Below are 144,179 nucleotides of genomic sequence, written 5' to 3'. Positions count from 1 at the left end.
ACCCTCTACACTGATTGGTTTAAAATACCCTAATCCAGTGGTGCTGTACCTCGCAACAGCTTTGCCTCTAAAACTGAGGTAGGTCCTGTCCACTACAATGAATTATGCATAACTGCCAGGCTATTTCTTGGCGTGGAAAAATGTGACATGTTAGATTAAAATTAAATATTGAGTAGGCTTTCTCCTAGCAACATGAATTAAAGAAAGATGCTTCTTTTTGCACCAGTGAAGTATGGAAGCCTCCAGTCCTGAGAGTTTGCACAAAGGAATTTGACTGTCACAACATGCTGTAAGACACTGAATACAGAATGTAGAATACTGAACACAGACTCAGACTCAGTCTCCGCCGTGGGAAGTCCTGGCAGTGTTCAGAAGTGACTCAGGGATAGGGAGCGGGGGGAAGCTTCCTATCTTTTCCAGGACCTTTATGGCCTGTGCCCGGTGATGCCCAGACAAACCCAGATCATAGCTTGCTCAATGAAGCTGCTCTCCCTTCCTCATCTGGGAGAGCTCAGCCAATCACCATGGGACAGAGGGACAGAGGGACAGAGGGACAGAGGGACAGCCTCCACGTGAGAGAGAGAACGTGGAAACAACTAGGAGCCAACTGGATAGGCCAGGAAGGGGAAGGAAGTGAAAATTCCAGGGTGAGCAAACAAACTTTTCCAGAAAATCCCAGCTCTAAATTTAACTTACTTTGTTAGTTTATTTCCTTAGCTTCGTCTTGCTTCTTTTTAGTAACATGTTGGAAACAAATTAAAATGTCTGTATTTTTCAAAGCAAAATAAACCAAGCATCAAAAAGGAGACATTTCTGGAAGTGCTTGTTGCCAACTTGATTCCTTTAAATGGATCAAGGCTTTTCAAGATACTGGATCAGAATCTCTAACACAATTCTTCTCAAGGTTCTCTAGCTGAGGCCAAGTCCTGAGGCTTGGCTAGTGACAGGTCATCTCTGCTGTCAGGATGGGCCTGTAAGAGTGTTTCTCAGCCACCTAGAAGTTGTATTGCATATACAGGACCACTGTCTCTGATGGCGCTCCAGTGCCCCCTGAGGGCTTCTGAGTGCAACACTCTCAGCAAACAACAGTGTGGTTTCCGGTGAAATAATTCACTGTAAGGTGCAAAGCTGGATGTGTGACTCCGAAGGTCTCTGAAGTCAAGATTAACTGCCAGTCCTCTGGAAGGCGAGTCATCTAAAGTAAGAGGTGCCACAACCAGAAGACAGAAGCCATAAACACATACAATATTAATAAAGCAATTACAGTAAGTGCTAGAACATTCTGCTTTGCAAATCTCTTGCCATTTCAAATAAACATCTGTCTCTGCCACTAGAAATTACTGTTAAACAAAACAAGCTGTGCTTTGTGTTTTAGTTCTACATTCAGTCTCCTGATCAGTCGGTTTGCTGCCAAAGCTTCAATACTAATTTCATAGCCTATTCCCTGAGTTAGTTTCCTAATCAATGCAGCCAATTGTGCTTATAGTAGGCAGAGGAGCAATTAGTGGATCTGCTGCATGCATTGTGCAAACTGCCGGAATCCAATCACACAGGATGCCTCAGGAGGGTAAGAAGAAGGTTCCAGTGGCCACATGAATCATTACTTAACAGAAACTGGCCCGAGGCCTCATCTCTCCGTGTCCTGATAATTGTTGCTTCCTTATCTTCTAAAAAGTCAGTTCAATCCCCTGTACCATAAAAATGCTCATGCTTACTTTGGTGCCTATGTGCATTACTTTGTTACTGATTGATGAAATTCAGACCATTAAATAAAGTATGTTTGCAGAAAATCCACATCCTGGGTCCTACCCTCACTTGAATGGGAATGAACAAACTCCTTTCCTTTTCTTCATTTTAAAGTGTCCCCTAACGTCTCAAAGAGGTCAAACTGAAAATGTTTGTGGAAGTGTTTTATATGCTGAAGACAGCTGTAACAACCTAGATTTTCCACTTTTAAAGACTGTGAAACTTCCTCGGCTGGAGTAGCTCATGGCTTCTTTGTGGAATGGTACTAGGGAGGAAACCTATCCATAATTAGTTATGGAGCTCAAAGAGGTCTTCTCCTTAAAAAGAAGCTAGGAAACAATGGGATACAAGGAAAAAGAATAAAGGTTTGCTTCTGTCATGAAGAAAAGTAGAAATAATACAATGATGTTTTCTTGGCCAAAGGCTATAACTGAAGATACATTTCAAAGGCCCATTGCTTTGAGTTGCAACAAAGTGTGGCTTTTTAGATGAGAGTGTACAACTGAATTTAAGAACCATTCACCCAACTATTTGTTTGGAACACTTATAAGTCTACATCCATTGCTTCTTCACACCGGAGTGTCTTATGTGTCACCAAATCTCACTTCTTAGCCCTTCAGCTGGCTTTGTGTTTCTTTGCCCCCTGGTTTTGCTCAGCTTATTGTCCCTTGCACTTACAGCACAGCAGCCTGTTGATCTGATCTCTGGTCTTTTCCTCCTCTGGTCTGTTTTCTAAAAGAGAGGCAGAAAACTCTTACAAAATGTCAGACTCAGTGCGTTATTCCCTGTTTAATCTCCTGAACTGCTTCTAGTCACTCACTGAGCGAAGTTTCCGCTCCTTGGGTACCGAGAGCATGCTTGACAGCTCCTCTGTCTGGCTTTTCGGTTCCACAGGTTCCATTTCCCTACATATAATCCTAACAGAAAACTTGCAGTTCCTAAAATAGGAGGTTCTTTGGGATTTAACACTGGGCTCTTTCCTTGGTAGATCCTTTCTTCGCTCTGCATTCATGTCCATCCAATGGCTTCTCAGTCTCTTTAATCTACCAAGTAAGCTGGGGTACAATTTGCTGACCCTGTGTCTTTGCTTTAGAGCACATTCAAAAATATACATAAGATAAATAACATAACGGACAGGAAAGAGCTTGGAACCAGAAGGACGCCTGTTTAAATCCCAGTTTATAACCTTCTTCCTGTGATGTTACCTGTGCTCTAGAAGCCTCTGTGGCCCTTCTTCCCCATCAAATAGGAATATAAATGCCCTTGTCTTGGGAGGATTAGTGGATAGGACTTACCCAAAGCGTTACTTGATTCATAGCAGGAATTCAATCAGAGAAAGCCACAGGACATGATAGTGGAATTTTGTTAACATATTTACCTCCTGCTTGAAAATAAGAGTTATCTCTTTTTATTGATTTATTTTTTGCTCATCTTTCTGGCCTATGAAACAGAGCAACACATGTGTTTGATAGTGATCTAGTCAGAGGATCCACAAATAAAGGATATGAGAATGATAAATCTCTAAGTCTTAAGCATTTGACAGTTGGTACTATGGCAAAATTAGAAATAATGACACTGAGGTGGGCCTGGAGGTGAGGGTCTGCTATCTGGGAAGCGGAGACAGGAGGATTATAAATTTGAACCAACTCTGGGCAATCTAATGACGAAGCAAGGAACTGTCTCAAAAAACAGACTGGGCGTGTAGGTCAGTGCCAAGGTCCCAGGTTCATTCCCCAGTACTAAAGAAAAAAGAAGTAAGGTCATTGGTTATGGACACGTTTCAAGCACGTTTCAAATATTGTGGGCTGGAGATTTAGCTCATTGGAACAAGTACCTACCTGGTAAGCACAGGGTCATGAGTTTGAACCCCGTTACGAAGATAAGCACCCTTCTTTCCCTGGTGGATTGATTCTGTGGTATCTAAGTGACATTGCCTTGTGCCACATACACAGGCAGAGCACAGCGTGAGAAACAGGAATAGACAGACATGGTGATGTCTCACAAGCAGAGGCTGATCAGTAAGTGCCTTGAAGTTCATGTCTAGAATCTGGGCTTGGTCCTGCAGGGAGTTAATCAAAAGGTTAAACAGGAGAGAGAGACAGAAAAGAGAGCACCTCAGGTTTAGATACACTGGATGCTGGAGGATGGGGAGGAGCTTCTGAAGGGAAGCATCTCTCAAAGGAGCATGTGTTAGCTGGCTGTGGAATAATAATTGAGGTGACAGGGACCTGCAGCCAGGCCATCTCCAGAGGCGCATCAGCTGGACTGCTGCCCAAGGACCCATGCTTGGTTTAAAGCCATGGTGTCTCTTTCTTGAAGCTCTGCATTACTTTTGTAGAAGCAGCTCTGCATTTTCACTTTGCACTTTGCTCTGCAAAATACTTATTTGGCCCTAGCGAGGATAATAGGAGAGAATTATGGCTGGTGAAGCAAGACGAAGGGAGATAAATTTTCCACTCTGCTTTGCTTTTCCCTGTATGTGACTGCCGGGGTGTCCTCAAGTGACCTGCTATCTGATCTGGGTGTTGTGTTAGGGTGAGCCGAGTAGAGAAGATTTATTTTATTATACTAATGTGAAAGTGAAATGTTAATGCTAAAGCTCTGTCCTTCAATAAGATTTCAAGATCTTATTCAGGTGATGCAGAGTCATAGGTGGCTTGGCAGGGCAGCATCATCCTTTGCACAGCTGGCTGTGGGTCCTGAAGCTTGCGCTAAAATTTTATAGTTGTTACTGTCTCATTTCTAATCCCACATCTGGATTACAAGCAGTGGTAGCTTTCAAAAATTTTTTCCTCCATAAATTATTATTAATAATAATGTCATATATTAATAATTACATTACTGAATAACATGTCTAAGAGAGAAATTATGAAATGTATAAATCTCTAATGAAGAATACAGATTTCACTCATAATTTCTTATTTTTGGTCTGACTTGTGTTACGTGTTTTTTTTTCTGCAGACACATAAATATCACCAGTGAGAGTAGGGTCTATGTCAGAGATTGTTCTAAGAACTTCATATTGATGTAATTTTCATGTATATACAAATTCTGTAATCTTGCCAAAGGATTTAAGATTTCTAAATACTACATTCTAAACTGATATGAGAATGCCTTTGTCTGAACTTAAAAGTATGTTTTATTGTGTATTTTGTACATTAATATTGCAATATAAATAATTCTACTGTCATTAAACATTTTAATAAACATAAACTTTACTCATTTTGAATCATTTATTCTATGAATGTTCCACAAATAATTTATTATTTTCCTTAAAATCTTTACCCCATTACCAAAATAGGTTTAGTCTTGCAGCCTAGTCTTCTATTTATGTCAGCACAATAATCTCAATGACATATTTCTCTGGAATCCCAGGGGAGAAACACTAGTTTCTATGTTAAATTTTAATATATATTTTCCAACACATTCTAATGGCTGAAGTGTTATAGTGAAGAAAGAAATATATCTTATGATGGAAGGAATCACAGCAAAGCGTTTCCAGCTGTGTATTTTGTTCCCAGGGAATTCCGGCAGATGGCACCTTCAACTTGGAGACTGATTTTCAAACTGTTTCGTGAGGTCTGTGGGATTTGCGGTGCTTTAGAAAATAGTTTCTTCATTTTGAAGGTCTTATTCTTTTGGATTTGGGAAGATAAAAAAAGCAGATATTTCAAGCACTGCTGACGGGGACATCAAGTTACGAAGGCAGAGAAATCGGGCGGCAGGACATTCGGTTTGGTCTCTTCACCATCCTTCACTGACATGGATCAACCTTTGAAAGAAATCTAGGACAATAATTAAATTTCTGTTTGCACAGTTTAACTTTTTGAATACTGAAATATCTCATGTAGAAAGAAAGAAAAAACAAGACAGCAGAGCCCCAAGACTGAAAACACTGGAGTAGTGAAATATGCCAGGTGTTTTCTTCTTCGTATGGTTTATTTTTCAAACATTATCTATTGTGAATGTGAAAAAAATGTACTATAGTCACAGAACTGCCACACACTTATTACTGCAGAACCAAACTCAGTAAGCTTGTTCTGCAAGAGTTTGCCAAATAAGCACATCTCACTTTAATATGAACCCTAAACTATTATTAGCTGAATGGTTATGTAAGTATTATGTTGGCTGTGTGGCACTCATTGTAATAGACGAGCAGCTTAAACTTTTTAATAATTTGAATATAATGAATTCAAATAACTAGAGTATTTTTCTATTAAACCTGGTCTTTGAAGAAGTTTTTAAGTGAAATGGAAATTTGGGTTTTGTGAAAGCTCCCAAAATATTTTTGAAGTTATGGATTTACTTATCATAAGTGTGTATTTTTTAAAAATGTTAGAGAAGTCCTTTTCAAGGCTTGAATTATTGCAAAGAAGATTTGTAAGACAGAGTAGCTTAAAATGGACTGGATGATTTCCAAGATTTTCAAAATAATGTTTGATCTTGTTTAAGACAGTGACACATAGTTTTCAAAGACAAGACAGGTTTGAGAACATACAAATTAACTGTTAAAAAGCCTAGGTGTTGTAGATTCGGTTCTACTGGGATTGATCCATACAGGCTTTTTTCTCCCTCCTTCCTTCTTTCTTATTCTTTCTTCTTTTCATTTCCTGTTTCTTTTTTGATGGAAACTGAAAATCTAAGTCTGAAATTTTTATGTGGAATAGGAAAATTACCAGAAATAGTCAAACATAATCCAAAAGAGTAGGAGGACTTGTATTATCTGATTTTAAGACTAAACAACTACAGTAGTGAAAACAATGGGGCAAGAATAGGCGAAGAGATAGAAGAAACCAAACACATTCCAGAGACTAATTTTCAACACGATGTAAACAGTCAACAAATCCTTAACGAAGTCCTTAACTAAGTCCGATCAACAAAAAGGAACAATCACTCACAAATGGAGTTGAGACAGGCAGATAAACGTGGAGAAAAGAGACTTTAAAATTAACCTCATACCAAATAGAGAAACTAATCTAGGTGGGATCATAGACTTAAATATAAAAGCTGAAGCAAAAAACATCCAAAACAAAATATCTTTGCAGCTTTAGGTTTAAACAGATTTCTCAAAAACAAAACAAAGCAAAACACTAAACGTAAAAAAAGTTGAAAACTAGATTTCATCTGAATTTAAATTCCATTCATCAAAGGATATTGTAGTTAAAAAAAGCAAAGTCAGAGATTGGGAGACAGAATATGATTTTATATATATGGCAAATGACTTATATCCATATTACAGAAATAGCTCCTACAAGTTATTTTAAAACAGCTTAATTTTAAACTGGCAAAGGACATTTAATATACTTCACAGAGGAAGACACCTAAATGACCAACCTGTAAACAAAGCTGTTCAACATCAGCGACCATTAAGGAATTAAAAATTAAAACCCAAGTGAAACCACCACCACCAACAACCACACACACAAATGACTGAAATTTCAAAGCACATTTCAATAACACTATGAAGTATCGGTGAAGAGGTGAAGCAACTGGAACCCTCAAAAACACTACAGAAAGTTGTACAGTTGCTCAACCAGCATAGTGCTGGATCAAAGCATGTTCCCTCCGTTTTCGCCCATCGGGAACTTTGCAATATGACCTTGTTTGGAAATCGGGTCTTTGTGGGTAGAAATAAGTTCAAATGAGGTCACACTGAATTAAGATGGACCCGAGTCCAGCTGTAGGTTCTCTTACACAAAGAAGGGAAAATTCAGGCCGAGACACAGAATGACACAGCGTGGGGGGCAAGGTGATGAAAGCAAGCTTGGGGCAGATGTCGGAGTTTTGCTGCCCAAAACCAAAAGCCTAACCTGGCCAGCAGCCACCAGAAGCTAAAGGAGCAGCGCTGCCTCTGAGACATTCTTTCTGCAGGCTTTGAGTGGCTTGGCTGTGAGGTCACCGGATGTTGGACTTCAGGACTCTCACTCTGATAGATACATTTCTATTGTTTTAAGCCACCCAGTACTTGACATTTTGCTATGAATGCCCTCAGAAAGTAAAACAGTCAGTTGGGCAAACTTTAGCAATTTCTTAGGATATTAAACACCCCGATCTAACACGACTCTGCAATTTGTCTTCTGAGTATTTGCACCCCCGGCGTTTGTCCACCCAAGAAGAAGCTTTAGCCATTATGGCTCAAACTGGAAACAATTCAAGTGTTCACAAATTGACCGAATAAAAAGTCATATAATATTTATAAAACTGAACACTGCTCAACAATAAAAGGAATGAACTAGTAATGTACTCTTTAGCATAAATGAACATTAAAACATTAAAAGAAACCAGATGTACTGTAAGATCAAAGTCAGGTACAAATAGCTCTCATATTAGTGGTGGTATGGGTTGATCTGAGATGGCACCAGGGTTCTTTGGAGGTGATTGAAAAGCTCTATACAAGTCCAGTATCCCTAATTTGAAAAATGTGGGATAAAAAAATGCTCCAAAATCAGCACTTTTTGAATGGGGTATAATTGCCACTACTGGAAAATTCTACAGCATGAAATTTAGTTTCGTTCATACAATTATTTAAAATAGCCTATAAAATTACCTTCAGTCTATGTGCAAAAGGGGTGTTTGAAACAGATAAATTTTTCTTTAAAACTGGGTCCTAGTCCTAAGAAATCTCATTATGTATGTGCAAATATTTCAGAGTTTGAAAATAACTGATTCAAATTCTGATCCTAAACATTTTGGATGCTGCATATTCACTTTCTATTGTGACTGTGATAGTGTGTTCATTACTAAAATACATTTGTTAAAAGTCACTTGCCTTGTTTCGATGGATATGTTTTATTAAATGAAAATTTTTATCTCAATAAAACTGAAAACATAAATCTTGAAACATTCCATCATGAATAATATTTACTTCAGATAAAAAAGAACATGCTACAGCCATTTAATAAAAATCTTTATTCTTTTCCTATTAATAAAAAAGAAACTATTAAGCCAGCTGTGGTAGCACATGCCTGTAATCCCAGCACCCAGGAGGCTAAACCAGGAGAATTTCAATTTTGAAACCAGCCTGGTCACACAGCAAAATCCTGCCTCAAGAAATCCATAACAGAATTCTTCTTTCAGAAGTCATTTTATTCTAAGTACTAGCTTTTAAAGTACTTTTTCCCGAGTTTTCAATCCACTCTGAACGTATGTTCCCTATCACTCTGCAGCACTGTTCTTTCTATGTTGGCAAAGCCTTAGGTCTCAATTTCCTTGGCTATAAAGAGTCTAATAACATATCGGGACATAATTTGTTTCCTAGGCTATTTTATTTAGGGGGGAACAGTCACTTGCAGGGGCCAAATGTAAAATAAAACAACCTGTAGCTCAAGCTAAGAAGACACAGTTTTAAGTCACATTCAATATGTTAAGATTTGTTTCCTCCCATTTGAGAGCAGTATAGCCTGTGGCCTGTCGGAGAACAAAGAAAATACAACCATCTTCAGGTGGGCAGCGTCCCGGGTCCCAGGTCCGGCCTGACAGCTCTTGGCGGGGTCAGGTACGTGCATCAGGCCTGACCAAGCGGCAGGAGGACTGCAGGGAACCGCGCAGAGCCAAGGCAGCGCCCCGAGCCCCGGACCCGCGCCGCGCCCCGCCTTGCGTCTGTGGTGCAGCGCTAGCGCCATCATGTGGTCATCCGTGGATCCTTCGCGGAAGAGACCAGTCTTTTCCCCACCGCGTTTGAAGAAGGAAAGAGTAAAACCCAAATCATCCACGGGGCCTGAAAAACCTCGGGAAGGATATCACCCAAGTTCCTTCCCATCTAAAACTTGCAGAGATTACTGACATCTCAATTAGTAAGCCATCTGGAATGTTTGCTGTCTAGGTACCAATTATTTGTTTCTGCATTCATCAAATATTTATTGGACACCATGTGCCAGACACTAGACTAAGCAGGAGAAAAGCAGACATGGTGGCCTAGTGGGGCAGACAAACATGTGAACGGATAATTAGAGCAATATGATGAACACCGTAATGCAGGAATGAAAGGGACATTTGGGAGTATTTGGGAGCATTTAATATTTGCCAAAGATGCCATCATGCGCTCTCCCTGCACACATAATATCCATATCCTTTAAAAAACCTGGTTACGGTGATGGATTGACTGAATAATTACTTACCAAGAGTCTGTTAGGTGTCAGGTACTAGGAGTGGGGCTTAGGGATACACTGCAGACCAGACACAGAAAACCTCTCTTCTTTTGTTAAACTTAATGGGAGTGAACCATCTTGGGGAGAAGCTTTGTAAAGTCTCTTATTATCTATAATCTGCGTTCTTCTTTATTGCCTGTTTGTTTTTGTTATTCTTTGCCTTTTCTGCACTCATTTTGTCTCTTCCTGCACGCATTAGCCTATAAACAATTGTTCCAGATTCCCTTTAGCTAGCTTGGGATTTTAAACAAACAGGACATCCTTGAAGGTTGGGAGACAAGGACTTAGTATCTCAGTTTGCACAGGGCCGTGACTTCCCCACAGTGACACCGCGAAGGGGAACTTGGACACTGCCTCTATTATTCTGTTTCTCTGGGCAGTTGGGGGTCCTGCCCATAACGGATGGCTGAGAATCCTAAGATCAGATCAGCGGGTGGCAGGAAGCACAGGCTCACCCAGCCCACAAGCATCAGCAGTGGCATCCGAGGGAGCCGAAGGAGAGACAGGAGCCTTGCCAAAGACAGAAAATGAGCGAAATTTTGTGTACTCAGATGAGCCTGCTAAACAACCTGGATAGACAGTGATCTTGAGGAACACAGTTTGTTAGCAATTACTGGAAAAAATATTGTTAAAATAACCATAATTTATCATCGGGCAATCAAGGAGTTGAGACTCCTTGGGGGAAGGATCCTCCCCCAGGCATCTCTCCATAAATTCCCTTATTCACACGCCTTGGTCGCATGTGCTTCGACTGCCTAGTCGGTGAGAGCACAGTGACATCCTACCACTTAAACTGTTCAGAAAGTCCCCTGCTGTCATGCTGGGGCCCTGCGCTGCAGACTGGCGTGTAGCAGGAGGGTGTGCCAGGGACAGCGCAAGACTCAGCTACCTGCCCCACTAGACAGCCTGCAGCCCAGCACGCCTTGAGAGCTATCAACTCCTTTCAGTACTATGCAAGAATCTTTTCAGCCAACCCTTGCAGGGAGATTGTAGTCATTCGCAGCTGCATAGAGATTATGCCTTATTTCACATAAAATATAATTTTGAATTCTTAAGGTAGCAATTATTTCTTTTAGCTCCAGGTGTTTCAAACATTAAACACTTCATAAATACTCTTCATGAATTTAAAGGCAAATGTCTTTCTATTCACTGTACCATTTGCAACGTAATTGTTGCTTAAAGCAAAACAAAATAATTTAAATTATCCCCCATTTTCCTATCTCTATCTGACCTGGTGGCTTAAAAACTGGATATTTTAGAACCTACACATATTTAGTAGCAAAATGAAGCATTACAAATTTCCATTGTATCTCTGGCTAAAGCTTTTAAAGGCATTAATCTATGTTGCTTTTATGTAAAATATAATAATCTTTTGCTTAAAATTTAAATAGATGTTATAGATCACTATTAAGCTCGGTATAAAGAACTGAACCCTTGTATAAAGCATACTAGACATACTTTTCCAATACTAGAAATCACAAAGAATGCCTTGTTGTTTTGTTTTTGAGGTTTTTTTTTTTTTTTTTTTTTCAATTCAAACACAGGAAACAACTGTTTCTCTTTGCAAAGAGAAACTGCTCATTCTCTTCTGCCTGATTCTTTAGGGTACTGACAGCTTCTAGGAACTCATCATCAACCACCAGGTCCTGCAAGGGTGGTGTGGTGCATGGTTACTGTACAGACCAGAATGAGACAGTCTTTTACTTTTGAAGGGCCCCTTTGACAGCCATGCTGGATGAATAGGAGTGGGTTTGGGAGGGGTTCACAGTTATTTCTACTGCAGGGTTAGTGCTAATTGAGGTGAGCGTTGTATCTCATACAATGTAAACAGGCATATTCAGTTAAAATGGCTAATATCACCATGCTCCTATTTCTCTAACATTTCCCTGACTGTATGCTAACACAAAGCCAAAGGTGTGTGAACTCAGCCTGATAAGGATCATTAATAATGTGTACGGGTGAAGTAAAATCTTTAGGAATAAAGTAGCATTTTCTCCAGTCATCCCTCTGCCCCTCTAAATTCATCCGAATTTAACAGATTTGAGTTTGGAATGGTCTTAAAAGTTATTTCAAAACCTAGGTCTAGTCCATATGTTTATTTAATGGTCCCATTAGCCAATTTTTATAAAAAAGAGTGGTGTCTTGGATTCAAGGCACAGATGTATTGCGTCATTACTGTGCTCTTCTCTTGAGCCTGGATTTAAAAATCAAATGCATGATGTGACACAGATCATGAAGAGGAAAGAGTCTTACATAATTAAATCATGGGCATAGGGTGAATTATTTGAAGATTATTGCTTTAGTTCTTTGCTTAAAAACCCCTCTACTGAGCCAGGCGTGGTGATGCATGACTATAATCCCAGCACTCAGGAAGCTGAGGCCAGAGGGTTGGGAGAGTTCAGCTTGACGGTATGGTGGGCGAGATTCAGTCTACAGAAACATGGAGCCAAGAAACAAAAACCCCAAGCCTTCACGGACGGCACAGTAATAATAACAGCAGCAGTAAATACCAACAGTTCCTGACTAGAAACACTGTGTGTCAAACACCACCGTGCCATTTATCTTTAGTGGAAAGTTTATTTTATCTTCACAATAATATGACGTGAGCATTATGTCCCCATTTTACATTACATTTACATAAAATGAAAATAGGTTGCAAGAAAATGACTAAAATTCAAAGTCACGTGGCGAGTAAACAGCAAGTAAGCTGCAGAGACAGGGCAGAGCTTTTTTGGGATCTCAACTCTGCTAAAGGAATTCTCTCAGCTACCTTTACCTCTAGTCCTGAAATCTCTGGACCAAGTCAGATCTCTTCCTACCTTGCCCGACAGACATTCAAGCGCAACGTGCTCTACATGGAGCAGAGGCTCTGCCTCTGCCCTTCTTAACGTCCTGGCCGGCTTCCCAGCTCCCACGACAGCCCTGTCACGGGTTCCCTGCTTCTCTTGCTGGTGCTTCCTGTGCAGCCTGGCCGGCCAGCTTCCGCCTGCTACCTGTTAGACCATCCCGGCCGCTCTCTGGGATGGAGTCTGATACAGTCTGTTTGTTTTGTTTTGAAGAAATAAATGTCCCCACCATAGGCTTTCAGCTTCTCCCACTGAACTCGGACTTTAGATTACAAGGCTGAAGTCAAAATTGTGCCATCTCTGAAACCTAGATCTTCTGACTCAACCCAAGTAATAGCACATGTTCCACTGAATGAATGTCCATAAACTATGTCTCAAAATGATTTATTTCAAATAGTCAATACTACTTTTAAAAATAGAAATACTACCTTATTTATCCATTCAGAACTTTTTTTTTTTTTTGGTACCGAGGATCAAACTCACCACCTTGCTTTTGCCAGGCAGGATCTTATAACTCCCCAGTCTCCAGAACACATTTCTTTTGAGGTGAGGATTGATGCCATAGCTGGGGCATTTCTGAGGATCCAGCGAGCGCTTGATCAGCTGATAATCCCACCTTATGTCTTCTAAGGCTGCAGTGCAGGGCTCTTAGCTAGAGTCTCTGAGGGCTCCATTCTGGCAGAAGGTCTGACCTAGACCAGAGCTGGCAGGAAGTAGACAGCAGGACAATCTCAGGGAAGGGACCTGCTCCTGGCCTTACACACACTGCCTCTTGGCTTTCATGGATGTTTGCAAACTATGTGGAACAGAAGCAGGGCAAAAGGTCACTGACTGGCCTAAAGTTTTTAAAAGAGATTAAAGTTTGATTAGCCGTGGAGGTAGGAATGCGGACCTCTTGGGAGAGCAAAGAAAAATTTGCCTTTTGTTTTCAGAAAGGTATCAGTGTTTCTATAGTAACTTAATAAAGGTACATGCCAGGAATTTTAGGAAACCTGTTCTCTTGTTAAATACTTAATTTATATTACTTAAGCCATTTCTACACGTGCTGTGTACAAGATGACAGTGGGAAAATCTGGGCGTCATAACTGATCAAGAAATATGTATGGTGATCATGGCCCTGAATAAGTTTTCTGAAGCTGTCAGTTTCAAGCAGGAGTCTAAAGTGGTATCTTTCTATGGTCTGCTGGCCATTTCAGAACTTTAGAAATGTAATGGTTAATTCATTAGAAAGAAAGAATGGAGAGGAAGCTGTACCCCCAGGGTTCTGCTCTACTGGGAGCATGCATGAGTGGCCACCCGGCACCTCTGCACCACCCAGGGGACCTGGGGGGGGGGAAGGACCCAGGTGGCTCCTCGGGATGGCAGCCGATGCAGGACACACCAGGGACTCCATCCACAATGGACTGATTCAGAGGAACACAGGAACATGTCCGGAGGAAGGAGCAGGGTACAATTCTCAGCCCAGAACAATTCTAGGAGACACAGACATAGAGGAAATTAGAAACCACACGCCTGAACTTTCTGAGATGATGGTAATGGAAGTAAAAATCCGACTGAGTACTTGTGCTGTCTGATTGACTGACGGCATGCCTGCGTCTGGTGGTCTGTGTATCTACTTAGAGACTAACAATGTGGGTTACAGTAACTAACGCTGATTTCCTACTGTCTTGTTTTTGAAATCCACTATCGTTTTCCTTGTTTTTTGTTTTACTCTCTTTAAAATTAAAAAAGAGCAAAATACCTATGTTGGCCAAGAAATTTAAAAACTTAAAAGAAATGATACATTGTGGATTCTGCTTGGTGCAGAAGATGCTATGCATTCTCACCTTAAATTCCTTTCTTACCCAAGATTAGTAGTTATACTTGGAAAGTGGAAGAATGAAAGTCTAAGGAAGCAGGCAGGAGAAGAGGGAAGCCTGCCACACAAGACCTGTGTGTGACGTAATGTTCTGTCCTACGTGCGTATCACACTGAATGAAACAAGCTCTGGAGCATCAGGGGCTTCAACTGTTACAACTGTTTCAACTGTTGTATGTGTTCTCACGTTTGTCACTTAAACACTAATACCTTAGCATTGCAGTGGAAATTTTTTTCCTTTGATTGATTCCAAAATGGGATGTTCTTTGCTAAGACAGGTTAAAGAACTGATTCTCCATCTACAAGAAGTAGATTCAGACCATCTGGAGTTTTCTACCCTGGATTTTTTTTTTTTTTTAATAGGAAGCCTGTTTCAGTGATTTATAGCTTCCGTGGATTCGAACACATTGCATGATTTTTCCCTCTGGTGGAATTTTATTTCCTTTGGAACATTTAAGGGATGACGTAGTAGGCCACATATGAAACTTTCCTAAGGATAAAAGCCAATGCTTCTTCTGCATGTCAAGTCACATCGCCGGGAAGGGAGTGATCTGGAGCAGACTTTACTCCACCTAAGCTCCCAGATTGTCTGGAATGTGGAGAGGATGCTAGTTCCAGCCTGTCTCTGACTGTCCTACCTTGGCATAGCCTGGGACCTTGAAATGTAAAGTGCCCACATCTCTGCATGCCAGCCTCCCACAAGCAGCTTCTGCAAAGTGCTAGTGCTTTGAGACACTCCAGGAAAATGGCGCTGGATTCTCCAGTACGTTTAAGGAATTACAGGGTCCTCAATCCTTATGAACACACCAAGAGGTTGGCAGTTTCTAGACAGCTTCAACATTTGGATCTGTCCTTTTCGACTTGATTGTCTGTGCCTCCCAGGTCTCTGCTGTTTTGCTCCAAGCACTCTAGTCTCTCTGGTATTTTTTAGACGCAGCAACCCTCGTAGGACTCCTCCTTCACTATGAACATCATCCGTTCCTTTCTCTTTTCCTCGTCTTTGCTGAAGCACCATCTTCTCCCAGAGACTGTCCTTGACACCTTCCTGAAACTTGCACACTGTCAGCGTCTCTCTCTCCTCCATCGGCCTCTGCAGCTGCATTTTCCTCTGTCCCACCGCTGTGATCGCCACAGCCATGCTCCGTTCACACGGTGCTGCATGTCCCTGTGAGGAGGAGCAGCAAGCATTTCCCTAGCACGGCAGGTGCAGCCTGAGCCGAAGAATCCTCTCTCCGTGGCTAACTGAAGGTCACCAAGGCACTCTGCCAACAAGGGCTGGCTGGCTCCTCTGTTTATGGCCCCAGCTATTGGCTAATCTGGGGGGACCTCAGAGAGAGGGCTGATGGCCTTGGCTGTGCGGCAGGAGTCCCTCATCCTTCAGCAAGCCGGCACCATGCTCACTGGCGGACACAGGTACATGGCCCAGCACAGGGTGAGGGCGGGCACCGCAGTGGTAACAGCAAATGGGTGGGAGCAGGAGGAAGAGAACAATTTGGAGCATTTTTATAAGCTGCTGTCCGAGTTATTTTTTTTGTTTGTTTGTTTCTTTGTTTTTCTGTATTGAAAAATAAGCTATTTTTACAAGTTATTTTGCCTCTTTGGGCCCATCTGAAATTTAGTACAGGATTTTTTTGCATTAGAGTACATACCAGGCACTAGTGAAAACAGAGCAAACATAGGCCTCTGGGACGTCTCAGTTCAGTGGAAAAACAAGCAGAGCTTTGAGCAACAGGTTACGATCTGTTAAAATGTTATTAAAACACTTCTTCAGGGACACAGATGGAGGAATGTTCAAATATGACGTGAGACACCTGACCGGACTCGCTCACGTTGCAATCCACATTCGCATAGACTGAGAAAGTCTCCCTTCTACGAAAACCCTCTATTTTAACAGAGTGTTCACAGCGTTGGTCTCCTCACCCACCCAAGTATCCACCCTCATCTTCTGAACTTTCCAAATTCTGTTCATCCTTGAAGTGTGATTGGCAAAGCATCATTCTCTGACCAAGTTTCTGAAAGTGTTTTTCTCTGAGTTTACTTGAATCCCTCATTAATTGTTGATGTCATATTAATTTATACCGTGTCTATAGTCTAGAAACATCCATGCTGTTTCACTGTCCTAATGTTCACCTTTTCCTATACATGTGTTTTTTCATATCTCTTTTCAAAGAACAGTCATCTTGAGGGCAAAAGTTTTGTTTCTTTGTTAGACTTGCTTAGGATAATGCTTGCCCTAATAAGCATGCAGCTAATTAATTAGAGGCATACAGTGCAAACAGAAATGTTTAACCTCTATTCATCACAACGTTACAGTCAGATCTGATAATGCACATACTAGCTGCTGGCTAAGAGTATAGGAATATTTCTACTTGGGATTGGTGTTTATATTGAAACCTTAGCTATGTTGGAAACCAGTGACTACTTTATATAAAGCTAGAGCCACAAGTGAGTATCTTAGAGGTTAGTGGGAGTGTCAGCCGGAGGAATATATGAAATGGATGTACAGAGGTAGGGGACTTCTGGGACCAGATGCTCACAACCTCCTGGAATGCATGGCTAGAGATGAAAAGATAGTCTACAGGGGCACAAGTTCAAGGAGGACAAAGCATTGCCTTAAGGAATCAGTGTTCCGGCCTTCTCCCCATACCCTCATTTATCATTCAGAGTGGTTCCAAGGTGGGTCATTCAACAAATCACCCTGACCTTCCCCGACCTTCCTGGTCCTTCCCTGTCCCCGGCATGAGTCCTTGCTCAGATGCTCTTCATTTTTCCTTTGATCCTTGTTTCCTGGTTCTACCAATAAAAGGCCACAGAGGCTTGGATTTAGGGCAGTTCCTATCGGACTGTTTCATACTGGGGCAATGTGGATTGATGGCAACCCCTCTGGTACTTCTTGGGGCCTCGGTTGGACACCCAGTCTTCGTAATCCTTTGTTTCATCCTCAGTCCACACCACAGGTGGCCATGAACTGTGACAGAGGTTAAAACTAAAACTAACACATTTTAAGAAGGTTTGGAAATTACGTGAGAACATAGAAAAGATGCTTAAAGATGTTTAGCTATAAATGTATGAAGACTAAAGAGATTTTTTTCAATTGGCAAAGAAGAGGTTGAGAAAAAGAATTTTAAAAAGCAAAGCTATGTTACCTGCTGCTCTGTGGCTCTGGGGTAAAGCAGTAGAGGTCTTATTATCCTCAATTAGTTTTGCAGTTGCTACACACCTGCAACTCCAATCCATCAGCCCCACACAACTGCCCTTCAGTAGTGAATTCTGATTAAGTAGCACTCAAGGTGTGAAACCCCGTCCCATGTAAACCACAAATTAATAAGCCAATTCATTCAGCTCGAGAGGAATCTCCTGCATCTTATCGTTGACTTGGATGCCTTTGAGAAAGGCAAACAGGCTCATCAGATATTCCAAGTATTTACTGATAGGAATGATGGGGGAATGATAAGAGAAGGGTAAATGTCAGTCTATTCTTAGTCTTAGTAATTAAATCATAATAATCATGCCTTATTAAATACTGTCTACAGCAACACGTTAAGGCAGGTGTTAAGCAGAGGTGTTAAGCTAGAGGCCATTCCAAATGCCTTTTCCTCTAAGTTGTACATGTTCTAAGGAACTTCTTGTAGTCCTTATAGTCCTCTCACTTTAGGGAGGGGACGGTCCAGCAGATGGCTGGACTGCTTTATGTGCGTCCTGTTTCAAATGGACACTTTGGCTGCAGGTCTCACCGGCTTTTGGTGACATGAGTCATGTATCTCTAAGCCTTTTACCCTCCTGAAATAGACTTTGAAGTTTCATACCTGCATAATTGTGGAAATTTTTACAGAACTTGGTGAAGGAAGGAATCAGACCACGGCCATCCTGATCAGAGACGCTCCTAAACCTTCCCCTCCCAGCACAGCTACACCTGGGTACTCAACATGATCAGTCCTGCGACCCACAGCAGCCACTGCTCCCTGTGCGTTCCCAAGCCTCGTCCTTGGACAGCCATGACAGCTTATGCTCTCTCAGGCCTTGTTCTTGGTGTATCCACAACCCCCATCGCCGAACTCCCTCTGCTCCTGACCCTACAAAAATCTCTTAGCCTGTCTGAAAGCGGCAGGTGTGGTCTCCAGTGCCAGAGGGGTTCTTTGCAGGTTTTCTCTGAATTAAATCTGTCCTGTTCGACTTGTATCTCTGTTAATTCTTCTCCTTTTTCCTGACAGTGATTCCACACAGTTACCTGATGGCATACCTGCCCTGAAATACTTCCTTTGTTTTAAGAACTAGTAGTAAGTACAAACACCCAGAGACACGCACACACACAGGAAGTCCCTGATTTATAAACATTGGAGGGACAGACTTCTACAGGTGTACTGTGTGCCACTGACTATTTAGGATTACAAAAGAACTTATTTAACAAGGTTCTCTCAGAAGGGAACTCATTTGTAAGTCGGGGAATCACAGTATTAGAACATATATCCTATTAAAGCTATACTTTTTCATTCTCTGTTTTACCTTTCTTGGGCTTGTATGTAGAGACAATATAAGAAAAAAAATCGAATTACGTTATTGTATTTAAATTAGTTCATCTCAATCAGTTATAAGTAAAACAAAAAAAAGTGGCAGAAATACATTTTTTCATCAAAAGAAGCTCACACAATGTAGAAGGAAAGGAGATATACCTCTATCTAAATTAGAAATATAAATTCTATTTTACTAAAAAATTTCTAGTTTCACTGAGGTATAGTTGACAAATAAATTATATATATATCTATTTTAAGATACCTATAATGTGATTTTGATATGTTTATGTATTGTGAAGTGATTATCATGATCAAGCTAAATAATATATCTGTGATGTCACTGCTACGTGATGAGAAGATATAAAATTTCTCTTAGTAAATTTCATTTGTATAATACAATATTAGTAAGCATGGTCATCATGCTGTACACTAGAGCTCAATAACTTCTTCATATTATAATTGAGAGTGTATCCCTCTGATTAACATCTCCTGATTTTTACCACTTCTAAGCTCTGGCAACCACTGTTTCTACTCTATTCTGTGAGTTTGGATTTTTTTGGATTCCATATCTAAATGAAATCAATGCAGCATTTTTTCTTTATGTATCTGGCTTATTTTACTTGGTATGATATTCTCCGAGGTCCTCTGTCCTATCAAAAATGACAAAATTTCTTTATTTTTATAGTTGAATAATAGTCCATTACGTATAAATAGTTTTATATTTTATCTTCACTATTTATTCATCTGTTAATGAACATTTATGTTGTTTCCATAACTTGACCACTACAAATATTTCTGTATTATAGATATGAGCAAAGATATCTCTTTGATATAAAAATTTCATTTCCTTTGGGTAGAGAATCAGAGTGGGGATGGTGGATCCTAATAGGTAGTGTTATTTTAAAGATTTTTTTTCTTTTAGCTGGGTATCGAACTTAGCACCTACTTTAAAGTTTTTGAGGAATCTTGTTCTGCTCATTGTTACATCCTTAGGGCAAAGTGCTTAAAGCTTACAATTTAAGGAAGAGTGATTGTTTTCATTTCAGAATGTTAGAGGCTTTAGTGCATTGTTGACTGGCCCCAAATCTCAAAAGGTGTGGCCGCCTGGCCTCCTGCAGAGGAAAGCTGGTAGCCTGGAGGCAGAGAGAGTAGGAACAGCCAGAGAGGAGAGAGAGGAGAGGAGAGAGGACCGAAGAGAGAGAAAGAAATAATTGTTAAGATGGCAATATGTAATCCATTAACTAGTGATTTCCTACTGCGCATTTTTTTATTCTGTAAATCTGTATAACTTGTACCCCTTCACTGTTTTTTTTTCTTTCTTTTCTTTTCTCCTTAAATAAAAATTAAAAAAAAAAAAAAAAAAGAGAGAGGAAGAATTAGAGGGACCCCAAAGGCATGCCCTAGTCACCCACTTTCTCTGAGTTACATCTCCTCACAGCACATTGGACTATGAACTTATCAATAGTTTAATCTGCTGCTAAGTATAGCACCCACATGATCAAATCACCTTGAAATTGTATCCTCTGAATATGTAAGATTTTGGGGGGACATTTTAGGTCTAAACTTTATTGATCTCTACACTGCTTTCCAGTCCAATTTTATGACGACTGTACCAGTTTGCATTCCCACCATAACACAAAAATGTTTCCCTACAAAGAATGCTTTTGTACTACGTATTCCTTCCATTCCCGCAAAAACTTTTCCTCAAACTTTTAGTTTTGAGGTTGTGAAGTAGGGATGGAGAAATACTATAGAGAGTTAGATTAGGCAGAAATTGACCTGCAGTCAGAGAAGGACTGGCCCTCATGGAAATCAGCATGAAATATAAAGACATAGGAATCAAGGCTGGAGGCAAATCTGAAGAAGGAAATGCAGGAGCTGGGCCTGAAATCTTCCCTGCAGGTAAACGGCAGCTTGAGACTGTACTGTAATTCGCACTGCCTGGTCCAGAGATTCCAGGCAGCATCAGAAGCCCAGGTGGGTGACTACAACACCTGGACCCATCCCTTCCCCCAAACGCCTTTGGTTTTCCAGGTACACTCACTACGTGACTTACCTCTCTATTGGGTCAGTATTAGCATGTGATCCTTGGGGCTGACTTTAGAGCCACCCACATTGTGCTCATGGTGATTTTCCTGCCTCAATTACCCCTGACAAAGGGCTTGGTGGCCACGCCTTGAGGACCCTTTCAGGAACCCGGGAACTATTCTCCCCTGTATTTCCAAAAAAATCTCTCCTCACTTCGACCTTTGATTTGCAGATTTATTCCTCCATGTTGCGAGATCAGTACCCTGGTATGTTTGGGGTCTACCAGGTCAGGGTTCTGTTATTTCCTGTGTCAGAGAGAGGAGCAACTCAGTACCTCAGAGCTGGGAGGTATCTCTTCCTCCCTTCCTCCTCCTTTTTCACCTCTCTCCTTTCTTTCTACCTCCTCTCAGTCCCCTACTATCTCTCCCCTTCTTCCCATCTGCCCCCATCCTCCATCCTGTCCTTTTCTCTATCTCCTAAATGCTAAAAATAGGAGATTTTAGTCCTTGAAGATCAATGCAAGGCCCAGGATATAGCTCAGTGGATCATGTACCTGTCTGACAAGCTCAAATCCTGAGTTTGATTTCAGGTACCAAAAACAAAGCAAAATCAAACAAACAAAATGAAACAAAAACCCACACAGAATTTTTTATCTATTTTTCTCTAACACAAGATTAAGACACATGTCAAAAATTTTTTTCTGGATAATTTTGTCTCACCGAATGGTAAGGAATTGAAGTTTATTCTGAACTTTTCCCACCTGTATGCTCTTAATTCATGGCATCTCTAAGTTACTGACATAAATTTTTGAAAGGAATTAAAAGAAAATTTCCCTATTTAATTTGATAGGAATATTTGCACTTTCTAAGGGGAAGAATCATGTGTGACTTAATTGACTTTGGCCTTTTGCAGATTTATTCTAAGCTGTCTCATGGTACTACAGGATGGAAAGCGGAAACTCAAAAGCTGTTAGGTTGCTTTGGGTAGCCAGGTGAGCGCGGAACTGCTGGGGAGAAGTGACATCTTGGTGGCACAAAATGCATGCAGGAGTGTGAACCAGACCTTTGGGCCTAGTGTGATCCATCAGAGACAGACAGGGCGTGCCGTGAAGCAGCCCTAAACCTCCTTCTGCAAAGCCACATTTCCAATGCCATCTTCTTCAACATGGGATTTTTCTAACAGCAACATAATGCCCACTTCACGAAGAAAAACAAATTCAGAAGCTTTAGATTTTAGGGACAGAAAACGTTACTTGATCCAGAATTTCTTCCCTTTTTCAGTATCCTTAGACTACAAACTTTCTTCATCTTGTTCCTACGTCAGCCTTTGTGTGTGAAGTCTCTAAATTGGACAGAAAAGTGAAATGCTGCTGGGAAAAATTGCTTTCCTCAAAGGATTTATGATGGCTTCTTTATGGAGTATATTTACAGTTAATTACAAATGGCATAATTCAATCTTAAACACTATCTTCTGTATGACTACTTGAGTGTGTTTTGTTGGCATTAATTAAAATTCATGGTCTTTATATTTTCTGTTTCATTTAGACATAAACCAACAAAAGCATTCAAACAGTGTAAACCTTCAGAGGTTCCATGGAGGCTGGATGGCAGCTATTCTGTGGCAAGTGACCACGATAGCTCTCATCACAGGAAGCAACCAACCAACTTCCCTAAAATTAACTTCTCTGCTTGCAGGGAGCAAAAGAATGTCCTGGGAAAGCTTTAGAGGAATTAAACAAAAGTGATGAAAGCCTTTTAAAAAGAGCTTATGGGTCTCTTGGGAAAACAATATTTTTAAAAGTCTGAACTGTAAAATACCAAACAAAACAAATACAGAATGTTAAGAAAAAGTATTGTAAACATTTTTAACCTAATTATTGGTTCAATGTATGTGGGGTTAGCATGCTCCCACCTGGTTGCCCTAATTCCTTTTGCACATGGGTGTGAGGATTGTCAGGGTGAACCAGGCACATTTTCTTGGATGTTCATAATTTCTGCTTTGATCACAAATAAAAAAGCAGTTTTTCAAAAAAAAATCATTTTGCTGATAAATATACTCTTTGTTTCTTTAAAACATATAAAATTAAAGGTCTTCGTTAAATGGCAGTCTACAACCAATGTCAGAATGTCTTGGAATATCTAAATGCTTCCAACTTCTTTGTTTATTTTAAAAAGTGCATTTCCTGCCAGTTGGCAGCAACCAGATAGACTTTATTTTTTTCCATTTTCTTGTTTCTTTTTTTAAATTTTGGACTTCGTAGTGCATTGTGTGATTTTGCTTTGGAGAGACAATAAAATGCATTTGTTTATAAACTTACATTTTTCTTAACTACTCACTTAAATCATGTTTTAACATTTGTTTCAAGTTGCCTAGGTCAGTATTAAATGATATACTGTTATAAAATTCCCAAGAACATTCTTGACATTGATTTTAGCAATGATTTCTTGGATGTGACACTAACCATGAATTGGCCTTGATGTTGAGTGAAGAAGTCTGTCCAGAGCAGAACAATACCTCAGCAAAAGTAAAGCTAAGAAACTTTACAACTGGAGAGGCAGGCAGAGCAGTGCTCTCTTTGAGTTGCCATTTCTCAGCTGGGGATGTGGCTCAGGGGGAGAGTACTTGCCTGGCATGCATAAGGCCCCAGGTTCAATCTCCAGCCCTGAAAAAAAACAAAGATGGTGGTTTTTTAACTTAACAAGAATATGTTGGGGATTTAAGGAATGTGTTTCAAGGTGACTGTGGTAGAATATATATATGACAATAGATGCCAAAGATATCTTCAAACTCTAGAATCTCCAAATAATACTTTATTTGAACAAAAGATCTTTTCAGAGTTGAAGAGAATTTTAAGACGAGATGACGGTCCAGATGGACCCTAACTGTCACCACAGTGCCCTCAGAGAGAGAGACAGAAGGAGATTAGACACAAACACATATGAAAATGAGGCGGCATTGTTACCATGAAGGCAAAAACTGGACTGATGTGGTCACAACTCAGGGAAGCCACCAGCCAACGGAGCTAGAAGAGTGAAGTTCTAGAGTCCCTGGAAAGGGTGTGGTTCTGATGACCCATTAGTTTCAGTGCAGTGAATGGATTTCAGACTTGTGACTTCCAGAACACAGAGAAAATATATTTCTGTGATTTAACCCTCATGTTCCTGGTAATTCATTATAGCAGCAGTAGAAACTAGTATAGGATATTGGCTGCCATGAAATAAAAGTAATTTCTCCTCTAGCTCAATATCAATTAGGTGGCCAAGCTTGGTGAGGCATGCTTGTAATACCAGCACTCAGGAGGCTGAGGCAGGAAGATTGCCATGAGTTCAAAGCTAACCTATGCTATGTAGTGAACTCGAGGCCAGCCTGAACTATATGGTAGGACCCTGTCTCAAAAAGAAAAACAAACAAAACATCAAGTAGGTTAGTAATAAAATGTGACTGATTAAATTAAATTTAATAAATTATTAGATCAGATAGTTGACAGAGTTATGAGTTGAAGATGGGACATGTAATTAGTGATAATGAGTTGTATGGTTTAATTATAGATATGGTACTAGAATTGGGCTGTGAACTAAATTGCAGTTAGTTTCGAGACAAAGACTCATAAAAATGTGACTGATAAATTGTCTACTACTTTCAAGTAAAATAGCATAAAAACTCAGAAAAATATCTTTTGCAAAATATTAGGCAATGATCACTGTGTCCTATGGTAATGGTCTGAATTTCTGTCAAAAGGACCCATTTACAAAAGGAAAAGCAAAAACTATTAAGATTTACAGAATAGATTAAAATTTAGAGCTTTTCTTTATAATTCATTTTAGCTTTATTGTTCCAAAGGTTTGAGAACGCACATTTAACATTATTAAATCGAGAAATGACTTTTCCTACTTCATCTATTTTCTGTAATAATCATTTTTTTCCTTGTGGCTGTTTAACTGCTTCTTTGCAAGAAAGGCAAAAGGATTGTGTATTTTTTGGAAACTAAAACAAATAAAAACAACCCATTAAAGGGAGAGGAATAGTGCTCAGATTTGTAATTATTTAAAATGTATTTTTTCCTAACATTAAATCTGAGATATTCCTGGTTTTTTTTTTTTTTTTTTTTTTTTGGTGTGTTTGGACTGAAAACTCTTTAAGAGGTTGTCATGGTTGATATACAGTGTCAATGTGAGAAGTTTAGAAGTATAAGTGACTCAGCAGGGAGCCAGGTTCCTAACTTTGTAAGCATCCTCAGCCTATGCAAGAGGAGGGCGCACAGAGGTGCTGTGAGTGCTACACCCACTCTAGGGCGTGGTAGCCTGGTTATAATATAAGGGAGGAGAAGAGACTGGTTCTCCCCACTTTTGCTCTTGTTGCTCTTTCTGTCTTCCACTGCCTTGAACTGTTGCCCCTGTGCCAAGCCACCCTGCTTTGGAGCCAGCTGATTATGGACTGAAACCTCCACAAACTATGAGCAACATAAACCTTCCCTTCCTTCATTTTGGGGGTTGGGTATTTTGTCCCAGCAATGAGACAAAAGTAACCAACACGGAGGTGAACCCTGAGTGAAAGGCGTGGAGTGTTCCCAGCCCGCTGCTTTCCAGCCCCGCTCTCAGTTCCTATCTGGCAGCTTAATCTGTGGTATATTAGGTTGGTCCTTTCCAGAAGGATTTGGTAAGTAACATACTTAGATTAAAAAGTCCCAACACATTACCCATGGAAATTCCTACTGACTCTGAGACAAATGTGGGTTGTGTAGAAATAAAAGATATAATATCAAACTTCTCAGAAACAGTGACCAAGAAAACCATTCCCACTCTGAAATAGAAAGAAGATAAATCCTCTTAACTCTGAGAGCCATTTCACTGCTCACCAATACCTATGCTTTGTCTCCTGTAGGGTAATGCAGCCCACTCTCCTGGCACCCCTGCAATCATGGATGGCGTTCTTGCTTGTGAAATGTCTGAGAATTTCTCAGACAGAAAAGTCTGAGAATGATTTTCTAGTATTCCTACTCTTCTGAAACTAAATTTTCCACAGGGAACTTCCATCTGCTGCAATTATATGGACCAGAGCAAAGCACTATGACACTGAACATTTAATGTTAAGAAATATGTCTTTACTATATTAAGAGATGTAGATATTAAGTTTTATCTAAAACTGCAATGTAAAGTATGTCGCCCTTTGTAGTATACTGGCCAACCAAAGAAACAAATATAATTTGTTTAAAATACTGGTAAGAAATTCATTTGACTTTAGGTCCTGTGACTATGTATATATTTTCTCAGTTTTATAGCTGAATGCATAAACTACACATATTACTTTAATGAATGGACAAATTATACACTAACAAGCCATCATCTACAAAATCTTTATGAAAATGAGGAATCCTTATAACAGAATCTTTGTTTATAGCCACAGAATTTATAATAACTAAATCTTGAAAACAACCCAAATATTCATGAAACCAATTTGGAAGATGTGATATTTTTATAAGATCAGAGTATTACTCAGCCATAAAGAAGGATAAACTTTTATAGGTAAATGAATCTCACTTGAGACTCTATTCATAAGTGAAATCAGATTCAAATCCATAAATGTCACATTGTCCCCCTGGTTAGAGAAACTGAAAGATTAAATAATGTCTAAAATATATAATACATATAAATTACAAATGGGAAGCAATTGTTCAAAAGGTAAAAGTAACTAGGATGGATGGAAGGGGAAAGGACAGAAGGGAAAAGAAAAAAAAGCAAGTCAATTATATTATTAATTCCCCAGTTCATTGAAAAGGCAGGTTTGTGCTATCAATTGGAGATGTTTTAATGCCCATGTCTTGTACTCTCCTATTATTTTATTATAAATTTTGCTTTACTTTTTCTCATAAGATAAAATTTCAAAAAAAGTAAAAAGAAAATTAATTTTAGGGGATCACATTCTAGTTAGTTTCAACAAATATTTATGTAAAAAATACTTATGGGTCAAAGTGATTGCAAATCACTTTAGATGTGTGTGTTCCCTCTCTTAGATCCATTCCTAGATGTTTGCATAGACTCGCCTCTAGGTAAATTGGCTGTTATGCATTGATGACTTTCAAATTTCCTATTGATGACTTTTTCCAGATGGTTACTTAAATGGTTTCTTTTTTTCCTTTAAACATTCCTGCCCCTCAGATTGTTTGGTTAGTTCTACAGTAATGTCGTCTATGAAGAAGAAAGAACATTGGTTAGAAAGAGTGGGGTTTCCCTGAGCCCTCCCCTCGAGCTTATCCTAAGTAATGGGTTGTCCATTAAGGGATCTGGTTTCAAGTAAAGCTTTGCTCCTTGTTAGAAGCAGAGCTTTACCTGGTCAGAACAGCTCAGGAGTGTACAAGGGTTTGCACATGTGTGCACACATACGCGTGTTCTGGGAACACTTTGGATTTGCCCAGAATCCCAATGCCCACACCCGCTGGTAGAATAATGTGCTATATATTACTCCTCATTCCTCTGTTTTAAATTAATAGCTTTATTCATTTTATTAAAAATTAAGTTTTAATAATTGAATATGTAAAAATACAGCAGACATTTAGGTAGCTATTATTTTATACTGTGTTTATAACTACCCTGCCCTGAAAATTTGTCCTTAACCACAGAAGTTTTATTACATTTTCCTGTTTGCTGAGGGTTCAGCAGGATAGAAGGCTGCACATTTTGGTGTTAGGCAGACATTTTTCAAAAGTTCAACTCTATGCTTGCTTAGCTGTATAACATGGGACAAATCACACTGACAGACTAAGTCTCAGCTTTTTTCACTTTTAAAGTGTAAGAAGTTTTATGAAACTTGAAGGAAATATGACATTCAGAGTGCTTAGGGTGGTGCATAATTTAAAACAACATTCAAGTGAATGCAAGAGCCATTGCCACATCCCGCTGCGTTCACTGAAGTTTAGTTTCTCATCCAGCTCTCCTCCTCCATCCTAACATTCTACAGTCTGCCAGGCATGCCTGCATTGTTTTTTTCCAATAGATTCAGACAAATGCATCCCTAGCAGGTAATAAGTGAATGATGGAAAGAATAATACAGCTCGCCTCAAAGTCCCCGTTAGAAAGTGCTCTTTCTTTCCTTGGATCCACTCCTCGTGAGTCACGTGGTACACAGGAATGGCCTTTGTTCAGTGGCTGTTGCCCTGACAATGGTTTTGTTGCCACCCTGCATGGGAGGATGTGTCTATGCCTTGGAGTTTCTTACTTTTGCTCAAGTGATAGTGTTTGCATTTCTTTATGGGGTGAGGCTACAAAATATGAGTTTTGAAAATTCTTATTAAATTTATCTTTTTGCTGGGGGAGGAGCTTAAAGTAAAAAAAAATAAAGCCTTTAGAAGAGGAATAAAAGAGAAGCAAGAAGTTGCAAAGGCAGGTGCATTTGTGCAGTTTGGCAAATAAATGATAACAAATAGTGAAATTTAGGTATTCCTTCTAAATATTAATTCATTTTACATAATTTTAATTCATGTTTGATGGAGTCTGAGGACATTTGTGTTACTCAGGCATTGTCACAACATAAATAGAGATTTTTATTTTTAGATATGGAATCTGTATCAGTGCTGTATTTAGTTGATGAAAACTCATGCTGTGGTCATGTCTATTTCATTACTTTGGGCCAAATTCATAAAGCAAGTGCAAAGTTGTTGTGCACAGAACTCAGGTGAACAGAAGTTTTAATAAGCTTTGTCCATACCCCATAATCAAGTACATGATTCTTCTTTTGAATATGGTGTGATTGTCTATGGACGGAAGGCAGCATAGTTAGCTCATGATAAAGAAACAACATGTACAGGCTCTCTCACTTATATGTGGACTATAAATTTGTTCAAAGAAGACCATTAATAAATAGTGCATAGAGTTCTTCAAGTCAGCGTTAGCAAAATTAAGAAAGTTATAAATGGACTAGGAAAATCTGCTAAGAAACTCAGACCTCTCTAGTGCTTGAGGTAGGCACTATGGTTAGAATAGGACAAGGATTTTTAATCCTTCAGTTTTATTGTATTTTGAGAATCCCCAGGTATAGAGCACGAATCTTTGAAGACGAAGGTTTGTCCCTTGTCCCAAGGCCTGAGGGCTTTCATTTCAGCAGTCAGCCAGCCTCTGCATTTCAAAGCTGCCTGGAACTCAGTTGGAAACCAACTTTCAAGGTCGAAATAAAATGATATGACTTCTTAAAAGATTACTTCTGATGTTATTCAGGATAAGTTCACATATGTTCTTCCCCAATGCTCCTAAAATTATGTATCTATTGAGAAACATAGGTTATGTCATGTGCAGAAGGAAATAGCATAGATTAGTTGCTATTTTAGTTCCTTTAAGGGAGATGTTGCATATAGAATTTAGAAAAGGAAATAAAATTATTATTTAAGAATTCTGAACCTCTCTTTTTCTATGAGTCTCTTCTTTTTCCCCTGCTTCCCCATCATGGAGTTCTGCTTCTCTATCTCCTGACCCTCTTGAAGATAAAAGTCTGGTATTACAAATAATGAAATGCCAGGAGAAAACGTGAATCCACTGCAAAGAACAGAGTTACAGTACAAGTAGAGTTTTATTCAGACATATTCCTTTTTAAAGAGAAGAAAATGCCAACTATACCTCCAGGATGCCTGTGGTAGGCTTCCACCATGAGAACCCATGATCACTATCTCAATTTAGATCAGAGTTCAAACGCAGACTCAATAATGGATAACAGGATATGGAGTGGACTTTTTCTGCTTTCTTAGAATCTCAGCTAAGTGTTAGGTTCAGGGTAATAGATATCTTAGTCCCTTTTCTGTTGGTATACCCTGGATGCATAATTTGTGAAGGAAGAAAGTTTACTTTGTCTTCCCAGCCTCCAGAACTGTGGTGCTGGCACCTGTTCAGCTGCCGGTGAGGACCACTTCTAACATGGCAGAGCTCAACCCATAGTGAGTAAGAACATGTGTGCTAGCTCTGGTCCCAGTTTCCTGCCCTCTATTTTAGTAAGGTTACAGATGCCACTGAGGGGCCCCACACAGCAGGCTCATCTAATCCTAGTTACCCAATGAAGTCCTCCACTGTATAATAATTTAACGTGAAACTTTGGGGGTTAAGTTTCCAACAGACGAATTTGAAAGACAAACATTCAAGTCATAGCAAGATGGTAATTTGTGAGTATTTTAGGAAAAAACTCACTGCTAGATATGTGCATCTATGACTTCCCAACAAGATTAGAGTGAGTCCAGTCGCTGTTGTCTATGTCTAGAAATCAGAGGAGTCTCCCATTGGGAATGAAGAGAGCTTTGATTCTCTTCCTCCTCTGTATACTTGGAGAGGGCAAAAGTTGTTCCTTGGTTCCTACTTTGCATGTTAAAATCAGCAAAGCTCTAAGAAAACCAAATTCAGAGACAAGGAAGAGCCTATAAAAAGGGCTCAACCCGAGGAGCAGGAGTGAGCCTCAGAAAACACACGCAGCTCGGTTCCTGTGTAACCCAGGGAGACAGCCTGGAGGGAATATTCCTGAAGGAGAATCTGACCTATACTTTTACAAACTGGGAAGCAAGGTGCTTAGAAATGACTGAAGAAATGGTGACTGGCTGAGATGAAGTATGTGGAGAGAATGGCGTGTAATAGTGAGCTGTAGATCCACATGAAGTGCGACAAGGACACTGCTGGTGTCTGGGCCATCTGGAAAGTCCTGTCTGCAGGTCTGCAGCTGTAGGCAGCAGGAGGCACACCATACCACAGCTGAGGAGAGACTCAAAGAGCTCATGGAGCCATGTCCATGCCAGGGACCCTGAAGCATTCACCCAGTGGTTCCATTGCCGCAGCATGATGGTGTACCTCATGCCCTCTTCCGCTTGGCTCCACCCTCAGTCCTGATAAAGGCAAATGAAACACGAAAGTACAAAGAAACCCTACTGGACAGGACCAGACAGTTTAATATCTGAATGTGGCGAGTAACCCAGGGGTGTCATGAAGCCATAGAAAAGAAGCCCCAGGTAGCCGTGTGGCTGTGACACTAGGGAAACCAACCTGTCACCCTGAATATCCCCATCAGGACGAATGACTACTGCTGCCACCTGCCACCACTGAACAGAATGGCAAACACATGGGCCTCAATACTGAGTATGTTTACCCCAGAAAACTAATAATTACTACCTCACAACCTATTCACCTGTGAACTCATCTGAAGAGAAAGAAAGCAAAACAAAATGATCAGTTTGTATAAAAATGCACACAAACACATGAGGAAAGAGACCAGAGGGCACCGGATCTGCCCACCCTCGTGCTTCGGGATGAATATCTGTCTCATTGCTGGCAGGTCGATCAGTGTGGCTCCTCTGTTTCCATTTTGCTGTGTCCCATGAGTAATCCTTCAGTGGGATCCAGGCCTGAGCCCTCAGGGTGTGCCTCGGAGGAGAAGTCTCCTTGTTTCTGACCCTGCCTGAGGGCCTGATTGATTCTCACAGCTTCACTACTCAGGGAAAGGATGCAGCTCAGGGGCTGAACGGAGGATGGCTGGAGTTCTTGTGGCTGTGGCTGGAAAGGCGGCCACAGCAGAAAGGAAACCATGTTGTTTTATGGCTGTTTCAGACCTGAATTTTAAGATAAACAAGCAAGAAAAAAAAAACAAAACAAAAACAAATGCTTTCTTGGATTATTTATTCGTCTTGTTTCCTGACCTCTGGACTGTAAGCTCCACAGTATATAATTCCATCACTTAAAAAGTATTTGTAAAATTTTTTTGCAATAAACAAATGAAACCAGGCTTGGTGGCATGCTTCTGTAATCTCAGCAACTCCACAGACTGGTGCAGGAGGATCATTGTGATTTCAAGAGTGAGACCTGGTCTGCATAGCAAGACCCCATCTCAAAAAGTAAATAAAAAAATGAATTAAATCCTTTTATTGTAAGCAAATCATAATTACAGACATAATTTATAGGATACCAACTATTTATATGAACCCTGCTAGGCACATCATTAGGTAGATTATTAAATCACATTTATTCTTCGTAGGGGTTACGTGATATGCCTGTTTTAACCTAAAACAATGGAGCTCAGCAAGAATAATTTGCCTTAGATTACCCAGCAGTTAGGCAAACCCAGCAGATTTTCCCACAGCTTGTACTACTTTTTTTTTTAATCACAAAGAATGACTTGTTTGTTTTCACAATAAAAACAAAATTGCAAAAAAGTTTTAGCAGACATAAAGAACTATAAATGCAAGAGTTGTGCAATTGCTCAGAATCCTCATGTTAGATTGTTATTTTGTAGTTCACGCTGGCCTTGAGCTCACTCTGTAGCCCACGTTGGCCTCAGTGTCACTGGGATCCCCTTGGCCCAGCTTCCCAAGTTCTAGGAACTTGGGAGGCTTCCATGTATTAGATTCTTAACTATACTAAAGAAGAAACACTAATGCTTTTGTTTGATGCTTTCTTTAGTTCTTGTTTTGTGATGTGATGAAATTAAATGCCTCATTGACAATGTACCCAAAATGATTCAAATTTTGTGGCTTTTGCTAATATAAGGAAGGTCACATACTTATCTGCAAATGAGCTTTCTAGAGATTGTGCACACGTTACCCTAATGTACATTTGCACAGTTTCTGTCTAAATCACTGAAAGTTATATTCAGGTGGTAGATGCATCCCCAAATACTGATAATCAGATTTCAGAAAATTTGGGCATGTCTTTCTGCACAGAAATCAACAGTTCAACAAGTGTTGATTTAACACCACCCAGAAGAAGAGACACTGCCTCAGACTTCAGGATACTGGAACATTTGGAAGACAGACAAATAAGACCAAATATTATCCTGTGCTTCATCTGAGAGTGTCCTGCGCCTTGGCATGGGCCATAAATCCTGTGTGTATCGGTCCTATGGAAATGGAAGCATACAGCACATAGTGAGAAGAAGGCCAGAACCCACAGGAAAACAGAGGAGTTATTTTTTAAGATATGAAATATTGCTTCCACGTGGCTCATTTATCCAGCACCTTTTCACAAAACAATGTTTCCTTTTTATGCAAGTACTAATAGAAAAGTCAAAGGCATATTTAACCTTTATTCCAGAATCATTACATATGATATACTAAGAGGAAGTCTTGAAAAAATGGCTAACGTTGTCTCCATAATCTCTTATCAAGCAAAACATTGAAATTGGAGAAGGTGATCAGGGAGTCTTAAAGAGTCTAGAAGCATGAGGGAGACCAGAGTAGACAAAGCAGCTTCTAGTAAATTGAAGGCTCTGTGTACAACGTTTTAAATGGATGAAATAAATGCAGTAGAAAAATTTTGCGGTTCAAAATAAATTGTCATAGTATCTTTAGTTCACGACTTCTAAAAGTTGCTAGTTGCAATATTTAAGATAAGTTAGTGATAGATAAAATATGTATTTGTGTAACATGAAAATGTGTAACTAGTTGGCAAAAAGAAAAAAAAAAGATAGTCCTCTTTTTAAGAACTTGAGGATTTGGGTCTTTTTGATGACTAAGAATCTGCTCTGCAGCCTTTCTGTGAAGGGCTTCTGAGCTTTCCTTTTAAACCTGAACCATACCCAGACTGCGTGGGTGTGTGAGGATTCCCGTGTTGTTCAACACTTCCCACTTAAGCCCAAACTTGCTATATGGAGAGACCCTCTGTAGTAAAGCTCAAAGGAGAGTGAGGGAATCCTACTTTCTTTGTGTGCACACAGTGCTATGACAAACAATGGGAATCACTTTTCCAATAGAAGGAAATGACATAAGTTTTAAATCCGTTCCACAAATCATGGTACACTTTGATTTATTTGGCATATTGTGTAATATAGACACAAATTAGCTTTTAGTTCTGTTCTGAAGCAAATATCACTGGGGATACATTTTACAAAGATAATAATGTCAATCTGACAGAAAAAAGGATATAAAATAAAGATGCGAAGCAATTTGGCATGGTACGATTTCACATTTCTAACATGTCACATTTAACGTGTATTGTCAGGCTGCTAAATTTGTGGTCATTTGCCACAAGAGCAGTGGGAAACCAACGCAGTACATGAATCTTACATTCCTGAACATGGGTCGGATGAGCTGGAATCTGTTCACATCTTCTCCTTTAATTTCTCACCACTTGTCTGATTGGGCTATTTGCTGCTGTGAGAGACTATTTGCTCTTTGCCCAGTGCTTACAGGAAAGACTACACGCCATTACAGCCTCCTCTCTACTCCTTCACCCACCCGCTTCTACAAGCCCAGAATGACCGCCATGCCTCACTAAAGACTGTTGTGGTATTTGGTTGTTCATAACTTCTAAAATTTACACAGTTTATACAATAAAATTGGATATGAAAGATTGGAGAGAGCGAGAGAAAAGAGGGAGAGAGAAACAGGAAAAAAGGACAAGTCAAATCAGCTTAAATCTGACAACCATTCAGGAAATAAATCTGTTTTACAAATTTACTATGTGTAATTATAAATGTATTAGGTAGCAATAAACCCAATGTCACTAATTTCCATCCTCGTTTTGATTTTATATTTTTTGTTTCCTTTTTCTTTAATTGTTTTCTCTCTCCTACCTTCCCTTCCTCTAAAAACCCCTTGGAACTATGATATTAAACTTATGAGCTGATATAACAACTCACTAATGGAAAATTTTGACTAGCAAAACCGTCAGGTTACCAGATTTCTGTCTTCCTAGGTATTTCCTTAGTATACATTTGAATAAATGTATGATAAATTGACAAGATTAAAATAGTTTATTTGACTGCAACGAAAACTGGGATCTGAAGATACTGAGCTGAGTTTTTTAAATGACCGTCTCCTGGCACCTTTTCCAGGCATCTCTTGCAAGTCTCTGAGGTAAATCACCTGCTTGCAAAGTATAACAAAGAGAACAGCACTAACACCCAGGGGCCTCTGCTAATCTAAGTTGTTAGTCCCATTGTTATTCCAGACTGGACAGGTTTACACTCAGAAATTCCTGGAGCTTTCTGAAGAAAGGTGTAATATATAATTCTAGGACACAGTTAACACTTAAAGTCTTCTTCTAAATAGTGCTCTTACATTTCTAAATATAGTCAAATATCGAACTTGTTTAAATTTCCACAGTTTAAAACAAGTTATTTTTATATAAGTTCCCGTCATTGTTAATGTTCAGGTTTTGTTCTTTAGCAAATTTTGATGACGATTCCCCTCAAAAGGTCCAAGGGGAAGTGTGTAAATGTCTAAAGCACAACTTGATAGGTGACATCAGAGGTGTTCACATTATTAATAGATTCTTTTGACACTGAAATTGGAAGAAGCGAAGCAAATAGGATGAAAGTATTTTTTTTTTTTTAAATTCAAACCCAGCAGATCAGATTGGCAACAGGGGTAAAAATGACTCTTGTGCAGTCTGATAAGAAATATTTCTTAAACTTGTCACATAAAATATTCTTCCATGCTTCCAGCTGTTGGAAATAATTTCATGCACATGGGTATATTCACCTAAGGCAATTTGGTTGTTCAGCAATAGCCTTAGGACAAACAGACAGCTTGGAGGTGGGAATTTGGGTTATGCCGCAATTGTAATCATTACCCAGACTGCAGAGGGGCTGCTCAGTAGAATGAGAATTACAGCAGTGTGGATTAACCTACTTTCACTGTTTAATGACTCTTCCACCACAAACATCAAGGAGTACTTGTCATTGAGAAAATTTCAAACATTCTTTAAAGAGCACATTTCTTTTCAAAATGTGATCCTTTCTGCATTTATTCCACAGGATTTTCAAATGTAATTATTGTGTTTTATCAACAAATTAGCTCAATCATCTAGGGGAGAGTCTGTCAAAGAATTCAAGGACTTCAAATGGTTTTATGCAGAAAAGAGATTCCTTAAATCACTAGGCACTGGCAGAGAAATTTCTTGTGATACTTCTGAACGTAAGTGTTTCCTTGAATACTGACCTTGAGCAAGAAGGTGAAATTGAAGTCTAAAAGCAGGCCAGAGTGCTGAGCAAAAACTACCTTATGGTATCACTTACCTTTGAGATTTTACATTTTTTAAGATAGAAAGCTAGGAATTATAACCCCCAGGCTTCCTTCCAGGTGTAGCCTAGTTAAAATTAGTTAGGAAAGCATAATCAGAATCTGATAACACACACACACACACACACACACACACATGGTAAGCTCAGAGTTGGAAGCAGGGACATGTTGATTGAGGTGCTACATTTCCCCAAATCTTTCATTTATGCTTGTAGTAGTTACAAAATCTGCCCATATTTTCCCAAGAAAATTTCACTCCTATACAAGGAATGAAAACTCAGAGGAATGGAGATTTAGATATATGTCATCATTCCTACTGGTTCTAATTTTCTCCGAATAATTATCAGAAACTATTAGGTGAATACTACTCTATGATTTAGTGCTAAGATAATAGAAGATATGAATTAAATGGTCAAAAGCCAATGCAAAAAGTTACCTTGAATTTCAGCATATTATTAAATGTGTGTTTTTTGTGCAAAGACTAAATAATGACTATAATAATTACTAAAAATGGATGTGTATGCTTATAAATTTGGTTATGGAGTTTAGGCCTTTAAGTAGATCGGTGATTTATATCAGGTTGGTCGCCTGGGTTTAACAAGTACCAGCCTTAACCATGATAACAATTTCAATCCCTAGCCAGACTTGATTTCGAGCTGTAATGTGTGATATCCAGGAGAAATAAGATAGATAGACTGTCAACAGAGGAAACACAAGCTAAGTTTGGGACTTTATATTTACGCAATAGTGGGACCTAATTCTTTATCACTCATATTCAATAAAAGACCAGAAATTATGGGGAAAGGGCCAATGAGTTGAGAGAAATGTGATGAATTTTTCAGGTGAGATGTGAGTCAAACTTCTGTTTTTTCCTCTAGCTACTCTGTTATCAGACATATTTCATTAAATCAAAGTGTGTTGAGTGTGTTTTAGAGGGCATTAGAAGTGGAAAATATGCAGGGGGAGCCTGGGAGGAGATTACCTAGTTCCAGAATAAGCAAGTCCCCTGCGGACCTTGAGTGAGGGCTGTGAGCTGAGAGAGAAAAACTGGGAACTGACACATGAAATTGCCAGGTAGGAGTCTATGGTTACCTACAGTTCTTCAGAAAAGCTTCTAATGTAAAAGTAAACTGTATACATGTGTTTATTATTTTCTGTTTATATCCCATTCGTTTTTTATTGAGAGGGTTTGTGATGTGTGATTAATAACACAGACTAGCTGCGTACATGCAGACTCTTCACCACCAGTAAGCACTAAGCATCTGAATAAATTACTTGGTGTGCTTCCATTTTTTCACCAGGAAAATGGAAAAATGGCAGTACTATACCCAGTGCTGCAAAGCAGCAAATGATTGTTCAGGTAAAATGTTTAGAACAGTGCCTGGCTCAGAGGGAAGCTCTGAGCAAGGTCTTTCATTATGCGCTTCGTCATAAGGCTGTGTTTCAAGGCGGGAGCCATGCTTTGCTTTCAAACAACAGATGGCTACAGGGTCATTAGGAGAGAAAAGTCAACTTCCAGGCAACCGTCTGTGCATATTCTCGGAAACTGCGCAGGAACTTGGTGGGCCACTTCTGTGCTCCCAAGCATTAAGCATTTTTTCTTTTCAGCCCTACATGTTTGCCCTTCTGCATTCTTAGCTTTATACCAAGTTATGTAGAATAATAGTATCTTTATAAATCTTTAACCTGTACATAACACAAATTAAAACATTTGGCAACCTTTCATTTTAAATGGATTTACTTTCTAATTTCTTTGCCTAAGAATCTGACTTGAAGTTTTTAAAGATTTTATCTATTTTTTTTGTTTATACAAATATCCTGTGTTTATAAAAGGTAGAAAATGTAAGTAAAAATGAAACTGTCATCTCAAACACAAATGATGGCCACAGTCAACAACATGTTTATTTTCTGTTCTTCTTCTAAAACACCCTCATGTGCAAACAACACAGTTTTTTTTTCTTTTTTTTTTTATTTAAGGAGAAAAGAAAAGAAAGAAAAAAAAAACAGTGAAGGGGTACAAGCTATACAGATTTACAGAAGAAAAAAATGCGCAGTAGGAAATCACTAGTTAATGGATTACATATTGCCATCTTAGAAATAATTGTTCAAGTCACAAAATTAAAGCTTGTAGAGTGGACATTCCAACAATGATACTGCAAACAGTTCTGTTCAATGATCCAATAAAACTCTGTGATATCATTTTCTATCTTATACATTTAAATATACATGCAGTTATATAGTTTAGAGCACTTTCTTTTCCTCTCTTTTGTACAGTGACTATTACACATTTTGGGTTTCATTGCTCCCATGGTTCGTATTGCTTTTTTGGAAGAGAGTAAAACCAAATGTGACATAACAGAACAGAATCTGTCAAGTCAAAAGGGTGGATATAATAGATAATATAAAAACATAATACAAGGTGATCAACAATGGTTACCATAATGCCTCCCGCTATTTCTAATAGAATTGCCTATATCATTAGTTGTAATACAATTGAACAAAACCGTAAAGAATAAAACCGACAAAACCAAAACATTGGAGATATTGTAGGTCTTCAAAAGTAGATAAAAGTCAACGAGAATGGGCGTTATAATGAATCTCATTATCTTCTCAGCTGATGCCTAAACTTTCGAACCTGATACTATCCAGCAAAACAGAATAGAGGAACCTCAGTCAAAAACAAGATGGTGAGAGTAATACAGGGCTTCAAATCGAGATAATAGAGAGTCAAAGTGGGTTACTATATTATATCCTGCTATATTTTTCCCTTTAATTAAATGGATAAAAATAAAAAAGTAAATAATGGAGTGGAGATTGAGAAAAAAGAGGACATAACAGCGAAACAGGGCAGATCAAAACATAACCATTTAAGCAGAATAGTGTTTCACCACCAGATAATCCTGACCCAAAAATAGTTACCATATTGACTCCCTCCCTGAAGTCCTTGAGTACAACTTCATATACTGTAGCATTAAGTATATCAAAACAATGTAAAACCATTTAAGAGAATGACAGCATTATAGAGTATTTAGAATCGACTAACAGAAAATGAACAATGGTCTCTGTATAATCTCCTTGTTTTTAAAAGGTTTTTGCTTATACTATCGTACATAACAAAATCCAATAAGATACAACCTGTTTAGACCATTGGAGACAGAAGAACAAAAGCTAGATGAGACTTCAAAACAAGATGGTACTAAATCAGCATTACCTATTAAGATGTCATTTTCTCCAAAAAAAGCTGTTCCTATCATCCAATCTTCTCTGTCTCATTTCTGTTGAGCTCTTTTTCTGTCAGTAGCTGTCAGTTTGTCTTCTTCATTTTGTTCTCTGCTCCATTCGTTGTGGCCTCCCTGCCACTATTTCTGGGTTCTTTGTATTTTTCTTTTTTTAGAATATCCTGCAGTACTTTCTGTAGGGTTGAATTGGTGGTTGCAAATTCCCCCAGTTCCTCTTTATCCTGGAAGCACCTCGTTTTTCCATCAATTTCCAGGGACAGTTGTGCAGGATATATCAATCTTGGCTGGAGATTATTATCTTTCAAAGCTTGAATTATTTCTCCCCATGCTCTTCGTGATTTGATGGTTTGTGAAGAGAAATCTGCTGTAATTCTGATGAGTATTCCCTTGTAAGTGATCTGTTTCTTGTCTCTTACAGCTTTTAATATTCTGTTCTTGTATTGAATTTCTGGAAGTTTTATTATTATATGCCTGGGTGTTTCTCTGTTAGGGTTGTAGGTAGCTGGGGTCCTGTATGCCTCATACATCTGAGTATCTTTACCTTTTGCTAAATTAGGAAAATTCTCCTGGATTATTTCTGTGAGTAGCTTTTGTAGTTCACTTGTTTGTGTCCCTACTTCTTCTTTTATGTTCTTAATCCTTAAGTTATGGCTCCTCTTATCATCTTCTTGTCTTTGTATTATTGCTGTTTGTTTCTTTGTTATTTTTAAGAAGTTTTTCATTTCATTCTCCCATGTTTCAAGTCTGCCCTCCAGTTCAGATAGTCTGTCCTTAGTTTCTTTCAAGCTGTTATGCCAGTCTTGGATAGACTTCTTAATTTCTTGATAGTCCCTTTGAACCTGCTTCACATACTCAATGCTTTCTCTGTTTTCTCCATCAAGCAATTCTCCCCTCTTTTTCTGTTCTTCCATTCCACCATCTGTTTTTTCCCGGGTGGTGCTTAGCATTTCTCTAACTATTCTGCATACTTCTAGCTTCAGGTCGTTGATAACTTCATTCCTGAATTGGTCTATGAGGCTCTCTAGATGGCGCTTAATGTATATTGGTGCGGTGTCCACTATTGCCTGATTCTCAGGATTGGGGGCCGAGGAGCCTTTTTTGTTGCTTCCCTTCCCCATATTTTCTGTTCCTTATAAAATGCAAGCTTACATGGGAGGCCCGGCTTCCCTGCCTGTCAGCCACAGCCTGATCAAATTGCGCTGGCTAGTTGTTCCCGCCCACCGCTGCGCACCAGGGAGTTGCGGAGGAGGCAGCCTATGCGGGAGTCAGTCGCTCCTCCGGGCCACCGTCAGGCTCTGGGATCTGGTTTAGGCCAGCCTAGGGAGTCCGCCAGCAGCATCACTCAGGCCAGGCACTTTTCACCAATCCCGTCCAAGAGGGGAATGTGTGGCTGGAGTTGCCACCGTGCCCTGCTCTTACAGGACTGCCTGAGCCCAGAAAAACCACCGCTGGAGTCAAACTGTGATAGGGGGTCAGTTTCTCGCTCACCTTGCCACCAGTCAGTTTTCGTGTACGCCTCCTTGTCCGTCCTGTTTCCGACTCCGTTCGCAGACTCCCGTTCCCAGAGCTCGGTGCGTCTCTCCTTGCCGAGCCGCTGTGGAGGCAGCCTGCCGCCGGGCGGCGGGAAACCCAAATCTCGGTTTCCAATGGCGCGGGGTCGAGCTTCTGCACCGAGTGTTTTCTGTTCCTATTTTAGCGCCAGGACTGTATCCTAAGTTGGATTCTCTCAGCCCACTTCGTTCCTGAGTCAGCAGAGCATATCTCTACTGGTTCATGTCTCCTTAGTCCGCATCATTCCTGGCCTCTGAGCCGAGCCTTTCAGAGAGCCTTCAGTAGTTGCTGTTGTCTGTCCGCCATGTTCTCCCGGAGTCCACAGTTTTTTCAAATAGGATTTTATTCCACATTTTATTTATAATCTGATTGCTTCAATTTGCGTGTATCCAGATCATATATATCTTTAACTATACATATAGAGAGTTTCAAAATATTTTGTGATGTTATAATTTACAGATGCATCAAATAGTTGTTAAACTATTCTCCTATATCAGATACTTACAGTACTGTACATTACAAAAAAGAAAAGTACAATTTATCAATAATTCCTGATGTCTAATTGCAGAGAACAGAATGTGATGAAATTGAAATACATTTTCCAAATTTGTATGAGTTAAATTTCTGAATACATTATTAGAGATTTTTGAATAGTTTGTGGAATAATTGATGGCATTGGTAAAGAAGGGTCATGTTTAGTAGTAATGATTGCTAGACTCTCTAATATGGTAAGTTCTTGTCCTTTCTATAATTAATTCTGTGATAAAATTAGGGCTAAGAGAAAAAAAGACCACAAATACACATCTTGTGATTCAACAGACATAACATTTTGACAATCACCAAATGTAGTTTGAGTGCCATGAATAAAATATCAAAACCTTTATAAATCCCCTACTGATCATTTTTTTCAGTATGGTACATAAAAAAGTATATCATAAATGTACTCAGAAGTTTCTTAACTTTATGAAATTATATCTTATTCAGTTTGGGAAAATTGGCTCTGCATATTTTTACTTAAATACAGGCTTTACTTCCTATATTTTATTATATATTAGATCTAGAAGGGGCCTCTATAATGATTCCAGATGTTTACCTTTAAACCAGATGATATTTCCAATGAAAGACCCTGCAAAGGAGTAAGACTTGGGAGGCGTGTGAAAGAAGGAGTAGACATTAACTCTGAGACATGGCAGAGCATCTATAAACACACATCTGCATTTCATAGCAAGTGCTATTTATAGTCCTTTGAGTACACTGAAAATAAATTCACAACAAAGGACATGCATAATACATTCTGCCACCTCCGCAGTTGTTGGCAGTCCCACCCAGCCATGTGACGTCCCTGTGTGAACCAGCTCTCACAGGAACTCAGATGTTTGTGGGGAGGCTGAAGCGTCTCCTTCCCTAGAGAACAGGCAGGGTACTCAGACCTCCTTCCTCTGTGTTTGCTCTCTGAAGCCACACTATGCACAGCCGCTAATAGAGAAGTGAGCACTTTTCTAATGTACCTACTGATCTACTTTTCATAACTGGAACCCAACCAAAAAGCTATCTTTAGGGTCAACAAATCATTCCATGTGGGGGGATTTTATAGGAATTGAAAACATAGGCTTTAAGAAAAATTCTGTTAAAGGCTTCAGGGAAACATACACACAAGTGTTCACACGCGCACACATTCACACAATCTAAATAAAGCTGGGCAGAATTTATTTTGACTCAGAATAATATAAAAGAACAAAGCTGAGGATGTTTACTTAGAAACTTTGTTTATTACTTCTTTCTGAGAATTAACCAGCTTCCAGTGCTATTGTGGTAACTTTTGTCCTATTTCTACAGTTCTCAGCAACTGCTCATTTTTTAGCAACAGTTTTCTTTATTATTCCTTTGGTGAAAAGGCATCCCTGTTTTGGAATCAGCATGCACCTGGTCCATGTCCTTTGACAGTATGTGACCAAGGATTTTCAGATGTATCTGAATGACCAACAAACTGAACGTGTGCACAAATGCGATACAGATCGCTTGACCATTGTCCTGCTTATTAGCACTGACTGAAGAATGCTGAATCTTGACATTTTTATAATTTTCTCCCTTTTACTAGACCTATTTTACATAAATCAAATCTTACTTGTCTTGATGAATGTACGCAGTTGTATAATGGCTGCTACAATCAAGATATGGATTTTCATTTCTCCAAGGTATTTTAAAAATTTAAATTTTTTTCCCCGAGATATTTTTATGTGCCTTTTTAATCAAACTCCTCCCTCATTCCCAAGCAGTGGAAACCACTTAACCTACTTTCTCTTTCCATGTTTTGGCTGTTTCTAAAATATCATGCCATAGAATCATACAATATACCTTTTATGTAAGCATTTTACTCAGGTTAATGCTTTCAAGGAACACCTATTTTGTTGCATGCATCAATATTTTGTTTCTTTTTTTTGCTGAATAATATTCCACTTGAAGATTAGTCATTGTCTACTTATCGTTGAAGAAAACTTTGTTGCTTAAAATTTGGGCCATTTCCAGCCAAAGCTGCTAAAATCACTGACAGGTGATTGTACAACCTCATGCTTTTGTTTCTCTTGCGTTTGTACTTAGGAGTGGAATTGCTGATTCATACAGTAAGTGCATTTTTATAAATGCTTTTCACAGTGTGTCATTCTGCATTCCCCTCAACTAAGAATGAACTTTCATTTTTTCACTTCCTTTCCAAGATTAGCTGTGATCAGATCTTTATATTATTAATACTAACAGTTATATAGTAGTATTTCATAGCAATCTTAAAACTGCATTTTCTTGAACATTAAATATGATGACCGTCTTTCATCATTCTTATATCTTTTTTTGGTTGTTTTTATATTGAGGTTTAAACTTACGTTTTCTTCTAGAACTTTTATAGTTTCAACTTTTCCATTTAGGAGTATTATCCATTTAAAGTTAATTTTTGCACACAGTGAGTATTAGAATTTGGGTCTCTGTTATCGCTAGAGGCTCAGGTATAAAAGGCTTGGTCTCTAGATGGTGACTGGTGGCAAGATGTGGGGTGACTGGGCACTGGGGGAGACTTTTTCTCCCTTTCCTTCTCCTCTTGCCTGGGTGCCCGGAAAGTGAGGAGCTTTGAGGAGCTTCTTCTGCCGCATAGCTCAGTCATGATAAACTGCTTCACTACAGGCTGAAAACTCGGAAACTTTGGACCAAAATAAACCTTTCCTCTTTTAGCATGATTTTTCTCAGATACTTGTCACAGAGATGAAATATAGCTAACGGAGAGGACAGAGCTGAGGTTCACTCTCTTTGAAAATGGGTATACTTACCTGTTATGGATTAAGAACTGGTGGTCAACTTAACGCCAGCTGGATCACATCAGCATGGCATTGAGCGAAGATGCTGCACCTGAGGAAAGTTGCCAGGATAAATAGGTGGAGAAGAATGGAGGTGTTGAGGGTTGAGGCGTTGTAGCATTGTGTGTTCTCCTATGAGTCGCTGTTTGAGCCATTGGTTCTCCTAGAGAAGGTTTGGGCCTCACATTGAGCATTGCTTCTTGGCTCTGGAGGGGAAGGGCTGGTTGGTCTCCAGGATGAACTTGTCACGCTGCTTCCTGGTTGTGCTTGTCGTCAGAGGAGCTCGGGGCCTCCGTGTCGCTGAGGACAGCTGTGGTACCTTTCAGGACAGCCCTGGTCTTTGTTGTGAGTGTGACTTCTCGGCTCCAGTGTAGAACCCTCATCCCACTAGCACAGTGCTTCACCCTGCTGGCATAGACTTCCTGGCTTCCACCACTGACCCTTGGGTCTTCCTGGCCCGGATCCATAAAAGAAACTGGCGTGAGTCCTTCTTGTGGGCTCTGGACCTCCAGTTGGACTCGTGGGAGGCATTGTTCTGAGCTCTGGGTTTTTATCTGGACTCATGTGGGACATTGCTATGGGATTTAGGCCCTTGACTAAATAATCTATGTCTTTGGTGTTGCAGCTAGATTTCCTGCATTTTCCTGTGTTAACTCCCAGTGACTATTATAAAAAATTATAAACTCCATGTCCTAATCCTAATTGTTCTCTGTGTACAACTCCTGACTACAACATTACCTATAGAGCCATCATGATCCTTGGCTGCAGAGGAGCTCAGAGTACAAAGTTTGTTTCTTGGTGTTTTCTTTTCATGCAGTCTGCAGCAGGCCCTGCATACTTGCATCATGGAAAAGCTCTTTCTCCCTGTTCTTGCCTCATTCCTGGTGCACAACTTTGTTCCTGATTACTGGATGCAAAGCTCATGCTGGTAATAGGAAGTGCTTCTCATATTTAGCTTCCTTCTCATGCAGGTCTTGTACATCTGAGCTTCAGGCATAGGATTTGCTCCTCATTTCCACCTGCTCTTCATTGCACATGGTGAGAAAAATTTCCTGACTCTGTCCCTTGTGAAAATGAAATTGTGCTGTACGTGTGAAGGATTTTTTGGATAACAAATTACCACCTTTCCCTGTGGCAGCTGAACCCTTCCATGGAGAGCTGGATTTTTTTCCACTTCTCCAGACATAGCTGATCTTTGCTATGAAGAGCCTCAGCTTTTGCCTGGTGGCAGACCAAAACCAGTCATGGTTCATGGACATGATGCTTACCTTCTCTCTGGGGGCAGGTCAGTTTTTCTTTGTGGCTGATTGTCAGTGGGAGAGGAGTTGTGCAGGCAGAATTTACGGCTGGATTGTTGTGTCTTCTGTCTGGAGGAAGGCACAAAAGGCAGAGGACCTTACATCCCAAGTCTGTCCATATGGCTTGATTTAGCCACACTATTTTAGTCTGTCTTTTTCAAGTTTTCTTCTCTTCTTCTTTTAAGATTCCAAGTATGACTGGCAGTCATCCTGATCTGGCGACCCACCCACAGCTGGCTGGGCTGGCTGGCATTTTATTAAGTCCTTTTTCTATGTTTTGCTTGATCTGTTAGTGTCTGATTTCAGGTTGATTTTAGATGTGAGGTGTATGCCCTCCATTTCTTCCAGTTACCTGTGTTTTACTTCAATTCCTCTGAGTAGCTCTGAACAAGGCTCCCCCTGTATTCAGTCATGCCGCCCTCCTTTTTTGCTTTGTATGTGAGAGGTTCAGGACATGGAAGGAGAAGTAGCTCTTCCTCCTGGCCACCGGTCACTTCCTGGTACTGGCAGTTTTGGAGAAAGCAAGAAGCTCTGCAGTTACTCCTGCTTTGCTCTCACCCTTCTGCAAGCGCGGCATGCGTGGGCCTTTGAAGGACATGCAGACATTGTGTACCAGGTTTGATGATTGCTCAAAGGTAAGAAAATGAGGAAAATCTCATGGAAAGATGAAATGTACCAAAAAGAATGCATAGATTTGAATATAGAGAGATAAAGAAGAAAGGGATCCTACACAAAGCAGAGAGCAGAGTTCTAGTAGAAGTGTTGTAAGAAAGGGCCTTGGAACCGCAAATGATTTTCCATTTCTAGGTGCACTGTCAGGGTCTCTGCAGTAAGCAATACTGTTTAAATCAATTGGCTTTCATTTATGGAGCACTTACTGAATCCGTGACACTCTGCAATCTCTTTTCATGCTTATATATAAGGCCAATACTCCCACCAGTGTACTGAACCCTTTTCCTATCTACTCAGCACACTGCTCTTAAAATTCGTTCTTATCTGATCAGTATTCTTTTCATTACATTGTTCATAACAGCAAACACACTATAATCTGCCCACTACTAAACAAAAAACCAAAACAATGACAAAATCCTACAACTCAGTCAGGCATGGTGGTGCATATCTGTAATCCCAACAGTCTTGGAGGCTGAGGCATGAAGATCATGAGCTTAAGCCCAGCCCTGGCAATTTAATAAGAGCCTATCTCAAAACACAAAATAAAAAATGGGTGGAGGGATGTAGCTCAAGGTGAGGGTCATGACTTTAATCTTCAGTATCACAAAAAACAAGCAAACATACTCTAATTCATGTCTCTACTAGTTGTTTTTTTCTCAGAAATCAGTGTCTTAAAAGAATAGCCGTGGTTTTAGCTCATGTATATGGACTGTCAATCTTGGTTGTGTTCGGTTGGGCATTTCTGCTCCTGCTCAAGTTTGGTCATGTGATACAATTATTTTTTATCTGGCTAAGTAGCTCTGCTTCTAGGGACTGGCTGTCTCGCTCCTGAGTGACAAAATGAGAGAGGCAAACAGGGAGTTGGGTGATCAGAACACATGTCTCTCATCATCCAGCAGGCTAGCAAGGGCTCTTAGTACTGAGCCTGGGCAAGATTTTGAGCATGCAAGGCGTCTTGAAGCTCATAACAATATCACTTTCTGTGTATTTTCAAGGTCAAGTGAGTCCTCTGCCAAGCCCGGATTCTATCTCTTGATGAAAAGACAGGCACAGGCACATTGCAAAGGGATTGTGGAAGCAGGCAAAGAAATAACGAGGGCCACCTTTGCAAATAAAATTATTTTTTCAAGTGTCACATTGCGGTTCTAGGAAATATTCTATTTTCCTGCTTTCCTTTCAGAAAAATCTCTAACAGTTCTGTGTGCGCACTTTCTCTACTTCTACTTTTGTTCTTAAAAAAATCAGGCTTTTCCTTTATTGCATGCTTCTCACACAGTTCTTGCAAACATAATGTGATCTGTGCGCTGCCGGATTCAAAGCCAATGCTCTCCATGCATCTTCTCGCCTATTGGAAGCATTTGATTCGCATTGTTGTCCCCGTTCTGTTTGGAAAGGTCTGCTCATTGGCATCCGAATTGCACGTCTCTTGGTTCCCCTTTGCCATTTCTTCTCAGTCAGCTTCGCTGGTTCTGCTTCTTTTCCTTAATTTTTATTTATTTTATTTTTATTTTTATTTTTATTTTTTTAAATTTTATTTAAGAGGAAAAAGAGAAAAACACAAAACAAAACAAAGTGGTGTAAGGTTACACATAATACAGAACTACAAAAAAAAAAAAAAACATAACAGTAAGAAATCACCTGTTAATAGATTACATATTATCATCTTGGAAATAGTTGCTCAAATCACAGTATCAGAGAATACAAAGTGGACATTCAAACAGAGAGACTGCAAACAGCTGTGTTCAATGATCCAAAAACATTAATATAGTCAGCTATTTAACACCCCTAAACACACTTGCTGTTATATCCGTTAGAGCTCTTTTTTTTCCCCTCCCTCTCTTTTTTATAACAAAATTTACACATCTTGGATTTTATTACTCCTTAGTTCTTATTACTTTTTTTGGCGGGGGGGAGAGAATAAAGTCAAATATGGCAAAACAAAGCTGTCAGTCAAAACCAAGGATAGACATAGCACATTATGTAGAACAGAGTACAAGGTTATCAACAATGGTTATCAACATCTCTTGTTTCCTTAAAAATAATTGTCTATCTCATTAGATATTATAAAGTTGGACAAAACAGTAGAGAACAAGACCAATAAAACTGAGGCATTGTAAACATTACAGGACTTCCAAAGGAGACAATAGTCAAACCAGAATGGGCATCTTAGTGAATCTTATTGCCTTCAAAGTAGTTGCCTATACCCCCAAACCTGATACTATCATACAGAATGGAACAGAGTCTAACCAATCAAAACAAGATCGTGGGAGTATTACAGGACTCCAAAACAAGTTAATAGGAAATAAAAAAGAGTTACTATTATATATCCTAATTTTTAAAATTTTCCCCTTAATTAAAATAAACATAAGAAATAACTAAATAATTTTTTTAAAGAATAAGGGAGAGATTGAGATAAAACGGGACATAACAATATAACAATACAGGTCAAAGCATGACTGTTTCAGCAACCTCGTGCTTCACCACCGAATAACCCGATTTAATAGTAGTTACCATAGTGTCTGTCTTTTTCCTTGAAATATTTGAATAAAACTTCATATACTATAGCTTCAAATATTTCCATATCAAGAAGCCCAGAATAAAGCCTTTCTAGTTAATAAGTGAAAATTTTATAAGGCTTCAAGGCCACATAATGGGGAATCATGATTACCACATATTTTTATATATTTGAATCATTACTTACATTAGGGAAACTATTCGGTATTCATACATGTGAGATTGATTTATTTCACTTATGAGTATGGTCTCAAGCTGCGCCCATTTATTGATAAATATCTCAATGTGATCCTTCTTTACAGCTGAATAATACTCCGTTGTATAGAAATACCACAACTTTTTTATCCATTCCTCAGTTGATGGACACTTGGGTTGTTTCCAAGATCTGGCGATTACAAATTGTGCTGCTATAAACATAGGTGCACATATATCACTGTGGTATGATGCTTTCAGTTCTTCAGGGAATATGCCTAGAAGTGGAATAGCTGGAATAAATGGGATTTCCAATCCCAACTTTTTGAGAAATCTCCAGACAGACCTCCACAAAGGCTGTACCAGTCTACACTCCCACCAACAGTGCAGGAGAGTTCCTTTTTCCCCACAGCCTCTCCAGCATTTGTTGTTGGTTTTCTTGATCCTGGCCATTATTTCAGGAGTGAGATGGTATCTCAGTGTGGTTTTAATTTGCATTTCTCTAATGACCAATGATGATGAGCATTTTTTCATGTATTTATGTGCCATTTGCATTTCTTCATCTGAGAATTGCGTATTCATCTCAGATGCCCATTTTTGGATTGGATCTTTGAATTTTGGAGGTCTGAGTTTTTTTAATTCTTTATATGTTTTAGACAAGAGTCCCTTGTCTGAGAGAGAGTTCACTAAAACCTTTTCCCAGTTTGTGGGTTTTCTTTTCACTATGCTGGAGATTTCTTTTGACATGCAGAAACTTTTTAATAAGAAGTGGTCCCAGTTATTGATTCTGGGAAGTATTTCTCGTGCGGTTTGAGTCCTGTTCATGAATTCTCTACCTACTCCTATGTCTCCAAGGTTTCTACCCAATTTGTCTTCCAATAGATTTAGTGTTTCTGTTTTAATATTCAGATCTTTGACCCATTTAGATTTTAATTTAGTACATGGTGATAGACATGGGTCTAGCTTTAGTTTTCGGCAAATGGAGAGCCAGTTTTTCCAGCACCATTTATTAAAGAGACTGTCGTTCTTCCAGTGAACCTGCTTGGCTCCTTTATCAAAGATAAGGTGGTTGAGTGTGTTTGTAGTTGTGGTTGTATCTTCTAATCTATTCCATTGATCTTCAGCTCTGTTTTGATTCCAATACCATGTTGATTTTACTACTGTTGCTTTGTAGTATAATTTCAAGTCAGGGATTGTGATGCCTCCTGCTTTGTCTTTGCTGCTTAGACTTGCCTTTGTGATTCTAGGTCTCTTCTGGTTCCAGATGAAATTTAGGAGTGATTTCTCTAGATCTATAAGGTATGTTGATGGTATTTCTATTGGGATTGCATTGAATCTGTATAACAGTTTTGGGAGAATGGCCATCTTCACAATGTTTGTTCTTCCTATTCATGAGCAAGAGATGTCTTTCCATTTTCTGAGATCATCTTCAATTTCCTTTTTTAGTGTATTATAGTTTTCACTGTATAAGTCTTTCACTTCTTTTGTAAGAGTAATTCCTAAATATTTCATTTTTTTGCTTGCTAATGTGAAGAGTGCAGTTTCTCTTATTTCCCTCTCTGTGATTTTGTTGTTTGTGTATAGGAATGCTATTGATTTCTGAGTATTGATTTTGTATCCAGCCACATTACTGAATTTATTTATTGTATCTAAGAGTCTTTCAATGGACCTTAATTTTTAAATACTGAAATATGCTAGTGTTTAATCCTTGGAGCTCTCCTGTGTTTTTGCTTAGTCCTCAATAATCTCTTCCAGCCTCATGGATTTACCTTCTATCTCCCAATTTGTATTTTAAACCCATACAGTTCACTCAAATTCCAGAGTACATATAACTACTTAGTTGGAGTCATACTAAAGTGTCCCAAGAGGACTCTTGATTTTTTTTTCTCTAGAACTTCTTATTCTTATATTTTCCCCATGTGGGTAAATGCTATTATTTTCCAGTTGCATTGTGCAAAATTTTTGATATAAAATATGTATTTTTCTTTCATCCTAACTACCAGTAATCCAGAAAATCTGATGGCATTGTCACCTAAACATATGGAAAATGCAGTCACTTATCATCTGCTAACTTCATCCCTGTTATTACATGGAGCACCACCCAGGGTCTGCTTTGTTAATCTATGCCTATTTTGCATGAAGCAGTTAGTGAAGTCTTACGCAAAAACATAGACCAGAATGTATTCTTCCTTCTCTCAGAGCATTTCACAGAGTAAAAGGCACTTAGTCTACAAGGCTCCACATGCTTGAGTCTCTTTGACCCCTCTGGCTTCATGTCCTATCATTTTCTCCTCATTAGCTCAGTTCCAGACTTACTGGCCTACCTGCCATTCTTTGTACTCACAGAGTACTTATTAAAATTTTTTTATTTAAAGAGAAAAAACAAAACAGAAAAGGGTTAGAAATAATATATAATTTCAAAAAACATAAACAGTAAGAAATCACTAGTTGATAAATTACATATTGTCCTCTTAGAAATAGTTGTTCAAGTTACAAAGGTAGAGCATACGAAGTGGACATTCAAACAAGACTGCAAACAGATTCAATGATCCAACAAAAACCTAGTAATATGGTTATCAATCCTACACACTTAAACACACATGCAGTTATGTCTTTTAGAGCACTTTCTTTTCCTCTTTTTTTACAATAGCAATTGCACATTTTGGGTTTTATTACTCCTACAGTTATTACTTTTTACACTAGAGACACAATGTGATATTTATAAATATGATTCTTGTTTATTTCACTAATGAGGATAGTCTCAAGTTATCTCCATTTGCCAGTGAAGGCCTCAATATCATCCTTTTTTTTATAGCTGGGCAATATTCCATTGTGTAAAAATACCACATCTCTTTCATCCACTCTGCAGTTGATGGGCATCTTAGTTGTTTCCAAGATTTAGCTGTTACAAATTGTGCTGCTATGAATATGGGTGCTCATATATCACTGTGATATGACCCTTTCAGTTTTTCTGGGAAAATAGGAAGGAGGGGAATAGCTGGGTTGAAAGGAACTTCCAATCTTAGTCTTCTGAGAATTCTCAATACTGATTTCCATAGTGGTTGCAACAGTCTACACTCCCACCAACAGTGAAGCAGTGTTCCTTTTCTCCCCACAGTCTTGCCAACATTTGTTATCAATTGATTTCTTGATGGCAGCTATTCTTTCTAGAGTGAGATGAAATCTCAATGCTGTTTTAATTTGCATTTCTCAAATGACCAGTGATGTTGAACATTTCTTCATGTATGTATTTGCCATTTGTATATCTTCATCTGAGAACTGTGTGTTCATCTCCCATGCCCATTTTTGGAGAGGGCTTTTGAATTTGGGGGGCTTGGTGTTTTTTCAATTCTTTATATGTTCTTAATATAAGTCCTTTGAAGGGTTGCTGGCTAAAATTCTTTTCCATTCTGTGGGTTTTATTTTCACTCTGTTGCTGATTTCTTTTGAAGTGCAGAAACTTTTCAATAATATGAGATCCTAGTTGTTGATTCTTTGAAGTGTTTCCCATGTAGTTTGTGTTTTGTTCATGAATTCTCTGCCTACCCCTATATCTCCAAGACTTCTGCCTACATTGTCTTCTAGTAGATTTAGTGTATCTGTTTTAATATTTAGGTCTTTGATCCCTTTAGACTTTAGTTTTGTGCATGGTGATAGGCATGGATCTAGTTTCAGTCTTCAGCATGTGGCAAGCCAATTTTCCCAACACCATTTATCAAAGAGGCTATCCTTCTTCCAGTGAACATGGTTAGCCCCTTTGTCAAATGTCAGGTGGCTGAGTGTCTTTGTAGTTATGTTTGTATCTTATAATCTGTTCCATTGATCCTCAGGTCTATTTCTTTGCCAGTATTATGCTGATTTTATCACTGTAGCTTTGTAGTATAATTTCAAGTCAGGAATTGAGATGCCTCCTGCCTTGCCTTTGTTGTCCAGAATTGCCTTTGCTATTTTAGGTTTCTTCTGTTTTCAAAAGAATTTTAGGAATTTTAGGAGTGTTTTCTCTGGATCTGTAAGGTATGTTAATGGTATTTTGATTGAGATTGCATTAAATCTGTATGGCCATTTTCATAATGTTGGTTCTTCCTAGCCAAGGTCAAGGAATGTCCTTCCATTTGCTAATATTCTCTTCAATCTCCTTTTTTTAGCATAGCATAATTTACAACATATAGGTCTTTTACACTGTTGATTAGGTTGATTCCTAAGTATTTCCTTTTTTTTAGATTCCATTTGGAAGGGTGATATTTCCATAATTTCTCTCTTGGTCAGTTTTTGTGTACAGGAATACTACTGATTTTTGAGTGTTGACTTTGTATCCAGCTACACAGCTGAATTTTTTATTACCTCTAGTAGTCTTTTAATGGAGTTTTTTGGGTCTTCTCTGTAGAATATCATATCATCTGCAAATAGTGATAATTAATTTCTTCCTTCCCTATCTTTATTGCTTTTATTTCTCTCTCTTGTCTGATTGCCCTGGCTAATATTTCCAAAACTATATTGAATAGGGGTGGTCATTGTGCACATCCTTGCCTTGTTCCTGATTTTAGATTGAAAGCTTTCGAGTTTTGTCTATTTAGTATAATGTTGGCTGTTGATATGTCATAAATGGCCTTTATGAGATTGATAAAGACACCAAGTATTCCAAGTTTCTGAAGGGTTTTTATCATGAACAAGTATTGGACTTTATCGAAAGCTTTTTCTGTGTCTACTGAGATGACCATGTGGTTTTCGTTTTTGGTTCTGTTGATGTGGTTATTACATTTATTGATTTGCATATGTTAAACCATCCCTCCATTCTAGGAATGAATCCCACTTGGTTGTGATGTATAATATTTGTTGCATTCTATTTGCCAGTATTGTATTGAGAATCTTTGAATCAATGTTCATTAGTGAGACTGGCCTACAGTTCCCTTTATGGTTGTGTCTTTCCCTGGTTTTGTTATCAGAGTAATACTTACCTCCAGGAATGACTTAGGGAGGATTGTTTCCTTTTCAATTTAATTGAAGAGTTTAAGGAGTATTGATATCAAATCTTCTCTAAATTTCTTGTAGGGTTGGTTTGGTAGAAATGAATTTCTTCAGCTGTTCTTTGTCATGGAAGTATGTTGTTTCTCTATTAAATCCATCATGGACCATGAATTCTCCATAAACCCATCAGTACCTACACTTTGCTTTGTTGGTAAGTTTTTAATTATGTTTTCAATTTCAATAGCTGATATTGGGTTATTCAAAATTTCTACATCTTCTTGGTTGAGCTTTGGTAGTTCATGTTTCTAGAAATCTATCCATTTCCTCTGTGTTTTCCACTCTATGTGAGGTACAGATTTTCAAAATAAGTATTCATGATCTTTTGAATTTCCATGGAATCTGTAGTATTTTCCCTTTTTTTCAGTCCTTATTGCATAAATTTGGGTTTTTTTCTTTCCCTTTCTTGATAAAGATAGCTAGAGGTTTGTCAATTTTGTTTATTCTTTCAAAAACCAGCTTTTTGCTTCATTAATTCTTTGTATTTTGTTAGTTTCAATTGCATTAAGTTCTGCTCTGATCCTTACAATTTCCTGTCTTCTATGAGCTTTGGGTTTTACTTCTTCTCCTTGTTCTAGAAGCTTGAGATGAAGCATTAGGTTGTTCATTTGTGCTTGTTCTGTTTTCTTGATGTGACAATTTATTGCCATATAGTTCCCTCTTAAGACTGTTTTCATTGCATCCCACAGATTATGGTATGTTGTTTCTGCATTTTCATTAAATTGTAGATATTACTTTATTTTTCTTTGATTTCATCTGTAGTACACTGGTTGTTCAGAAGGTTGTTATTTAATTTTTGTGTATTTATGCAGGTCTTCCAATTTCTTTTGCCATTAATTTCCAGTTTCAGTGTGCTATGGTCATATATTATGCATGGGATTATTTCAATACCTTTGCATTTACTTAAGATGTTTATTTTGTAGAATGTCCCATGTGCAGCTGAGAAGAATGTATATTCTGATGTGGTTGGATGCAACACTCTGTAAACATCCACTAAGTCCATTTGGTCACTGGTCAGATTCAGTTCTGTTATTTCTTTGCTGACTTTTTGTGTAGTTGATCTATCTCTCTGTGAGAGTGGGGTGTTAATTAAGGGTCTCTGTTTTAATTGTGTTCTTGTGTATTTGGTTTTTCATGTTCATTAGTATTTGTCTTATATAGTTGGGTGCTTCTGTGTTTGGTGCATATATATTTATAATTGTTAGTTCTTCCTCTTGAATTTTTCTACTAACAAGTATTTAGTGACCTTCTTTATCTCTTTTACTCATTTTAGGTTTAAAGTTCACATTGTCTGCAAATAGAATAGTTACCCTTCCAAAAAGGGTAATTCCCAAAAAGGGCACTCCTGTTGCATGGAATACTGTTTTTGATCTTTTGACTTTTAATACATGGATTTCCTTTTCGGTCAGATATGTTTCTTGTATACAGCATATTGTGGGATCATGTTTCTTGATCCATTCTGTCAAACTATTTCTTTTGATAGGTGAATTGAGCCCATTTACATTTATGATGTCATTGATATGTACCAGCTCGACTTTGCCTTGTTATGTTCCAGTTGTTTGTTTTCTGCTTTTCCCCCTTGTTTAATTGCTTGTTCTACCTGGTGGTTTCTTTCTATTGTTGTTCTGGAGATTGTAGTCATTTTTATCTCTATCTAGTATGTCTTGCAATACTCTTTCTAGAGTTGATCCTTCAGTTGTTCTTTGTCATGGAAGTATGTTATTTCTCCATTAAATTTGAATGAAAGTTTTTCTGGGTACATCAGTCTGGGTTGAAAGTTGTTTTCTTTCAGGGCTTGAAATACTTCACTCCAAGCTCATCTAACTTGAGGGTTTGTGCTAAAAAGTCTTCCATGATTCTAATGTGCTTTCCTAGATAGGTGCATTGTATCTTTTCTCTTACAGCTTTTAGTATTTTGTTTTTATGTTGCATGTCTGGGATCCTAATTATTATATATCTGGGTGTAGATTTATGCTGGTTGTGACTGTTTGGCATTCTATATGCCTCACTTATCTGCAGATTTTTTCCCCATGTTTGGGAAATTTTCTGTTATTACTTTTGTGAATAGTTTACCTATGTCATTAGCATTGACTCCCACTTCTTAACTGATGCCTAGTAATCTTACATTGCTCCTCTTAGCATTATCTTGAAGCTGATGGATTGTCATTTCATGCTGCTTTATTATTTTTAAAAGTTCTATCCTTTCATGATCACTAATTGCAATCCTGTCCTCAAGGTCTGTAAGTCTATCCTCAGCTTCATTTAAATAGTTTTTTCCAACTTTAAAAAGAATTTTTTGTTCCTTGGATGTCTCTTTGAGTTTGCTTCATGGATTCTGCTTGTTTTCTATATTTTTTATTCAAGGTTTCAATCAGTTTCCCATTCTCCTGTATTTTTTCTCTATTTCTTCTTTAGCTATGTTCAGCAATTCCTTTACTAAGGTTGTTATTTCTATTTTTACATGGGAGAGCAGTTTCAATTTTATTTCTTCGATAGCCTCATGGAGTTGTTTTTGTATTTCACTTGCTATCTTTTCAGAGATTTCTGGTGTGCTGCTTTTGAAGTCCTCTATTTCAATGTCTCCTGTACTTGCTCCTGGTGGACTAGATGTTTGAGATTGCATTTTGCTTTTTCATTTTGTCATTTTCCCCTTTCAAGTTAATATTTAGTCCTTCAATCCCACTAGTATCAAATATTGATAGTGTGTATCTTGGGGTCCTACTGTGAGGTTGGTGTTTGTGCAATTGCTGGGTTTCTCAATAAAGAGGTGGGCCAGTCACCTGACTTCCTCTTGCAGGGCCTGTTGGGTGAATTTTATATTCTTCCTAGGCTGACAAGCCTAGTAGTATTGATGTAGGTCAACTTTTAGTTCCTGCTGTTACTTTATCTTCAGGTTATTCCAGGTCACCAAATCTCCCTGTCTATAGTGTTTGTGTCAGCCGAGGCCCTACTGTGTCCCTATTGTGTGTTTGTGTGTCTCATAAGCCCTTTTGATTTTCTCCAAGTTGAGGGAGTCCTTATTGGCACACTCTTCACGCTGCCTGATATTTTCTGTGTGCAGGAAGGAGTCACCCACACTCTTGTCAGACCCACCAAGGTGTTACAGTTAATTGGAGGGAGCCTTACTAATGGCCGTACTTACTCACTATACACCTTTATTTTAGGGGCATACTCACCACACTGACTGAAGCCTGGTGAGACCCTCTGTGTAGTTTGAATCTCCCTTTAAACTAGCACAGTTAATCCACTGTAGTCCAAGGTTCTGGGAGAAAGGTTGGAGCTGAAGATCACAGCAGTAATAGCCCCAGGAGACAGGGAGTGTTCTTCAGGGGCCAGTAGATGTGCTAGGTCCCGGCGTCTGCTGGGTGCAGGCCAAGGTCCCAGGGCAGCGTGGTGTTCCTCACTGAGTACTTTTTGACCAAAAGCCTTTATATTTGCTCTCTCTTCCTGAGAAGGATTGCATCAAGGCTCATTCGATGGCTTCCATCAGGTCTTCTGTTCAGTGTCGTCTTTCCTGTGGCGCCTTCTTGGCTCACCTGCCAGTCATTCTCCATTCTCCTTATCTGGCTTAATTATTCCTAGCACTTGCCACCACTTGTATCATGTTTATTCATTTGATTTATTGTTCCTCTCTACTAGATTAGTGGCTCTGTGAGAGCAGGACTTTGATTATTCTGGTCATGACTAAATGCCCAAGGCTCAGAACATTTTGAAACATACCTGTTCAGCAATATTTTGCTGAAACATTGAATTGTCTTGTACATCTTAGGTTAGCCTTCAGATTAAGGTTCATTTGCATGTGACCTCTGTACAATTTTTAGGTGAAAATTTAGAGCCTAGAAAACCTAAGCAAGTGTTGAGGTTTTTCAAATATATATGATTCTGGCTTTTAAAAAATTTTTGCCTTTTACTCCTAGCTACCACACAGTAATATGTCCTGCTGACTGAGCAGGATTACTGAGGGGAAAATGAGATATATTTTAGTTACCAACCAGCACAGTATGTGGTATATTGTATGCTTTAAGGTTCTATTGCTCTTCTATTTTTCATATTTTTTAGTTTTATTTTAACGTTTACTTTAAATATTTTTTACACGATTTTTATTGTGTATCAATCTAAATTATCTTTGCAAATAAGAATGTTTAAAATACTATGTGTTAAATTAGCACTGACTTGTTTGTAAGAGAAGGTAAGAATTTTTTGACAGCAAATATTTACTACGTGTAGATTATAAACACAGTAAGAATTAAAAAGAACTGATATAAGGGACGTAAAGATTATGTTATGTTAAAAAGGAGATTGGATGTTGAAATATAATATAATCAGAGAATCTATTGAGTGTTATTCTTAGGCTATCAAAATTTCTTCTGGAGTATGTATAATGCTCATAATCTATTTTTCTGTCATTTATCCAATCACTAGCTATGTTAGCTTATTAAATAGGGTACATTGGAGAGACATATTTGCAGTTACCATAAAGCATAAAGAAATATTTACATAGGAATTCGCATTAAGAGAATAGATATTACAAATCTCTCAAATTCCTTTAAATTTTTCATCATAACAAAAATAAGCAATTATGATGTAATGCAACAAAAATGACATAGTAAGAGAAAGGAAGGTTATTACTAAAACAAGATGATAAGAAAAATATTTTTTATTAGGATAAAAACTTAAAGAGAATTCTTACAGAAGATATTCTAAAAGAATCATTTCTAAGACTCTTCAGAAAGTGGCATTGAAATTTATACAAAATAATGCAACTGAGTCACAGGATAAGCTACAGGGATAATCTGTAACCACAGACACTACTACCTTATCAGTTATGGTATAAAAGACACGAAATGCACAGAAATCAAAAAGTTTGAATGTTCTTCCGTACTTCTAAAGTCAAAGGTAAAGCACATATCATTTGGAGAAGAGAATCAGGTAAAATACAAATCCAGAGGAGGGCAGCAAAGATAAAAAGACAGTCGAATTAGCTTAGGTGGAAAGAGTGGAGAATCCTACTTTACAAATTCAATACTGTTTACAGAGGAAAGCATTTCTATACTGATGCGTGTCTTAGCAATATACTATTAGTTGGCTCAAAGCATATTAGAAAGTTCAAAGCATAACAATCCTTGATATTTTTCTTTTATCCAGTTAAATATATTAATGATAGGGACATGACATTTAATTTCAATGAAAAAAATACTTGATTTCATATAGTTACACCAGGTCAGTTAATTATTTTATAAATTAAAGAGAGTTAATATCACATCTATGCTAACATTGTTGTTATTTTTTTATACTCTGGTATGGAATAACGTGGCATTATACCCAGTAAGCCAGAGCTTGGGTTTAATGTTTTAATATACCCATGGGTAAGCCTGATGTTTGTAACTGTAAAAACAGAAAAAAATTAAGAAAGAGGCTTTCAAAGTCATTTAAATTTATTTTTAATTTGTGTGGGTATCATTAGACAATAGCATTGTTCTGGAAAAAAACAGACTAAAAGGTTGATAAAAGTAGCTGCATTTAAATTGGTTCCCAATTTGTAGGAGCAAACTGAATACTTGGAATTACGATGTATTTTCTTCTCACAGCTACCTTTGTGAGCTTGTGTTGAATTAAGAAGCTGTCTACCTAAAGTTTCCAAGTAGAGAGTTTTTCCTACTGTGAAGAAATGTGTTGTTTAGGCTGACGTCTCTATGTTGCTCTGAAGACATGAAAGCTATTTGTGAAACACAGTGGTAAAACGCTAATGACCAGGAAGTCTGGAAAACATTTTAGTGCCATGTAACTCAAAAGATTATGTGCTGCAATGTAATATCAATAAGCTCATGTCTGGGCTCGTATGTGTGTACAATAATAGGTACCCCTTCATGCTTCCATTTTTAGTCATTTGATAATGATTTAAGTTTAAATGTATAAAACAACTGTATTCTCTTAAGTATGTTTTTTTCTAACTAGACTGAATCAGAGTCCACATTTTTAAGTGAAGTTAGTAAAATAAGAAAAAATATTTTTAAAAATAAAAAAATCAGAGAATACAGTGTGTTGAATCTCTTTAGAAATGTAGCTGATTCTTGAATTTCTAAACCCTTTCTCCTCTTTATTTTGTTCACTTGCCATCTTGGGCTGCCTGCTCAGAGGTCCAAATACTTCCTTTCTTTTCAAACTTTGTCTCAAGTTCCTTTTATAAGTCTAAAACAAAACATAGAAAAACAAAACAAAACTTGCCTATCATTTTACTCATTGAAAATTTTGTATATTTGGAGGCTGAGGCCAAATACCACTCTTTGAACTCTGAATCATGATCAAACATTTTTGCAAAATTTTAAGTAATTTAGAAGTCTGGCCTCAGGGTGCCCAGGATACTTGTCTGGTCTTCTCATCATGGAGCTTAGTTTGCAGATTTGAAGAGTTTTGGTGGGAGGATCTTTGTGTTCCTTACTTAGATTATATTAATTTAGCAGATTTTCAATAGTTACATGACTAAATAAGTAAATAAATAAATCAAGAAAACATGAGACATTATCCTAATTCTTTAACCTGTGATTTAGCGATGTGTTTTGTAAACACGGATACAAATGGAAACAACATTGCATATGTGGGGGTCCTTAGGGTAGCCAAAGGAAAGAGCACATGCAGTGTTGGGTTCTGAGGTCCCTGAGGTCACAACTTGGTGCTGTTAGCTCTCGGAGAGAGATGGAGAGACTTTGCCCATTGGCCAGTTTGAATCTCATTTTCCTCAATTGAAAAATGGAAATCACACAATCTATATTTCAGTTATATTGTGACTATTAGAACTACGTCTATAAATCAGCTTGAAATGACAAGCATGACTACCTAAATGATAATGTGCTTTATCTTGAGACCATAATGTTAAGCAAAGTAACACCCGTAGCTTTCTCTATATGAAAAACTCAATATACAAATAAATGACAGATAATAGGTGAGAAGGAGAGAAAGAGACACAGAGACACAGACAGAGACAGAGAGAATTGTAATCCAGGATGGACAATGTTTCTGTGAAACAGATTTATTTATTTAGGTACCAGGAATTGAACTCAGGACCTCACTCTTGCTAGGCAAGCATTATACCAACTGAGCTAAATTCTCAGTCCTGGACAATGTATCTAAAAATGTACTTTGATTTAGTCTAATTGTCTTATGTATTTTATGTTTTTGTGCTGTTAGTCTGATTATTATATAAACTGTATGATATACAAACTGTATATATATGATATATAAACTATATATGATAATTAACTTTATAAAGACATAAACCAATGAATCTGTTGTTGGAAGAAATAAAAGTGCAGTGGAGGGAAGAAACGAGATATGTTATGTACATGTACCAATTTCCTATAATGAATGTAACCACTATGTAATGCAAACATATACTAATAGAAATTAAAAACAAAACAAAACAAAACAAAACAATGTGCTTTAGATAGTAGAATGTTCCTGTTGAGAACTATAAATTTTCAAGAAAATAGAATAAATCCTCATTTTCAAAAAATCTCTAGAAACAAGTCTGAATCAGACCATTAATTTTCCATGGAAGAAAAATGGTCAGTCTTTTGAGATTACATGAGCGCCATCTGAATTATCAAGTATAGTCTGTTATTGGTTGATGAAACCAAATTGGTGGATTAAATGGGAATAGACACAATGTGATGGATTAACACTCAAAATAAAATATTACAGTGTATTTCACTTTATGATAATATTTTGGCAAGTGTGGCTTAATCATATATACATTTGCATAAGTGTGTTTTAGATAGGCAGATTAAATATTTTTTTATTGCATGCCATGCCCAAAATTTTTGCAAGACACTCATGTGCAAGTTATCAAAAAACTTGTCTGATTAGGTAACTTATTCAAAAGAAATTGTTAGAGGAAAAAGGATTGAGGAGCACTGTCTGATTAGCTGTGACATGGTACAGCACACCAGGAGTACTGAAGTCACATGGGTCTCTAAGCAAATATACATTGTTCAGAATTCAACGTTTTAATAATTTACTGACCTTTTATACATTGCATAACTGCAAAGTCATTATCATGATTATCATTCATTGTACGTGCCCTGGGAAGATTCAGTCAATAGTATGTGTAGTTAATAAGAATTTCCTGTAAAAGGATTAGCTCAGTTTGAGATAAAAGAATTATTCTTTTTCCCACAGTGTATTGAGGGTGTGGTCCATGCTCTTGAATATAGAGGGGGAATTTAGTTAAAATGAGAATTTAAGCCTTTTTCTTTTTTTATTTGACATGCTTGAAAACAGCAGATACTGGAAGAATAAAAGGCTGTGAAATTTTATAACTTTTATGTTTTTTTAAAAATAAATTGCTTTTATGTCAAATCATATCATGGGAGCGTTTTTTACCCTAAACAGTTGTAGTGTATCTGGAGAAGCTACACTACAATTTGGATAAATGTAATCATTATGTTAAGATCTTATAATTTCTACAATATTTTTCTGATTATAGAAATTAAAGAAAATGTAAACTGACATTAGGCTTGTGGATATCTCTCTTTATATGCATTTAATGTAACTTAATTAGGAAGCACAGAAAAGAAAACTTGAAAAAAAATTCACATACTCTACCATCAAAAAGCATTGTCTTGAAATACTGCTCAGGTATTAGAGTTTCTTATTACAGAAAAATGAAGCCAAAGAATCTGCTTGTATATTTCATGCTTATCCACAGTGTAAACATATTGAGTTGCAAATATCTTTCCATAAAAAGAGCTCTCAACTTGAAATTCATGGAATTCAGAAAGAAAGCCTTGATGTGTTGAAACATTAAGATTCTTTGTCGAATGTCGCTGAGAGCATCTTTCAGCCAAAGAAGCCACAATCAGAAAGAACACAGTGAGGTCATGGCTTGATTTATACCTAGGAATGAGAGTAAAATTTTAAGCAATAACTTGGTCAACCAATGTCAGCAACTTTAGACTATTGACATTTTTCTTCTAGATTAGAAGGCGGCCACAGAGGATTGGCAACAACTGAAAGAAATTGCTTTTGTCTTTGAGCGAAGCCAGCTCCTGGTTTTCATCTGCTGTGCACTCACTAATGCCATTAAGGAAGAATTCCTACTTTTTTGGATCTCTTTGGGAATATTCAAGGTCTTCAAGTGAGGTAGTTTCTTTTCAAGTAAAATTTATCCAGATGAACTCTTTGTGTATTTTGTATATAATGTAGCACCTGAAGAGCTTGACAGCCTTGTTGTTCATGACTTTTGTGAAAAAATAAAGCTTCACTTACCCCTGTGATTGAAAACTTTCTGTATCAAATAATTTGGAATAAAATCATGCTGACTACATTCCCCCCAAACACCTTCTTCCATGAAAATGGTATTGCTGTGAAAAGTGGGCCGTAAATCAACATCCTATCAATAAATGAGACAAAATAAATGGTTCTTACTTCATTCACAAGTTTTTACTGACTTAGGTCATATCTTTTGCTTTGTTGAATTCTGGGCAAAAGTTTCAATCTTTTGAAATCCAACAAACTGATTGCAGAGGAATTAAACAGCATGGATTCTGTGCAAATTTGGTCTCATAATACATTCATTTAATATTTTTATGACAAAAGACATAAATCTTTTGTTTCAAGTTCCTACACTTAGTGTTATTAATATTACTGAAATGTGACCGACTCCCTCTGCCGGGCTTTGGAAAAGGAGATTTAGAAGGTCAATGTGTGGAATTTCTTTGACTGAGAGCAAGCATTCTTGGCCAATCCAGAGGGTCAATTTCTTTACCTATAGGAATCTAGAAACTGGAAGCTCACTTTAAGATTTACTCCTGCAAAGAAGCCATCAGGTTCACAATATGAATTTTCTTTCTCACTGTCTTTGTTACTTTTCTCTTCGGTGAGACAAAATACCCAATGCCCAAAGTTAAAGGCAAAAAGGTTTATTTGGATCACAGTTTGTAATCAGCTGGTTCAAAGGCAGAGTGGCTTGGCAGAAGAGAACAGTTCATGGTGGGTGGCATGTAGCAAAGCAACAAGGTCCCTTATCAGTGTCTTTCTGCCCTTTTTATTCTATATCTAGCCTACTGGGATCAGGGCAGAGCCAAAACAATCAGTGGACTGATTTAACAATACATCCTTAATCCTAGCATTGTACCATGAATCAACCATACACTCTTATAGTCAGGGGTTGTGTAGAGAACAATTAGAATCAGGACACAGAATTTATAATATTATTTTATGATAGTAACCCAGAATTAACACAAGAAAGTGCAGGAAATCTATCCACAACACCAAAGACATAGAATATTCAGCCAAGAGCCTGAATCCCACAGCAATGTCCTACATGAGTCCAGATGAAGACCTACAGCCAATGCCTCCTATAATTTGAACTGGAGGTCTAGAGCCCATGAGAAGGACTCATGCCGGTCTGTTTTATGGATCTGTGCTGGAAAGGCCCAAAAGTCAGTAGTGGAAGCTAGAAAGTCTATGCCAGCCAGGTGAAGGAACTGTGCTGGTAGGTTAAGTGTTCTACGCTGGAGCTAAGAAGTCAAAACAAAGGCCAGGGCTGTCCTGAAAAGCACCACAGCCATCTCAGTGACATGGAGGTCCCAAACTCCTCTGATGATAAGAATAGTTGAGTACATTCCAGAAATCCAGCATGACAAGTTGCTCCTGGAGATTAAATGGCACATGTCTTCCCATCTAGAATCAGGAAGCGATGCTCAAAGTAAGGGCCAGAGTTCCCCCAAAGTGAATCACAGTCACTCTCATCAACAAGGTCCTGAGCTCCTCCAATGACAATGCTCGAACTCTCACTGCGGAAGCTAGTCATGATGAGCTCCTCCAGGAGAAACAATGGCTCACACAGCAACACAAAGGAGAACCCACAATGCATAGCTTCTCCTTCTCCTCCACGTCTCTATTTATGCTGGTTACTTTCCTCAGGTGGAACGTCTGCACTCAGCACCATGCTGATTTAATTTAGCTGGCATTAAGTTGACCATCAGTTTTTAATCCTTAACACACACTCTAGATCCAACCACCTCTGAAAAAGCCCCTCCTATGACCGCGTGAAGTTTTTCAGGGGCTTGAGGGGGTAAGCTAAACACAAGCCATAGTACTCACCAACGTGATAAATACTGAAGAGGTAGATGGCTTTGAAGACTTCATGGCAAGGTTGCTGTGTGCACAACCATGTGTAGTGGGCTTACTTAAACAATTTTAAGTTAAAGGAAATTAATTAGGTTGAAAAGTCTTAGAGAATTTTATATTCAACCTCCGTTGAATGATAAAGTATAAGAGAGCCACTTCTCTTTGCTCTTTTGTCCTTTTGTGTGTCTGAACATTAGAGGTCTGTGGGCATCAACTTTAAAGATAGAATTCACATAACATAAAGAATTATATAAAAGGCAGCATAGTTTCATGTAAAAGATTATGTCATACTTTGAACTGCCTCCTTAGGTTCAAAAATGTCATCTCTAATCTATATGTTATTGTTTTTGAGGGGCACATCCAGGCAGTCAGTAGTTATAATGCCGTAGCAACTACAATCCAAGAATCCAAAAAATGAGACTCTTCAGGGTGTTTTGGTCAAAGGGAAGTGTATAGTAAATCATAGCCAGGAAGTAAGTTATAGAGACATTATTTTCAGAAACTTATCTCCTTAAAAATAAGTAAAAAGTTCATTAAGTATTCTGTTCCCTTTCTATGCTCTCACAAATCTTTTTTCATCTTTTGCAATATTTCCAACAGTACACATGGAATTCTTTCTCGTTGTTGGCACTCATGCATGTGAAAAGCAAGATAAAAAGAAATCCCCAAACAGAAAATGAACTCTGAAAGCATTTCTTACACATTATTAATCATCACATAGTCTTTGTGATTTTCTCTAGCAGATTTTAGTTACTTGTAACACATACAATTCCTCACATCATAAATTAGACAAAAAATAGTTTACTACAGAATTTTTTTTGACAGATATCTAATACATGAAGCATGAGTACTCCCAAGATGCCCCAATATGGAATGATCAAAAACTGCACTGGATAAATATATAGCAGCGAGTTGAATTTTTCCAAATACTGGATAAAGATGAAAAATGATTTGGGAAGGAGATGCTAATGATCCAGTTATTTACAGAAAAGAGTATAAAATCTTTTTTTTTTAAAAAAGCATAAAATCTTAAGTGTTCACTATTCTTACATGGCTATTTAGCTTGTCCTCAGAATATTTCCTTGATTCAGTATAATCTGAAGGAGACCAAAAACCCTTGCGCATTTGAGAATATTTATAGAAGGAAATATTTATAGAGGAAAGTGAAGGGAGACAGAAGTATGCAGAGTTGGGAAGAAGAAACTGGAGATACAATTTTGTAAAAAGAAAAAAGAAGCATGGGGAAAAAAATAAGTTTTGACACAAACGTTTTTGACACAAGGGCCATAGAGATGAACTGGGGAGTTATAAAGCAAAGTATTCTTTTGTAACCAAACGTTAAGGCCACAGACTCTCATCTAAGCTGATGTTAAAGAAGAGTGTTGACAGATGCAGTTATCTAAAGTCAGGTTTTGCACACTTCATCAGTCTAAGGTTCACCAGTCTAAGGTTGAGCTATCATCAATGGAGACAGATCCAGTATGAGACAACTGGTGAAGAATGAGGGTGATTTCTGTGATCTGAAGTTAGCTGGGCACTGATTATCAGTCAGACTCATTTCAACCTGGCTGATGTTAGCTTCCATGGTTGCAAGAAATTTCCCTGGATTATATACATGCAAGTGTTTTGAGAGTATAAGTGTTTGAGAGTATATGTTGGCTCTTCTTTGTTTGTTAAACTTCTTGAATGAATTGTCACTTTCAAGTCACATTGTAAATTAGACAAAAAAAATAGTTTACTGCAGAATTTTTTCCTGACACATACCTAATATATCAAATATGAGTATTTGCATGATGCTCCGATATAGAATAATCAGAAACTGCTGGATAAATATATAACAGATAAATATATTTTTCCACCTTCAAGAAAAAAAGGCGTTAATTTTTTAGTCCACTGTGTAGCCACATTTGTGGAATTATTGAGTCTGGAGTGTATATGTGTGTTTTGATTTACGTTTTGTTTTTGACTTCAAATGAATGTGGCTTCTGTCTGGGGCTGCCAATTTCCACTTGATGCCAATACATTTGTAGGTCACTTAAACAGACTCAGTTATTGGTTTTATCTTACAGCAGGAACTATACCAACAGGGTAAGGTCCAGATAGATTAAATATCTTCCTCTGGAAATCCAAGTCCAAATTGGGGATTAGGCTTCAACTTGATAGTTATTCCATCCATTGCTTAGGATTTTGATTCACATTACTTCTGGAGTCACAGTTCCAATCTGGGGCAAAAAGAGTGGAGATGTGTTTGTCAAGTGCTTAATCAAGGACTTCCATTTTAAACTCTGAAAGGCCTCCGGAAGGAGAGTACGCCTGTTAATCTGAAGAACAGAGAGTGAAAAACCACACTTGTAGAAATGCCCATGCAATTGGGCTGTGAGTTGTAGCACTTGTTTGATGTGCTATCTTAAAAAAGTCTAACCATCTTGAGCCTTATCAGTTTTATGTGCAAAATGTGTGTAACCAATTTCTACTTTTGGAGGTTAGTGTAAAGATTAAATGATATTACATAAATGTAATTTTAGAACTGTGACTAGTAATAGTTAACAACAGATATTTGTATTTTTAAAGTGCCTAATTCTAATGACATTGACTTTGTCTCTAAATAAACCAATGCCAAAATGTTATCATCTTTAATATTGGATGCTTTATTTTTGTTTGGAGTCTATTTCTCTTAGAATTTTTTGTAGAAAAATGCTGTATTTTGTTTAGAACATGGAATTGGATACTAATCAACACATTGGCTTAAACAAGAAAGGGTCTTATTTATTTCATTTCTGTCTCCCGCAACAGTCTAGAGTAGCGACTTTGGCAGCTCAGTATAATTGGCTGGGTCTGCTGCCTTGTGACTGTACTATTTTAAGGTGTTACATTCAGCCAATCACTGAGAATAAAATGGGTTTTCACACATTTCTATTTCATCCAGTGAAAAGTGGGAAAGAGGAATGCATGGGCATGTCCATTTCTTTTAAGGACTATTTATATAATTTATAGAAACACAAACATACCATCTCACATCATGTTTTCAAGGCCTTCGTCACTTGGGTCACATCAAGTTAGAAAGGAGGAAGAAAACTATGAATTGTGAATTTTAGGAGGAAGTCATGTGTTCAGTTAAAACATTTGCTATTACAAAAAAGGAGAAAATAACATGCAGTGTATATAAGCAGGTTAAATTTGGTAGAGGTTGTGGTAATTAGAAGTCTGTAAAACTGAGCCAGTTTTGGGGAAAACTTATTAACGTGGAAAAGAACTTTAAAGCTTATGTCTTAAGGGCAATGTCTCATTTCTTTTTGCCTTTAAAGCTCCTTCACAGCACTTAAACTAACAATTTGTAACAATTCATCACCAAGCATAATTGTCCCAACTGTAATTTTGAGTTCTGAATACATGCAAACATTTGCATGATATTTAAATGGCTTATATTTATTTTTTTCATTCGTTCAACAAGCATTATTCGTCTTCTGCTTGCTGAGGGCAGAACTTTTTGCCTTCATGAAACTTTCATTCCAGTTGGAGAGGATGCATAAAATAATTAAAAAGAAACATTGTAGACCAACACCAGAGAAGAGGAAATGGCAGCAATGACTATGGTGAGCAGCAATGGCCTCACTGGGAAGGTGACACTGGGATGAACGAAAGCCTAAAAAGCACAGATGAGGAAGTGGTGTGCCTGTCAGGTAGGAAAAACATCCCAGGTGGTTGTTCCAGGTAACAGCAAACTCAAATGCCCTAAGAAGTGTGTGTGTGTGTGTGTGTGTGTGTGTGTGTGTGTGTGTGTACTTGCCTGACTGGTAGTGTAGGCAAGGACAGCTAAGCTGGAGGTAGAGAGCGCTGTGAGATGAGGTTCATAGTACTCATAAATAAGTGAATCAGAAGAGGCCTTCCTCTAAGACGTAGTAATAGCTTTGGCTAGTAGTTGAGGGTGGTTTTGATCTGACATATGTTTTAGACTGATTTCTCCTGCTTTATTGAGAATAGACTCTCGTGGAAGAACTTTAGTGGTGTTCCTAAATTAGGAATACCAGCGAGGAGGCTAGTGTGACGGTCCAGGGTGGGGGACAGAAATGAGCATGATGAGAAGTGTTGGAGTGTTGGATATATTTTGAAAACAGAGCGTTCAATTTTTGCCGATGGATATCTGGAAGAGATCCATAAAGGAGGAGTTCATGTGGAACAGTCAAGGTGTGAGGCTTGAACACTGGGCTACTGATTAGTACCCAAAAAGATGGGTAGGCCTGAGAAATCCTCCAGAGGAGACAGATAAAGAGGAAATATTCAGGCTGAAGTAAAACCAACACAGTGTTTGTCCTAGAATCCAGGGAAAGGTGTTTTGAAGGGGAAGCAGTGCACAACTGTGTCACTGGTTGCTACCCATGAAATAGGATAAAGAGACAGTGTGGGTCCTTAGATACCTAGCAACACAGAGACCAAAGTAGTTAATGTGAAGCAGGTAGACAGGCTAGCTCCTGACCAGATTAACAGGTCTTTGTGTTACCATCCAAGCAGACAGAGCAAGAAAGCATGTGTTTTATCTATTTTTTCAATACACAAATAAAATAGGAAATTCAGGAAATATCCTTAACATTTAGGATGCATTAAAAATTTTAAAATATTGCTTTGAGAATTGTGAGAGATGCTAAATTGGGACTCTAAATTTCAAGCCAGTGAAAGCCATTTCAAAAGCATTTCCAAAGCTGTAGAGTTTGTTCAATATGAGTGCTAGAACATATGTTTTAGTAAGTTTCAACTTTTGTGGGGTATTAAAGATTCTGACTGAGAAGAAAGGAGACCTGAAACATATAAGTTTTTAATCTTAAAAGATAGTTTTTTGCCTAGATTTATTTCTGATGGGGAGTTGATACCCTGTGGACTATGAGTTAATTTTATTTTCATATACATATGTCATCTCCACCTTCTGGTCATTGGTTTTCAGAGTATAATTAATTACTTTATTCATCACAACAATTTTCTTTACTTTTGAGAATGTTAATTCCTAGGACCCTTTTTATTTGGAATCAGATTGTCAGGGGATGGGTGCAATGTATGAATTTTAAACACTCCTAATAGGGAGTTTTCGTGTTATGATTTGAATTTTATTTCCCCCAAATGGATATACTTCCTTACCCACCTTACTCCCAAGGTGACAGTAATAGGGGCCCCTGAAAAGTGATAAGGTCATTTGCTTGCAGCTTTCATAAGTGGGATTGGTGCCCTTGTAAAAGAAGCCAGAAGGAGACCTCTCCTTCAGTCATGCAAGAACAAAGCAGGAAGGCACTTAGTTGGAAGCAACTAAGTAACGTGTCTTCACTAGACACAAGCAAAAATACTGGTGCACCAGCTATGTATATGGGCATCCCTTGACCCAGTCAAGATGGTACATAAAGTTAATCATCTCACTTAGGTACACAGAAGTTTGAGTCTCACAGCATCAGAGCTCCATGGAAAATGCTTAATTGTTGCACCAGCAGATTCTCAAATATTTGAATGGAACTCTGCTCTTCTTTTTCTACACCAGTTAGCTTTTCTCTCTTGGACTAATACCTACAGTCGCTTTCACCTTAAATATAATGGTTCCAAGAAACTGATAGTTTTTTAACATATTAAGTAGCATGAGAATAAATGCAAGTTTTGTCCCTTTCATTCTCCAGCTTATCTGTTTATATCATAAATTGTTTTCATTTTTCATTATTTTAATGAAACAAAGTATTTGTTTATATTTTATCTGTACTAGTACAATTGACCCACATAGCCCTAATTGCATAACAATAATTTAGGCATTTTATAATATTTTCAAAAAAGGTAAAGTTGGATCTCTTTTATTGAATATGTGTTCATTAAAAGGATGGGCTAATTTAGAAGAGAATTGGAGGGACAGTGTTACCATGACCTTTCTCATCTTACAACTCAGTCCTTCCTGAGTATACACATGTTTTCTCTGAGCAAAGGGTTTGCCATTATAAGTTTAAGAAATTTTTCTACTCTTGACTGGTAAAATATTCTGGGTTTTATCTTTAGGGGCATTTGGTAATGGGCACCTATTAAGTTTTTCTTATACCTTTAAAAAGTCTTGCATTTCAAAATTTACTTTAACTGTGGAAATAATTAGTTCATCTGCAAATGTGATCAAGACCTTTAAAGTTTGTTTTTCCTTTTTCAGCTGAAGATTGCTTTTCAGTAAAACACATAGAGCTTGTGATATCCATTTGGTGACACAAAGGAATGCAATTTCATTAAATGGAAAAATAGAACGTTAGAATTCCTTTTTTTGCTTTATAGTTGGAGATTGACATATTAAGTTTAAATAAAAAATTGATTCAAGGTAATTTAGTTTCTATTTGAATGTAAAGTTAGCCTGCTATTCTATTTATTTCATTTTCTTTTAATGTGCAAGAGCCATAAGTTTAAGGAAATTGTAATGTTTTCCACAGCATAGCGCAGCCCACTTCTCCCAACCTTGAATTTTTTCTCCTGCAGGTCTTTCCCTCTACCTTTCATGTAATACCTTGATTCATTTTATAATACATGGTCTGGTCTTTTCTATTCATTTTTTTCAATAATTTCTATTTCATCCAAAGGTTACCTCATTTAAGTGTATGTATTTTTGACTGAGGCTGGTGATTTCATAATTGCATTTGCTCTAGTTAGGTGACAGAATTATAATTTTTTTTTTTTTTTGTTTTTTTTTGGTACTGGGGATTGAACTCATGACCTTACGCTTGGCAGCCAGGCGCTTATACCACTGAGCTAAATTCCCTGCTCCCAGGACAGAATTATAAACATAAAAATTATAAGCTAAAAGAAACAGAATTTGGAGTTTTGGTATCTCATTTTACAACTCAGTATTGTTACCTTTCTTATTAAAGCCCCTGAAATTCTTCCTCAAATTCGTTTTTAGTTTTAGTTATAAAATAGGATTATAGTTATTTCATAAGATTATTGCATGAATCATAATGTACTTGAAAAACTTCATCTGATCTTCAGTATTACTAGAAAAAATATTATAAGCTCTTTTATTCTAATTGTTTCCCAAAATATAACTAACTAGTGTGTATATACATATGTATGAATACATATCATATATGTAGTATTGATATATTTATCATATGTATGTTTGGATGCATGCATGTATATGAAACAGTTAAATTTTTGGAGTAGTTTTCAACATTAGATGCTTGCCTTTTTTGTTCCAATGTTAAATTTCTTTTAGGATTATGCTTCAGCTCTGAAAAAATGTCAATTTTATGGTCCATGCTGATTAAGGAGTACTTACCATTGGCAACAAAAACTGTGTGAAATCTGACAGCTTCACTCCAAACTGAATCTGGGCAGACTGTTTTATTTAGTGTAGACCTCTTGAGTGCACACCCATTGAAATGGGTTCCGAAATTGGCAATGCTTTTATCCTGTCTTGCAAACACAGCTTACTTCAACATGAGCCATACAGCCTTACAGAGGTTGATCCAAATTCATACACAGGCTCAATGTTGCTTTAAAATTAGTTCTTGGTTTTACTGTAAGTTCATGGCCTTGTAGAACAAAAATTAAATTCATGAAATTGGCTTTCACATCAACCTGGAAACCAAATCCATATTTATGCAAGTTTCTTATTTTCCTAGCGATATTCTTTTCTACTTTCTGCCTGGAATTTCCTAGTAGTTAACATTATTTGGAAATACTACTGTAAAGAAAAAAAAAAGTAGGCACTGTCTTTTAATAATACTTCTGAATAATATAACCTAGTTCTAATTTTAAAACTTTGCAAAAGTTTCAGATTTTTAAGAAATGAATCAACAGGAATCACAAGGTAGCAACAGCAACAAACAAAAGAAGTTAACTTGTGAAAATGAAATAATTAGTGTTCATGTAGTTCCATTGAAGATAGTATGATCCTCACGATCGTATGTGAAACATAATTTATATTGATTAAATTGCATTTCTTCATGTTAATAAAAACTTGCTATTATAAATTTAACATTGTGCCTAAATTAGCTTATAGAATTTCATGAAATGTAAAGCTATTGGACAACAGCACAATGGATTTTGTCATTTATGTTATTAAAATTGTGTAATAAAATAACCATGCCTTGAAGAATGCTAGGTAGACAGTAATTGATACACAATTAAGCACTCTTTGGAGGGGTCATAAATCTCTAAAAAGATAAATAACCTGTATCATAGAGTAGTTATTGCGATTCTTCTCTCTGCCTTTTGCTTAACCTAAATCTGGCAAGGAAAACTGCTGTCCCACTGTCAGTACTCTGGGGTGAGGGGGTGGCTGAAGCACCTGGCAAAGGGGAACTATTAGAATGCATGCAAGACGCTGATGGCTTTGAAGTGAGTCGCCTGAGTTTCATTCATCAATGCAATTCGCTTACACTAACAGCGACCTCTGTGATTCAGTCATGATTTTAAAAAACAGGTACATTACTGTCCTAGTTACTTTTACCATTGCTGTGACAAAATACTTGATGCCCAAAATTAAGGAAGGAAAGGATCAATTAGCTCACAGTTTGTAGAGGTTTCAGTGGATAATCGGCTGGCTCCAAGGTAGGGTGGCTTTGCAGAGGAGAGCAATTCATGGAGGGCAGAAGACAGCAAAACAGACTTAAACAGCACCTTTCTGGCCTTTTGTATTCTGTCTAGGCTGGGATTAGGGTGGTGCCAAACCAATCAGTGAACTCATCACATTCAGCCACCTCTGAAACAGCCCCATCTAAAACTGCATGGGGCTTCGGGGACATCTAGTCACAAACCATATGGATCACTATATGGAAGAAGGAACATTGACATCCAAGAGATTGCAATCGAGTAAAAATCATCAGTTTCCAAATTAAGTGAGCAAACTGTGTACAAATCTAGTTCTCATCTCCTTTCATATGCAAATTTGCTAGAAAATGCTTTGTATTTAGTGCTTTATATTATACACTATCTCTCACACTTGATGGTTAAGTAAAATACTTTTTGATTCTGTTGGTTGTTCACAAAATAATTTCAATCATTTAATAAAAGAAAACACAATTATGTAATATACTGTTGCTCTCATAGAACATGCCTCAGTAACATACCTATCACAGTACATTTTAAAATTTTAACTTACTTTATGAAATTTTTCAAATGGCAAAAGTAATATATGATACGGCTAAAATGTAAAAATAAAACTAGGTATATTAAAAATGATAATGCTCTCTCACTGCATGTAATCAGTTCTATCAAGGATACACAGTGTTGTGACTTGTTTTGAACCCTTTGATCTCTATGCAATGCAAACTAAAAATATATAGCTTTTTTTCTTTTTTATGATCATCCAATATGCTGAAATTTGCCATTTTTTAAAACAACTTGTCATAGATATTTCTTATTCTTTCTGTAGACAAGCATTTGTTAATTCACTCCATCTGCCTCTATGAAGAGATTTTATTTCTTCTTTCTTATGATTTTCCTTTTCTTCCCATATTGATAAGTGTTCATAAGTATTTTTGTGCAAATACCCTTTCCTAAAACTATTTTTCACTAGAGATCTGTAAATGAAATTTCTAGATCAGAGGAAATGCACAATTTAAATCGCAGTATATTTTTACATATTAGTTCAATGTAACACTGTTGTGATTTGGATCTAAAATGTCCCCAGAGATCATGTGCTGGGGACTTGGTTGTCAGCTGATGGGATTTGGGAGAAGATTGATTCATAAGAGCTGTTACTTCATCAGTGGATTAATCTACTACTGAATCCCTAATTTGAAAGTATCACTGTGAAGTGAGAGAAACAGAAAGCAGGTCTTAGTTGAAGGGATGGAGTGGTGAGGGGGAACCTTGGGGACTAGAGCAGAGTCTCCTTCTTCTCTGACTCTTTCTCTCTCTGTCTCTGTCTCTCTCTCTCTCTCTCTCTCTCTCTCTCTCTCTCTCTCTCTCCTTCCTGGCTGCCAAGAAATGAGCAACTTTTTTCCGTCATGATTTCTGCCTTGCCACAAGCTTCCAAGCAATACAGATGGTTGACCACAGACAAAACCCTCTGAAACTGAAAAGAAATTATTCTGTCTTTACATTGATTGTCTCAGGCATTGTATCATATGACAAGAAGCTAGCTAACATAAATATACTGATTTTTATGTGTTTTCTATGAATGACTTCTTCCTCACAATATTGAGTTCTTAAAAGGCAGGAGCTCTTATTTATCTACAGAATGAACAATAAACAACATTTTTTTCCTGAAAATGAAATGTTTGGTTGCTCAGCTATGTTAATGTGATTATGTATCTTCCTTCTCTATTTTCATACAGTTTAACTCAGAACATCCTCCCTGGGACAGAAACCACTGTAAATTTCCTCTTCTTAGAATCAACAACCCTTATGGTGTATCACAAATATATAAGTAACTATTTTGGGTCATGATTTTTCATGTAAGTATTAGTACTTTTTGTATACTAATCATATGCACTAATTTTACGTTGTGTTACTGCCATGAATCCACATTGACCACATTTTCTGAATAATCACGTATATTGGGGATACAGTTAAAGGTATATAAGGCAGTGACTGTCAAAGCTAGGGCCCCACATTCTCTGACTGAACTGAACTAGTCTGAGCGGGTTGGGGTGGGACCTCAGATAACCATCCATGTTCTTAAACTCTTACCGGGTAATTCTGACATGCAGTGTGGTAAGGTCTACTTGTCAAAGAAGAAGCTATTGATTTCTTTCTTGAAACTGCATTTTTCAAGCCCAGTAGACCGGTGTGGGATTTTTAAATTCAGATGTGTATTGCACAGGTGGTAATATTGAGAAATGTGATTTGATGGAAATTGGAAGCAAGATGTAAAAGCAGTTCTTGAGCAGCCCACACGATATTACCCTTCACCTCTAAATTTCTCAGTTTGGTGGGCCTGTGATACTTGAGGGATGGCTTATTTTTCTGAATATATTGATAAAAGCAGTGTTTGGTACTATTTTATTATTGAAGAGTGAAATTGTGGGGATTTTATGACTACGAATGTATGATTGCAGTATATATTCTTAATCCTTAAAATATAAAGTTTCATTTAATCCTCCTTGGTATTCATCACTATCATTTTCTCCAGTGTCTCAAGCCTTCTCTAGTCTCAGTCTGAGATCTTGCTCTTAAGTGGGAGATTTCTTTCCTCTGTTTTCATTATTGTCTTCTCTCTGGTGAGAATACCTATCATGTGTAAACTGACTCATCTCTGTATCAATCCATATTACTATAATCCTGGATGTGATATTTCAACTTTTTCTCTTTGCTATTCAATTAATTCTTCAGTCTCAGCCTATGTACTGCCCTTCACTATGATTACAGTTTTGTTATTATAATTTACATTTATTGCCTTTTTGTTATGTTGGAGTCCACTTCCTTAATGTGAAACTATTTTTTTTCTTGGGTTGAAGCTAAATATTTACTTTTCATGAGAACTGCGTATTTGTGGGATAGTGTTATGGACTAAGAACTGGTGGTCAACTAAATGCCAGCTGGATCACATCAGCATGGCAGTGAGCGTAGACGTCCCACCTGAGGAAAGTTGCTAGCATAAATACAGACTTGAAGAAGAGAAGCTATTGCATTGAGACATTGTGGGTTCTCCTACAAGTTGCTCTTTTGAGCCATTGGTTCTCCTGGAGAAGCTTTGGTCCTCACATCGAGCATTGCTTCCTGGCTCCGGAGGAAAACACATGTGCCACTTAGTCTTCAGGATGAACTCTGTCACATTGTTTCCTGGCATGTACCAGACTGTGCTTGTTGTCAGAGGAGCTCGGGGCCTCAGTGTCTCTGAGGACAGCTGTGGTGCCTTTCAGGATCGCCCTGGTCTTTGTTGTGAATGTGACTTCTTGGCTCCAGCGTAGAACCCTCATCCCACCAGCACAGCTCCTTCACCCTGCTGGCATGGACTTTCTGGTTTCCACCTTTGGGCCTTCCTGGCACGGATCTGTAAAAGAGACTGGTGTGAGTCCTTATGGGCTTTAGACCTCCAGTTGGACTCGTGGGAGGCACTGTCATGAACTCTGGGTTTTCATCTGGACTCACTGCTGTGGGATTTAGGCCCTTGATTGAATATTCGATGTCTTTGGTGTTGCGGATAGATTTCCTGCAGTTTCTTGTGTTAACTCTGGGTGACCCTCATAGAACAATATTATAAACTCTACGTCCTGATTCTAATTGTTCTGTGCACAACCCCAACTACAACAGATGGATTTTTTCCTTAGCATTTGGCTCCATTTCTCATATACTACTACATATTTTCAGAGCTCATGCTGATTTTTATCACAAGAAATTCTACACTGGTTGTTTAAAAAAGACGTATTGTTTTAAAGAATTTATATCACTTCCCCAAAGTGTGCCTGACTGCTGTCTCCCAAACAGAGTCAGAGCTGAGCTATTATGTGCTAAATTGGACAGAATTTCTGAATAGGCATAGTTTTCAGCAAATATGATTGCCTGAATCTTATTATGCTATGCAATAAGTTCAGATCACAAATAGCCCTAACCTCAGTAGTCTAATGAATTATTTAAGGGATCATTGAATTGTAACATTACCAAACTCTTAAACCAGAGAAGAGTTTTCTTTGGCATTTGGGTTGTACAGTTTGAGTCAGGCACAAGGTCAGACCACAGAGTTGAAGTTCATGTAGAATGCTTTGCCAAAGTCTGAGGCCTAAAAAGACAGGCAAAGGAAATGATAAGGAGGCCTCAGCAAGGTAAGTTAGCAGGATTAAATCTTTCTTTCAAATTTTGCTGCTTTCTTATTTTTGTTTTTCTTCACAACTGTTGCTTTGAAAATTACTTTAATTTCATTGCAACTTTACAAAAATTTCTTGTTGCTTCTTCATGACTGCCTTTCAGATCCAAGAATATTTTTTTTTCTATTTATAGAAACAATATGTTCCTCAAAATTATTTTCCATGTTTCTGTCATCATGAAATAAAGCAGGGGAAATTTGTCCAAAATGTGTTTTGTGTATGTACAACAATCCAGGGTGATAACAGTAATCATCCCCAAAATACATTCAACTCAGTTGATATAAAATTTTATACATGCAAACACACACAGAGAATGTATAAACTCTTAATTTTTAAAAAATTGTATTTATTTTTCTTTTTATCAGTACTTGTTTGTAGTACGTAATGATTGCATTCCTTGTGAAGAGCTGTGAACAGACACAGCACATTTTAATTCCTCCTCACCTTCTCGGCCTCCCAACAATGCCACAAATTTCCTACTTTTTTAGATGTCTTGGTAATTGTTCTCCTTGTTTTTCTTGTTAAATTAAGATACTATCTATTAAAAAGTTTAAATGTCATAGTTGTTTGTGTGGTGGTTTTAAAATGTGTTTCAGATGCTTTGACGCTGCCCCATCAAGACATAAGATCTGTTTTTCCCTGACCTGGAAAGGTTGAAAAGGCATTGGTCTTTGTGACTCACGTCAAATAAGTCCAATGTGGTGAAAGCAACTGGCTTCAGAGCCCGAGCACAGCAAGGCAATGTGGTAACTGCTTGGCCTGCTGTGTCTTGAGGCTTTTACCATCGGAATGCAGTCTCTAGAGCACAGAGAAGCACAGGCCACAGAGCAGCTGTGTATGGATGTTCGAGCAGACAGCTCAGGGCAGAGCTGGAGCCAGCAGCCATCTGTGGGTAAGAAGAGTCAAGGTGACTTCTGTCTGGATGCTGTGTGACAGCAACTGCTGAGGGACTCTGAAGGATGTTTGTACCGCTCAGCCACGTCCGCATGTAAAAGTGAGAGAGACCATGACAATACACGATCCCTGTTTCACATCACTATGTTTTTGGTGGTTGGTTAAACAACTAGAGATAAATAAAGCATATGGCGTTTGAACTTTTGTCAGATTCAGTTTGCATCTGTCAGATTACACTTACCAAATATCCCAAGTCTCTCATGATTTTGTGAACACTGGGATTGTATATCTGCTTTATTGTTTCCTTTTCTTTTGTTTTTTGTCTTTTTGAGATAGGGTTTTCACTATGCAGTTTAGGCCAGCTTTGAAGTCACTTTGTAGCCCAGGTTGGCCTCAACCTCACATCGATTCTCCTGCCTCAGCCTCCTGAAAGCTGGGATTACAGGCATGACCACCACACCCAACTAGATAGGCTTTATTGTATATTAATTTAAAAGCAAATTTGAATTTGTTAGAAACAGAAAGGGTGGAAGAAACAGAGGCTGACTCCCTTTCCCTTATATACATATTGTGGTTTCATCGGACACATCCTAAACTTACAAATATTTAGAGATCCAGGTGTTGCTGAAGGAAGTGACCCACAGAAACTCTGTCCTGTCATTTTCACTGCCCATGGTGGTTTCCAGGTGCTTCTACCCTGCATATATTTAGATGTATAATTTAATTTCCTACTCAGCCCAAATAGCTAAGTGGAAATAAGATCACGTTTCAAGTCTGTCTTAAACACCACTAGATATGAAATGGAGAATCAAATTCTATAAATCCCTTCACATTTTGTTGTCATTTTCATTGTAAGTAGACTTAGATTTGAGCAAATTTCTAGACGATTTCTTAATGGCTTATGACAAACTCAGGAGACAAACCTACCTTTACAACAATATGGTGTTTGTTATTTATAATTGGCGAGTATATGAAGGGCAATAAAGCCCGTAGTCTTACTGAAATGTCAGGCACTGTGTTCGTTCAGGCGATACAGGTGAAGCTTTCATTAAAGTCATTGTCCTAGAGTCAGGGAGCTCATTGATTAGTTGAAAAGGGCAGCGGCGTGATGAGCGATGATGGAGATTTGTCAAGGTGTTCTAGTAACAGGCAAGCACCGTGCAGGAGTAGGGCAAGTTTCTACAAACAGTGCTACTCAATTGCACTGACTTATTTAGGACAGTAAGTCAACTTTACTTCACTATAATCACGACAAGTTTTATGTAGTTTTGTATATGCTGTGGGAGTTGATAAGCAAAAGGAAGAAAAGACAGGAACCACTATGTTATAATTTAAGGTATTTTTGTCCTTCCAAAAAGAGATGATGTTTGAGAGGATTCAATTTCTGATTATTTATCACCAATGATAGTTAATATCTAATACATGTCATAATTTGTTGGTGCTTATTATGCTGCAGGGACAGTTTATAAAGATTTGTTCACTTACTTCTCACAACAAACCATGTGGCAGATACTCTTATACCCCTTTTTTTAAAAGGGAGAATCTGTGGTACTAAAAGCTTCTGAGTATCCTGACCGTGTAAATGCAAGAGGGCCTATCTGTGATTCAAAACCAGGCAGGCTGCTTTTAGAGGCTTTTTCCTCAAGTGCTCGGTCTTACGTCGTATTGTTTTTCGGGGAAGAGCTCATTTCCTGACTTGCGGGTGTTTCTCTCATGCTCCATGCTCTCCTGGACATGTGCACTGTTCATCAGTATTTTGCTCTGAGACCTGTATTAATCGCCCTGGGGAATTCTTTCTTTTTAAGGTTACTGCTCTAAGTATAATCTTTAAGGAATTTTTACCAGTGATGTCCATAGGAATGCTTTCTTTCTTTTAATGCATTCTGTTGAATAATGAATACTTGCTAAATTTGTTAATCATGTCTATGGGGATCATAGCACTTTGGCCTTCCAACCTTATTAAAGACGTGTGTGTGTGTGTGTGTGTGTGTGTGTGTGTGTGTGTGTGTATTTAGCTCACAGATAGAGACATTTTCCCAACAGAATGTGTTCCCTGTCCTCCATGGTGATAGGAGGACATAGGAAGCTTCTTTTGATCAGAAGAGCAAATTCTTTTTGGGAGCCTGATTAAAAACAAAACTCAGTCATTAGCAGGACTTAATTCTTGCCGTGCGACATCACTGGAACACAAAGGCTTTTTCTAATACTACTACCCTACATTAATGACACCAGGATTTCTGCAGAGGAAGCCACAGAGGAATGTGTTGTATGTAGATTATACTGTCATCTGAATCCAACTCCTATGTCTTCCTCCTTTCCACTGATTTATTATGATACTGTGATTGTCTTTGTCCATTGCCTCGAAGGTTACTTGGAAAAGCCTCTCTCATGTGTAAATGCCACATTGAAGAAGACACCCTGCTGCTTCCTCTTAATACTTTGCAGCCAGAAGGGGCTGGTTGGACTGAGACAGGAAGATGGCCTTTCTCCTTCCTCTCTGACACTCCCCTTGTTACTTATACACTCTTGTTCCCAGAGAGCTAATTCTTCTTCATGGAGAAATTTCAAAGGTTTATAAATTGCTGCACTTAATAGATAGCTGTCCAACTCTAACCAAAGGGCTGAAGAGTGAGCATTGACTGGGGCCTCTACACTTCTTCCCATATTCCCTTCCTTTATCTGAGCTTTTCCTTTTTATTTATTCTTCAGTTACAAAACAAAAATTTCCAGGCAAAGGAATGGGGGTAAGAAGATGCCGAGGGATTTCTGGGTGAGGAAATACCCTCTACCACAACGAGTATCTTGCCAGAGGTGTCTGGCAATGTCATTCAGTACTGTCCTCACCAATAGTACTTCAGGACATAGTTTTCGTCACTTAACTTCATTAATATCATAGGAACTATGACACAAGATGACAAATATCCCTTATCCAAGAGAAAGACAGGAGGACTGATTCTTTGTTTGTGATCTTCTGTACAAAATGGTGGTGGCCATGATCCCTGAAGATTGGCTGAAATATAACTAGAAAAAGAACTGATAGGTGCACACACAGAAGTGTATCATCTTTACCTTCTATTTGTTTCTCTTATTACCATGTCCTCACATTTAAAAAAATGTATTTTATTATGTTAAAGTAAAAGTTTGATATATTCATCCCTTGGTATCTGTCATGGATAGAAAACTCCATAGATGCTCAAGTCTTTTATATGAGTGTAGTATTTGCATGTACCCTATTCTCTCATGTATTAAATCATTTCTAGACTAGTTATCATATCTAATGTAATGTAAATTTTGAGAAATAGTTGAAATACTATATTAATTAGGGAATAAAGAGAAATGGCCCTATACATTCTCTGTACAGATGCAACCATCATAGGCATAAATTCACATGGTAAGAAGGAGAGGACAGGTGAACAGTGTGTAAAACCCTCATACAGGATGGAGGCAGGGTCTGCGAAGGGCGGGACACCACTGCAGACCATGGCTGTGCATCATTTTCTTTATCTGCCTTGAGCACAGTGTTCGGTTCATAGCAAATTCAAATTTTATTTTTGGACCTTTCTAGAATTTTAAAAATCCTTTGGATCAGTGATTGTTTGAATGTGAATATGAAGAGCCCATGGAGATGGAGGACCAACTGTACTCCTTCCAAAAATAATAGTACAAATAGAAATATCCCAAGGTTGAAAGATTTTCCATTTGTATTTTGCCTCAGTTACTTCCCTCCCTACTGGGACAAAACACACAACACCTCCAATACTCCAAACTAAAGGAGAGGTTTATTTTGGTTCTTAGTTTGTAGAGGTTTCAGTACATAGTTCACTAGCTCCAAGGCAGGACACTATGAGACAGAGACAGGACAGAAGAATAGCTGCCCATGGCATGACATACAGGAAGCAGAGGAAATGGAGGAAGGAGCCAGGGAGGGGGACATACTCTTCCAGGCCACGCCCCCAGCATCCTCCTCCTTTGACAGGCTTTACCTCCCCAATCACATTTAGCTATAAAGTCATCAATGGAGGATTCCTCGAAGCTAATCGTCTTCCCGAAGCCCTATCTATGAGCATGGAAGACTTTGGGTGGACATCAGATATAAACTATAACATACAGACACTACGCATTGTACAACATCTTACCAAATTTCCACACACTTCAGGTCAGACACCTCAAGTCTGAAAATCCCCAACTGGAAATTGTTCAAAATCTAAAATCTTTGGAGTGGAAACATAATGTTACCAGTGAAAAATTTTACACTGTGAAATTCTGTTTTATGCATAAATTAAAAATTCTTCACTTGTTAACTTTTGGTCATATTCAGTTCTTCCCCCCCCCTATATATATATAGTCTGTATACATATACAATTTTTTCTAAACCGTCTGTAATTAATTTGTATATTTTACTCTATAAACCTCAGCATGTATCATATAAGAACAAGAGTATTCTACTATGTATCATTATCAAGCTGAACAAATTTTACATGGCTATAATAATTATTTTTAAAATCCTTATCTAAATTTCAGTGATCTCAATAATTTCCTTCTGTTCCTGCTGAACATTCAAGATCAAAGAAAGTCTGGTAGAGTGAAATGAGCATCCTTTGCTAAGGGTGGTTTAGGCTCAGTGCTGCTGCTGCTATCTAGTAATACCTCCTCTTGGATAACTTGGTTTGCTTTAATGTTTTCATCTAGGCACACCTGAATGATCTTGATTCCTTCTATCTTATTAGGTTGTCATAATGAGATAAACATGTAAAAATTCCTCATGGAGTGTAAAACATCTTATAGTTTAAGTGCATCCCTACCTTTGTGCCCAGAAGGGACCCTGATTTCCTGGTAGTCAGTCTATAGTATTTCAAGTCTTGGGGACTTCTTTCTTTTCCCCGCAATCCCAAATAAGCTGTTCTTTGTTACATCATAAAAATGTCATCTAAATCTCTAGAGGACCTTGAAAACCTTTCCTACTACTTATTTCTGACTGCTTGTTGATCGATTTATTCTATGTATCTAATAGACTCCCCATTCTTGCTACCATCCCAGTAGACTTTCTTATTTTTGAGGTTGCACCAGCAGGTCCTAGGTCTTAAGCAAATTATATCCTTATCCTTCATAGTAAAAAACTGTAACACAAACTGTTTTCTTGCTAATACACCAATTCAGACAGCTTCTCATAATGGAACCTGAGTCAGTTTGCTAACTAATTGTCTCCTACCAGAGACAAGTTGGAAAGAGACAAAGTCAAGAATTTCTGACATGTATGAAATGATTATATGTAAAGTAGGCAGGGAGTTTTTAAGAAAGTATGATGACTAGAGTCATGCTCTGTTCTTGTCACAAGAAATGGAGCATGAGAAATAAACTTTTGGTACTGCTAGTTTTCTAGCACTTAGTGTTGAAATACCATTTTTAAAAACCATTTAAAAAGCATTTCATAGAAAATGCTAATTACCATAGTTGTTCTCAGTTAAAACAGAATCATAGGAGGTTATAGCAGTACATCCTGCATTAAAAAAAATTAAGCATAACTATTCAGAGAGTATTCTGTTGTATTATGCTGTATGGCCATCAAATGTCCTTACAGGATATTATTCTAAGACTACAGGCAAAAGTTAAACGTTATATTAATTTAAATAAAGTTTGGTTCAATAGAAATAAAGAATTATATAATTATGAGATCAACTGTTTTAGTATTCTGCTAACAGAAACACTTTCTTCCTAGAGTAAATTCCCCAATGTTCATTCTGAATTTAATGATTCGAGTAATGGTTTTTATACGTCTCAGAATAATTGAAGAACAATATTAAAATCATTATATGTTACTGCTTATTGAAAACTGTCAAATATATTGTTCCTAGTGGATTGTTTCCATGCAAATCCTTTTTTATAAGGCAACCAGACACTCAGATTTTCTTTTCTCTTAGTAAAGGAAGTATGAAATATATATAAAGTACACAGAAAGAGGAAATGGGGTGGGTTAAATTATTGGAAATTTGCATAAAGTATTTAGTTGAGTTACTTACTGAAACTAGGCAACCAGCAGACATACCTTGACAAGTCTGAAAAATGTTTCATTAAATCTTTAGGACAGAAAATGCATGAGTTTTCAACTAAACACAAACACACACACACACACACACACACACACACACACACACTCTCTCTCTCTTATTATTTCTTACCAAGTAGAGATCAAAGGCCTTCTGCTTCCTCTAATATTATGGCCATTATATTTTATTCTTTCCTTCCACTTACATCCATTATGCCTTAGATGTCTTTCTTTGCATGCATGTGCACCCGCACGTGTGTGTCTTTCTGTCTGTCTGTGATGAAAATCAAGACCTCTCACACGCTGGGTGAGTGCTCTATCTCTGAACCTCAACCTCAGCCCTCTTCATACTCATTGCTTCCATTTTTTTAGTTAAAATGTATTCATTATTACAATGTATGCTTTTTTGCAGGTAGGCCAATCAATGAAACTAATTGCTCAGGAAAAATTGGTTAAATTTGGGACAAATGGGGAAGTAAGTCACTTAGCAAGCAGGCACGCTGGAAGAGCAAGGACTCTTCCTGTAGGTGTTGGGTTAGTGAGTCCTGGCTTCCTCAGGGTAATAGAGACCTATTTCAAATATCAATTTTTGATGCTTATCCTTAAGAAGTATGTGGGTTCATTCTTTTGTCTTGAGGTCTGGCCCACAGCAGAGATGTCTGTCTCCCCAGTTGCAAGGTTTTTTGCACTAGCTCTTTTGAGGGCCTAGCCTTGTCTGATTGCCTATAATATTTTTACTTAACTCAGATGCCTGTAACAATTCTAGCTTCAAAGCTTCTGAAGGAGACAGGTAAGTTCTGTCTTGTAGCTGTACTGCAGTTCAAATTTTCTCTGTACCCAATCTTTGCTTCCTTTATTCTTCATAAGTATTGCTCCTGAAAGAACATCTCCATCAGCTACATGCATGGGAATATCTGTTTAAGAAACAGCTTTCAAGGAATTTAACAAAGACATTTGTTACCAAAATTTGATAAACAGATTTGAGGAAGCAGACTCTTAAATCACCCTTAACCTGTGTTACTGCTTATTGGTTGCAGGTGAGAACAATATTCCCCATTCTACACCAGAGCAACTGTTCAGCTTCAGCTTTTATCAGTGCTGAAAAAAGAGTGGAATACAAGTGAATCAACAAACAAAACAAAACCAAATATAGGTGGAATATCTTGTGTTTGAGAAGTTTGGCGTAAGTAGTACTTATAAGGGCTTTGGAATTTGGTGAGTGTTGTTGACAATCAAGCGTTAGAAAAAGTTAAAGAATGTGATCCCCACCAATTTAAAGTGAAATGTGAAAGCCAAAGGATTTTTGATAGAATTTTCCTTTATTTTCTACCAGCTAAGTAGAACAATCTGAATGTCAGTCCCAGGACTTAATTAAAAGGAATAAAAGATTCATGGTGGGTTGGGTTCTCATTTCTGCAAGTCTACTGTGTCAGTGTTAGGCCCATTGTTGGGCATAGATGGGGATTTTGGACATGGGATGGAAGAATTCAAATAGATGGATTGATCATTTAAATCTTTCATATAAAACTTGCAGAACCATAAAAGTGGCCCATTTCTCTATACTAAAGATAAATACTCCTCCTTCACCTCTGAAGATAATATCTAGGTATCTGCCTTTCAAGACAACACCTATACCCACTACCGAAAGCTATCTTCCTCCCCACTTCTGGGCATCATACCAATAGCCATGGTAACATCATAAAAAAATACATGGCCAGGAATATTAAAGTCTTGCTGAGAAGAGGAAAAGTATCACATACTGAAGGATATAGAGACCTAAGAGGAAGCAACCATGACTAATAAATGTGAACCTGAATCTTAAGTATGATGAATGAAGGGAAGTATAAAAATTAGGCAACAGAATTTTTATCAATATAGGAACCATTTCCTGTGATATGGGTTTTAATGACCTGGAAAGGATTCTAGGAGAGACATTGTTTTAATTACTTTTCTTACTGCAGAGATAAAATATCTGACACCCAGAGTTAAAATAAGAACAATTTATTACAGTGAACAGTTTGTAGATGTTTCAGTTAGTAGTTGGCTGGTACCAAGGCAGGAGGCCATGGCAGAGGAGAAAAGCTCATGGAGGGCAGAAGGCAGCAAGCAACAGAATAGGGAGGAAACAGGCAACAACAGCAGCCGTCTTTCTGTCCTTTGTGTACTATCCAGGGAACTATACTAAACCAAGTAGTGGACTAATTTAGTACTCATACACCCTTAACACCAGGAGCACAAGCTTATTCCTGGCATCACAAACCCTAGATCCAGCCACCTCTGAAAAGCACCAGCTATGAAGGCATGAGGCTTTGGGGTGACATCCAAACATGAGCCATAACAGGTATTTAACATGCTACTAGACGAACTTAGAAGCTTTCAAGTTCTTAGAACAAGTGAAACTTCCACTAAATAGAAATGCAATGAACTCTGGCATGCCAGGGAGGAAGAAATCAAGAGGCGAAGAGCAGTTGACTTGTATATAAGTACATAAAGTGGGGAAACCCGGAAACAAGGTATGATCTGCAGGGGGCCTAAAGAAGGTGCTAATACGGAAATCAGCTTCTTAGGATGATTAGTGTCGAGAAGACCTGAGACAATATGTGGAATGCAAAAGGTGTCCAATTACAGTAATGAGTCGCAAAGGTCAGAGTTTCAACCAGGAGTCTTGATTAGTTCAGGAGCTCAGAATTAGTAGAAAATGATGTCCCACAGGCAAGACAAATGGGCAGCCAACAAGGACATTGATTAGTTTTTATAATGAGAATAAATTAAGGAATCTAAAGGCAGCAAAACTTTCATGCTTAGAAATGCCAGCCCTCTACCCTTCTGCCGGCTGGGTGAGTCAGCTAAAATCCTGGTTCTCAGAAAAAGGGAGGAAAGGGGAAAAGGCGAGCTAATAGGAAGACTGTGGGAGCAGGGAAAGTGAGGAGGAAGAGAGAGATCACTCACTGTTAAGAATCTCCAATTAGAGCACATTCTTTTTCACCCCCAAATAGGCACATCAGTGAAAATTCTTATTCAGTATTTTTTGGCTGTGTGATCATTATGAAATGATTGGCCTCTAAATTCAGATTAAACTACGTAGAATAAAAGGAAGGTAGAAAGTTAAATAGATCTGAAGCTAGTTTTTAGTGTTAGGAAGAAAATAGCTGTACATTTTTTCCCTTTCCATTACATGCAAATAGATAAAGTAAACTTATAAATACAGAAGTTTAACTCTTTACATGATGACTCATTATTTTCAGTCCTTTATGTTGCACATCTTATAAAATTATGGCTTCTAAGGTGCAACACTGGATTGCAATTACAGATGATTAACCACCCATGAACTTTATGCAATCTTTTCTTTCCTTTTTTCCTTCGTTTCTTCCTTCTAGAGCAATTAAGTGCCTAATATGCATTAAGTTCTTAACTTTATGATTTTTACATCAAGTTCAGCCCATATTTTCTACTCAAAAGAAACTTGTAATACAAGGTGAAAATGTAAATAGATGGTTATCTCAGAGGGTAAAAAATACTAATCAAAGCACCCAAAGAGGATTATGCATCTAGCTCAGATTTAGGATATCAAGGAAGGATTTGGGGGAAGGAATCATAGATTGGTGGATGCTGAAACACAAAAATGAATGAAATGGAAAGTGCTGGGGAGGGCAATCGAACAAAAGAGTACTTCACCTGTAGAGTCCTTGAAGCAGAAGGACAGGACTAGTTAGAGAAGTAGAAAAAATACAAAGTGGTCTCAGAGTTGACCAAATAGTTTTGGTGTATTATGATGGGAGATAAGACAGGAGAGACAGGCTTCATGAAAGAAGGCTTATGTTACACTAAGAACAATGGACTTTATATGCAATGGTGAGCTATTAAGAGATATTTAATTGATATGGAGGTAGAGTTGACATGATCATGTATTTTTATGTTAGTAAGTTTTCTCTGTTAATGAAGATTGCATTGGAGGAAGCAATTGTAGAAAAAATGTACCTTCATTATCACTACCATTTTATCATAACATGAACTCTGTGTCCTAAGGATCCAAGTACTAGTAGCTGTCTACATAGGGATTTTTAGCAAAAATCTGCTATATAAAGGGATGAATGAAAGATTCAAATAATTAACTAATTTATCCTTGGTTCTGTTGTGAATAATGGCTTTGTTATTATAAATGGCTTTATGGTCATAAGCTGAAGCTATAAAAAAAAATTAATGTGCAAATCGATTTGCTGCCCCATAACCATTCCACTGTCTCAGCTGAAAAGTCTCCATGCCCTTTGAGTGATGTCTCTACTGAGGTCACTTTCAGAGATGGGATTAAATTGTTTGATTCAACTAAGGTAAAATTATCTTCTTTGAGCTTTTTATTAGTTTAGGAGTCACATAACGCAGTGCCAATCAGGGAGAAATTCAGGAATGAATTTGAATTTACCTGGACTGATTCTTTAATTCTTGACTTAAAGTTACTAAAATGTGATTTTTTTTATATATAGGACCAAAATTCCATTAAAACGTAAGCATCCTAACGTTTCTAAGAGGAAGAACTGATAAAATCTGTGCCTTGCATCACACCATTGAAAAGAAATCATGCAAATATCTGAATATTCACAAAGTATAAAACAACATGCTGGAAAGTGACTCTGGAAGATATTACTTTCATGGCCACACAAATCAGTAATAATAGAATGGATAAGTAAATCTTTATATACTAAATTTCATTTGATTTTGAGAAATACTTAGTATCTTTGCTGTTGAAACAGAACAAGGGAAGGCATTTTCTTAAAGGACAAAAGTATTTCTTACTGTAGTACTGTAGCTACTTTCCTCTTTGAAAATTTTAGTAAGATTTGGTGCAAAGCTTATGAATATCATCCTGTGTGGTAGAGGATGCCTATAATCCCAGCACTCAGAATGCTGAAGCAGGAGGATCACTGTGAGGTGGAGGCCAGCCTAGGCTAGATAGTGAATTTAGGATCAGCCTGAATACACCGTGAAACCCTGTCTCAAAACAATGCAAATTTGTTTTTTACTGTGGCTAACGCAGGTACCACAATACATTGCATTTGATAAATGAACACTTACTGAATGCACAAAGGGTCAACTAGGAGGAAACCGTGAAGTGAGTCAAAGCATCTTGAGTGTTTAGTGAACTGGAAGCAGATCACACACCTGGAGGTGGTAAGAAACCTGGTGTGAAGCAGCTATGTGGCCAGGCACGTCAGAAGTCCTAAATACTGGGTTCATTTTGGGAATAGCTATTTCCAAGTACAGTATACGTGACTCAAATATTGATAAAATAGCTTCAGGTTGATAGTTTAAAATAGCTATCTCACATTAAATTTATAAAATTGTTGAGTTTGTCTTTTTCACCATCTGCTGCAACTACAAATCTAGAATTAGTAATTGTTTTAAGACACTTGGGAAATGAATGAGCACATCAACAAAGCGAATAAATAAAAGGCAACATCAAGTTACATAATATGAAGGGAGTGCTGTAATTCACTCAGTATACTGAGCTCCTAGAAAACCAGTGAGCCAGTAGTATAATTACTTATCATTCATAAATCTTGCTTATTTTGAGTTTATAAATCTATTTTGGTTGAATATGGGACAGAAATGAATCACTAGCAGAATCCATTCAGGAAATTATAATTTAGGTGCATTTTGTGTGGGAAAAATAACTCAATCATTTTTTGCCAGTGATGGCCTATGTAAGGTTTATTGCACTGATCACTTTCTTTATATGGAAGAGGGAAAATAATAAATAGAGACTTTCATTTATCTACTGATTCAATTTTATGTAGATACTTCAGTGATGATAAAGTAGCTTCAAGATGTACATTGTCTTTTACTGGTTGCTTATAGATCTCAAATATAGACAGAACAATAGTTGTACTTTGAAGGCCTATAATGTTATGTGATAATTAAAGCCATACTCACATCAACCAAGAAGCATGTACTCGAAGATTCAGGATCTCACAGGACTCCTGCCAACAGAGTTATCACTGTCTTAGAGAAATCTTGTTTTAAAGATCACAGGACTTTTCCACCTTATTATCTGATAGAGCTATTCTGTTTATGTGACAGCCACACTGATGTGTCTTTGGTAATACACATCGGTATGGTTAGATGATTCTCATTGGCACAAACTTCATAGCTAGTTACTGCATTTATCAGTCAAATGTAGCGATGTCGATATGTTTTATTATTTTAATAATATTATCTTTTCACTTGCCTACCCTTATTTTTATGTTTGCACTCAATTTCATTCTACTATCATTTTATTTCCAAGAGTATTATTTGTTTCAGTAAAATAACCCTTTCACACAGAGAATCAAATGCCAATTTCTATTATGGGCATTACTTAGTGATGTGGTCTGTTTACCTGCACTTTAGAATCTCACTGTCAAGCCAATGCCACGACCAAGGATAAACCATCACAAAGCTTCTCACACAGCTTCTGCCCGATCACACGAGTGAGTCTCATGATCAGACCATTTCCTCCTTTGCTTCGTAATTCCACAGGTTACGTTTCATTTTTGTATCCGAGTTCATGGCAAGCTGTATTCAATGCAGTGGACTAAATCATCTTTTCAGATATGAATAATAAATGTTTTAATATGTAAAATGATGTTTGGCACACAGAAAAAGCTGAGCAGTGTTGTAGCTGCTTCTACCACAATGATTCAGCAGTATCATATTGCCCTCCAAAAAGCAATAGTGTTTTGCAATTTTAACTATTTACCAATCCAGTTATTTAAATACAGGATGACCAAAACTTGCATTTTTTCTGTTTTGTAAGATAATATTATAGGAAATATAAAAGTGGCAATTTTGTCAATCTTGTTCAATACAAGAATCGACTGACTGAAATGATACCTGCCCCAGCAATGCTTGGACCCTCAGTGTGGAACAAATACACTGCCCGAGTGACAGTGGGGTAAGCTGTTCAGTGGTCAGCCACTCACATCCTATTTTCCTTCCATTTCTCAGTGTTTTTCTTCTCATTTAAGATGCCCATTTCTTAACCTCTCATCAGCTGTTAGTACACGTTTACATAATGGTACATTCACGCTGGGGAGTTGGTGAGTGTGCAAATTTTAACACTTCCGCCTCCCCCTTCTTCTCCTCCCTCCACTTCTTTCCCTCTAGAGTCCACCTCATTTGCAAGAGATCTAATTCCCTGTTTCCAGTTACCTATCTTTTATTTTGATCTTTAAATTATTTATACTTTTGATTATTTCATTAAGCATTATGGTTGTAAGATGCATCCATTTTTTCTACAAATGTGTCAAATTTATCTTTTATGGCAACCATTTTTCCATATATCTATTGTATTTCTTCTTATGAGCAGAGGGTATTCAATTATTTACTTACTTGTTTGTTTGAGACAGGGTCTTGCTGTGTAGTTGAGGCTGACCTTGAATTCACTAGGTAGCCTAGACTGACTTGGACCTCCTAGTAATCCTCCTGTCTCAGCCTCCCAAGTGCTGGAATTACAGGAGTGCACCACCACACCTAGATGATTGGGTCTTTAAAAAAAAAAAACCCTGAAAAATATATTTCCAGAATTACAGGGCATGTTCTCTCTCTCTCTCTCTCTCTCTCTCTCTCTCTCTATATATATATATATATATATATATATATATATTCACACACACACACACATATATATACACACAGCGAATCATATATATATACAGAGAGAACCAAATATATATAAAAATTGCCAACATACCTTGAAATCTTGGAAATATATATATATATATATATATATTCTGAAAAAGCAAAAGCAAAGGTAAATTTTGTTTCATAGGTATAATGTTATACTTGTGTGCACTTAATGATCTTCTCTTCTGAAAGACTTTGAAGTCTATGGGGGCACGACTAGATGTTCACTATTACATCCCTTGAAAGAAGCACTATTTTTTAAAAATGAAGTGAATATATATATATATATATATATATGGAATAATCAATATATGCATGGACTATTAATATCTAAAACAAATACACCTTGTTAAAAATATAAAAAGATGGATTGAATGAATTTAGTGATAACAGCTATTTAGGTTTAGGGCTTAGTTAATTAGAATATTAGTGGTGGTAATGCTTTAGGGAAAATTTGCAAATTTAGTTTAAATATAATTTCTATGACAAAATAATGATACATAGGAAATCCTCAATTATATTAAAAGAAGAAAATAGATTTGAAAATCAAATCTGTGAAAGATTGATAACTCAGCCAACTGAGAGGATATCAGAAAAGACAAAACTGAAAGGTTTAATTGGCATAATTAGTAAGCTTTAACAAATAATAATTTAATATAATTCGCCAGTCAACTTATGCTTTATCTTTTTCTTAAAATGTATGAATTAAGTGTTACAGAAATAAAATAACACATATAACATAAATTAATAGTAGGTGAATTTTTGGGGAACATGCTCTATACAACTAAGGTATATTAGCATGCAATAATTTATGTACAGGATATTTATTGTTATTTTGCATTGGCAAAATATATCTGAGTTTTAGAACCGATGAATGTCAAAGAGGAAATGATTACATCAATATAACATTATATTGAGATAGAATATAAGTATTTGGGAATTTCAAAAAATAATGTCATATATTTAGGTATCGGTTTTGGAAGTACACATTTGAAATACATTTGAGTGAAAGAAAATCCAGACTAGCTTAGAAAGTATATAAATTTCTGTTTAAAAGAATCTAGAGAAACATTCTATTTTAAAAGAAGATGAAAATGTCAAAACAAAGAGAAAGCCATATTTATAACCAAGGTCTATGGTTAATATAAAAATAAATATCATGGGCCCCTTACATTTACCATTAGATTTTGGTAATTGCTTTTTTGGTAAAAGGTGAAAGATTTATAGGATCTGAAGAGAAATCAGAGTATAGTAATTGCTTATTTGGGTAGTCCTCAAATTGGGCTTTAGGTATCCAGCTGTCAACGAAGTGAGGAAAATCTGCTTCATTTCCCAATTTCTGTTTATTGCAACTTAAAAAGCAAACCAACTCAAGAGAAGCACAGCACACATTTCCTGCCAAGACTGGAAAGAAATTTCTCCCAAGTGTCCACAGTAAAGAGGACCCTCCGTAGCATCCCTGAACAATGTCTGCCATGACTTCTACCAACACGCACAGCGATGGGCCTCTCAGGTCTGTGTACTGTAGGGCTCTCAGGGCGGGCCAGCGGCATCCCAGCAGCCAACTGCAGGAAAAGCAGTAAGTTTTTTTCTTACAAAAAAGCTCTAAAATTTGTTAAGAAAATATAATATAAATATATCTTAATCTCTGGAGAGTTTGGAAGATCTAAGATCTGGATTTACAGTTACTAGTTTCCTTGAAAACCTTACTGTAATTAACAGTACATTTTCCATTTAAGTACATTATGTACCACATTACTAAATAAAGTCCACAAGGTAATATTAAAATGAATTTTAAAAAAGAAATTTACTTCGCAGGAGTAGAATAGGAAAATGCTAAAATACTACATCTGGACTAAGTCATTGAGAATTGGGATTTAAAGTAAAATAACAACACATTTATCAATCTCTTCAAAACTTCCCAACAGTTTCTGTTGCAAGTATATGTTAATGGACTACTTGTATGTTGCTTAGTAGCTATAAATTTATATGTATCATCTGTTTTTTATTCCTTTGATAACATTACGAGGTCAGCACCATACTTATGTAAAAAGATGTCAGCTACAAGTTTCAGTATTTATCTAAATGACTTGATGAATGGGCAACAAGTTTCACCGGGCTGGATAGTGGCCCTGGGATTTAAAGTCAAGAGAGTCTTAATTTAAACTTGTTTCAACTACTGCAGTATTCTAAGTAAATAGAAATTATATCTCTCTTTTTTAAAGTTTATGATTAGTATTTTCAAAATAAACTTTTTAGCCAAATTAAATTTGCCGAATGGTTTTCTTCTCAAAACCTGAGCTGGAGTGCTAGCTCAAGGATAGAGTACCTGCTATTATGCAAAGGTCATGTATCCTATCCCCAGCATCACAAAAATGTTGACATATTTTTTAAATAACAATTTTAATTATTAACATAAATAATGTTATCATCTGTAGCTATGGTACAAAAATCCTAGCTAATTACTTGGTAGATATCTGATGATTTCCTTTAATATACCAACATTCTATTTTCTGCAACTTTTCACAAATTCACAACACATATATCTTCATGAATATATGCCACTCTGGGTATTCTCATGTTGGCCAAAAGTTAGTATACAGCATCCTTAGCTCAAAAGCTATGCTTAAACCAATGACCTCTACATCTGTTCTACAGTACACTAGGATATAACTAGAGACACTTTCACCAAGTACATATCTTCCTCAACAAAATGCAAGATTAAGAAATTTTTACAAATATTTAATTGTTGTCCTGTCCTGGAAAATCATAGTAGTCTATGTGAAATTTTCTCTCTAGAGTGTACAAGATCTTAGCACATTAAACAGAATTATTTTTCCAATTTCATTTCATTCTCCTGTTCAAGATTATCCCCTTTTCACCCTCCCAGAGATGGCTTCATCTTTCCCTGTGTCTCCAAGGGCCACAGGTTGGTGGCACAGCACATTCTTCTGTGCAGACAGAGAGACAGGGCATCTCTGATGATGGTATATTAAAAAAGATCAGTGTCTGAGATCATCAGGAAATGATAGAAATTTCTTACCTATATGAAACTTTTGTTGGTTATTAGAGATATTGTTTCCTCTTGCCATTCTTTGTAGCCATATACTAAAGTATTTGCTGTTACTTTCACTTTAACAAATAAAAATCAGCAGTGAACCTTATAATCAGGCTCAGCTTTTTCAGACTTTCAACAGCCACAAACCCCATTTATAAGTAGATAATTAATACTCTATGTTTTTAATACCTTGAATATCTACAAGGTAGATTTCATAGAAGTTAAACTATGTATGAAATCAATTGTCTGCATTTGAATTCTAGCTACATTGTATTTACTGGTCATGTGACATTTGGCAGCTCACTCTTTTTTCCATCTGGGATGTGGGACATTTGTACTATCAGTATCAGAAGGTTAATTGTGAGAATTAAGTGAATAACATATTTTTTTTTGTCTTTTTCATTTTTATCAGTACCAGGGATCAAACTCACGACCGCACGCTTGCAAGCAGGCGCTTATGCCGCTGAGCTAAATCCCCAGCCCCGTGAATAACATATTAAAGATGTCTACCATAGCACCATGCACATAGTCAGTAAATAAAATTTTGTTGCATAATTCTATCAACCATTTGCCCAAATAAATCCTGTATTTTACATCCCAAATTATATTAGTGTTTCTATTTGGAGTCCATTTTCCAGATCTAATGCTTGGAATACTTTTCCCGCTATGGCCTTTTGCTAAACAACTGCATGAATTTTCTACCTTCAATGCCTTCTGAAGTTATAGATAAACATTTGTAAATTGTCCTTATTTCATGTACCGTGGCAGAAAAACTTTTGCCAGATTTAGTCCAGTTCTCCATATAAGATCCAGACTGAAATTATTCTCTTTCCCTCAGAGACACATCCCTATAGTCCAGAAGATTAGAACTAGAGGGATATGATACCGTGATTCTACCATAGAAAGTATGGGTTTGCTCTTAGCATCACAAGTTATATATTGTCTCTAACAGCCAATATTTTCATATCCAGAATCAACTCTCCACTCTCTTCCACTCAAGAAGAACAGTGATGATAGTGAGCAAGTCAGGAGCCTGAGGAGGAAGCTCAGTTGGGACAAAAAAAGTAAGAACATTCTAGGAAAACAAGGACAACTTGGTCACCCTAAACCCTAATCTGGTACATGAGTTGGATATTTCTGGGAAATATGCTCTTTCCTGGCTTGAGGGGTTGGTTTAAGACTAAATTTTTTGCACTGGATCATCCCATTTTCTGGCATTGAGCACAGCCCCGTGACAGGGTGACTTACCACTGCAGTGATCCGCAACCTTGCGAAACATGGTAAGAGGGTGACGTGAGACGTGGGCCTGGCTGCTAAACCAGAGTCGAAATTCTGCCTGCCTCCAGGATCCTTGTCATGTGAGAACTTGTTTGAATCATGTTAGCGGGACTCCTTGTTCTCTGTATGCACACGCTCTCAGTCACTTATACCATAGCCCTAGAAGCTGCATAGGCTGACTTTTGTTCTTCATCTCAAAGTGCCCCAAGATTCAGCTTCAAACCGTTGTTGTGAGCTGATCCAGTTTTCTGTTTTGTTTAGCTTGTTATGGCCACACTCTCAATCACAGCCACCCCCCATCATTTTTGGACTGCAGACTGTCTTCCGAGCTCCGATCAGCACTCCCTCAAGTGGATGACAAGTCTGGAAACTCACATCTTGGTGCCATATGTTGCTGCTTGCTGACAGCAGTAGCATCTCCATTGCCTGGACCAATTCTTGGGGTACTGTGTTGATCAGGGCTGCTGCTTGGACCACGCCTACTCATCTCAGAAGAGGAGGGAAATCAAGCAACTTTGAAGTCACGTTCATTGATTTCTGCTTACATAGTATCACAATATGAATGATTAATGCTTGATAATCAAATTGAGCACAAAGTGACAGAATATCATTGTATCATAAAACTCTGGAATGCTAAACATGCAAATTTTCCTTTATTAACATCTGATTATGCAGAAATACATATTTCATTTGATGATCACGGTGATTGGTCCTGATGACTGCTCTTAAAAATGGCAGCATCCCAGGCTCTAACTCCAAGTGATGGAACCAAGCCTGCCAAACCCAGTGTATTTTTAAGAGCAGCTAGGAATGCAAATGCTGTCAGACTCACTTTGCTCTTTTTCCGTTGGCTCTTCCTGAGAGCATGTGTGACTTTCTGAGAGCCAGAGCTGCACATGTGGGTCCTGGCAGAACTGTTTTCTGTGCCAGACTCCCACAAGGCTCCAATGGGGCTCAGACTTCTCTCAAGTGTTCTCACCTGGCTTCTCAGCCAACTGTTTCACTTTCCATTTTTATTAAGAGAGTCAAGTTGGCAGCAAAAACTGCACTTGTTCTCATTTTGAAATCATTCTTTCCACTACCACATTACTCCTAGCAATTGATAGAATGTACGTAAGTCTAATAGGTTGGTAAAAATAACTGTCTGCTGATAGGAGGCGAAGTCTACTTCACTGGTGCAGTCTATGATATGGAATTGCTTATCGTAGACACTGTCTACTTTTGCAGTGTTAACATGGAAGGTGTCCAGGTGGCCAGTACACAGCTGCACACAGGAGAACACTGTGCACCGCAGTGGCATTGAACACTAAGAAGCAGCACTTTGATTCCCTTCCTGAGCACATGATACCCTAGCAATTCCTATAATGTTTAAAATAGTGGAGAGAGTGCCTATCATGAAAATAAGTTATTACTCAATGATCAAGCATATTTGCAAGAAGCCAAAGGCTGGTACAAATATGTATTCAGTTTTCAGTTAGATTGAAAATTAGGCCATGCCGAACACACATCAACTGTGTATAAGGAAATACGTCTTTAATGAGCTTCTGGCAATATTTCCTACCTGCGTTCATTTGCTCTGTATCTGCTCTCTCCTTCTACTTTTCTGCTTGGGTCCTTGTCTGGTAATTTACTTCTTGTTTTTTTACCTTTGTTACTGGGAGAGATGTACTGTCTTTTTTCTTAGGGCAGTCATCTTCCCATTCCACCAGGGGAATCCTCTGAGTTTCCACAAGGCACTTTGCTTATCTAAGACGTATCGGAAAATATTTCACAGTGAGTCCTTTTGTTTGTCTTTTCCAGTTAACTGAGCAAATTCAGGGTGCACATCGCATTCTTCTCTGAATCTTTGTCACCATCTGCATTGCCCTACAAACAGTAAATATGTGGTAAGTTTATATTATATTGAAGCACCAAAGAAACATTATTCCATAATTTCCTTGCCAAAAAATTTACACAAATATTTACAAACCTTGCAAGATGGTTAGAATAAGACCTACATATACAACACAAAATGAAGGAAAAATGTGGCATATTGTCTAACCAAATGTGCATAGAAATACTAGTTTTGCATTCTTTCCTCTCCTATTCTTTTTACCTGTTCCTGTTTATGGTGAAAAGATTGCCTTTAGCATGACAGTGGGGAGTAGTGAAGAGATGCTGGAACAAACCGCCACTTTCCACAGAGTTTATAAATCATTATATGTAATGGTCTGTACAGATTTGAAGAAAAAATTAAAATTCAGAAATACTAAGAGCAAACTAGGGAAGGCAAGAACTTCAATCTGTTTACTTGTACCCTTTACAAAATAACCCCTTTTCACAATATGGTTTTCCAGATCCATTTATTTCTATTTCCTTATGTAGTAGTACTAAATATTAAAGTGATTTATGATTATTAATATTTTTTATTAAGTTATCTGATTATGAAAAAGTAAACATTGGGCCAAATTACAGATGAAGCTTCATAACTAAGATAATGTCAATAAAAATTGTGGTTTTATTTACTGTATTGCAGGATCAAAATAATTGGAAATTATTCACATTATTTTATATATTTAACATTTCGTAAATTAGTTTGAGGATTTCTTTCAGTGTTTCAGATTCTAGTGTATGCATTTTATTATATAAAAAGCAGTTCGTTTTTGCATGCTTTCTCAATGACTGTCTCATGATTGCAGTGAGATGGTAATCTAGCCAAATCCTTGCTCTCCAGATGGTTTATAAAGGTTTGGAACATTCCATCAATGGAAAAATTGACTGGCTAAAAAGAAGTCTCCTATAATTCTCATTTTAGTAAGAAAAACAACACTGATTTTCACTTTTTATTTCTCTTTAAGTACCTTACAGAGACCCCTTTACAGCTTAGAGCCTTTGGTGCTTTTCAATCTAGGATATAGGTAGATTTATTTTTTTTGCACTTTTAAAATGATTTTTAATCATGGAAAACTTTAAGCATTCAAATCAAAAGAGGATAGTGTACACCCAGATATCCAACAGTAGCACCAGTAATGCTCACTCAACTCATGGCTAATGGAGTTTCTTCTTAAACTCTTACCCATTTGTCTTAACCCATCTCTTAAAGTCGTATCTTTTAATTCCTTATACTTCCCCGTGGGTCCATAAAAGATGAAGTCTTTCTTTATAATCATCTCTACAGTAGTGATCAGTTCCCTTAATTTAACTTAGGTAGTCCAGTGCTTACTTTTACCTGTTAGGGAAGGATGGGAAAGGTTGATCAGTGGGTACTGAGTCAGACAGCACCTGGCAGTGGCATTCACCACAGTTTTTAACTATACCTCTTAAAGATACTGAGGAAAGAGGACTTTCACAAATGCTTCAGAATGTGGCAAGAATGATGGGATACATGTATTCAAAGTGAGGGAGAGTCATTTGAGGGAGGTTAGTGGCAATGATATTTTTAAAAATATGTTGTATTTTGGATCAATTCTTATAAGTTAGCTTCCTTGGTTCTAGAACTTCCTATAAATGAATTCCTACAGTGCACACATAGTCATCTAGTGCCTTTTATCGTAGGCTCTTTTCTTTCTGGTGGGAACTGTTCTTTTTCTATTGTATTATGTATCCTACACACACTGTTAATTTTTATCCTCAGCCATAGGCAGCCTCAGGAGTCTTCAAGAAGAGTCTGGGGCTGCTCCTGCATCTCTCTCTCTCTGTCTCTCTCTCTGTCTCTGTCTCTCTCTCTTTCTCTCTCTGTGTCTCTCTGTCTCTCTCCCTCCCTGTCATCTCTCAAGACTTACTACTGTCTTCTTCATACTATTTTGGTCACTGCTCTCTGCAGTTTCTCAGCATTTCCACACATGCGTGATGCTCTGCCACTCAAAGGACCACCACCACTCCCAGTGGAAATGGTGAGGCCTGTGCCTACCCAAGGACTTCCTCTTAGCTTCTACTAAGACTGGTTAAGACCTGTGATGCATACCACGCTGAAACTTTAGAGATTTTGAGTTTTCTCATCTAAATCCTCTGTATTGCTATGAAATGAAGGCAGTGATATGGTAGATTTGTGAAGATAGCATTTTAAATTAATTTTATAAATGAGATCGTGTTTCTTTAGCTAGGATTCAACCAATTTCTGGTGTCATATTTAACGATAGAAACTGGGTAAGGCACTCAGCATCTTCTTTCTTCTTCATTTAGACTCATTTTATGCAAGTATTTATGCTACTTTTTCCCCTGGGGAGAACAAATATAAGTAATTTTCATTTTTATTTTCCACTGAGCTGTACTAAGTTCTTTTAACAGACTCCAATTGGCAGTCTAGGAGCAGTAAGTGTTCATAAACATATGCACCATTCCAGGGGCATTTCTGGTATTTTATCTTTGTGCTTTACATTTCTAAATATCTCTCAAATAAGGAGGGATTTTAAAAAGTTACTTGGACACGTGTACTGACTGAGAAGTTTTGTTATGATAATCTTAAACATTCCATTCTTTTCCTGTTTTATAAGGGAGGAGCAGAAGGTGAGCAAGTTAAGAAATGAAAATGAGATATTCCCTACTGCGGTCCTATCATTTCATGCTACTGTACTGACAGAACCAGAATAAACAGGACAGAGCAAACATATTTCTCATTTCCACATTAAATGTAGTAGATAGCTTTTAGTTACTGCAACAAAACTAGGCACACTAACTATATAAGGAAAAGAAATGTATTTTGCTTCCAGTTTTAGGACCTCAAACCTGCACTAATTCAGTTCTGGTGAGGGCCATTGGATTCCGTCACATCGGGCCATAGGCAATTGAGAGAGTGAACATAGGGGTGACTGATCATAATATCAAACAGTAAGCTAGAGAGACCTGGGGGGAGCCCACCCAAGGTTTTTGTACCAGACCTCTGATGAGAACTACTACTGTGTCACACAAGAACCGACTTAATGCCCTGTTAGACCGTAACTCCATTGATCTAAGAAATTTTTTGAGGCCCTACCTCTTGAAGCTCCCACAGTCTCAATGCTGCCATACTGAGGACCAGTCCTCCAACATGTGAACTTTTAGGGGGCAAATAACATCCAGACCTCAGGTAAAATATTAAAGTTATTTTTAAAATTCTACTTTGGAATAACAATGAATGCTGGATTCAATAATATGATCTTTAAACAAAATTCATTCTCTTGAGCTATTGATTGGGGATGAAAATGTTGGTGTTCCCTACAGTGAACAATCTTGTAAGACTCGAGAGGATAGGTTGAAGTGTCATGTCAAGAAGAGAAATGAGAAGTTTGGGGAATTAAGAGTTCAATGAAAGGGGATCAGGGATTTAGTTCAGTGGCTCAAGCACTTGCCTGGTAAGCGTGAGGTCATGAGTTTGATCCTAGGTATCGAGAAAAAAAAAAAAAGGAAAATTTTTTGTTTGAAATGGTGATCTGAGTACATCTTTGACCTCATCAGAAAGGTATCTCTAGCTGGCAGAAAGGGAGAAAATCTTTGCCCATTACCTTTTTGATGGAAGCTTAATATTCAGAGTTTATAAAGAACTCGAGAACAACTAACTGACCAAAATGAACCAGTTATCCAATCAATATAAAGGCAAATGAACTAGACAGATACTTCTCAAAAGAAATAAAAATGGCCAAAATTATATTAAAAAATGTTCAACATTGGTTGCTGTTATCATCAGTGGCCCTCAAGCCTCATGCCATTATGGATGTAACCAAATTTAGCGTTTGTGATTGGTTCATTGTCTAGCGTTCAGATTGGTGATATGAGTGCTATATCTGCCTAGAGGTGAACCAGGATATGATGCAATGGCAGGGAAGAAGATGTATCTTTCTCGTTTGGTTTTGCTTTCACTTTTGCTGTTTATAGTGGCCATGAATGGCTGCTCTGTCACTTTATGCTGTCTTGGAGCCAACTGAATATGGATTGAAACCCCCAAGAAGTGTAAGAAATAAACCTTCCTTAATTTTGGGCATCAGGTATTTTGTCTCAGTGAAGACAGAAAAATAACTAAGGCATTTGCCATCAAGGAAATGCAAATCAAAACTACACTGAGAGTCTATCTCACCCCAATCAGAATGGCTGCTCTTGAAAATACTAAAAAACGATAAATGCTGACAGGACTATGTGGGGAAAGATAACTCTTTACACTGCCAGTGGGAATGTAAACCAGTACAGCCTTTGTAGAAATCAGCAGTTCCATCAAAGGACTTCCATCAAAGCTGAAAATAAAACATTATCCCGTGAATGAATCAAAGTTAGCACGTTACAGTGATAACTGCATATCTGTTTATTGCAGCAATTTTCACAGTAGTTAAGTTTTAGACTCTGTCTAGGTGTGTGATAATGCATATATAGGTAAAAAAATATTGTAAATACACATAAAGAAATGTTATTCAGCCATAAAGAAGAATAAAATAATTGCATTTCAGGAAAATGGGTGGATCTGGAGATTGTGTTGAACGCAATAAGTCAGACACAGACAAGTATTCCTCTCATACGTGGAATCTGGTACGGAGGGAGATTACATGAAAGAAGAAAAAAACGCTTGAGAAAGGAGAGTGTGTCAGAGAAGGAGGTATGTAAGAGTAAGGGAAGATGGTGCGGGGCGGCTATGATTAAGCTTACTGTATGTGTGCATGAAGATGTGCTAGACTTAGTATGCTGTCTAATTAATATGCACTAATTGAAGAAGGCATCTCCAACACCCTTTTCCACCTGTCAGGGCTTCCTGAGGTCAATTTGCCCCTCAATATCAAATACCTGGAAAGCAGTATTAAAACTTTCTCCTCCTGCGTCTTCCTCCTTTCAGCTTTCTCTTGAAATCAGAGATTACATGTTATTCATCTGTACAGAGTCTAGCATAAAATGGACTTTCAATAAATACTTGTTTAACTAAATACCAGTTTATTAAATTTGTGGTATATTATTTTATCTATATCTACCTATATCTATTTATGGCGGATAGGTTTATGCTGCTATAGTACATGAATTATGCAGCAAGATAATTAAATGGCAATTTCTTAGGGAATGTTTCACCATAGTATATAATAAAATGCCACGTTCCTATGCAAAATGATCCCAAGTGATGGAGAAAACTTTGAAAAGGCTGCACAGTATGCTAAGATTAAAGAAGCAGTGATCCACAAAAACAGTCATCCCCACGTTAGGGAGCTCTGGTTAGAAAAAAGTCTTTGGTTGCAAATGCACCAAAGCAAATGGCCCAAGAGGGAGAACAGCCTTATACGTAACAAAGAATCTGTAAACGAGAGCAGCATTATTCCTTCCCCAGAAAAAGATACTGAAGGCTGTCGTCAGTTGCTTGGGGAAGAGAATGAGGCGCTGACACTTCCCAAGTATAAAAAGTTCTCATTCTGACTGTGTGCAGGCAGAAGCAAGCTCTGTATGTGTTCTCCTTCACAAGTGGTAAACTCCTTCTGATTAATGCTATACTACCTTCTTGAAACCCCAAGTTAAAGAATCCCCGCATTTACTGTTTAATCTATCATGGGAGATGATGAAACTTTTAGTGCTCAGAATGGTATGCAAATCCTAAAGCACTTTATTGAAATATTGAGCCCTTCAACCGGTTTTTCCTTTATTCTGAAGGTGTGGTATACATTCCACATTACACCAGTGGCCTGTTTTTTTTTTTTTTTTAAATATGTAATTTCAGTGCAATTGTCTTTGGTTCACACTCTGCAAGATGATGGGATTTTAGAGAGTTGCAACAAAACATGCAATTCCAATGAGTCTATTTTAAATTATTTTATTTATTACTTACAGAAGAAAATCAGTGAAATAAAATTGCTCATTTATGTAATTCCTTAAAACACCAGAGCAAAAATTTGATCAGATTTTAATTTAGATGTAGTTAGATAATATAGAACACACAATGCTTAAATATCTAGTATTTCTTCCTTTTTAACAATTTGTATTATAACAAGGTAATGTATTTATGTTGTTTCAAGTATCAAATGTTAAAAATTTAATGTAAAAACAAGAATTCTTCTGTCCTGTCATCTACTGCTTTAATTTTTTAATTTATTCTATTTATATCTATGGTTCAAAATTATACATTCTGTCTATATAATTTATTTCACATTATGGATGCTTAGGTTTAGCGTGCTCTATCACACGTGCCTTTTCCCCTTCCTGTATTTTTTTCTGATAAAAAAGACGATAATGTGGTTAAGGCGCTACTCAACCTGCACCTAATGGCGACTAAGTGCATGTGGGTCGTGGCTCATTTAGGTGCCACACGCCAATTGCATTTCACTTCCTTAGAACTTGTTTGTTGTTTTCTTCCCCTCTTTCCAACTCTCCTGGTTTCCTTTCTCTTTTGATTTGCTTAGTTTCCTGTGCTCTTGTTACTTTGTAATTAAGTGTTCCAAAAGCCTCCAATGGAATTGTGAGTCCTTCTCAGTATTATTTCATGTACAGTCAAACATCAGAGTTCCGTGCTTTCCTTTCCCCTCTGGAGTTCTCATTCCTATCCAAACCATGGTGACTGTGGTCCAGCCTGCACTGCCAACCTGGCTATGTCCTGCTTATTCCTCCAGGCATTTCCCCAACATTTACACCAATGCATTTACAAGATAATGTCAAATATTTTGGTTGGCAATACTGGGAAACATCCTCCAAACTTCACATTCCCTAGTCTCCCATTACTTATAATATGATGACGTAACACACCTGTGACTGTGTTGCCGTTCATGGCATGGTTGAATTTAGAGATGGGGAGATTACTCCGGTGAGCCTGATCAATCACATGCTATCTTAAAATTAGAAAACTTTCTCCAGCTAGGATAGAAAAGAAATGCAGAAGGGAAATCGAATTCTAAAATGAGTCAGACTTGGTGCACCATTTGCTGGCTAGAAATTAAAGGACAAATGAGGAATGCATTTGTGTATGAAACCACATGGATGAATCTCAGAAATGCTTTGTTGGTCCAAAGAAGCCCAAATGCAAAGAGGCCATGTCTGTAATCTCATTTATGTAAAGTCCAAAGAGTATGGAAAACTAATTTATGGTATTAGAAAAAAACTGGTTCTGAGGACAGAATGGAGACTCCCCTAAGAGGCCTCTCTAGGAAAGTATAAAAAAGGGGCTTTTAATTTTGGTGATGGTTTCATGAGCATCTGCAGTTGCAGAACTCAGAACCAAAAGGCTAATATTGGTGCATCCAAATATTTAACTTGTTTAAACTGCTAAAGCTTCAATATTTCCCTACCAGTTCATATTGTATCATCACAAGTTAAGTCATCAGGGAAACCACTTATCTTGTCTTTTAGTGTAGCTACGTAACTCATCCTCACAAAATATATACTTTTTGGAGAACCAGAGTTAATTCTAAGCAACAACCCTCCTTCTGAAGCAGACTCCTCTTTTACTGTTTACCTAATTATTCTCAATGTGTGGTTGTCTTACAACTTGAAAGGCATTTTATCTTTCCTTAATTAAGTAGTAAACATTCTAGAATATTGTTAGGAGCAATGTGTTATCAAGGTTTACAAATATATAAAACACATTTGAAATATAGTCTTAAAATCACTTCAAGGGCTATAATTATAGGGTGGATCTATGAAATATGTTTATGGATACATACACTAAATTAAAAATGAAAGATAATAAAAAATAGTTTAGCCACAGAGAGTAGCAATTCATAGAAGTACAAGCAAATATCAGGAAAAATGGGCTTTGTAAAGCGTCAACGAGATTTGCTCCATTTTGCCATCCAGAAATCTACTCAATCTGTTTTTAATTAAAACCAGCTTCTCTAGTTTTAAGCTAATCCTTGAGAAGCAGAGACACAAAGAACAGAAGGGAAAGTGGTTCTCGTTGACAGACGATAGAGTACAATGTCTGTGCTTTTCAGTTTATCGCTTATTAATTTCGGAAGTCCGGATTATGATGGATCTGTGATATTTCGTTTCGGTCTTAAATAAGGGACTTTGACTGTCAATAGGAACGGCTCTAATTTAACTTTGGACTTCAGTCTTTTCCCTGTCACAGATATAACTGAAGATTTGGTTGTAGGCTGAATAATAGGACCATTCAGTATACTCATGACTTACAAACTAAGATGATTTGGTGCTTGAGACTTCAAAAGACTTGGATTCTGAATGCCTGATAATGTTGTTCTTGAAAATAAGCCACCATTGTGCTGACTATGCACATTTTACCATCTTTCCTGGCTTAGGATTTAGATAACAGTCAGCCAACAGGATCTCTGTTTATTTTTGACAGGCACTGCCTATAGGCACCTACTGTTAACATGCTGTCAGAATGAGAGTGGATATAATAAAAAATTGTATTTTTAAAAATTGAACTTCCCATCAGCCCCATACACAGTATAATACAAGCTCTCCTTTACTAGCTGTGTGACCTGAGCAAACTTCTTAAACCTGATGACCCGGGCTTTGCTAAAGCATGACTGCGAAGTGAGACAGCATGTGCATTTATTATTTTTATCATTGAGATACAACTTTGGTGTACATTGAGAATTGTCATGGGTTTTAAGTTTCTATACCTAAAGTACCTAAATTCATGCCATATGAAGTAGATGCCAAGGCCTCTCTGCCTTTCAAATTCTAACTCCTACCAGCATTTCCCATGCCTCATTCTCAGCCCCATGAGAAACCTAGCTCTTCCTTTGACTTTCAAATTTGCCTCATTTGTAAATCAGCAGCAGTTGTTTTCTAAGCATTTGTGGGTGTTTAAAGCAGAGAAGACAAGCTATCCACTGAGGTCTTGTGGTTTCCCTTTCACAGGGTTAGTAATTGTTTTTGAGAGTAGCTGCAGAACCAGGGCACAGTTCCTAGTACTAGTACTATTGGGCTCAGTTTCTACACTTCTATGCAATTTTCATTCTCGTTTCCTCTGGGATTCTGTGGTGGAAAAGGACAAAGTCCCTGAATCTGCAAGTTGTATAAGAGGAGAAGGCAGCTATTTGATCCCCATTTCTCTCTCAGTCTTCACTAATTCTTTAAATCACTGATGAGCTAATAAATGCTGGGAATAAGATGCTACTCTCACAGTACTTAGTGTTTGGTGTTTAGTGAAAGATTATTGAATGCGTAGCGTTTTTTAGGGACCCTGCTACATTACCCTTGTGTCTTTTATCATTGTAAACCCTCTCCCCACAACAACTATTTGCATAGGGATTTTGATGCTAGTCAAATAAAAATATTTCAAGTATTCTATATAGAATTAATTCAAGTATTCTATATAGAAATCTGTAGATTGTACTACATTAGGTGCTGTACTTTGTGTCTTAAGTGTTTCTCCAAATTCCCAAGTGTTTAAGGCTAGGTTTCCAATATGTAGCAATGTTGGGGTACAGTAAGGCCTGAAGTACATGGCACCTAGAGAAAGGATGTTAAGTCACTGCGCAGGGACCTGATGTTGAAGAGGATATCAAAATGTTGTACTCTTCTCTCTCTTGGTTCCTGGCCCAATCAGGTGAACAAACTGTTTCTGTAAGCATTCCCTCTGCCGCTATAGACCCAAAACTTCACGGCCAAGCAACCATGGACTGAAGCCTCTGAAACTATGAGCCAAAATAAACTTTTCCTCTTTAGTAGTTGATATCTCAAGTACTGTTTTAGAGGCAGTAAGCTAGCTAACAGTAAGTCAGGAGAGAGAAAGTGTTGGAGCAGAAGCACTATGAACAGACAAGTTAGGAGACCCATTTGTGTTTGGAAGTACAGAGACTGGTTCTATTCCATTTTTACATTATGGAACCTCTGTCACCATCAGACTTGGAAGCCACTATGACTGGCGGGCTGCATCATGGACATCTATCTGGGAGTGATGGAAACATTTGGAGAGACAGAGAACAAAGATGTTTAGAGACTTAGTTTTAACTCAGATGCTTAATTTCCCAATATAAGATTGTTACATGTGTCAATCATTCAATTCTATTGGAATGGTACATTTCATATCTGTATAGATTCATTAGACATGTTACTAATTTACACAGTGATAGTGCAATACACTACCTTTAGAATATTAAATTAATCTTAGCGTTAGCCAAAATGCCTTGAATGAAATTAGTCAACTATAAAATTATAGGATCAATATGTTGAATTGGGTGAGCAAGAAAGTCATGGCCAGGATTAAAAAAGAAGGGTGTTATTAACATGTACTGTTATACCCTATTGAAATGAACAGTAATGTCTTAGTTCATGAACATTTCTGTTTGCACAAAATTCAGTTCGCAAACAAAAAGCTTTGGCAAAATTTTGCTTCCATTCACAAACTCTTCATCAGGTGACAAACAGCACCTGGCTGTCCCCACACAAGCACAAATGTAGCCATCTTCCCCAAAACTGTAAAACAAATTACATCTGTAAGTTGAGGTGCCATTGTATCTTATCTGGCATAAAGAAGAGAGAGGGGAAAAAAGGGAAAGCTAAGAAAAAAAGAATCACAGAGAGGAAACAAAAGGACAAAGGAAATAAGAAAGTAACAGTGGAAGGGAGTCTTAGTCTAGAAAAAACTAGCATGTGCTGGCAGAGAGTCATCAGCATTGCTTGGAGGGCCAGTAATTCTCAACCTCTTATGTAAGATTTCACCATATGCTTTGTGTGGTAAATCATTTTCAAGAGTGGATATTGATTCACCAGCCTTACAAATGCATTTGTCTCAACATTAGACCAATATTGTATCTGGTTGTCGCCAATCTTTTATTAAGTTTATTTAAATCTGACTTTGAGGGAAGCAAAATTGTAGATATCTGCATGAGAGCTATTTTTCTCGTGGTGAATTGTTACATCTGGTTTTTATGAGTTTCGTGACTGTCACTTAGTAGTGACCAGCACTGTATTTATGGAGATAACACACTGAAGCCAAATTGCTGACTTAATGATCTGACAAAGTCCTGTCCCCACCAGTTGCATTTGATCAATAAACTCTTCATATTTTCATGATATTCCAGTTTTATGTCACATATATCATTACTACTGCAGTTCTTAAATTCATAAACATGAAAGGTTAATATTAGCTGAGAACGCCATGTACAATGTACTTTGATACTTTAGGTATTTTTACTTCATTGCAGTATTTTTGAGTTGGTATTGTGATCTTCAAAGATGGCCTTTGGAAAGTTGCTTTATTAATCAGTTTGACAGAGCTTGATCAATTTGAACTTTTCGTTTAAGTCTGCCTGACATGATTCTGTACTTGTTTCCTTTGGGATTTATTTACTCTTTAGTTTTTGATTATCAGTTTATTAGTTTTGTATTTAACCAACTAACTATCAAAACAAGCAAGCATTCATAAGATATTAACTTATGAGAAGTTTGCCTTCTGGAAACTTGGGAGAGCTGGCTTTGGCTGTCAAGTCTGAAAATGTCACTTGTACCTTAAGTATTTGCACATGTAAAAAGTGAGTCACAACTGTGGGAACATTCTCTTCCACTTACTGGCAGACATTTGGAATTTTACCAATTTGCATCCTATCACCTTAGTGTGAAAATTTTTCAGGTTTCCTCATACCTCATCTGTCCACACCCATAGATAATCCAAAGTTTTTCCTGTATGAATAAAGGAATGAAGTGTCTGAGAGCCTAGAGAAAGGTCATAATGAGAGGGGGAAAAAAGGGAGAAAACATTTGGCAGAATAGAAGACAGGAGAAACAACCTCTGCCAATGGAACAATACAGCTTAAGAACAGAGAAGGAAATAAGTACCAAACAATGTCAGGCAGACTCGAGCAAAAACTCAGCTCTGTCACTAACTAGATTTTTAAGAAACAGCAAAATTGCTTGGACACTTTAACATTAGCTTAGGCCTTATTTATGTCTTCTATAATATGAGAAAGTAGACCATGCATCATTCTTATAAGTAATTAAAGAATAATGATCAAGAGTAGAAAAATAAAATTAATATAAAAGGCTATTTCTATGCCAAACGAATAGCTGATGCAAAATTAGTCTAAAATGACAAATCTCTGCCAGATCAGGGCTTTTATACTTCTCCCAAACAACAGAAATATTCCAATACAAAATAGAATTGCAAACGTGGATTTGTAAACACCAACCTCCCTCTAATTCCAGTTTTACTTTGAGACTTTTTTTGATTAACACCCCAAAGCCTTACAGACACTCAGAAGTCTACTGGCTCTCACAGTTTGTTCAATAAATAGTGCTGGCCAAAGTGCATTCGCATATGCAGAAGAACAAAACTAAGTCCCTTTCTCTCACTATACACAAAACTTAACTCTAAATGGATCAAAGATCTAAATGATAAGTCCAAATGTATGAAATCATTGCAAGAAAACTGGAGAATCATTCAAGGCCTAGCTGTAGACAATGATGTATTATTATCGAACCCATAAAACACAAGGAGCAAAAATGAACCAAGAAGTTTCTTCACAGCAAAGGGTACAATTAAGAAAATTAAGACAACCTACTGAATGGGTGAGAAAGTTCACAAACTATTCATCCAACAAAAACTGGTATCCAGAATCCAGAAGAAGCTCAAAATGCTGAACATCAATCAAGGCAAACCAATAAGAAAAAGGCTAATGAAACAAAACAGACAATAAATACTCAAAAGAAGATATATAAATGTCCAACAAGTACATGAAAAATCATCAAAGAATCCTAAATCAAACTAGACAATATTTTACCCCAGTTAAAGTGGTTATTTTATAATTATAAATGCTAGTAGCGATGTGGAGGAAAAAACACTCTTTATCTGCTGTTGGTAGAAATGCAAATTAGTACAATCATTACAGAAAACTGTAGAGGTTGCTCAAAAATCTAAAAACAGAACTTCCATATGACCTAGCACTTACACTACTGAATACATACCCAAATCATTATACCATAATGAAATTTGCACTCCCATTGTTTATTGCAACACTTTCTCATAACCAAAATACGCAGTCAGCCTATAAACTGTAGTTTAAAATAGTTGATGATATGTTTCTGAACGACTGTAAAAGTACAAAATTCCCAATACATCTAAGTCACAAATGAATGAAGAATTAGAAATGTAGACCCTGATTTATTTCATATTGTATACATGTATTATATTATCATAATGTACACAATAAAGATGTATACATATTATGTTTACATAATAAAAAAGAGGTCTGTTTGCTTTAATCATGCAAAAAGTCCAGCCAAATCAGCAGAACATAAGGGAGGCCCAAGAAAGAGAGAAACTGTGAGCATTTCCTTCTAGCCAGTTGTCCTTTGAATTAATCAGAGAAAACTACCGTGCTCTCTGAGAATACATAGGTGAATATAACTCTACTAAAGGAGTGAATAATGCCTCACAAAAAAGTGAACTGACCTATAATTTGGGAGTCAATTAGAATTTCCTAAAAGATAGAAAAAATTGCAGCTGCTTTTTTCTCTGAGCTTTCCATCGTGAATCTAAAGGAGCTATGTATTTCCCTTGATTGGATTCTCAAGCTGCAGCACTGCGAAGTTAGACAGCATTAGTGTTTTAATTACAATATTAAAAGGGCAAATCAAGGCCATGCTCGGGCTGCTAGGGAAACAGCCACCACACCAGTCTTGTCCCGTGAGTCAGCACATTTGTGGACCCTGGGGGAAGAGAACAAGAGGAAGCAGATGCCACCCCTTCCTGGCTGGGAAACAAGAAGACTCAACCCCAACACCCCACCCCACTGTAGGTGGCAGACTGATCTGGAGAAACACAGGCTGCTGTGACGGCAACTGAATGCTGGTAGTGTCTAGTGTTTCACTGACTTTGCAGGTCTAAAGCCTGTGGTGTGATCATCTATTCAGAGGATAGCAATATGCAATGCAGCATCTATGAGGGACTCCTTCAGAGGGTGGTGGCCATTGTTGACTCCCTATTGTCTTGTTTGGAAGTCCTGTATTATTAAAAATCATTGTTTTGTTGGGCTGGGTTTTGTTTTGTTTTATTTTCTTTGTTTCATTTTATTGTATGATGACATGCGCAGCTATTTCAAAGATAACAAGATATATTATGGCAGTCATTTTGGATTTACTTTCATCCTGTTTTGAAGTTTTTTAATTGCATTCATTGTTTTGTTTTTATTGGTTCTAGTCTGTTCTGTGTTGTTTGATTTTTACTGTGTCTGAAGGTATCTGCAGCTATTTTGAAGACAACAAGAGACATTATGGTAACTATTGTTGATTTCTTATTGTTTTGAAATACTGTGTCACACTGGTTTGTTTTGAATCATTTTGTTCTGTTTTGTTTTTCTTGGTTTTATTCTCTTAAAAAAAAAACCTTAAAAATATCAGAAGCCCTATGTTCATTAATATCAAATATTTGAACTGGTTCTGCACACCAGAGACTAAAGTGACCAACCACGATCAGATAGAAAACAGTAAATAAGTGTCTTTCAGGAGTGTATTCTTGTTGCACTAAACCAACCAACTGTATTCCCATGAGGCATTTATGAGACTCAGGAGAAGCACTGTGCATGGTCCTGCCAACCTCTGGGGAAATGGAAAATGTGTACCACAGGCATAAAAGCAATGGCTTAAGGGCAAGTCACTTCTTCCAGCTTCCAGCTTGACTGACTCTATTTTTACTTTATGTAAAGAGCTTAGATCCTGGCAATAGCACCTTAAAATCACACCAAAAACTTAGCAGTGAAGTAGAATCCAAAGAAAAGGTTATATAGGAAACTTTCAAATAAATAGTATATTTATTCTACAGTCTGAGTAATCCAGATCTATGACTAGAAATGTACTGAAGTTGAGGCATACTTAAAAAATAATCCATTTTTTCTGAAGAAATTTCTGATGAACAATACAATAAATTTTATAGGCAAAATTTCTATTTATTAATTATAAGATCCAAAGTGAAAGAAACTTATAGTATGTGCTTTCCTTTAATATTTTTTATGAAAGGATCAAGCCAATAATATAGGAGGCCTTTTTGAAATTACAATCCTCTGTTAAATTTTGTATTTAAAAATTAACTTTAAACTCAGCATAGTGACATGTGCCTGTCATCCCAGTATTTGGGAGGCTGAGACAATAGAATTTCCACAAGTTCAAGGCCAGCCTACACTATATAGTGCTAGACACTCTATGACAGTTTCATATTTTGGCAGTTGTACTTTACGTAAGAAAGTTGTGTGTGTGTGTGTGTGTGTGTGTGTGTTTGGTTAGTTTAAAATGTGGAACAAACAAGCAAACATACACCTTAAAATATTATTTGAGTGCAGATTGTAGCAGTCAAACTAAAAGAATAGTTCCATGTTAGAAAACCTTTTAGTAACACACTGCATTCATTTAAGTGAGAGATGACAGTGGCTTAGATGAGAAAAAGAAAGTGAAAGATTCAGGATCTGTTTGAAAGAAAGGGAAAACAAACTTGATGGTCTATGTGGATTATAGAAGAAAATATGGGAAATGAGAAGGGTTTTTTTTAAAAAAATTTCCCTTAGTAACTAGGTCAATGACAGTGCCATTAGGAGACACAGAAAATCAGAGTAGGAAGAATAGGTCAGGTCTCATCAATAGAAAATTGTAAGATTAGAAAAAGCCAGATAAGCAGTTAGAGAGTAAAAGATATAGCAAGAATAAAATGTCTCAGCCTAAACAAGGTAGTTCCTAGAGTCACAGTGGGATGATGGCATCAAAGTAAAGGTATAAGAAAAATACCAAGATAGTGCTTACTCTTAGACAATGCAAGGGTGGGTTTTTGTCTGGTGGGAGTATACTGTGGAGCTGAAATGTGGCTGTAAAATTCTGTTTCTTTACCTGGTTGATCCGATGTTTGCATCAGTATAATTTTCTATATATTTATTTTTGTGATTTTATTCTTAAATAAACATGTGAAATAGCAGTCTATGCAAGAAAAAAACAAAGGGGCTAAGATACCCTGAACAATAATGATGCAAGTATTTCAGCAAGTTAAACATTGTTAACGAATCTAACTAGATGGGTACTGAAATTTGGTCATTGGATTTGCTGGAATGAAAATCACTGGTGACTTCAACCAGAACTTCTTCAAACAGATGTGATGGAAACATCCTGATTAGCAGGGCTAAAGAGGAAACTGTAGAAGAAAAGCGGAGGAAGTGAATGAAGATAAACCTTTTGAGTTACACCCATGAAGGAAATCATGCAAAAGAGGTGGTTCCTACATGGGTTAGATGGAATCAGGGGAAATTTGCGTGTATGTGTAAATGGAAGGTGTTATAGATTCTTTGTATGCTGATGGGGAAGATCAATTAAAGAAAAGAACATAAATGATGCAGAAAAACATTGGTATAAAAACGAATGTTATATTCTTGTGCAGCCAGGAATGACAAAGCTCTGTGTAAAAGTCAGGGCACTGGTCTCAGACAGGAGTGTGAAGACTGCACACGTTTGACAGGAGGACAGCTGACACCTAGGACCACGAGAAAGACCACGATGTTGATAGAGTTGGAGATGAGGCCCTTTGGGGTGAAGGTTCCAGGGAAGAAATGGAAACCTAGACCCACCGGAGAATTATTACATGCTTACACAGATGCATTTTAACAGATTCATGGTTTCTTGATAGCCAGTTTGTTGTGGTGAGAGCAGAACGGTTTCCATGCCGACTTCTGGAGGAATCTGAGCTTTCAGGAGCAAGGCAGACAGCCAGGGGTGCGTTAAACACCACCTGAATGATGTCACTGAACATTGGGCACCAGCTGTCACTGCTTTGACACTTTGTAAATCCCATAATTTAGGAATAGAGAAGTGAAAAAATCCTGAATTGACTAAGTTCTGTCTGAAGATAGAGGCATAATTTTTTTCAGTCCTGTACAATTATAGAAAATAAACATTTTTTTGTACATTTAGATTGTGTACTATGACTCAGATCTGCTATGTGTATCCAGTGGCTGTTAGGGTCACAATTTAACCACTTACTAGTCTTTTTAATTCCAGTTCAATCAAGTAATTATGAGTTTACACATATCAAACAGTTGTACTTGCAGAAGGTAACTTTATCATATGATGGTTCATTTTATAGATAGGAAAATAAAATCTGTAGAGAAAATACATCTATTCAATGTTATATGAAGAGTTTATAGCAAATTTGCACAGAATATGTCTTTACATTATGTTAGGGGAAGTTTCTTGTGACCTTAGAACTCCTGTATCTTTTCTCAGACACTTGAAACACTTATTAAAAAATAAGAACATATAGGCATGTTTATCTCTTCTACTTGTTCTTCCTTGCTCCATAAATATTTTAACTTAAAGGAAATGTGAAAAAAATAGTCAATTAATCAGCAGTTCCATTCATTGTTCACACCACCCCATGGGCATCAGTAGTATAACCACAACAAAACTATCACTATGCTTAAATGGACAATATTATGTGAGATTCAATAACATGAAGGAAAGAAACTCCTAAAGTATTTATGAATGGCGAGAATGAGTTGGTATTCTAGGGTTTCAGACATGATAAAAATAACATATCCTCTAGTAATGGGAGAAGGCTTCCTAGAGACAAAGGGATTTTATATAAGCTTAAAAGTTAGATATAAAATGGGCACAGAAAACTGGAACAGGCTTTCTAGATGAGAAAAATTATTGATAGGAGGAAACAGGGCATTCTAAGGAAGCAAAAAGGATATTATTCACTCACCAGGAAGCTGTAGTGTTTATTCTCTTCTTTGAGATTGTAAGAAGTACAGACACACTCAGGTAACGGGGCTTGCCTTATGTTTCCCCTAATGTGACTATCCCTCTCTACCTAGAGATGTCTGTTTTCTTTCGCTCTACTTTTCACTGACTCATTTTCTTTACCCTTTTCCACCAGGGAAGGTAGAAGCAGAGGAGGAAGAGCAACAGAGTCATGAATAATATGTTGCTGGACATATTTGTCCTTGGTCTCAGGAGTTCACACTGCCAGCTCCCCAGGAAGCAAAGACTAAGACGCCTCATCTTGATACATTCTGTAATGCAAGACAGTAGAGGGTGCTATGGGATCAACTAGATGGACCAGTGGTTCAATTTGGCAAGTTCAGGATTCCTAGGTAGCAGTTGGGAGTAGAGACTCATTAACTAAGTGTTAAGTGTGAGGATTCATGGGCAGCAATCTGGAGGAGAAGATCATTAACTAAAGCTTAAATGTGAGTCAGTAAGTTCAAGGTTAATTTGACTTCAAGAGGAGGAAATACTATGGATAACAATATGCATGATTTGCCATAGAGTATTCAAACACTACACTAATTCAGTTTTCTATATTATAAACCGAAAGATACGAAGTGACAGCCATGTAATAGCCATGTAACATGTGCCCTGCAATGGAATTGTGTATGTCTCTGAGGTTGCCATTGGAAAGTTTTAAGGCGAAGAGTATCACCTTCCATTTAGAAAGACTATATTTTGACTGGGTGAGGCATGTGTCTAAGAAAGGAAAAGAGGATAAAATGAGTAATATAAAACATATTTTTGTAGTGTTTTTTAATTTTATAGGTATTATAATTCTTGCCCTGGTATAAACTGTGGCCTAGAACCATCTGTCTGTGCTGTACTATATTTGGAACACTGAAGGTTATTTCAGAGAAGAGAGAGTAAGGCAGATACATAGGGCAGAGAAAATCTTTTTTCTCTTGACCCCTGAATGGTGCTGTACATAGTGAATCAGGTATTTTCTTTTTATGGCAATGTCACATTGATGAATAAAACTACGATTCAGCTTCATTTTTATGGAAAGGAATTGATTATAATCAAAGTATCCAATACTTAGCAACAACATATAGATCTCAATGCTAAATTCTTATCAAACTCTGCAATTAGTAGCACACAATGATCATCTAGCAAAATTTTATTAAAATTGTTTTTTAAGAATTGTATGAGTAGAAACATTTTAGAGTGATAAATATAAGTGTGAGGACCAAAGCAAATCTTTCACAGGTTTGTGACTTCATCAGCACTCTATGGCTTATCTTATTTGACTCAACTTTGAGGTTACTGAATTTGTTTGGTCTGAAAATTAAAAGAACACAAGATGTAAGGGTATATCAGTCGTGAAAATAACTCAAAAAATCTGTCAACATGAGAAAACAAATTTTCTATCAAATTTTAGTCTTTATAGTAAAAATATAAATCAGTAGAGTTATATGTTGCCATATTCTTATTCTGGAATAATAAATGTTTGCATGATGCTGCCAAAATAAACTGTTAATAAGAAAAAAAAGGACAATGGTAATGGAATTTTCTACTTGAATTGTTCAGATTATTTGTCTTCTTGGGATGAATAGCTTTGGAACAATCCACTCAATTTTGCTTTTTACTGGTTACAAAATAGCAGAGCGTATGCCGTAGGCTTTCAGATATCACCAAGCAATAAGAAAGAAAAAGATTTTCTAAGTATTAGTTCAGACAGACACAGGAGGGCAGTTAGCAGTACTGATTCAACATGCGGGCTGAGATCCCTCAGATGAGTCTCCTAACATGCCTTCTTCATGGTTGCCTGTTAGACTCTTCTTTTCCTCTTTTGTATACTTTCCAGGGAGAGAGTAGAGATTTTTCTGATGAAGAGGAGGATGTCTACTTTGCCAGTGATTCTCTTCCCAGGGAAAGGATGCACTGACATTGTGTAAACTCCACAAGCTCCTCCTCCAGCCCTGTTCTCACTGCCTTATTGAACTCTGTAAGCCCTTTCTCAGCACAGCCGATGACACCACAGGAGGGTTTGCAAAACCATAGATTGTAGGACTAGAGTGGAGATTTGGAGAAACAGAAACCTTTAGCTCTTCCTAAGCAGTGTCACGATCCAGTAAAGAACGTAGTTTATAGAAATAATTGAAATTGATTTATTATTTTTGTGTCACAGTGGCACCAGACCAAAAAAAGAGAGGCCAAATAACTAGCATTTGCTTTTCAGTTTTTTTTAATCAAAATCTGGAAAAATCACAGAAGATGCACAATCTAATTATCTGACTCATTTTTGAAGAATTCTCCAGCCTCCTTCCTCTGCTTTACTGCACAAATGAAAATCTTTCTCTGAAGTCTGTATTTGGTCTGTGAATTTTAAAAATCAAAAGTTATAGGTGAAATAGGGCATCACTTGTTGGAGGTTTGTTTTTAAACCTTTATGTTTTTCAGTTTTATACTTATGATGATGTGTGTTTGTTCTATATGCATTTTATTGTATGTTTGAATGCATTTTTATATTTATAATAAGTATTTTCAATATAAGCCTGGAATACAAGAAATTCTGAACAATTATTATACTAGAAATGTTTGAAGCAATGGTCACTATCACACAAACTAAATTGTTTATTTTCCTTGAATCTTACAGTTTACTTAACTCTATTAGTGTAACTCATGATAATGAGTACGTTATTCAGATAAGTGATATATATATATATATATATATATATATATCTGATAATGAATGTGTTACTCTGCTTAAAAGCTTTAAAAATAGAATACTTTTCTTGAAATCTTATATGCTTATAGTGAATCTAGAAAAATAATATTTGAAGCAAACTTAAATCATCATGTTTCCCTAGTTAACATTCTCATTTTTTAGTGGGAGTTTTGTCTTAATCATTTATAACTGTTTGAATGATTACATAACACAAATGGTTTGCCTGGAGAAGATGTGTTCTGGGTTAGGTCACAGAATGGGTGGAACATAAAATATTACTAGTGAAGGAAATAATTGTTTGCAATATTATTCTGAGAAATAAACTCACTGTCATCTTTACAAGTATGTGGCCATCTCAGTAAAAATGAAATTTAAAGCTTCATTAGAGGACTGTAATGCCTGTTTTTTCATTTGCATTTTCACATACAGGAACAAAAAACTGCAAAAATTTCTTGGATTGATCTATTTCTTCTTGGCAGTAGAAACTTAAATGAAATATTATCATCAGGCAATCAAATCCAACAGAGCTATTTATTGCCTTTCTGGGCCTGTCTCAGGGTGATACTTCTCTTGACAGAAATTCTCTCTACCTAGTTACCATTTGTGGGTTCCGTGCAACTTTTATCACACAGTGCTTCAATAAAAACAAGATGATCACATTAGTGAGTATATGGAAGAAACTAGTGTAGTTTAGAAAACTCAAGTAAAACTCAACTTCCAGCTGGGCTTCTCAAGGAGTCATGGGCCTATGAGAAAGGAAGACAGCTGGAGCACTTAGGATGCTTTTGTTTGGGTCAAATGATCAGGGCTCTATCACTTTATCTTAAACTTGCGAGGACATTTTATGTTCCTAATGAGGACAGCCAAACAATGCACTTGTAACTGAAGCCTGTGTATCATCTAGCTATGGGGTGTGTTACATTATCCTCTACATTTTACCCCAGAGAATGATGTAAATGACATAGTGTGGTGTTCTTCCCTAAAGGAGCTCCATTTTTCAGATTAGCACTGGAAATCTCACTTGTGAAATATGTCTGTCCTCCAAGGTTGGGGGATGAGTTAGTGGGCGAGTTCAATGCGTCAGCACAGAGACATTTTTCCTCTGTTCTTTTCCTTCCCTCCCTTCCTTTTTTTCTCGCTTGCCTTCTTGATCTCATGCATGATTCTACCATTGCTGAACTCCTTCTCATCACCTACAAATTCCGCATCACTTCTCTAGTCTGTATTTAGTTAGAGACTCCAATTTCCATTAACTTGTCAAATTGCAAGTCTGTTTACAGGAGCTGCTCACTGTACAATTAATAGAATTAAGTGGAAAAAATACAGTGGATTTCCACAACTAAAACATTTCTTATACAAAAGAAAAAAGAAAAGAAAGATGTGAAAGAAAGAAATTTCAAATCTTTAAAACATTTATCAAATAAGTTACAAAAGTTGTATCTTTTTCTACATGATTAAAATTATTTTAAAATAATGAATTACAATTCAATGTTTTTATTTTTTTATTTAGAACACACACTGCCCTTAAAATCTTTATATACCAAAATGATAACATGATATAGAGAATTTCAAAAGATAAATAAGAAATTAAATCAGTCAAGGGGGATTAAAGTAAAGTAGTTGACAATATTCAAAGTCAAGTTAGACTGATTTTCCTAATAGCAGAAGAATTATAGCAAAATCATACATCTTTTTCAAAAGGTATACACTGAAGCAGTCATGTAACTTAACACAGATATGTGGGCAAGCGTAAAAAAATTGAAAGACTTTTTCTAAACTGTATAATTCATGCACTCTCTGAATCACATAACCAAGTGATTTTCAAGCTGAACTGCTTCTTTCTAAACTGCATCAAGAATGATCACTCAGGCTGTTTGTTAATCATTTATTTCCAGAGTTTAAGAAACATTTCTAGCTCTGAATAATTTATTACTTTAATTTTTATTCTAAAGAGAATAAAACTTTGCAAAATAAAGCAGAATAATGCCAATCAAAACAAAACAGTGTGATACAGAATTTCAAAACAAGATAATAAAAAAATCAATAATGATTACCATAGTGCTTCTTGTTGTCTGATAAATATCTGTCCATACCTACATAGTAAAAATCACACAAAACAGAACAGAATAGAACTAATGAAAACAAAACAATGAATAAAATAAAGGACTTCAAAACTAGACAATAATAAATCCAAAATGGCTACCATAATATATCTTGCTATCTTTGAAAGAGCTGCTCATGTGTTGGATATAATAAAATCAAACAAGACAAAACAGAATAAAACCCAGCCTAACAAAACAATGAAAATGATACAGGACTTCAAAATGAGATAATAGGGCCCTAACAATGGCTACCACTTTCAGGAGATCCCCCATAGATGCTACATTGCATGTTATTAGCCTTAGTAGATGATCAGACTACCACCAGTGAAGGGCACCAAGTAGCAGGGAGTGCTTGATGCTTGTTGACTTCTTTCCCCCCACAGCCTGCAGGTGGCACCAACTCATGGGAAAAGGTTGATGTCTGGTTCTACCCACAGCATCCCGCACATGGCACCCACTCACAGGGAGGGCTTGCTTTTTGGCGATTTCTTGTTCTCTTCCCCTGCAGTTTGTGAATTCCTTTGAAAACTTAAAAAAAATCTTATTATCTCCTTTAAGAAATTAAATATATCTGAATATATAGTAAGATGATGGCCTAAAAGTGATGAATATGACCATCTAGAGCTTGCCACAATCATCTGTGCAATTAAATATGTTTAGCTATGGAAATTTTTTCAGTGATAAAATTTATATCCTTTTGAATTCAACAATTTAAAAATCATAAAATGCCTTTCAATCATGGCCAGGTAAATTTACATAAGTGTCTTTAATAGGGAATACAGAATCCATTCATTCAAAAAGGGATATTTAAATTCTAGTAAATATTAAAAAAGATAAAATCTTTATACTTCTCCATTCCTGACATTTATATTCAATTTAGAACCTGCCTTGTGACTTAGTTCATATTAGGATTGTGTTCCTTCACCATTTGAACTCTTAAAACTATCTTTTATTTTATACTGAGTCTTTTGTATTGCTCAGTATATACTTTAAGGTTTATCTTATAATTGAACCTGTGATAAGTAAAGAAAAGCATATCCTTTCCTCTAGCACTTCTGTAAAATTTAGGCACTCCCTCTCAAGATTAGGAGTTGAAACCACCCAATTCTGAAGCAAATCAGTTAGTTGGTCATGGTACAGAGAAGCACTCTCTACATATACATATATACTTTTTTTTTTTTTTTTTTTTTAGATCTGCACTGGGGCTTGAACTCGTGACCACATGCTTGCAAGGCAGGCGCTTATGTCACTGAGCTAAATCCCCGGCCACTATACATATACACTTAATGAGTCTGTTTTGTCCATATCTCCAACATCTCTATAATCATATTTTTTATCATTGGGGGTATCTTTTCTGTATAGGTGGTTGGTATACAAACATGTGGGCTTCAAAAAACATGAGCGCCAAAGTTCATTAGAGATTAGCGAATAAACAAGGGTTACGAAAGCTGAAATATAAGTGTCTTACTAGGTTTCATATCTTTGCTGACTTAATTCTAAGAAAACAAAGAATTAGGTATCAGTAAACTAATTCATTCTGGGTTCTTTCTTTTAAATATACATTAATCAGCTTACCACAGCTTACCTGTGAAATGTATCTTTCCTGTGACTTCATTTATACAGTAAGGACAAAAAATTATAGAATTTATGAGAAATGATGTGCTAGGCCAGTTCCAGTAGAAGATAATCTCCCTCTACGCCTAGTTTATGTCTATCGTGAAAGAGTGTTGAATTTTGATCATGTGATTTTTATCTTTTTCTGTTAATGTGATGTGTGGCATTCCTGATTTTCACAGGTCCAATTGTCTTTGAACACCAGAAATGAATTCCAGTTTGGTTTGTCAGTGTTTTTTGAGAATTTTTGCTTTTACTGTACATTTATAATGGACGTTGGCTTATAGTTTCTTCCTTATTGAATTTTTTCTCAGTTAATGTCATTTTTTTGCTTTGATATCAAAGTAGTTTTTGGGAAATTCCTTCCACTTCCATTTCTTGGAAGAGTTTGAGAAGGATTAGCACATTGCCTTCGGATATAACAAAACAAAACAAAACAAAACAGAACAAAACCCAACTCAACAAACCAATGAAAATGATACAGGACTTCAAAATAAGATAATAGGGAATTAACAGTGGACCCTCAGAAGATGATCCCCTCTGGATGCCACACTGTGTACCACCTTCCTCTGAATACATGATCAAACCTCTGGCCCTACACCTGCAAGCTCAGTGAAACACCAAATACCACAAACAACAAATTGCATTTCACCTCAATAACTGTCACAGCCTGTGTTTCTCTCAATCGGCTGCTTGAGTATGGGGTGCAGTGGGGGTGTGTGTGGCTCTTCTTGTTTGGAAGGGGCTAGGGACTGGGTGTCCCCCTGCCAGTGGCGCCTGTGCCTGGTGCTGGTTCACAGAGAGGGCTTGCTTCTTGGTGAGGCCTGGTACTCTGCCCCCCGTAGTCCACAGATGGCCCTGACTCACAAGAAAAAACTGAGGCCTGGCTGTCCCCACTCTAGCAGTGGCCAGCTCATGGCACTTGTTCAACATTGCTGGGCATTTGAGAAATGCAAAGTAAAACATGACTGAGATTTCACCTCACTCCAAAGTAATGACCATTATCAAAAAATCAAACAATAACACATGTTGTTGAGGCCTTGGGGAGGAAAAAATCCAAATCACATATTGGCAAGGTGGTAGGGAGAAAGGAACACTTCTTTATTGCTGCTGGAACTTAAGACTGATGTAACCACTATGGAAATCAGTGTGGAGATTACTAAATAAATAAATATAGAATAAATAGAAATTCCATTTGATCCAGTTATTCTCCTTCTAGACATCATCCCCAAAGAGTTAGAGACATCATAGCACAGTGACATATGCACACCCATGTTTAAAGCAGTGCCATTCATAATAGCTAAACCTTGGAGACAGCTTATATGTTGATCAACAGATGAGCAGATAAAGCAATTGTGATATTGGTACACAATGGAGTGCTACAGTACAATAAAGAAACGTTCTTGAGTCATTCATAGGAAAATGGACGCACGTAGAAGCATAATGTTAAGTGAAATAACTCAGACACACAAGTTTAAATATCATATGGTCTTACTTAGATGAAAAGCTTTACAATATATATGTGGTGAGGCAGAGACAGAGAGAGACAGAAATAAAATATAATAGATAAAAAGAGAGAAAGATAATAGGAAGAAAGTTTGAGCAAGGACAATATATCTAAAATTGTACTTAGTACAACTGTCTTACATGGTTTATATTTTCTTTGGCCTATTGGTCTGGTTTTCAGTTTCTATATATGGTAATAAGCTTCATAAACTCTTATAAACAAATGAATCTGATGTTGGACAAATAAGAAGGGAGTGAAGAGAAGGACAATAAAAGAATAGACATGTGTTAGGTGTTTGTACAAATTCTCTACATAAATGTGATAATTATGTATTGGAAAAATATACTAATAAAAATAAGAAAAAAGAGGTATCAGCATTTAGTTTTACTGTATTTGTACTTATTTCTTTCTTCAGTTTTGTCAGTATTTTCTTCATATATTTTGTGCTCTGGTTTGGAATATGTGTATATATTTATAATTACTATAATTCCTAGGAAATTGATCCTTCTGTCATTGATTATATCCTCCACTGCCTCTTGTGACAGTATTTAATTTAAAGCCTGCTTTATCTGATGCAATTATGACCAGTCATGGTTTCTTTGGTTGTCATTTGAATCGGATATTTGTCTGCTCTTTCACTGTATGTGTTTCTACATCTAATTTGAAGTATACAGTGAGATCTTTTTTATATGTATATTTGTTCAGCTGCTCTGTGTTTTTTGTTTAGTCCATTTATTTTCAAAGTAATTATTTCTAGGAAAGGACTTGATATTGTCATTTTGTTAATGTTTTTCTGTTGTACAGTTCTTTTGTGTCTCTTTTCTTCTTTTGTTTTTTTGTGTGGTTCATTAATTTATTTGCCATACTTTAATTCCTTTCTAATTTTCTTTTTTATATCTTCAATATTGTTATGGCTAGCATGGAGCTTACAAAAAATCGTAATTTTAAATGGTATATGTAAAGCTGATATCACATATTAAATCACATATAAAAACCTGTTTTATTTCTTTGCCATCACAAGTTACATATTTTTATACTACGAACCATTAATATATGTATATAGTTATAGTTATATTAAACTTTTGTTACTTAATTTCTGCATGAGAATTAAAAGATGAAGATAGTTGTGTAACAACATGTAGTAATAAAAATTGTGATTGATTTTTGCACTGTAATGACAGAATAGTAGTATCCTGTGTTTACTTACATATTACCCTCTTCAATGAATTTTATATGTTCATATAATATTTTATTTTTGTTAGAAACTTACTTCGTGGTCATATTCAACGCAGATATGAATTCTTCACAATATTGTACATATATTTCTAAAATGGAAGTTTGCTCAACGCTACTCCAAAAATACTGAAAAAGGTCTGTTCATAATCAAGAAGTAAACACATCTTAACAGTAAAAGTCTCTGAGTTTTTGATTTGGACTGAAAGCTGTCTTTTTATCATTGATTAGGACAATAGGCGCTTTTATTTTTAGAATTACATCAATATCAGCATTTCACTGAGTGATCAGATCAGAAGCCATTTGGAAGAGGTCACATTGAAAAGAATATTGATTCTGGTCCTGCAAATCAGAGTATATTGGGATTGTATAGCTGACTGACACAAAACAACTAGTTATATCCATGTTTCTGCTTCCAAAACTGTATACCATAGTATATATTTTTATGTTTATAAACTTTCACAAGCTGGTTATTCCACATGGCCAACATACTGCCACACAGGATCTTTGTTCAGGTGATTTCAGCTATTGAATAATTCTTCTTTGTCTCCTAACGTCTCTGGCCTCTCCTAGTTCATAAATGTCCCCTTTTATCTCACTGTGAGTTCCTGTGACTCATTAGAATACTCCAACCTACTCAAAACCCTATTTTAGAGGTAAAGAAATATATTATTTAAGGAACATTCACTTATAAGTAGTAAGAACAAATTTTAATTCTTAATTCCAAAATATTACAAACATACTTTTCTAGTATTGATTTGGCCTCTTTATGTGTTGTTTCCATGTAATTACCACGTTAATAATTATCATCCTCCCCAAACCAGTTTGGTTGACCATGTGTTAGAGACGAGGCCTGTATCCTTTCTCCTTCTTATTTAACCAGTTCTTCTACAGTGTGATCTATTACAGATTACATTTTACAATTTGTGCAAAGATATTGCCAGCTAATAGGATGAGAATGTTTGTGCTAACAATATCTGGGATCTATATAAGACTATTACTACTTTTACCCCTTTGCAAACCATTCCATCTTCAAAGGCTGTCTTTGGGGTTGAGTTCACCCCTCAGGTGAATATGCCCAACTGCAAGAATATTCTAGACTCTTCCCAAACACAAGCATTTATTGCTCTGAATGAGATAGAGGATGTGGCATCTCCTGATCTGGGAATCTTTGAGTCTTAAGATCTGGAAGTCTTCCAAACTTCCATCATTTAGGTAGATGTGTGCGCTGTGCAGAAGAATATGAAGGCTAAACATTGAGGTTCTCTTCTTGTTGCTTTTGGCCATGCTGATACCTGAAGGAGAATGCAACCAAGTGCTCTGAGGTCCTAAGAACCCTGCCACAATCTCATTTCTATCATCTTTGCTTAATTCCAGATTAAACATTTAGACTAAGTATATGGTAGTTGGTTAGACTAAATTTTAATCACCAAGACTTTATTTTCCATAATTACATTTCTTTTGTTTCTTTTTCATTTGTCTTTAACATCGGTATTATGGACACATTTGTTTTTAACCTGCAATGCAGTTTCAGAGTTATGTTTCTTTGGAAAGTATAGTAGTGTTATCAAAATAGTATTATTGCATGAGATGACAATAATAATTTATATTTATTAAACACTTATCAAATGTCTTCTATTGCCACCCAGAAAAGGACTTAGATCAGTAGATCATTTTGACAAAGCACTTTCACATATAACATCTCATTACTCTCATAATAATTTTCTGATATGTGGACTACAGTTAATTAGCCAGAATTTAGTCCCCTCCCAAACTGTGAAGACACAGGAAAATATAGACTAGCTGCATTCCATGAAGAAAAAGAACAGAGGATTGTGAATAACATGGCATGGCTTCTGTCACTGTGTTATTCTGTATATTAAAGAAATGAATAATTTCAATATTTGAGAACATAGAAAAATACAAATATTTTCTTCTCCCATTTACCTTACCTTGTGAAGCTACAGAACTCAGAAATAAGGAAAGTAGGAAAATTTCACATCATTCACGTCATCTAAATTCACTAATGAATACAAATGTAAAAAGGACACATAAAAACAAACAAATTGTATTTTTCCAAAAAATATAAAATTTCTTGAAATATCAATATTTAGATTGGGAAAAAAACATATCAGACTAAGATAAGCCCTTCAAAGCTTTTTACATGCCATTTAACATCTGCTCATGTGCAAACATGATATTTAATAGTAATTAAATTCCTTCCTGTTAAGATATGCAAAAGATGGGGCTGGGGATTTGGCTCAGTGGCTTAAGCACCTGCCTGGCAAGTACATGGTCATGAGTTTGATCCTTGGCACCAAAAAACAAAACAAAACAAACAAACAAACAAAAAGATATGCAAAAGAAAAAGAGGCTTCTTATGGCAGTTTTCATTCAGTGTTGTCTGAATCTATCTTGTGAGGCAAGAAAAATAAAGTATAAGAACTGGAAAAGAAGAAATGAAACTTTCATTAACTGCAAATAGCATATAAAATATCTGAAAGGATGAAAATTCAAAAGATTGAATTGCGAAGAGCAATAATTCAGCAAGGGTGTAAACACAGATAATAATGAACAAAATTTGGTAGCATTTCTAGTACAGTAGAAACAAAGTTAAAATGATTCTTTTTTATAAATATAACCTTTATAATATCAGAAAATCATAAACTAACAAGGAATAAATCTAACAAAGTTGTCCAAATTGTGTAGAATTACATGACTTAATTAAAATATAGTTTTAAAAATTTCAATAAAAGACGTACATTATATTCAAGAGTGACTCAATATTCTATGTTAATTTTCCCCAGTTGATCTATGACTAGGTATTTTAAAGTTTCCCTTTCCAATAAAATTTAACATAATAAGTTAACAATTTATATAACTGCAAAAGATACAAAACATCAAGACATTCTGAAATACAACTTGAGAAAAATTACACTAACAGAAATAGATTGTGAAATTTCTGCTAATTAGGACAGTGTGGTGTTGTTTCAGGGATATGCAAGGTCAGCCAGGCAGAAAGTTGAATCTAATAAAGGATATGTAAAGAATGGAGACGTCTGGAGTGATATCAAAGAGGCATTGTTAGTGGAGGAAACCCACACTCTTCATTAAGTGGAATTATGCCAATGGATTAAGTATAGGAAACAAATAAAAATTACCAGTTTCTAAAATTAGTTACACGAAATTTTTAATTGTAAATGTAAAAGAATTAAGATTAGAACTATTTTAGAAGACAATATAAGAAAATATTTGTATAATTTCAGGAGTTTTCAAACAAAATGCACACAATCTAAGTTAATAAAATATAGCAAAGTATGGAATTCTGGTCACCACAATATACTTTTTAAAAGCTAAATATAGTCTAAATAGTAGGAGAAATTGTTTCAACTATACAAAATTGGAAATCAGACTATTAAAAACAAAAAAATAAAAACTAATAAAAATGCAAAAGGAACAGTCCTGCAGAAAATGAGGCAAAATATATTGACAGATACTTCATAAAACTGTAAGCACTGATAGTTAATAAATCAAGGACAATACGTTCAACCTTATTAGTAAGCAGGGAAACATAATTTGAAACCCAAAGAATTCAGTTATCTACAGAGTTGGCAAAATATAAATGTCTAACAATTGAGGTCTGATCAGATGTGGCAAAAGATCTGAGTCTTTGATTTGACAGGAAAGGTATCCACTGAAGAGTAGAAAGCATGAATATAACTAGAAGCTGGAGAAAGACTGCACCAACTCTTGTATAGATTTTAGACATGGATATTAAAGACTGACCACTGTAGTTTGGATCTGGGTTAACTTTATAAAGCTGTTGTGTTTAAGGCTTGGCTAGCAGTTGAGGGCCATCAGAGGTGAAGCAAACTTTTACAGGGGGGTTCGGGTGGCCCAGGGATGATTATTATCCTACCTAGTACCCTAAATAATCCTAACATCTCAAATTATAGCCTGGAAGACTTGGAAGCACAGTATTTGTAGAAAATCTTGATTATAAATCTGGAAGAAACTAAAAGCAGCATTTCGTATGGCTGGTGTGGTGGCCAGCAGATGTTCTGGAGGATAAAGATTGGAAAATTCGTGGAATTTTGAACACTGTGACTTTTAAACAACTCATTGAAGTTGTGCAAGCTATGTCTCTGTTTAATGGCCAGCTGCTATCTTTTCCCCTTTTCTCTGTTCTACTTTCCCTTATCCCAGTTCCTTCTTATTGAACAGTTTCTTCCTTTCACTTTCACAGTATCTGCTGTATGTTTTGGATCCTATTTACTCATTCAGTTTTTTACATGAGGGAGACAATGTGATGTGTACATATGCGAATCTGATTTATTTCATTTATGAATATGGTCTCGAGTTTCATCAGTTTACCTATAAAAACCTCAAGTTTGCCCTTCTTTATAGCTGAGTAGTACTCCATTGTCTAAAAATACCACTACATCATTGTTTTTTTCTTCTTTCATTTTAAAATTTTAAAAAATTATACAAAACAAAAACAACAAAATGGATAAGAGAGCCTTAACAAAGAGAGATCATTTCCCTGAATGTCCACAGCAGCTTCTTTGTGGACCTAGTGCTATTGGCACAGGGTTAGGACCAGGAGGGTAGTCCCTTGATGCCAATCATCTGGACAAAGGCATTGCAGTGGGAAACCTAGGGCCGGCAGGAATGGGAATGGAAGGCACAAGATACAACAGGAAATATCGAGGGCCACTTTGGTGTCAGCATGGAGAAAGTGGAGGTTTGGATCTGGAAGAACATGGGGTAGATAAATGAAATGGAGCGTGGCATGGGTGGAAAATTTAAGGGAGATCTCAGAAATGAGTTGGGTATATCTTGAAACTTTGGAGAGCCCCTTGGCAGAGGAATGAAAATCCTAAGCAATGCACTAAAGGAAGAGAGATCATTGCAAAGCAGGGAGGAGGCAGAGGAGGAGGCAGTGTCCCTGGGATTGAGAGGACGCGCCCTGGCACTGGCTGAATCTGAGGTGCCAGCATGGAGTGCATGAGTGCAGGCTTGGGCCACAGCATGAATCATGGAGGCTCTGAGACTGAGCACATGGCCTGTAATGGACCCTAGGGGATCTGTGGAGCACATGGGCTCAGGCCTCAAACCCATGGGCCCATTGGCCTCCACTACATGGCCTCCAGCATTGAGTGAATAGGCCCAGCCATGGAGTGGATCCCCTTTGGTGTTGACTGCATGAGTGCCTGCGTGGATTTCAGCCTTGAGTGCATGTCCATGCCTATCAATTTTGAGACCAAACGACTGAGTACACATGGACTCTGGTACAGAGCACAGGGCCTCTGGTGTAGAGCGCAGGGGCCTGACTCTGGAGTGCATGCTGCCTACAGGCATGGAAGCCAGCCTGGAGCTTGTGAGTCTCATGATGGATCACAAAGCCAGCAGCCTAGAGTGGATGGGTCCCCACCATTGGCCTGGGCCTGGTTGCCAGCATCTAGAGCATGGGCCTGGTCATGGGTGGCCACGGTGGTGCTAAATTTGACTGTGACATCAAGACAGAGCATAGGAACTTTGAAGGAAGTTTCTGAGGTTCCTTTGGTTGAGCTGGAGTCCATACTCTTGGGGTGGCCAGGAAGGCCAGCCAAATATTTGTGAGAAATCTCTCATTTGATTTTACATGGAAGATGGACAAGTTCAGTGAATGTAGCCATGTGCTGTACTCTGACACCAAGATGTAGAGCAGGAGGTCCTAGGGGTGTGAGGTGGTTAAGTCTGAGTTGCCAGAGGGGCCTGAGAGACCTGCTGGATGATGGATGGCATGCGGCTGAGTGGCAGAGAGATGCTTAAACAGATGCCTTTTTAAAAACGTCTATACCACATCTTTGAATTTGTATTTTTTCTTGTTAAACATTTTAATTTGTTGGCTGGATATGTTAAGATGTTTTAAAAATTCAGTTGCTTTTTGGGGTTATTTGAATTACTTAACTTTAATGACTAAGTTTCCATTCAACTCTTTGCATGAAGATTACAGTGTGTACAATTTTTTTTTGGTAGTTGTGGTATTTTGTTGACATTGAGTATGACTTTGATAATAAATACTAGTTTTTCAAAAAAAAAGAAGAAGGAGGAGAAGGAGAAGGAGGAGGAGGAGGAGAAGGAGGAGGTAAAGGAGAAGGAGAAGGAAGAAAAGAGGAAGAAGAAGTTGTTTTAATGTAAGGGTCCTAAATGGAAACAACCCAAATTCTCCTCTAGTACAGATTCGATAATCAAATCATGTCAGCAACACAATCACAGATTTGTATTGCTATAAAAATAAACATAGCTGCACATTCACATGGAAGAACTCTGTCCACATGAGCGCGAGTGAAAGAAACGTAGAATAAACAATGTGGTTCTATTTTAATGAAACTTCAGTGGGCCCAGCGAAACAATGCATTGCTTAATCATGCATGCAGTGGAAGCAAAACTTTCAAGGGAAGCAAGAAAATGACCGCATTATAGTTACTGCTGTGATCAGGGAAGGCAGCTCATTTGGAGGGGAGCAAGCAGGCTCCTGAAGGAATCAATGCTCTGTTTCTCAACCTGGGTGATGTTCTAAGGGCATCTACTTCAGTTTTGTTCTTTGAATTATATACTCATTTGTACACTTCTATGTGTAGGATATATTTCATAAGGAAAATTATACTCTACTTCTAATATTTCTGATAGGTTATTTCCTTCACTGATATCTAAAATATTTTGTGAGAATCAGTTTTATTATATAGGTCATTTTATTACCATTAAAATTAAAAAACTATAAAACATATAATGTGAAAATGACCAATACCTGAGCAGTGGCACATTGTATTTTCATACAAAGTAATCTATGTGGATATTTCTTTTACAATTTTTCAACTATATTTACCAGAATAATATGATTTTTCTATTGATAGAATTCACAAGAGCACGTTCTACAAGCATTCAATAATGGAAGCTTTTATTTGAAACAATGATCAGTTAAAGAAGTACTTGCTTCCTTCTACTCTGGAAGTGATTAATTTACCTGAACTTGTTATTTGATTTGGTATTTTATGCGTATTATTTAAATATTACACAGCCAAAGACAGTGAAACAAGTCGAGCACTCCACGTATATGTTAGACACAAAATGTGTCCCAAGTACTCTTGGGAAATGATGGGGCAAGGTTCTTGCTGAAGTGGCATGTACACCGGAGCCATGCAAAGTGTATTTGTGGGTGGGATATTGTTGAAACCTTACAAGCACCACAGGAGCAATAAACTATTATTACCATCATGTTTCGATGTGGAAACATTATGTTATGATGTTATCAACTAGGGAAATTGAGACTTGAATTAAGTAACCTCTCTAAATTGCTTAAGAACCAGGGAGCGCCTGTACTTTGAAGTAATTTTTAGCTCCTAGGCTATCTCCAGCCAGAGTCCATTCTTTTATTACTACAGGGGCTGCAAACTCTTCCTTAGCAGCTATCAAAGAATTAGGTTGTTTGTCTGGTGCAACATTAATAATTTTTTAAGAAGTAAAATACTTTTGTGAGTTCACCTTCCTTCATCTGGGTGATCACATTTCAAGCACCTCTTGAATTACTGAAAATGTTTGATTTTTTGCTTTGATATCAGCTTTTATTCTCTCTCTTCTTGCAGCAGAGTTTTATAATTACTTTCTCCAATAAAAATGACCAAATTTCATGGGTAGGGAAAGCAATCCTTAATGATGTTACAATGAACCAATCAAGCAATTAAATGTCTTTTTAAAATTGAAATTGCCTTGTTTTTAAATGCAAAAATACTGAAAATAGAGGGACATTCAACCTGAAAATTAAATTTAACCAAATAAAAGTTGAGGTTAAATTGATAGATACGTTCTTCAGCCTAGGAGAAAAATACATGTCACAGGCATCCGGTTTTGCTTTCATCTTAATTAGTGGAACTTTTGCCCTCATTGGAAAAAGAAACCTAACACCACCCCAAAGGAAGGGATTTTTCCTTCCTAGATTTCCTGATGTGAAACCCATTCCTTTAATATTTTCCATCATTTGGAACATGACACTTCTAAATGACATTTGTGCTCCCATCCCTCTAATATAAAAAAAAAAAAGACAGAAAGACGAGGTTTATCTCAGTTTATAAAAAATGATTGCTTACTATCAGATTTTACTTCAGATCATATAAGCATGTCTGTGAAAGAGCCATGATCCTGTGTAAGTTTGGGGAAGACTGTGACAGGGAGAGATTGTGTAGAAAGGAAAATTTAGTTGAGAAATATAGTGGAAAACAGCAAACTATCAGCCTTTCAAAAGATGAAACTGAAAAGAGTCCAGCAAAACTTTAAAACACTGAACCACTCTCTAGTCTTCCAACCTGTAGATCATAGTTTCAACTGCAAGCTTTACTTAAGGCATAAAAATATCTAGTGCTGGCCCAGAGCTCTGCCTAGCTACATAAGCACAAGGTTTCTCTGTACTCAGAAAACTAAGACACTCAACCCTCAGTTAGCATGATCAAAGAACTGCTCTCCTATCAGCCTGAGAAAATGCAGAGAAATTACTGATAGGTCATTTTCCCAGGGGACTCATTTGAAAATACTTGGCAAACTTACAAAGAACCTCAAAATTGTGCATGAAGGCAAACATGCTAAGCAGGTGCTATTGAGTATTTTAATATCAACAGTGTCTCTTACCGAGGACAGCCACATTACTGTGACTAGAGCTGATTTATCTGTAGTTGATTATTATAAACCAGGTACTAGGTTTCAGTTTGAACCAGTGACTTGGAACAGCTAATACAGATTTACAGGCTGGTGAAACCAAATATTTCCTTTAAGAGAATGATATCTTTTTGCAATTTGATTAACACAACTACCAGAAGTTTATTACAATATGGTAACAATTTTTGTCAAGGCAACTTGCCAACTGCAGTGGTAATAGAAGGGTTCTGCTTCATTGAATTTTCCCAGAGAAAATTTTAAAAGAACTGAGATCTTTTGAAAAGTATGTTGAATCATCATTAATAAAGAAGAAATTAATTTATTTATTATGTGGGTCTTTTGGTTTGTGCCATGAGTCTTTTCTAACGTGTATTCATGGCCAGCTGGCTGCTGAATGGAACCATTCAAGGAACCGTATTGTACCTTTTGATATGTCCTTTAACCATCTCCTCCTGGTTCCCACATACCCCACAATTCTGAGGCCAGTAAGTAACCCTCCACTTCTGATTGAAATATTTTTGTCACATTAAATGTGCTGAAGTTAATCTGTCTTGCATGAATTTGTAGGGCTCCAAATATCCACCAATTTTCTCATTTTGTAGTCTGACAGTTTCCGCTGAAAAACCATGTTGTGTTACTAAAGATATTTAACAGACATTACATTATTTATTACATGATTTTTCTACAATTCATCTATCCTCCTACTGAGTTAAACTTGAATTATTTCATTATACTTCCTGTTCCTGTCAGTACTACATTGGATGTTCCTTATGTATTCATTTTCATTCATAAAAGGTCTGAGTCATGAAATAGAGGTGAAAACTCTTATTTTGGTCTTGCCTTCAAAGTAAATATTGCCATCATTTTGCTGTTAAGAGAGGGGATATTGGTATTCTTAAATAGCTCTAGACAAAAAGTATCAACCTAGAAATTCAAATTCTTGTACCCTATTCTAAGCCCGTTGGATCAGAAACTCTGGAGGAAAGGAAGGGGTTCCAACACCTGCGTTTCAATGACCTACCCAGGTGACTCAAAAATACATTAAAGTTTGAGAACCACTGTGCTACATGTTTCTGTAAATACTTTTCATTAGAAAACTTCCTAGAATGATCTGAGTGTTTGTCATGTAGAGATGTTACATTATGGAAATGTTTTCTGACTCTAAGTTCATATATTTTTTGCTTTTTAACTGGCCAATATGATGAACTATAATGAATGGATTTGGGGTAGACCAGAGGCTGGAGACTGAATCCAGGCTTTTGTACATACTAACTGCACATTATACAATTGAGCGCACGCCTGTGTAATGGGTTTAAAAATAATTTATAAAAGCCTTGTGCTTAAAAGACAAGGTGCATATTTATGACTATTTTTTATGCATTTACTTTAGTTGTTTATTTGTCTTGAATATATTTCTCTATTAGTCTGTTAACTCTGCGCATGTGCTTGTGCTTCTGACCTATTCACCTGGGAGCGATTTCCCAGCGCCAATCCAGAGCTTCCCCGGAGCTGGCACGCGTTAAATACCGCAGAGATGCGCCTTTTTCAGATGATTTGTGCCGTGGGACAGGCGGCCAGGTGAAGGCTTCAGAGCAGGCACATTGAGGGTCTCCTGTTTCACCTGCCCATAGAGAACTAATATTGCTCTATTCATGTGACCTCAACATGATGCCGTATGTTTGTGCTGGGTATAAGTTTTTGTGTTTTCAGTAAATATATTTTTTGACAGTCCACAAAGTCCACTCAAGAATATGTTAAGTTCATGGGGAAAAGGGGTGATGTAAGAGGGCACAAGACTGAACTGAGCCACACACAAGCTGATCGCTTTGGGCAGTGGCCTCACACTTCCTCACTGATCACCATCTCTTTATTTATGCTGTGAGATAATAATACTTATCTGGTCAGCTACTATTACAAGTGTCAAGATTAAACGAACTAGTAATAGCCTACATTTATATTTATTGCACACTTCCTGTGTACTTAACATTTTATATAGAAGTACAGTCTTCTAATCAGTGCAGCAATGAATATAGGACTGTGTCAGCTTAGCGTCTGGTACAAAATAATTGGTAAATAAACACAGATTTTAAAAATAGCGAGAAAAAGGGAAATCGAAACTTAAGGTATGACAGGCACATTAATGCAGATTTCAAACAGTTTTAAAATGGTTAAGACATAGTCTTTAACTTCAGGAGCAATTGAATTATTGCTGCACATACTGGGCTTCACTGAGTGAAGGGAAAGACATAGAGGTTTTTTTTTAATGTAGATCACAATACTAGTGTAATATACTGGTATTTACAATTTATTCCATGTGAAAGGCAAAGGATGCTAATTAGCAAAATAAATAATTTAAATTATACTGTATTTAGAGACAGCAAGATTAGATGGTTAAAGCAGGAAATTCTCATTTAGATGATTATCAAGTCTGAAAGAGCAAACAATAATTTAAGTAAGGTTCTAATTTACTTTTTCTTTCTATTACAAGACCTGAAGTCACTCAGAAAATTGGCTGTGGGTGTGGTAACTCCTTGGTAACGATAATGGAATCAGAAAAGAAAAGGGGACAAGTCCTGAGTCACTCACCACAGGGAGTTCGTGTTAAGCTTTAAAATTCTGGCCAAGTCAAACAATACAGCAGTGATTTTAAAATTGTGCAATACAAACCTTCTGTCTTGGTCAGTTGGTCACCCTACCCTAGACTGAAAGAAAATAAAAGGGAAGCATTTCAACCCAAGTCTTAGCTGTTCATGAGTAACACATCTAAAGTTTATTCAAAGGTATGTGGAATTACCAACCTGAGCTGGTTTCCATAAAGGATGATCCAACATTTAGAGTTGCATAAAATACATCAATGATGTAACCTTTTATACTCTTGGGTTTCTTAATGTTTGGCCTACAAAAATTGGTTGGAGATGCTGACCAAGAGTTACTCAGTCTGTTTCACACTTTTGATTAGGAGTGCCTTTTATAGTTTCCTGATTTTATTTTCACATCTAATTGTTATTTTGCAGTATACTTACACTCCAACACATCCTTTCCTCATGAACCTTTTGCTCAGACCTTTGAACTGTAGTGATATTCTAGAGTATAGTCATTAATTTACCTGGAAAATATTTATTGAGCATCTACTATGTATTGTGCACTGTCCTAGATAGTAGAGTACATTAAGTAATAAAAGAAAAGAAAAATTCTCTGCATTGGGGAACTTCAGTGTTTATGCAGTTTTCCTTAGCTCTACAGTATTCTCTCTGCCTGAAAAATATTTCCTTGGCCTGAAATATTTTCTTAAATTCCTTTAACCTTATGCAATGCTGTGTCCTATTAATTCAAACTTCACTCAGATTAAATGCCTCTTCTTCGGAAATCTTGTCAACTCTCTCCCTCATAATGAGTTTCCAATACATAAAATTTCACAACCCATGTTTTCTTCATAGCCCAATTTCGGTAATATACTTATTTGTGAATGTCGCCTTGCTAGGCAATAAAATCTCTTGGGATTGATGCTATGGTTTGTTTTTTTCACCATTAAATAGCAAAAGTCTAGTACAGTTTGTGGGACAAAAATATATGATACTGTTACACATCTGTGTTTGTAAGGAAAATCTGAAAGAAGAGAGGCTGATTTTGGTTTGGAGTTTTGGAATTTTACTTTTCATAATTATGTGGTATAGAAGCACTTCACTTTATGATCTGCTTCCTGCCTCCCCTATATTCATCCAGTTGGTGTCTGGTTCCGAGTCCTGTAGGTGTCTCAGCTCTTGATCACCCTTTGGTTCCAGACACCAAGTTGTTTGACTTGAGTGTTGACATTTAATTTCCTTGTCACGCTTGGGTATTTGTTTAGCTTTACTCGTAATAGGGAGTAAAGAGTCCTAAAAGGATGCTGCTGAGAACCTTCTCCAAGCTCCTACTTGATGACATGGAGAAAGTAAATGGGAAGATGGAAGAACAGTAAGCAGCAGAATAAAGAGCCTCTCTGAGCGAAACAGCCCGGTGCTGGTATATAGCATTCTGGAGAAGACCAGAAGGAAAGAAATGGGTCCCCTTGACCCAGGAAGAACCTAAAGTGAGAATTGAAGCCAACAGAGAAAAAAAAAAAAAAAGAAAAACAAATAAACACATAAACAGAAGGCGGTAGCCAGCAGTATTTTCACCCGAGCTGGTCCCATTGTGCAAGAAGCACCACTGGAGTCCAGAGACACACAATTCCAGTGAGATGCGTGGCTGGCAAGCCTGAAGGCCTCGATGAGGAGACACGGTGGCAGAGGGGAGCAGCGGACCTGGGAATTCCACTGGCTGGCAGTGAGTGTGGGAGGACTCAGCCTCCCACAGAGGTGTGTGGTTGTCTGGATGCCACTTTGGAGTCAGGCAGGATAAGCCCAGAATGAAAACTGCAGCTGGCTTCATTCAGTCACTCCTAAGGCAGAAACAATTGGTGAAAATTGCTTGGAGTGCGGTCCAATACCCAAGGCGGAGTTTTCCCTAAGTCTATCCCTAACTAATCCCACCCACCTAGCACACACTAACATGGTAGTGAAGACTCCCTGTGGTTAACCAGCTTGGAAGGGAGGCACCAGTCTGCCCTGCCCCTGCTTATACTCCAGTAGTCACCATCAGGTTGGGGAAAGCAGCAAACAACATAAATCTCTAGCCAGAACACTTCAGAGTAATTATAACTGATACAGGAAGTGCTGAGCACCCCACTACCCACTTGTCTGTAAGAAACCAGGAACACAACAAGAGGAAGAAATAAAAGGCAATCTCAGGCCTCCAACCCAAGTAGTACTGGTCAGGAGAGGTAAACACACAAGAGATCGGGATTCTCATACCTGCAGTTTCTGAAGTAACAGCAACTGACATAAAGAAACAACTTTGTGAAACTATAAAAGAACTTAAAACAGAAATGTTATTACAAGTAAAGGAAGATATAAGAAAAATAATAAAAGAAATGCTAAGTACCTCTCAAAAAGACACAGATGGAAAAATAAAGGAGCCTAGAAAAAGAAAGTAAACCTTCAATGGAGAATATAAAAAACATTTCAAATACATGAAACAGATTCAAAGAGATTACCAGGAAATTAAAAACTCCACTGAAAGCTGGCAAAACTACTTGAAAGAAACTAAAGATAAGACTATCAAACCTTGAAGACAGGTTCACAACTAGCAATTGTGAAAGGAAAGATTTCTTAAAAATAAGGAACCAGGAAGTAACAATACAAAGGCTAGAAGGTGATAAGAGGGTCTATAATATAAGAATAAAAAATGTGAGTAAAGAAGCAGAGGTAATGGGGCCAGGAATTTAGCTTGGTAAATGCAAGGTTGTGAATTCAAACCCTGTACCACACTAAAAAAAAAAAAAAAAAAAAAAAAAAGAAAAGAAAAGAAGAAAGGAAGAAAGAAAGAAAGAAGCAGGGGTAAACACAAATGAAATACAAAGGCTATTTATAAATATAAAGAGTACTTCTCAACCATAGCAAAAGGAAATGATATTCAGTTGAGGCATACAAAAATCCAGCCAGCTATAACCAAAACAGATCTACACCCAGACACATAATAATCAAGATTCCAGAAATTCAACACAAGAACAGAGTATTAAAATCTGTCAGAGAAAAGAAACAGATCACCTATAAAGGAAAATGCATCAAAATCATGACAGACTTCTGGACACAAACCATCAAATCAAGAAGAGCTTGGAGTGAAGTATTCCAAGTCCTGAAAGAAAATAACCTCCAACCCAGATTGATGTACCCTGAAAAACTATCTCTCAAAATTAATGGAGAAACAAAATGCTTCCATGATAAAGAGGAACTGGGGAAGTTCATGACCACCAAACCAACCCCACAAAAAATACTGAAGGACATTTTAGAGAGAGAGAAAAAAAGATCATGGTTTCAGGAATAGTGGCAGAGGGGACTCACTGAAAGGGGAATACATTGGAATGAAGAGGAAAAGTAGACAACCAATGGCAGAAAAATAGCAAGGCAGAGATGAGGTAAGGTTAGCCATAATCACTAATATAGATGGCCTCGATACACTAATGAAAAGAAACACAGGCAGAGTGGATCAGGAGATAGGGTCCATCCTGATGCTCTATATAAGAAATATAATTAACCTGAAAGAGGGTTTATAGATTGAAAGTCAAAGATGAGAAAACAATGTGCTATGTGATAAGGGAAGCAGAAAAAAGTAGCTTGCCATCAGGTGCAGGTTGGTTGGAAAGACATGACACTTTTATACAGAGGAGAACTACTCAGCTATAAGGAAGGAAAACCTTGAGGTTCTTGTAGGTAAATGGATACAACTTGAGATCATGCTCAGGGGTAAGAAGGTTCAGAATCACTTAGGTGAATAGCGGGTTGTCTCCCTAATCTAAATACTAAAGGAATTAGTGGGATACAAAATGTACAGTGCACCCTGGGAAAGTGAAAGGGGAAGAATTGTCTAAACAGGGAAGGCAGTGGCCTTTGTTAATCTTGTATCATGATTTGAAACCCATATTGTTTTTATCATTCTGTTTGGTTATATTTTGTTCCAGTTTATCTATTTGTACTACATTTAATGGCATGGACAGCTATTCCAAAGATAGCAGGGTACACTATGGTAACCATTTTTGATTTCCTATTAACTTAATTTGAAGCCCTGTATTTCTTTCACTGTCTTGCTTTTACTGATTTTATTTGAATCTGTTTTGTCTGATCACTGTCTTGTTTTGACATTTTATTCAAATCTGTTTTGTTTGACAGTATCAACTCTGAGGATATAGGCCACTCCTTTGAAGACAATAAGATTCACTATGATACCCATTCTGGTTTGACTATTATCTTTTGAAGCCCCATAATGTTTCCAATATTTCATTTTTATTGAATTTGTTCTATACTGTTTTGTTCAATTTTATTATCCCTGATGATATGGGCAATTCTTTTGAAAATACCAAGAGGCATTGTTGATCACCTTGTATTTTGGTTTTAAGTCATGAACCATGTCGATCCTTTTACTTTGACTAACCCAATCTTGTTTGTGTCATTTGGTTTTACTCTCATCAAAAAAAATAAATAAAATTTAAAAATACCATCCTTCCCATCCTATTCATTGTTCCACCACTCACCAAACATATCCGCTTCAAATTCATTTTAAGTGGCATAAAGTTAATTTTATGTTTCTTTCTTTCCATTTTAACTTATATTACTAAGCCTTAGGGCTGATTATCTAACTTGTGGGGCCCAGTATAAAATAAAGGTGGGGACTCTTTGCTAATAGTTAAGGATTTCAAGACCTTGTCATGAAAACAGAGCCAACAAACAAACTTGGAATCTTTTCAAGTTTATGGCCCTGCACAACCACACAGGCTGCACAGCCGGGAAGCTTGACCTTTTTCCTCTTAGTCTTATGCTCTCTCAACCATTTTTCAGTTTCTTTTCTCAACTTCTATTGCCTCTCTGTCACACAAACACCACCATGGCTCTTTTCTTTCTCTATACTTCTTTCTGTCTTCTGGATTAGACAAACTGAGATCATCGACCCCAACCGAAGGTGAAAATCAGACAGGTTTGTCTGATTTCATGGGTAGAATTAACACCCATTTCACCAAGTGTTTGTTACGTGACTGTGAAGCTACATCCTCTGAGTGAACTTCCAAGGTACAATGATCTGCTTAATCTCATTTACAAGAGCCTAGATCTTTTCTGAAAATAAACTACCTTAGGAAGTTCTTCCTGGATGGCTGCATATTTCTGGTTTTACTTTACAATCTGGCAAGAAGGGTGCCATGCAGGGTAATCCCACTGCACTACACTGATCTCCTAAAGCTCTCTATCAATCGGTTTTCCTTCCTGCTTTTTCAGCCACACAAAACATCTATCCCTGTTCATAAATCTGGGTGTATTTGGACCTCATGTCACTCCTCTCTTCATGTCCAGGGGATAATCTAACATTGCTGATGGCTCTCTGCTGTATCTTAGGCCTTTTCCCCATGGGCATCCACACAGCAGCAGCCCATTTTTTAAATATGAACATAACCCATCTGTGAGGCAGGATCAGGTTCATTTCTTCTATGATATATATATATATATATACATAATATATATAATATATATCATATATATGCAATTATCATATTTAGGAATAATGGCCATAGTTGTGAGTTGGAGCTATGATATAGAAACACTTTAAAGGGAGTCAAATCATATGTTGGAGCTATGGTACAGAAACAATTTAAAGGGAGTCAAATCATATGTTACACATACTTTCTGGAACTGTTCAGTCACAAATCCTCAAGTATGACTTCTATGATTAATCAGAAAATTATCTGCAGTTTTCCATTATGGCTCAGATTTGATAATGCTATTTATGATGGGCTGATTCAATTATAGTCACTTCACAAGCCATACTTACTCATGTAGGTTGCAAAAGAGCCACGGTGTCCTGGGAATAATTTGTCAAACGGTAGTTTTTGATCAGGAAGGAATACTCTTGCTCCAAACCCCATGGAGTCTACAGTATTGGGCCTTGCCAGACACTTTACATACCCTTATTTTCATGGATTGGCTAGCCTTATTGGATAAACTAGTTCAAAGTGGCAGGACAGCACATGTCACAGCCCTCTGAACCAGGGGCAGGTTCCTCTTTCATTCTAAGCACCAATTCAAAATGAGTAGTCACTTGGGTCTCCAGATTCATATTCTCAACACAAGAACAACAGGTACTGCCTCTAAAGTGCCAAGCCTGCAAAGGCTTTTCTCTTTCATTACTTAGCATGAGGCTCAAGGTACAGTCACATTCTTTATTATAAAGGCCAGGGCCACAGGGCCCAGGACAGCTTACCTAACATGATGGACTTCTCGGATTATTTCTAACCCTCTGACATACTCGTACTTATGGTAGGTGATTCTGTGTGCTCACCACTTCCTGTTCACAAAGTCAGAAAAGTAGAATATTATCAAATTGATGTAGCAGCCGATGTCCACATAATTATGAAGAGTATTAAAGACCCCACAGACTAATACAGCGGGCAGCAGGTGGCTGGTACAGCTCTGGAGAGAGAGCTTTAAGTGGGAGCTGCTGCTCCCACCTTGGGAAGCCAAACACTGATTGCCTCTTGACAACTAGCCAGACCATTACTAGGACCATTGCAGATATCTTTTTGGTTTCTCTGGGAAGTGTAGTTTGAGGCAAAGTGTTAGGAGGTCTGATAGAAGAAGACAATGTGTGTTTAAATTTTAAAAATTACAATAACTGACACGCTGTCTTTAATCTCACTCACTATACCTCCTACTTCAAACACAATTATCCTGTCATTCAGGCCACTTTCTGAAGCAGTTAGGGAAGTCCTCTTTTGTCAATGTCTTTTGTATGTTCTGTTATTTAATTTGGAGTATAATCCAGGGATGGAAATATTTTAAAAATCAAGGTAGGGGGAGTAAAACAAAAAAGGAGAGAGAGACCAGGCCTGGTGGCACATACTGTCAATCCTAGCACTGGAAGACTGAAGCAAGAGGGTTGCCACAGGTTTGAAGCCAGCTTAGAATGAGCTCAGGATCAGCCTGAACTACACATGCAGAGAGACTATATCGAAAATCAAAAAGAGAGAGGGATGGAGAAGGAGCAAGTGAACCAACACAAAGTTTTGTTATAAATTAGCAGTTCTAAATTCAACTGAGTGCTCAGTCTTACAGAAACATTCTCCAAGAAGGTTATGATCTGTGTCATAGAACTGTCAACTATAGGAGACAGAAAGGCAAGAATTTACCCAGAAGCTATACTATGCAGCATTTCCATACCGCGCCACACAGGCGATGAAATCCTCTGCATGGTGTGACTGCAGGGCGGAGGTCACGCCTTTGTGTCAACAGAGAAGCCAATGGGCAGGTGGAGGAAACTCTGTGTGGAACATAAAAAACCCTGTCCTTTTGAGCTAAAGTGGGTCAGTACTCAGGCAAAGCTGGTAACTGCACTTAAGCAAGAACAGAAAAGGCAAGGTTGATGCCAATAAACTC

At 37.3% G+C, this 144,179-nt stretch overlaps 2 pseudogenes; both read left to right on the top strand.

Annotated features, from left to right (window-relative positions):
* Positions 1–13,850: 13,850 nt before the first annotated feature.
* On the top strand, positions 13,851–13,978 carry LOC111757530 (small nucleolar RNA SNORA2/SNORA34 family; annotated as a pseudogene).
* A 64,628-nt stretch (positions 13,979–78,606) lies between these two features.
* On the top strand, positions 78,607–131,323 carry LOC100717199 (heterogeneous nuclear ribonucleoprotein M-like; annotated as a pseudogene).
* Positions 131,324–144,179: the final 12,856 nt, after the last annotated feature.

Source organism: Cavia porcellus, unplaced genomic scaffold, assembly GCF_034190915.1.
Source record: "Cavia porcellus strain 051 isolate PalLab524CR breed Dunkin Hartley unplaced genomic scaffold, mCavPor4.1 scaffold_1, whole genome shotgun sequence".
NCBI lineage: Eukaryota > Metazoa > Chordata > Mammalia > Rodentia > Caviidae > Cavia > Cavia porcellus.
This window is presented reverse-complemented; position numbering and strand designations above follow the sequence as displayed.